The 144,179-nt window shown below is 40.2% G+C and overlaps 4 protein-coding genes and 1 long non-coding RNA gene across 16 annotated transcripts; 1 reads left to right on the plus strand and 4 right to left on the minus strand.

Moving 5' to 3' along the window:
- Positions 1-23,759: 23,759 nt before the first annotated feature.
- Positions 23,760-51,202, minus strand: ALG5 (ALG5 dolichyl-phosphate beta-glucosyltransferase). 3 transcript variants are annotated; one of them, XM_057399973.1, is made up of 10 exons: positions 51,020-51,202; positions 49,956-50,127; positions 48,666-48,712; positions 47,926-47,994; positions 43,071-43,163; positions 41,393-41,506; positions 40,043-40,102; positions 37,026-37,177; positions 26,236-26,321; positions 23,760-25,043 (listed from the first exon to the last, which is right to left on the minus strand). In XM_057399973.1, exons 1-10 carry the CDS (start codon positions 51,107-51,109, stop codon positions 24,931-24,933), a joined length of 996 nt encoding a protein of 331 aa, XP_057255956.1. In that variant the 5' UTR covers positions 51,110-51,202; the 3' UTR covers positions 23,760-24,930. The 3 variants fall into 3 exon arrangements, with proteins under 3 accessions (XP_057255956.1, XP_057255955.1, XP_057255957.1); XM_057399972.1 differs by having other exon boundaries at positions 50,978-51,202; XM_057399974.1 differs by lacking the exon at positions 40,043-40,102 and having other exon boundaries at positions 50,978-51,202.
- Positions 51,203-51,284: 82 nt separating this feature from the next.
- On the plus strand, positions 51,285-61,387 carry EXOSC8 (exosome component 8). Of its 2 annotated transcripts, none has more exons than XM_057399975.1 (11): positions 51,285-51,358; positions 52,853-52,889; positions 53,993-54,056; positions 55,131-55,204; positions 55,756-55,801; positions 56,693-56,798; positions 56,885-56,930; positions 57,169-57,265; positions 58,283-58,403; positions 60,652-60,758; positions 61,160-61,387. In XM_057399975.1, exons 1-11 carry the CDS (start codon positions 51,342-51,344, stop codon positions 61,273-61,275), a joined length of 831 nt encoding a protein of 276 aa, XP_057255958.1. In that variant the 5' UTR covers positions 51,285-51,341; the 3' UTR covers positions 61,276-61,387. The 2 variants fall into 2 exon arrangements, with proteins under 2 accessions (XP_057255958.1, XP_057255959.1); XM_057399976.1 differs by lacking the exon at positions 51,285-51,358 and adding an exon at positions 51,534-51,721.
- Positions 61,388-61,644: 257 nt separating this feature from the next.
- Positions 61,645-95,233, minus strand: SUPT20H (SPT20 homolog, SAGA complex component). Of its 9 annotated transcripts, none has more exons than XM_057399962.1 (24): positions 95,147-95,233; positions 93,519-93,615; positions 92,260-92,295; positions 91,102-91,160; positions 90,919-90,985; positions 86,102-86,231; positions 85,528-85,631; positions 84,888-85,004; positions 84,704-84,757; positions 83,751-83,890; positions 82,376-82,532; positions 82,241-82,297; positions 81,615-81,686; positions 80,542-80,699; positions 77,320-77,352; positions 75,271-75,388; positions 73,235-73,343; positions 72,864-73,022; positions 70,804-71,116; positions 69,592-69,746; positions 66,996-67,051; positions 63,284-63,389; positions 62,637-62,764; positions 61,645-61,840 (listed from the first exon to the last, which is right to left on the minus strand). In XM_057399962.1, the coding sequence occupies exons 2-24, from the start codon at positions 93,519-93,521 to the stop codon at positions 61,706-61,708; spliced, it is 2,466 nt and encodes an 821-aa protein (XP_057255945.1). In that variant the 5' UTR covers positions 93,522-93,615; positions 95,147-95,233; the 3' UTR covers positions 61,645-61,705. The 9 variants fall into 9 exon arrangements, 8 of the variants coding, with proteins under 8 accessions (XP_057255945.1, XP_057255952.1, XP_057255951.1 ...); XM_057399969.1 differs by lacking the exons at positions 62,637-62,764; positions 95,147-95,233 and adding exons at positions 65,525-65,641; positions 94,387-94,454 and having other exon boundaries at positions 86,102-86,228; XM_057399968.1 differs by lacking the exons at positions 62,637-62,764; positions 95,147-95,233 and adding an exon at positions 94,387-94,454 and having other exon boundaries at positions 70,804-70,873; positions 73,235-73,340; positions 86,102-86,228.
- Positions 95,234-101,563: 6,330 nt separating this feature from the next.
- On the minus strand, positions 101,564-104,032 carry LOC130594250 (SUN domain-containing protein 3-like). The gene is made up of 7 exons (XM_057400015.1): positions 104,028-104,032; positions 103,577-103,706; positions 103,267-103,351; positions 102,974-103,089; positions 102,702-102,869; positions 102,278-102,364; positions 101,564-101,737 (listed from the first exon to the last, which is right to left on the minus strand). Exons 1-7 carry the CDS (start codon positions 104,030-104,032, stop codon positions 101,612-101,614), a joined length of 717 nt encoding a protein of 238 aa, XP_057255998.1. The 3' UTR covers positions 101,564-101,611.
- A 454-nt stretch (positions 104,033-104,486) lies between these two features.
- LOC130594216 (uncharacterized) lies at positions 104,487-105,194 on the minus strand. The gene is made up of 3 exons (XR_008971020.1): positions 105,083-105,194; positions 104,617-104,687; positions 104,487-104,522 (listed from the first exon to the last, which is right to left on the minus strand). It is a non-coding gene; the product is annotated as an uncharacterized LOC130594216 (long non-coding RNA).
- Positions 105,195-144,179: the final 38,985 nt, after the last annotated feature.

The raw sequence follows: 144,179 nt of genomic DNA on the forward strand, positions 1-144,179 counted from the left end.
TTCCTGGTGATTTCGTGAGCTGGGCTCGTAGGATCTACATTTAGCTTTTAACTGCAATGAGAACAACAACAACAAAAACGATTCGTAAATAGGATTAGCGATACCTGCACAGGGTTTTTGAATATTGCTGTCAATTCATGGGACTGTCCAGAGAACAGCAAACTGCAGACATTGGTGAACAGATGTATTTCCTGCTTGAGATACTACCTATTAAACCCTCCTATTACCTATGAGGAACCATTTCTAGCTACATTGCATATTGTATTAGCTGTAATAAGGAGGGGATGAAAGAGAAACATCAGGGAAGTCAAGTGGCTTCAAGGACACTAGAAATGAAAGGCACTCATGAAACTGGGGCTGTAGGCAATGCTAGGAATAGGTACAGGCTGAGCCTGACCCTGGTTGCATTGAGGGGTTCCAGTGAAATTGCACTGAGCCTCTTAGGTCAATCAATAAATATGATTAAAGATACCATCCTGCTGACATTTTCACCAAAATTTTTTACATTGTAAAATATGACAGAAAAGCTAATATTGTTTGAGTGGACATCAAAAAGCTGCAATGGAATTACAGCTTCACAGCACAAATTTATTAAGGCATATGTGTGCGAGAGTTATGGTGGGAGATACAATATAGCACCCTGAATACCTCTGTTTCCCATTTTGCCCCCCAAAATCTTAAAATACTATAGCTTCCCTACTTCTACGTGAGACTATACTACAGGAGACTTCTTGTCAGATGAGCAGCAGAAGAGATGCTGCTATTTATAAATCACTGTAAACATTAATAAAATACCAATCACACATTCTAACTCGGCATGACTTGATATTTTATATACATAATTCTGATAATTTTTAATTTACACACTTATGACATCACACTGCAAATGCCATACCCAAGAGCTCTCATCCCCAGGTTCTGCTGGGTCTCACTGTGTCTTATCCAGATGTTGAAACCTCCAGTTTCTTATGGCTCTGCTCACAGTTGCTGCTGTCAGGAAAGACATGGCAGGACAAGGTGGATCTGTGCTCTTGCCTCTCTGGTGCACAGCCTGCTTGGTGTCCCCAGCCCATCTTCATTGTCAGGGTGAATTAAAATACCATTGCTGATACTGGAGTGATCCCAACTGGTGGGAGAGAGCTGGAGATCCACTGCCTAGACTTATCAATCAGTTCCTAAATCTTTACTTTGATAGTAGAGTCATATATATATATATGTATTTTTTTTTTTACTAGAGTTTGATACACTGCAGATTATAGAGCAGGGAACACTTTTTTTGCATACAGTTATATTTCAGATCACGTGGTTGAATATATGCTGGAGTTCCCTGTGTTCTGCTAAACCAAATTCATCTTCTCAGAAGCAGGGCTCATATATCCCACTTCTCCCTTACTTTCTCCACACACACTTTCAGACCCATCATTGACCCCAAATCCTCATCCTGGTGGCTTTCAAAGTCTGTGTCCTGGCTGTAAGGCTCCTCTAACCATCTCCTGCTGGCGTGACTCATCACCTGTCACTCCTCTGCATTGCCTGGGCTCTGCTAATTCCATTTCTCGTTTGCCATTAGTCCTCCCAAGTGCCTCATTTCCCATCCTGCCCCTTGTAAATGCAAACGCCCTCCCTTAGGCTTCATATGGTGTAACGTTCCTTCTCAAATCAGAGAACACAGATCAAGCTTCTTTATTCTTAAACCAAAAACTGATCTAAGAGTGTTCTCCTTTTTTCTAGTCTGCTTTTTATCTTTTTGTGCTGGATAGCTCTGTAAAGAAAATCATAGGTAAAAGGCTATGTAGAAAATAGTAAAGAGTGGATATAGCTGTCAAAGGAAAGGAAGGGTTCTAATTTTTATTAGCACTGAAACTGTGTAAACCACATTGAATAACGTGAATTTTCCACTTGAGGGAACTGCAAGTTCCTAAGGGCTGTAAATAATATCGACTGTGTGCACTGCTCCAGAGTTCTAGTGAAGTACAGGCACTGCCCACCACTGAACAAGAAAGCTGTTACAACAGCAGTGTCATATGCTGTGCAATGGTGATACCTCAGACAGCTCCAAGAGTGCAGGCGCAGGCACTAGAAAACTTCAAGCCACACACAGTCTCTTGGATTTGCTGTGTGAGTCACATTTTTGTCATGGGCTTTCTCTAGGCAAAGACACAGCAGGCACTTGCCTCTGGCAGCAAATTGTTTGGAATAGCAACATAGCTGTGGTTCTGCTGCCCACTTTGCCCATGACAGAGCCATGGAAATTGAGGGCTGTTCCTGTATCACAGAGTAGAGTCAGAAGTGCAGGGCAGCACTGCCCAGAAGAAGCTAACTGTTCAAGCAGCAGCAATCACCACCTCACTCCCTCTGCGGGTGCATGAGCAAGGAACCCAAGCCCTGCCAGGATACTTAGCTCCACACCTTTTGTTCCCCTTCCCAGAGTAGGACTGGGTCAACCCCAGCCCCTCATCATTGAGTTTGGTCAAGTTTGACATTGCTTGTGCTGTCTAGAAGCTTGGAGCTTGCTCAGCTTGCCCACCTTCTTACTCACAGGTAGTTTGGGTATCTCAGTATCCTAAGGTATGAAGAGTTTGGACACATCTTTATCAGGTTTAACAATGAACCCTTGAACCATCAGGGAGTCTTCTGTCACACATCTTTTGCAGCACATGCAGGATAAAACATTGGTTTCTTACAAACATGTTTCATTCTTCTCTGTTAATTGTCTGCATGTTTGTGAATTAAGATGCTAATTCTCAGAAGAAAAACAGGTGGAAAAAAGCAGCTGCAATGTTGTGCAACATGTTGGTGAATGCAGCAATGCAGAGACTGTGCTGGGCAGTTGGGCTCGCTGTTCGATCACATCAAAGGCATTAGAATTGCTCATCTCACTACCCTTTGCTTCAGACTTAAAAGTGCAGCTAGAAATTCAAAGAGGCAGAAGAAGGAGGTAGGCAGGCAGGTTTGGAGATGAATGCCTAAAGGGAGAGATGGAAAAAAGGGAATCAACACTAGAGTGGACATGTAACAAGGTACACCTGAGAAGACTGTACAGTAGTAGTTCAGAAATATTAAGAGACACAGAGGTGAACAGGCTGAGCGTCAATTCAGTCCCTTTTGGGTCAGATGATCAGAACTGAATTTTAGGGAACTAAAATTTATCATTTAGCTTCATGGCACTTTTCATCCAGAGTTGCAACAGTTGTCAAGAAGTGAATGAGCAGACTGTGATAAGGACAAATGAACTTAAAATACATTTGTGGAAACTTTCAATTGCCAACCAAAAAAAAAAAACCCCAGGAAAACATCTGAACTGTACAGGTTACTACAGTTTTTAGAACTGGAAAGGATAATGTTCTACCCAGCACCATAATTGAGCTAAAGATATTTGTTATTTTGTGTATGTAAGTACCTGCTGAAGCAGCTGCACAAGAATGAAGTCATATTGCTTGTGATTAAACATTCTGGGGGCAAATCTGCTCTGAGCTACAAGAACATAAATTTTAAATAATTCCAGTGAAATTTGTCAGCATCTTGTTATAGCAACACTCCCTTGGTTTTTTCTTTTTCTTTGGTCCACATACAAAGTCTTGACTTAATTCCACCAAAATTTTTAATGCATTGAGAACCACATACCTTTCTTGTTATTTGTGCTGAGTTTGTTCTCTGATGAAGACGAAGTAGAATCTGGGATGCTCAGAACAATATGGCTGTTGGAATGTCTTTTTATTCCAGGGGAGGTGAAATGACCCTCAACTAGAAGAGATTAGTCTGAAGTACAAGATCTTCTGGGTGACAGAGTATTCCTTCCTCCTCACAACTAAGAGACTGTGGGGGAAGAGGACAGAGACAATGGACTTCAGCACTTGTTCCTTTTGCATAACAGTGTGGATGACTTAGTAAACCTTAGAAGGTAAACTCTAGAATGATTCTAGTTTCAGATTTTTTTAGCTAGCACTGTCTGAAATGTGTAATAAATCACTTTCTTGCTGTTTGCTTGACCTGGCTGAAATATTTATGTGTCTCAGTCTCAGCTGGCATTGGTTCAAGAACCACTGTAATCCCTTGCCTTCACTTCACCTTCCGGACTTCACACCTAATATTGGGGTGACTCCAATGAACTGTCAACCATTTTATCTGAGTCCACTCTTTGTCTTAACCCAAACAGTTTTCTTGTTGAGGATTTGCTTAAATGGAAAGAAACAGTATGGAAAAAAAAACTTTGCAAAGATTCATAAACATTAAGAATGAACTATTGTCCTCTGATTTCACACATACCTAGAGGTCCCTGGATTACCCTGGACTTTGGCATCAAAGCCAATAACTGTGGTTGAACTAGAGCAAATCTTCTGGAAAAACAGATTCTGAAATCTTTCACGATGGAAAACCCATTACAAGCCTTGCTAAGTTGTTCTGAGGCTAGACTTATCCTTTCTGTAAATAAAAATGGCTTTTCCTCCTCTGAATTTGTCTAACTTCAGCTTCTATCAATTTGATCTTGTATCTTTACACGCAAGGCTAAAGCTCATTATTCCTTTACAGTCTGTACTTATGCTACCTTTTCCTCACTTGAGGAAAATGACCCTTAATTATCAGGTGATTAAATAATTATAAGTGTTGCTGGGGTCTCCTTTGAGCCCTTTCCAAATTAGCAACAACATTTTGATTTGTGGGCGTCAAGAATCCAGGGTTCTCTAGTTCTACCAGATACCAGGGGGCATACAGAGAGCTCAGTCGATTTTGTTGGACTTGTTTATTGTGTCTTTATTTCAACTTATAGACACCACATTAGCATTTTAATAATTTTGACTCTTGCTGAGATGATGCCCCAGATCTCTTTAGATTCCAGGTTAAACTCCCCATCTTCTTATACTTCAAACATTCTTTGCTCCTGCATGTCATGTCACTTTGAGAGTGAAGAAACATGCACTGTTTTCATGCACCAGGCTTACAAGAAAGTACTGGAACAACGTCTCTATGCATGGTGGGGAATTTCTCCCCCATGAAGAGCAGATTAGGCAAAAATCTGGCAGAACAGCTGATCATTCCTTGGTAATGGGGAGGATTGGAGTGACCTTGAAGGACCTCACCTGCCCTATTGACAATCTAACTGCATTCTCCCCTTGATTTTTTTCACTCTTCCCTTTTCAACAATGCCATAATCTATGTCTGGCAAAGTCCTCAGTAACAACTTCATAGTTCTGTGTCATTATTAAAACATAGTTAAATACTATAAGGTCAAGAAATTATCTCTTTGAGCTCCCATTAAAAGCCCATCAAGTTGATAAAATTTTTCCCATTTATGGTGACATTTTCAGACCTAGGAACTAATCAAGTTTTTAATCAATTTAGAATAATACAAATTCAATACAGCTTACATTAATTCCCTACTTAAAATGTTGAGTAGTGTGAAGCTGAATACCTCTGAAAAGTCTGTAATACCAAGATCATTTCCTTTATCAGCTAAACTTAATTTCAGTAGGTATTTTCATTGACCAGTCATACTTACATTGTTCTCCTTAATTCTGTAGCAACTATGACCTGTGTAAATTGTTCCACTGTTTTACGTGGAATTGATTTTCGCTCTGAAAGACCTCTGAGCACACCACCTACTCCTTATGTTGCTAAAAATGCTGGTATAATATTTGCTCTCTTCCACTTTAAATGTTCTTAGACTTCCAAAATCTGTTTTAGCAGTGTGCATCATAGGTCATATTTAAAATTCTTGAGAGCAAAGTGTCAGGACCTGATGATTTCAACGTGTCTTAGGATTTGCTTTTTAACGTCAATTTCAGTTATCATTAAAACAGAATATATCCTATAACCTTGCCCTGGAAGTAATATATCATTTAACTTTTTTTTTTCCCAGTACTTTTTGAAGTCTTTGCTTTATTACTCACTGTTCTATAATTTCCACCTAGTACTGGTACAAATAATTGTTTGAATTATTTTAATTACTGGGATACTTAACTCCTTTCTTACTATTATTTCTGCTAGCCATGGATTTCTCCTGCTTCTGTTTCCATTATTATTTTTTTTTCTAAAATATCTATTTCTTTTTTGTCTCCTGTGTTTTATAGAATATATTTGTATTCATAATCCTTCTGAGTCTGTTCTGTGTTAACCAGAATAGCCTCTGTTCTCAGATTGTGGTTATGAAAGCATGTCCTAGAATGTTTTAAGCAGTTCCTAATTATTATTCTCTTTTCTATTTATTTTATTTCTTTTCAGCTGATTTAACTTCTAACTGTTGTAGCTTTGTAAGACTGGATTGTTGGGATGTTGTTTTAAATTACCAAGAACACATATAGCTGTCTGAGCAATCTTCTGGTTACACATCACAAATGCAATCAAGTCATACCTGACACTTAGGCAATCTTGTTAATGTAGTGACAGCTTTCTCTACCAGTTAAGACTGAGTCTTGACTGTTTCTTTTATGTTTGATGCTGAATTTTTGGTGCTCAGGAAGCCATCCTTAGTGATCAGAACTTTTCACAAGAATTATTGACCCAACAGGATATCCTTCCTGATCCTTCCTGAAAGTACATGTAAAAGCCAGTCCACAGAGAGATATTTCTTTTGGCCGTACTATCACTGAAGAAGAGGTATGAAGAAAATCAACACGTTTTAGAAATATTAACAGTGGGGTCATCCTACAGTGCTAATTTCAGTTCTTGTGGGCTTTCTTCCATTTCAAGATCAGCTTAAGCATTTCCATCTACAGAAGTTTGGTGCAAAGTAGAAACAAAATGCTTTTGCCTTTTCAATGTTAAGGAATAGGCATACAGAAGCATTACATTAGTAATTCTCACCATGATTTATCTTCATAAACTAGCCATAGTACAGCAGTAATCCCTAAAAAGCCCTTGGATGTTGTGTTTATTTTGTAGGTATGCTTATTTCTATCCTCACACTTATGTGGTTTCTTCATTTTCTTGCTGTAGAAAGGGAAAATAATGGTCACAACAACCAGGAACAGGCAAGAACTTCTCCCTCCCCCCCTTCTTCATGGACTTGCAAGCTCAGTAAAAAGTGTCTCAAAACAGAGACTGTGAAGATGTGTTTCACCTTCTGAGAAAGCCCATCTCGGAATGTCATTTGAAACTCTCTTCACTAAATGGTGTCCCTGACCTTCCCTCTCCAGATGAAAACATGAAAGGTTGTTCACAATTAATGTTGATGGCAAACATCTCCTTAGTAATGTTTTATATTAAAACACTCCCATGGTTTAAACAAAGACGGTATATATACCTTCCAGGGATGTGATGTGTGGGGGGAAGACATCTTTATAAACTAGACTATTTAAAATTAAAAATACAATGAGAGGGGAAAAAGAATTCTTAGTGATATTTGACAGACAAGAACACTGTACTTATAAGCAAAGCTTATTTGTTCTGTATTGGCATTAAAGCAAGATGTGGTGATTAGAGGGGAAATGCCATTTGTATTAGAAATTCAATGTATTTTAAGTTAAACTTGATTTATATGAATCAGATCTCTCTGCATTTTCACTATCTGGCAGAAGTAAAAAGTACCTCATAAACTCATAGTTGCTTCAAGCAATGGGGTCAAGCAATGCCTCGTTTTACCGTGTGCTTGCTTTAAAACAAGTTGCGTACCAACTGAATATTTTGCCTAGGGGTTCCAAGAAGAAAATGGTTGCACTCCAACAGGGCCCTTGCTAATTAAGACATTAATAGCAGTTGTCTTCGAGATTACAAAGTTATTGCTACTCTATAGGACCAGTGGCAATGGTCTATTTTGAGGTCTGTGTGTTTCAAAGGGAGATGCATTTGGTAATTTATGCCCCCATTTAAGGTTGACTGCAGTCAAAGTTTACTCCATGAGAACTACCACCATTTTCAATAAGTTAGAGATCAAGCAGTTATTGAGTAAGGAATTGCAAGACTAAGCATGTGATAAACTCACTCCTCTGGGAATCACCTGGCACCAAATACCAGGCCTTACATTTAATCAAGTTATTGGAGAAGCTGAGTTACGTGAGAACCTGTTTTACTATCTGTTCAGTGACTATTTGTTAGACATCCAAAATGTACAAATCTTAAAGAATATTTTTAAATCTACAAATATTTTTTAAACCACTCAATGCCTAAGATTAAATACTTTGAGATAGCACTTTAGTCATACAACTACTAGTCTTACCAGTAAAAAGAAAAATAGGGAGAGAAGAATAAAGAATATGGAGAAATATAGATCAATATTTAAAGATGTGCCACTAAAATATACATCTAGGTATATCACTATAGGAACTTTGGAGAAAAAAGCATTTATTCGTTAAGTCATAAAGCAGCCACTTATTTTCTAGAACCTTACTACATTTGCATTACAGGGATGTACAGTGGTGCATATATTGTTGCCTTTTATTATGTCTTTTCATCTTTTTTCCACTTCCAGTCTATATTGCAGAAAAAATTTCTCATTCCTTCCACAGCAACATCTCCCTAACCATAAAATTGATCATTATTTTGTTGTTTTTTGGCTTCTGAAGTTTTACTTCACTCCATCGCAAGACTTAAAGGCACCATATTCTACAAACTAACACATTTAGGTTCAGTGAAACCCTACGTTACTGCACACTAATGTAATAATGAGAAATGTAATTAAAGTCACTACTATAATAACATCTTATCGGAATGCACAATGAAGATAAACTTGCTTATTCCAGAGACAGAGGGTTTATTGCATTGGAAGCAGTTTGTTCTGATGGATTCTTTGATCTACAACTGGTATCTTTGTTAACTGGAGGGGTGGGGAAGAGCTTGTTATATACTGCCACATTTTCCTTCAGCTGCCAAGGGAAGAATAATCAAAAATTAGGGGGGCTTCAGGATCAAAGAAATGGAAAAAGTTACACTGCCTAGTGATCAGGCTAAGGGAAAAACTTTTCACAAAGATATTCATTAGTAAATTTTTAGAAGGCATAGGTGCTGGATAAACACCCCATTTAGCTACAGTCTTCAGCAGAACAATTACTGTATGAAAAAAAATAAAAGACTCAAAAGAAAATTAAAACTAAGTTGGTGGCAGGTATGTAAACTGTGTATAGAAATACCAGAGCTATGCACAAGGTTTTCTTCATAAACGGCAAGAAATTACTCTGCATATTTTGTACACAAATGAGACTTAATGGCAACTGAAAACCTCAGAGACATTTCAGAAGTCAGTCCCTGGGAACCGGGTGAGATAGTTTCAGCATACTGGCCCTTGGCGCTGTGTATCTCAAAGTGGAACATTCAGCTAGCTCCAGTCTCTTCCAAAGGAGGCGCTAACAAGCATGGAGAAATAAAGAACAAAAGGAGTGATTACTTTTTTTTCTGCTTAAGGCTTGAGAAAGCTAGAGCACAGCATTAATTGTTTATTCCAAATACTTAAACACTCAGTGGATGGGTCCATGTCTGCAAAGTCCAAGTGGAAATGACTCAGCAGGCGAAAAAGAGCAGGCTGTCCTGTTGTAATTCACATAATTAAAATATTCTGCTTAAATGCATTACATCTCTTCCCACATATCAAAGGCATGTGTTTCCTCAAATTCTCCATTTACGTTTAGGGAAGCCAGAGGTCTTCAGCTCTGACGGGAGATAAAATATGATGTGGTCTGGACATCTCTGCCGTGGTGTGGATAACAAATCACAACACTGTAAAGTATCAGGTTGCAGGCACAGATATTTAACATATACTGCAGCAGTGCCATAACTAAGTTACCCTTTGCTGTAACATCCAAACTTCCCTGTTTGGATGTTAGCCTGTACTGACATGTGCCTGCATTAGGGCATCTATGTCCTTTAATGATCTAGACCACCAACAGCCCAGCTGCGTAGGAAGAAAAGGTTTCAAGTGTTAAGTACTCAGCACAGAAAATTGTCTTAGCTGGCAGATTTTAAAGGCTTCCTGGGGGTGAGTAGTTTTTGATTTACTTAGTTTTTGAAGGTTGTATGGGGAAGTTCTTGGAAATTGAGGGCTGTATAGAAGGGTAGCACTTCTGATGTGAATGGGACAAGGGCTTGCTGTGCCACTGTTGGTATTTGGGTGAGGCTACTCTCTTTTCCAGTGGGATTACATAAAACTGATGAAGACTTTCCTCACTAGCATGTGTGAGGTATGTGCTGTCTTACCTAATAGTCTCCAGGTGCTGGAGAATGCAGGTTGAGAGATTGTAGTTTTGGGATATAAGGATTCAGAGATCCCGATGTGGGAAGAGCAGTAGCTGTGGGTTTTGGTCCAGTAATAAGAGTGTTCGCATGACAACTAAGATATAGTAGAGTGGTGCAGCCTTGTGGGGCTTTGCTGGGAAGAGAGGTGGGTAGGGAAGATGAGTGGCTGTATAATCCCCTTCTGTAAAAGTTTTGATGGCAGTTATAGCAGTTCTTCCTGCCTGCCTTAACCCCTCAGTCAAAAGTTGTTGAGCATGAGTAGGTGCTTGGTGACAGCAGGGTGATTCTCACAGTGTAAAGTAGGTGGTTTGGTTCTTTGTAATGGCCAAGGCTGGGTCTTCCTAAAATGGGGTGAGGGCAGTGTGTGTGAGCTCTATAAAGATCTTCAGCTGATGAAAGCAGGGCTGCTATCAATAGTGACTGTCCCACCTTCCCTAGCTGTGCCTACTTGTCTGTTCCCTTGTACATGCATTTATAATTGGGTCTCCACATGTGGGGAGTTTGATGAATAAAAGGTCCAACTGAAAATGAAGCACGCTTCAAATGTGCTAGCATTCAGCTGGACAACATGCTGATGTAGGTGTGATTGTGTACTAGTGACATGAAGGAAAAGGATTACAGACAAGATCAAGACATACCTCACAGTGGTAGGGGAATCTTATGTAGGCTTAGTGAGGTGGCTCTCCCTCAACGGCATGAGGGCTCTGAATGCCTTGCCAAGGCAATTTCTAGTTTTGTTTTGATGTGCGTGTGGACAAAGCCATTTGGAGTCAGCTGCTAGAAAACACTTGATACATTTGAAATGTGTGCTTCAAAAGGCACTTGCCTCAAGGCTTCACAAGGGACTTGGACCTCTTTGTAGGAGACTGAACACCAGACCATCTTCTGAGAAAGGTAGGAATGATGGACAATGTTACCGCAGCAACATAACAGTTACAGCACAATGGAGCAGAGGGGTTCTGGGTCCTCCTTAGCTTAAAGGAATTTAATCTGTGGTACCTCCTTTCTGAAATAGCCAGTGAGCTATGGAAAGATCTAGCCTGAGGTCACCGAACTCTTGTTGAAATTGGGCTGCTGTTCAGCAAAGAGGGCAAGACTCTTGAGGACACAGTCGAAGTGGAGAGGTACACAGCCTCCTGTTTTATACAGGAATGTGTCTGAGAATGGGAAGTTTTGGTTCTTGTCCATGTGCTGGGTATTGCTTCACAACACTTGCCTGACAAGCCATTGAATAAAGTGCCTCCACAGCATTGGAAACAAGACTGAGGACTCATTTCCCAGGGGGATACTTAAACTTTTCATTGGAAAAGATTTAAACTTTTGAGTGGACATATTTTGTCAGCAATGATTTTATTACTCAGTGGCTATTAATCATGTGCATTACTGTGGCATTCATATTTCAAGTCATTAGCCTTTTATTTTCTGGCAAAAATGTAGTAGATCTGTAAGAGTGACTGTTCCCTACTGTTGAGAAAGCCATGGCATCATAAAACTTGAGAAGCCTTGCACCAATGTAATCAATCTACTAAATGACATCTGTATTTGAAATACTGTGTGCACATATAATGCCTCACAATAGAAAATGAGATACTGTTAGCACTACCATGTTGGGGCTCTGTTCTGGCATTTGGGGAGTTTCTTGTGTGAAACTTCTGTGCTGCAAACCTTTCTTCTACATGAAAGTCTGTTCCCTTTGACTTAGTGGTGCATATCAAAGACAAATGGTGCATTGCCACATAACATGTTGATGTTTGTATCTTAGCAAAATGAGAAATACACTTTTTTTTTAATTACATCATTTCTCAGATATGAAAGATAATGTTTGCCGCTGACTTTACATCCAGTGAATGTTTCCTATAAGGTTTTTTGCTGTGTTAAGCAAAGCTCTGGGAAACATGAGCCAATTTATTTTGAAGTTATTTAGTGTCTTACTGCCTAAAAAGGCAATGGCCATCTTAGGTACATTGCTCACTTTGATCTGTCCTCTTCTTTGGGAATGGAGAATTAATAAATACAGAACACAGTCCTATCTAAAAGGGCTATATGGGATTCAACTGTAAGCAAATAGAAATGCAGATTAAATTAGGGGCAAAATGTTGACAAGCCTCCAGCAGAAACATGGAAAGAATGAACCTTTTGCGGAGCTAGCTGGGAATGTGAATTTCCTAAGAAACTTTAGGGTCCTTGTAAATTATTATCTAAGCACAGCTGAGAATAGCAGTCTACATGCTTGCTGACTTTTCCTAATTCTTAACTATACTGAGTGCAGTATTGGCTTTATGAATGACCACTCTGCAAATGCTTTCCCCAAACATCTTGCTTGATGGAAAAACAAAAGCTCTAGCACATTGCTCAAACTAACTCATGCAGCTGTATTATGCATTAGATTTGCACTTAGTAGCAAAGATGATATTCTCCCTAAAGTAATCACTGTGCATAATAAAGCTTCCTTAAAGCAGGGAATGTAGTTGCTTGGTGTTCACTGCACACCTACAGATCTATATGCATAATGCTTACTTTAATAGAGGATATCTTAGGAGGGAAGGAGCTAAAACCCCAGGATGTTTAGCGCAGCTTGCAGGCAGGGTAATTGGAGTCCTTGGTAATCAACAAAATCACATCATATCCCCACTGTGAATGTTTGCTGTTTCACATCGAGGAGCTTCTATTCTAACATACTAAAATCTTTTGCCCTACTGTTGTAAAATTCAGTAGGGGTTTTTTGAGGGTAAATAAATTCTCATGCCCATCTTCCTGATTAGGACTAAACTGTATAATCTTGAGGAAATCAGAAGTGGCCATGGATAGAAAGAACGCTTTATTATTTTACAATGCAGAGAAATCAGTACATGTAAAATTAGATTCTCTTAAACATGCAGGTCTGTTCAAGCCACTCCTGGAATTCCTTTGTGAAGGGGGAGGTTCATGCAGCAAGATCAACCTTTCCTCACTACTACCTGCAGAACTTTCAGTATTGAAAGCAGAGCATCTATGGTTTCAGGGAATGGAGTGGGCCTTGCGCTGGATTTTCCTTCCTTTAGTATTCAGTGTAATATGCAACCACATTCTCTCTCCTTTGAATGAGGTGTAATTTATTTCTAGGGTACCTGAGCAGTGACCCTGTATTTGGGATTTAACCATAGAATCATAGAATAGTTAGGGCTGGAAAGGACCTTAAGATCATCTAGTTACAACCCCCCTGCCATGGGCAGGGACACCTCACACTAAACCATGTCACCCAAGACCTCGTCCAACCTGGCCTTGAACACTGCCAGGGATGGAGCATTCACAACTTCCCTGGGCAACCCATTCCAGTGCCTCACCACTCTAACAGGAAAGAATTTCCTCCTTATATCCAATCTAAACTTCTCCTGTTTAAGTTTTAACCTGTTACCCCTTGTCCTATCATTACAGTCCCTAACGAAGAGTTCCTCCCCAGCATCCCTATAGGCCCCCTTCAGATACTGGAAGGCTGCTATGAGGTCTCCACGCAGCCTTCTCTTCTCCAGGCTGAACAGCCCCGACTTCCTCAGCCTATCTTCATACGAGAGGTGCTCCAGTCCCCTGATCATCCTTGTGGCCCTTCTCTGGACTTGTTCCAACAGTTCCATGTCCTTTTTATGTTGAGGACACCAGAACTGCACACAATACTCCAGGTGAGGTCTCACAAGAGCAGAGTAGAGGGGCAGGATCACCTCCTTTGACCTGCTGGTCACGCTCCTTTTGATGCAGCCCAGGATATGGTTGGCTTTCTGGGCTGCAAGCTCACACTGCCTGCTCGTATTCTTTTTCTCATTGACCAACACCCCCAAGTCCTTCTCCACAGGGCTGCTCTGAATCTCTTCTCTGCCCAACCTGTAGCTGTGCCTGGGATTGCTCCGACCCAGGTGTAGGACCTTGCACTTGGCATGGTTAAACTTCATGAGGTTGGCATCAGCCCACCTCACAAGCGTGTCAAGGTCCCTCTGGATGGCATTCCTTCCCTCCAGGGTATCAACCAAACCACACAGCTTGGTGTCATCAGCAAACTTGCTGAGGGTGCACTCAATCCCGCTGTCCATGTCAGCGACGAGGATGTTGAAGAAGACCGGTCCCAACACTGATCCCTGAGGGACACCAGTCGTTACTGGTCTCCAGCTGGACATTGAGCCATTGACCACAACTCTTTGCATGCAGCCATCCAGCCAGTTCTTTATCCACTGAGTGGTCCATCCATCAAATTGATGTCTCTCAAATTGATGTCTCATCAAACTGATGTCTCTCTAATTTACAGACAAGGATGTCGTGTGGGACCATGATCATTTTCTATTGTCTGGAGAAGGCAACATCCAGGATAGGAAGTTAGCTCTTCCTTGGTTAGCTTAGGAAGCTCAGGAAGGCACTGGCAATTGTATGAAAGACAAACATCACACAAATAATAAGCTTTCTGGCTGTATTTATCAATTTTGGTAAACAATCCTTCCCAATAATTAATTAATTTGGTAAGTGAACCAAAAAAGTCCAGATTTTTTTGCCATGGGATCACTTGCATATAGCAGATACAAGTGTGGGTATAAGAATTTCAGAGGTATAATGGAAGCTGAGGCAATGCATGAAAACATGAATAGTGCACACAAAAGTTGCTTAAATCTGATATATTCTTGTGCAGTCAGCCATTCTTTTTTTTTCTAGCTTTCTAGCAAATACTGGCATAAAACTGCTTGCTGTCTCCTTTATGAGAATAATTGGTCCTTTTTGTAGTCCCATTGCAGTACTCCTGCAGAAAACCAGGTTTTTTTTTCTGTTCCTATTTTTATGAAGCATTTATTAAGTAAATAAATTGTCAAGATTAGTAAAATTAAACATAACATCAGAAAACATATTTGTGAGACCAGAATTTTATTGTTTGATTAAAACCCAGTAAAGGTTATTCTAACCTCATCTGTGCTTAAGTTCTCATTATCACAAAACTTTCTACCAGGCAGAACCTAGCCAGACTTTTTAAACTAGCAAAGGAAGGGCTGACACAGCTGATTACCATTTCCAAATCTTATGACTTGGCTCAAAGACTGGAAGATGGCCGTGGGTATGGTTTTGTTGGGTTTTTTTTGTTTTTGGCAATGAGATACAAAAGTTATCAGCACTTCTGTTGCTGAGACCTTAAATGGCATCAGACCTAGTCAGCCAAAAGGAGTTAGAAATTCCTTGTGGTTTTGACCTAGTTCCTAGTTTGACAGCAGATGATTGAGAGCATGCAGTGGGGTAGTTTATGACAGTCTGTGCAACTGAAGTTGTAATGTGGCTATAGGATGAAGCTTGTCCTTGACATAATTAGCTAAACCTTTCCCTACACTACAAAGATGGGAAGATAAAGATTTGTCCCATATGTGGAAGGCTGCTTTCCAGAGACCATGAAAGTGAGTTTGCCAAAACTGTTTGCAGAACTCAATGATTCTTCATCATCCTGTGGTTCAAACAGCTCTTCTGATCTCCAGTCCAAAAGCTGACACTCAGTATTTCCCTTTGTTTTGGAATGGACTCTTTATACAGCTTCAGAATAACCCCAGATGAAATATTAGAACATGGCAAAAAACAGATGGGAATTCCAGAGTCAGTGTCACCTCATACTTAAGGAATATAGTACAGAACATGCCAGTGACAAAGGCTTGGATTCAGTCTAGATACTGAAGTTCACTCTGCTAGAACAACAAATTGCTGAATGTTCAAAGAAGAAAAGAGATCTTGACAAGCAGAACAGTAAGACCCAGGGAAGGTAGAGCCTGGATCATGCAAAGGCATGGAGAAGGAGTTAAGGTCATGTACGTAAGAAGAATCACCTGTAGGTAAGCCATTTTGGGAAGACATTTGTCTGGTCTGCAGCTGTCCCTTGGATAGGAAGTGTACATGTAGAAAGAGACTGTGAGTATGTTATTTATATCATTTGCTGATTGCATGCTGCTAAGTGTGGTAGAGTAAATGTATACCAAGGATAACCACCATAGGCTGTGGAAGAGCTTATGATTGAATACTGCTCACTGATGGTAAACTGTCCTTGCAAAAGGTATGAGAATTAGGAGACTTAATGCAATACCTGGGAGCTGCAGGAAGTCCACAGAGGAGTACTCCCTGCTAGTGTGGCTGTCCTCAGGAGAAGCTGGAAGCATTTCCCTGGGCCTGGCAAACTGCTGCAGTCATGCTCACCTTGCTGCTTGCCAACACGCCCAGCTGACCCACACCCTGTGCTGCTGCAGTTGCCTGCTGCTCTTTGCCTCAAGCAAGTCAGATTACTGCTAGTAACTGCAGCCATGCATTTACAGTGCATGGAAGAGCTAATGCTGACATGGCTGCTGGTCTGAAATAGGCTGCACAGTTTAACTTCTTTCTTTTAAAATGGGTGTTTCTACATTTGTCAGGTATGGAGTGCTATTACCAGCGGACTCCACATACAGCAAGAGTTCATCTCCTTTTGCAAGAAAGGGGGATATTAATAACATTGCTTTAGCAAGAAAAAGATCTACCCTTTGCACTAATGTGCAGATATGAAGGCTGTGTGTGTAGCATAAGAATCTGGCAGATAACTTACAGACTGATTCAGTTTCCATGCAAAAGTTTACTGGTACTCGGAAGACTGCTCCCAGCAAGAGGGAATGGAAGAGTTTGATGTTTTGTTTTGGTTTTTTTTTTTCACCAGGGAAATATCTAATGATTCAGTTAGGGCAGTCGAACAGATCAATGAACAGTACAAAGAAAAATGGATTGAAAAATATCCAGGAAAATGGAGGCTAGTTAGCTCTTTCTTTTCTGATGGATCTATTAAATGAAATCATAACCTAGCACACCCCTCTCAGCTATGATCTCACAACTATTACTTAAGCTTGGTCCTATAAAAATACCCTCTCTTTTTCCAGTAAGAAACAAAAGTTTGTCTGTAGCTTCTCCCCTGAGCCTAGATGACCCCTTGGGCTAGTGTGCTCGAGACTCCTTTATGTGCTGTTAGCTAATGCAATAGGCATGACATAGTAGCATCCAATTCTTAACCTCTGAATCCCTATCCCAAAAAGGTAGATAAGTTATGGTTCCGCTGGCAGGGTGCAGCCTTCAGCAGTGCTGCAACACTACTTTAATTCATGTCCCTTGAGCTGTAACAGACATGCCACTGCATCCCTAAGAAACATGCACAGATCATAAATAAGGTTAGATGTTATTTTAAGTGATAAACACTGAGATACAGAAACTTCATTGCAGCCTTCTGTCTTTTCCTGTCTCTTCATTTAGACTATTTTTAGTTTGCAGTCAGCATTATGACTGTGAACTGAAGGAACATTTGGACAATAGGTACATAAATAATTATGGATAGGTCTCCAGAGACTTAAACATTAGCAGAGGGTTCAACTTACATAGAGGCTGGGACTATTCAATGGCTTGGAGATGTTGTTGTCCTTATACATGTTAATACAATTTTATTTCTCATGGTGAAAAGCTAACCTGGACTGCTCTGCATTGGTGGTAGTAGAAAGGTGTGCACTGAAGCTTTGTAAATTGATGTGTTGCTGAACACAACTCTGCAGAATGAACTGGAGCTGTCTTCTATGTTTGTCTGCTTATTCTTCACAGTAGTGATCTCTGAGTACTTTATATGGGTTAAACTTATTAAATCTGTGTGATTACTCATTTAAGAGTCACCCTGCTCGGTGTAATGCTGCAGTGTCACTGAAACCAGTTAAGAATACTAAATAAACTGCTAGAGCTGTGACAGAAAACACACTGTGCATCAGCTGGACGTGTCTGGGAGTTAAAAGAGACCATTTTTACTGTTTTTTCCAAGCCATATTTAAAACATGAGTTAAAAACATGGCTTGTAAGGATAAAAGCCAGATCAGGGGATTTTGCATTGCTATTGCTTTGGTTTGTGATAAAAAATGGTAACAGTGAAAAAACTTGTGTAAACTACTGAACCTTTTCCAGTAACTTTTTTTTTGGGTTTTGTTTTTGTTTTTTTTTTGCATGTGTTTTTCAAAGAAAATTCTTCGATATTGCGTATTTTATGGAAAAGTCTCGGATGAAGTGTTAGTAAAGTGGTGCAGAAAAGTAAGGGGTTTATGCAGAGATATAAAAATTTAGTTTTTAAAATTGAAATCTGTGCTTATGAAAACGCTAACTACACAGGCATTGAAGTTGGAAGGATGCTGCAGAATTACCATGTAGATTTTCTCTTATTTGTTTTTGATTTCCTTTTCAAAGTGTGTGATTACTTTGTTTTGATGTGCCTTTGGAGAGCTGGGTCATGCAGGACAGTGAGTCATCTAGAAGAGTTTCATCGCCATCCTGCAAATGCAAGGGTAGGAGGAAATAGTAAGGGCTAAGATTCCAGGGAAACACAGAGGAGACCTTTTGAATCTCTGCAAGACCGTAAGAGAAGAGTGAGGACAATTAGGCAGTGCACTGGTTTGCATAACAGGCTTTGTGATCAGGGAAGTTGTCTACATGTGCTAGAGGAACTTGGTTCTCTACAATCTCTGCAATTCAGCAGGACTGCATCAAATGTGAATTAATCAGTTTTTTTCCTAGTAGGAATGACTGCAAAATGTTCCACCCAAGCCTCCTATTCTGTGTTGTGGCACTCAGTAAAATCAACTGGGGGCTCTGGAGTACATGAAGAGTTGGAGCCATGACTTTATTGCTGGAGATCCATATTTAGAGGTCTTATTTTGAGAGGGCAACAAGCCCTCAGGTCTGAAAAAGGAGGAATTCAGATTCACATTTCTAACCTTAGAAAACTGTCCTAGCCTCCAGGTGACAAGTCATTCTTTAAGCTTGTGGTGAGTTCACAGCTGTCAAAAAGGGAGTTCTGCTGCTGGGGCACCCTGTGCCTGCTGGACTACTCAATGAGTCATTTTAAATCACTGAAATGGAAGAACACTCTCTCAGATGAAAAGAAAGGAAAAATCCCCAAACAAGTGGAAGATCACAGCCTGCCATTCTAGTGGGCTGAACTGGCTTGAGGGACTCCAAGTGGCCCCAGAAATGTGTAGAGGGAGCAGGAACACTCCTTTTCATGGCTTTGTGCAATTAAACCATGACAGCTGCTTCTGAAGTAGTACATAGGGGAATCTTCCACTGGTTCTGGGGTCACTGTGCAACAACTGAGATATGTTTGGCCTGAAGGAACACAGAGGAGAGTAGTGCTCTCAAGAAATCTATCACCCAATATCCTAATGTCGTGGTTTAAACCCAGTCAGGTAACTTGTTCACTCACTCCCAGTGAGTGGTGCCGAGCTGACAACAATCGAGGTCCATGTCCCCCCCCCCTTCCCCACCGGGGCTCTCCCCTTCCCCGCTCCCGGAGGAACAGGGAGGAGGATCGAAAGAGTGCAACTCCTACGGGTTGAGACAAGAACAGTCCAGCAACCAATGTACAACACAAATCACCACCGCTACTATCAACTACAACAATGATAAGGGAAAATAACAAGGGAAGAGAATACAATACCACCGGCCAAGAAACGAGTCCCACCCGGAAGCCCGTGTCCTTCCGGGTAACTCCCAGTTACCCCCCACCCCGGGCATGATGTGCTGTGGTATGGAATACCTCCCCGGCCAGCCTGGGTCAGGTGCCCCATCTCTGCTTCCTCCCAGCTTCCCCTCCTCCCTGGCAGAGCATGAGCCTCACAAAGTCCTTGGTCACGGTAAACATCACTTAGCAACAGCTGAAAACATCGGCTTCACCAACACTGTTCTCAGGCTGGAAGTCAAAACACAGCACTGCACCAGCTACCACAAAGGAAAAAACATGACTGCTACTGCTGAACCCAGGACACCTAAGTATAGTAAATATATAGTAGACAGCAAAGAGAAGGGCTGGAACCCAGGTCTTCCTCACCCTCAGGCAAGTGCCATGATAAATGAGGCGGAGTTATGTTTCTCTGTTTGGCTTTATGACAACAGCTTAAATGGAAAGCAATTAGAGAACAGCTCATCGGACATACAGGCTTGATCTCCCTCCAGTGTGGGAATCTACTCCTGGTTTCCATTACTTACATACAGAGCTGTATCAGTAGACTAGTGAGTAGGCTCCTGTGCTGCTAAGGGAAAGCTTAGACCTATTTTCTGAAAGGCTTCTACTCCTTCCTACCCTAAGAAAAATGTTCAGGCCTATGCAGGGAGCAGGGATCTCCCCTCATGCTGAGCAGGCTTATGTCAGGCAACTCTGCCTAAAGTCAGCAGCTTGGCCTGGGAAGTGCAGTATTTCATACAGATAAAAGGTGCCTTGTTCTGGATTCTGGCCTCCAATAACCTTAAATGTAGGCACCCAGGAACCTGATGCTTAACTTGTCATATCTTGGGTCTAGTCCAAACCCTCTGTCACAGGATGTGATCCTAATGGGAAAATCAAGATACATGACTCCAAACTACCCATTGTTTTAAATTGCTACACAGAAAAATACGGCAATAAATTAAATAAACTTGGAAATAAACTAAACTGAGCAAGTATCTACAGATTTATGGATTTAACAAGAAGAGCTAACCCTCTTAAGGTAAAAGCTTGGGGAAGACCAGGATGTGACTGACTTAGGATATATGATTCATACAAAGACAGGGCATCTCTGATCTCTGACAGCTGCAGATTTCTATTAGATGAGTCCTTAATTTTTAAAGGATCTCATTTATGGCAGTTCTAAATGAGTTACGTTTCCCATCACTCTGCCTCTGATATTTCTATGAGTCTTTTAGGTTAATGTAAAATGTTTTGGTGTCAGATACTGCTGCTTGTGTAATTAATACTGTAATTTGGGGTTTCTGCTATGGGGGCATCTCTTATTTAACCAATTCATAGCCATTGTGTAGCTGCTTTTCAAAATATCTGATTATCCTTCATATTTGCTTAATAGTTTACAGTTCATACTTGCCATTGTTCTTCCTTTTCTCTGCATTCAGTAAATATTTGGATTAAGCTAATGTTAACCTACATATTGGTATAGGGCTCAAGACAGAAGTGGACTTTAGACATCTGACCCAAACTTGAAGTTTACCAGTTCAAAATCTTCTCCCTGCTATGGCCTGGTCTGAAGACATGTAAAAGCTATGGACTTTAATCTTTTGAAGTTTCTCAGGTGTACTACATTTCATGAGGGACAAGGTCCTATGAACTTTAACTTTGACAGAGAAAAATCCACTTTTTACTAATTTTTTATTTGCTCCTTATTAAGATCCACCTTTGCTTCAAGAGTATCATGTTCACATGTACCTGCCCTACATACCTTTAGGGGAATGCTGATGATAACTGATTGTGAGCAAAAAGCTATTCGGAAAAATATCGTCAGAGAGGGTGATCAGGTATGGGAACAGGCTTTCCTGGGCAATGGTAGAATCACATCCCTTGAAGTGCTCAAAAAACACATAGATGAGGCCCTCAGTGACATAGTTTTGGTGTTCTTGGCAGTCCTGGGGTAGTGGTCAAACTTGATGATCTTAAAGGTCTTTTCCAACCTAGATGATTCTATGATTCATCCAATGTTTTTAGCTGTTGCTCAGTAATGTTTACTCTGACCAAGGATTTTCTGAGTCTCATGGTCTGCTGGGGAGGAGGGAAAGCTGGGAGGAAGCAGAGACAGAACACCTGACCCAAACTAGCCAAAGAGGTATTCCATACCACAGCACGTCCTGTCCAGTATATAAACGGGGGGCAGTTACCCGGAAGGGCTGGATCGCTGCTCAGGTCAGGCTGGGTATCGGTTCGTGGGTGGTTAGCGGTTGTGTTGGCTTCCCTTGTTATTTCCCTTATCATTATTATTACTGGTGGTAGCAGTAGTGGTTTGTGTTACACGGTTTTGTTGTTACTGGACTGTTCTTATCACAACCTGTGGGAGTTACATTCTTTCGATTCTCCTCCCCATCCCTACAGGAGCAGGAGAAAGAAGCAGGGGAGTGAGCAAATGTTTGAGTGGTTCCGAGTTACTGGCTGGGCTTAAACCATGACACCATTAGAGCATGTGCTTGATGTTGTATGATTTGAGCCTCTGAACCTTGTGTTTTCATGATCAGCAAATACTAGGAGTATGCTACGCAGAAGACTTCTGGTCACTATGCGAAGGCAAGAAGGCAAGAAGGCAAAGCCAACTATCCTTTCAGCTAAAATGCCTCCTTTGCTGCCTCTGCTTCAGAGCAAGCTTTAAGTAGTTAGTTCAAGAAGTGCAGGTAACTGTTAAAGACCTGAGATCATTCCATGCGAAGAAAAGCAGTTCTCAGAAAAGCAATCGATAATGTTTCAACCCCAGAACACACTATGGCAGACCTGGAACTCAAATTTTTTAAACTTTGATCTTCAGAAAGATTGGGATAGTGCCATATCTGCATCACTGAACTGCCAAATATCCCTTTGAAGTGATTCGCAGAAGGGCTTGGCAATTCTTTCACCACTTTAGATGTGGCCTTAAGCAATAAAGGAACTGAATCTGTACCTCTAATACCCTTTCTGAATGCGTTGACCATTTGGGCAAGAAGGAAAAGAACGATATGCCTGTCTAACTTTATCTGGTAATGGAGAATACACAGCCTCTCTTTAATTCTTTGTCTCATTTATACTCTATCCAAACTTTTATTTTCTAAACAGAAGGCCAATCTAGTTGCCTTTGCCGGACAACTCAATTGTTTCCTGAATCAGCCCCATGCACTGAAAATATGTCTTTTAAGAAATGTAATCCTTACACACAAAAGTATCTCCTCTCATAGCATGTAAACACAATGTGGGAATAAATCAGAAAGGCTACTTTTGTTTCCTATCTGGCTTTGTAATTCTGAAAAGTGACCTTTCATTGAAACTTTGTTTGTTTGTATCGCCTTCCACATCTTTGTGAAAGATTCCATTGCTCCTTCGTGCAGTTCAGAATTGGAGCCTGCAGATGTATTGCAAGTTTCAGTGACCAGGGCAGAAGAATAACTGATACTGGTAGCCAGCTGTTCTCTTTATGGACTGGCACAGAAAGAAGATGAGAGATTTGCCAAAGGATTTTGTAGAGGTAAAATAATGGCTGAGAAACTCTGAAAAAGGGGTCCAACATTCCAGCCCAGACTCTAAATGTTACTGTACCCTGAGTCCCAACTTGTTTTAGACAATTTCTGTCCTAAACCTGTTCTTGTGGATTACTTGGCTTAGTGAGGCCTTTCAGCTTCCCCTTCCCCTGGAAGCAACATTTCCTTTTTTCCACCCTTAACTGATCTGTCTGATTCCCCATTCCCTTGCTCCAGTCTTTGCTGAGTCCATTGCTGTTCCACACCCATTTCTCATGCAGTCTCAGTACTTCCCATTTTCCTTTTCACTCTCTGGCTTCCAATCTCTGCCCCAGATGAATTTCATTTTCTGTTTCTCCCCATTTCCCTCTATCCCAGTTTATTCCTTTTGTTTTTTTCATCCCTGTTCTGCTTGTACTGAATGAATGTGTCAGACTACACTTTGCCAGGTGTCCCACAAGCTGCCTATCCCTGCTCTCAAAATATTTTTGGGCAGGTCAGCAACTATCGCCAACAAATAGTTTAGATGTAGCAAGCCTGCTTTGAAAGGCAGCTGAGATGGGATGTGAACTAGGCAAGAGAATAAAGACTGCAATATCAAACTGGAGGTGCTTCTTGATAATTTATTCCAATACTTCAATGCGTAGAAAACTGAGGTAACCTTAACAGGAGCAAAACTCAATATTGCAGAAGGAATAAGAAAAATCACCAATGAAATCATATGTGAAAGTACAGCCATACGCCACTCGTTCTTTAAATCTGTACAGATTTGTATGTTTCCGAAAGACAGATTGGCTTAGATTGTTGGCAATCCACAACTGTTTTGAAAGCACTGTTGAACCCTGTCATACACTTGTTACGGAATGTAACAGGGTATGATATTATGAGGAAAGGCTCAAGACCCCTTCCTCCCTCTCTGATCTCATTTGAAGTGTGAGAATATCAGACTGGCACTGGTAATGCACAGGCCCCCAGTGTACATTGGGTCTCATTTTTTTATGTTCTGAATTATCTTTCCATACCCTTTGCACTACAGATTTGTAGATGCCAAGGACTCCCAGCCTTGAACATACCATATTACTTAGTACATATGAGCAAAACATATTTATAGAAGACAACATTTTAACATAAAAAGTACTTCCTCTTGGACCTTCCACAGTCTGGAGATGATCCACAGTTTGATTTCAGACAAACTATTTCAGCTTCAGACAAAAACATTTGGAATGTCAATAGACTACTGAAAGTTCTTAGAATAGCCTTATGAACATTACTGTCGTAACTCAGTAAAACCCATTAATGTTTCCCGTAACACTGAATCTAAACATGCATCAGTGTGAACCATGATTGATAATTCCAAGTTTCAATATGGCCCTATATTTCCAGCTACTCTAGAAACAAATGGTTGTGGTCATTCACAACACAATATTGCATCAGGTAGAACAGACTGCCTCCTTTCAATATATGTAAGGAAATTCCAAATGTATGATGAGACAAAAGAAGATATATTTATTTGAGTGAACTTATAAGACATGTTAAAGCTACTATTTAATATTATAAAATCCTGATTAGCAGATAAGAAAATATTTTTGGGAATGCTTTCTCTTTTCAAAACATGGTACAAATCTCCTGCTGACAACCTTATAAAACACATACGTGCTGCAAAAATGAAACATACAACAGGAGTAATGAAGAATTACCTCAGCTTTCATCACCACTTCACTTGATTGAAACTGTTCTCATGTTCCATTAAGTATAATAATATATTTGGAAAATGTAAATAACCTAATTACATTTTCTTGTTTCAAGCTGCCAGGCACCAGTCATATATCGCAGTCGTATAAAAAGGAGATCCCTGCCCATCTGCAGCCAGCTCCAAAAGGGAACTAACTTAGAACCTGTGATTAATGAAGAAGAAAATCAGAAGGACGTTGTTAGAAAAAATGAGCATTGGCAAGAGACACATTTAAGTAGTCATGAACCTCTGCATTCTCAGCACATTTGGCCCCACAACCTAGACTTTAACATTAATAAAAATTTCTATTGCAAAAGTTATTGCTTTGTACTAATTACATTATACCATAAATGGGAGATTCTAGTTTGCAAGCAGCACATTAATTCCGTGTATGTCACAAGATGCATAGTTTTCTCTATGACAAAGTTTTGTTCAAGTATATAGGAATGCGAACATCGATAATTAAGGATTTCTTAGCAACACTGGAGAAGAGGACCACCATCAGTAATATGAATGTGCCAGTCTTCAGGCAAGGTAAGGAACCCACACTATGAAACCAAGCCCTCCTCCATCTCTGCTAGTCTTCGTGTTAGGTGCAATATACATGTGAAACTGCATTGAAAGAAAGCATTTATTTTCTAGTAAAGTCAGCTGAGGATATTCTCTACTTGCACTCTCCATCACCACTGCAGTTCATTATACTTTCTGTTGTTCAGTGGTTGTGTTGAGAATATATTCAGATTCGAAAAAAAAAAAAAAAAGAAAAAAGAAAAAAAAGGCAAAAAATAAGGACTGCCTTTGATGGAAGGGAGGAAGTGAGAAGAAGCAAAGCAGTATCTCTTAAACTGGCTTTGCTTATGAAGAAATATGTACGGAAGTATACCTTCCAGTAACCTGGTAACAGAGACCTCCCTACAGGTCTGAAAGAACAACACATCTTCAGAAGAGGAGGCCTTAATAGGTGGGCTGAGGATTTTGGAAGGCAAGACATAGTGAAATGGAGTTGAATCACAGAACAGTGATGGTCAGACTTCCTGCACAGTGTTTTACAATTGCAGTGTTTTTCTTAACACATTATAGGAAGGGGGCACGCCAAAGTAGTGCTTTATACTATCAGTATAACTACCTACTTTTGTCTCCAGTGGGAGTGAAAAGTTTCTCTCTCTTTCTACCCCTTCAGCTACACTTCCTGTACTGTGTCACAGCAAAAGGCTGGCAAGGACATGAAATTCAAAATCTGTATGGAAAGGCAGCTGAGTGTTATCAGAACTGGGTAAAATATGGGAAGACCCTTGGATATTTTATTCTGGATTGACACATAAGGAATCTTACAAGAATATAAATAATTTCCCTACCTTCAATTTCAGTCCAGTTGACAGCAACTTCTGCTATAGGTATTCCCAAGCGCTGAGCTATATAAAGAAGTTCCACATCAAATGCCCTGAAGAACACAAAATAGCAAATACAGTCACACTTATTTCCAGAAGAAAGATGGTGGCACTGTTAATTAAATACCCAGCCTGATTTAAGGAGGTTGGTGTTCAGTTACGAAGCTGATACCAATGCTCTCCAGGTCTGATGCACATGAAAGGGAAATTAATTTCCCTGAGTGAATGGCTCAGAACATAGCCAGCATACAGACAACACCGTCTCCTTTTCCCAAAGGTATAGGTCATGCTGTGCTCAGACCACTGCTCACTTTTCATTCTGCCACAATCATGATTTAAACATTTCCAAAGACAAAACAGCCAAATGTGCTCTGTCAATCTACATCTCTAGTAGCTTCATCAAAGGGGACAACTACCTGCTGTGGTTTTACACTGATCTGATGGATTCTCCCTGTACTTTCTAAGTCAAGAATAAAGGCAGCAGCACAGATGTGAGAAATTATTTATGTTACTTTGCATAACAGAACATGAACAACAGTTGTTCTTCACCTGGTGACTACTTAATGTACAAGACAGAAACCCTCAAGACCTGCCTTGGCACAGTTGTTTGCAGGTTGTGCAGCAAAATGAATTGGGAAAATGGTCCTACTTTAAGTCAGCTGCCCCTCCCTGCCCAGTTTGTCTAAAATAACACTTTAATCCTCTCACTTCTCTGCACAGAGAATTGTCTGTATGGTTCATTCTTGCAACTGCACACTCAAGTGGGGTTTCTGGATCTGAGACACTGAGGCTTTTGATATTACAATCACAGAACAGTTTAGATTGGAAGTGACCTTAAAGATCACCCAGTTCCAACCCCCCTGAGACAGGCAGGGACACCTGCCACTAGACCAGGTTGCTCCAAGCCCTGTCCAACCTGGCCTTGAACACTGCCAGGGATGGAGCAGTCACAGCTTCTCTGGGCAACTTGTGCCAGTGCCTCATCACCCTCATAGTGAATTATTTCTTCCTAATAGCTAATCTAAATCTCCCCTTTTCCAGTTTAAAGCCATTCCCCCTCATCCTATCACTATCTCCTCTTATAAAAATTCCCTTCCAGATTTCCTGTAGGCTCCCTTTAGGTATTGATTGGAAGGCTGCTATAAGGTGTCCCCTCAGCCTCCTCTTCTCCAGGCTGAACAACCCCAAGTCTCTCAGCTTGTCTTCATAGGAGAGGTGCTCCAGCCCTCTGATCATCTCCGTGGCCTCCTCTGAACTTGCTCCAACAGGTCCATGGTCCTTCTTATATTGAGTGTTCCAGAGCTGAACACAGGTGGGGTCTCCCGAGAGCAGAGTAAAGGGGCAGGATCACTTCCCTTGACCCGCTGGTCATGCTCCTTTTGATGCAGCCCAGAAGACAGTTGGCTTTCTGGGCTGCAAGCACCCAATACTTGGTCATGTTGAATTTCTTGTCCACCAACACCCAAGTCCTTCTCCCCAGGGCTGCTCTTAATCACTTCTCTGCCCAGCCTGTATTTGCACAAGGGACTGCCCTGACCCAGGTGCAGGACCTTGCACTTGGCCTTGTTGAACTTCATGAGGTTTACCTCCCAGGTGTCTCCAGGTCCCTCTGGATAGCATCCTTTCCCTCAGCATGTCGACCACATCACACAGCTTGGTGTTGCTGGCAAACTTGCTGAGGGTGCACTCAATCCCGCTTTCCATGTCACCAGCAATGTTGAACAGGATTGGTCCCAACACCAACCCCTGAGGAACACCACTCTTCACTGATCTCCACTTGGACATTGAGCAATTGACAGCAACTCTTTGACTGTGACCATCCAGACAATTCTTTATCCGTTGAATAGTCTCTTCAGTTTAGAGAAAGGGTTGTTGAGTGGGACAGTGTCAAATGCTTTGCACAAGTCCAGGTAGCTGATGTCAGTCACTCTTTGCTTATACACCAGTGCTGTGACTCCATCTTAGAAGGCCAGCAAACTTGTCAGGCACAATTTGCTCTTAGTGAAGCCATGCTGGCTGTCACCAATCACCTCCTTAGTTTTGCATGTGCCTTAGAACTCAAATATGATGGAAAATGGTTTGGCAACTACATATGCCAGTTACTGCTGATGTATCTTGTCAAGTCCCACAGACTTGTGCACCTTCAGGCTCCTTAGATGTTCTCAAACCCAATCTTCTCTTACAGTGAGAAGCACTTCATTCTCCCAGTCCCTTCCTTTGCGATCTGTGACTCTACCAGTGTGGCTGGAGCCTTACCAAGACTGAGGTAAAAAAGTCACTCCTCCAGGCTATTCATCCTTGCTTCCTCTTCCTTTTTATGCTGGAGTTTGTCCAGGAGCTTCTTGTTCATCCATGCAGACCTCCCAGCTTATTTGCCTGGCTTCCCCTTTGTTGGGATGCATCACTCCTGAGCTTGGAGGAGGTGATCCTTGAATATTAACCATCTTTCTTGGGTCCCTCTTCCTTCTAGGGCTCTACCAAGCAGATCCCTGAAGAGGCCAAAGTCTGCTCTCCTGAAGTCCAGGGTAGTGAGCTTGCTGTGCACCTTCTGTGCTGCTCTAAGGATCTTGAACTCCATCATTTCATGGCCAGTGCAGCCAAGGCTGCCCTTGTGTCACTAGAAAAGTTACATTAGAAAAGTGTTTTGGCAACTACAGCTTGTAATGCCCATACAGAAATCAGCATACGAAACTACCAGTACCTAGTACTGACAAGGGTGAATGCAAACCACAATTATAAAGATTCTGGTGATTTGGGTTAAATTTCTTAAGATTTATTGATCCCTGAGTTTCTCCCCTACCTTCCCTTGTTGTCTTCAAATGCCAGTAGGGGTCTTCTTGTTCCTTAAATGACATCTAGTAACAGGAATTTAAGCGAAACAGCTCCACATCCTCTTCCCCAACCCCTTCCAATAAAAAGTTTTTTAAAAAATACTATTCTGTATTGGAAAAAGCTGTCAATGGCCATCCACATAAGATTATTCAGAGTTTTTTTTCCTAGGGAAGCAAACCTTGAAATTTAAGAAATTGGAAACATTTTAATGTAGCTGTTGGTAAGGTTTCCAGTTTGAAGTAAATGGAACAGATGTTCCAAACCAGCTTACACAGGTCTTGAAAATACAGCCACAAAGCAGTCAAGTACAGTTCAACACTAGTCCACATTTTCTCTCAATAATAAGTTTAGAATCTGCTTAAATTCTTATTGCAAAGTCCAAGGCAATTTTCTTTTAAAATCAATAATAATTAAAAAAAAATAATAATCTTTTGCCACTGGAGAAAGTGTATGCAATAAATAATAACATATTTGCTCATGCTTCAATGGCTGCTTGAATTGAAGTCATTGGTAATACCATTTAACTCTACACAAAGGGCAGAAAGGGACAAACAGGTGTTCAAGTGCAGGCAAAAAGACATACTTCAGCAGGTTGCTAGCCAAGTTCAGATGTTATTTCCCTCTACTTCTAGCCTCCTTTTAAGCAGTGCAGTGCATTTCTGCAAATAATTAATGAATGCAACAACAGAAGTCCACTCTGAAATATGCACTTAGGTATGACACATACATGTAGGTTCCCATTGAAGTACAGACTGCAGCATGCTGGCTTGCAAGTGAAATCATTACCAAACATGCATCAACCTGAACTCGCCCTGTGCATTTATGTCACAGGACAGCACTGACATACCTCAGTGTTCTTTCTGCAAAGACAGCAGAAACAGAGGTTTTCTACAGAGACTACAGTTGCTGTGGATAGAGAACCACTTTGTAAACCTCTTTTTGATTGGGACATAGGCGTTTCAATTGTCACAAAAAAGTTACAGGAAGAAATGTGTTGTTGGTGGTTTTTTTACCTCAGCGAACTGAATCTGCTCCAAGCAGCCTTGCCATTTCATGATTTTCTTTAAATGAGGGTTGAATACTGTTCTATTAATTATGCCATGGTCTCTTCTACTGAAGTTGTATTATTTATTTTTTTGCTGACATTTTACATTTGTAAGCCAAAACTCCCATGTATTCACCTCTGAATGTTTGAGTCTTGTGAATTAAGACTAGATCTAATTTTGTAATATTTTCTACTTAACTGACTAAAAATCTTAATTGTCTGATGAATTATACTGTACAAGCTGCTCTAAAAAATATTACTACAGAAAGTATTAGGCCAGTGAGCTAATAGCTATTTGCAACAATTCCAATGGACAACAAATTACTCGAATGTCAGCATATGCATCACAGCACAACAGCATTAAATAATCTGGTGAACTCCAGTGCTCAAAGTAAAAGATTAAAGACACAGGAATTAATCAGGTTGAACACTAATACTGTTACATGTGGTTGTCTTTTGTGTAACAATGAACATATCCTGAAATTAAAAAACCCCTACTCAAAACTGAATGGAGAATGGCTTCTGTAGTATACTGCTGGGACATCTTGCTGCTTCCCCTGTTTCCCACCACTTTTTACTACACCTCATACACATCCTAGGGTAGTTAATCAGGGAATATAGAGTGCAGTGTACTCAATACACTGATGGTATTACACCCATACTGCAGATCACCAGATCCAGCTGGTACAGAAGAACCGTACAGACATTTCTATAGCCAGGATTTAAGCGTGGGTATGTAATCTGGAGCCTACCCTAGAGGAGATCAAAGTAACACCAGTGGATGAGTTGGTGAGTGTAGTACGTGTGTTTTGACATGAAGCCATTTGTGGCTAGTTAACATGTGACAGAACTGCTCTCAGAAATAGCAGGGAATTATTCACATCACCTACTTCACCTGATCCTGCTGCTAAGAGAGAAAGTAGGTGCCTCTAAGGAGGGAGGAGACAGCTTAGGATACCCAAGTTTGGCTCCAGCCTAAATGAAGTTCAGGCTCTAATCTAAGTATCCAAAGTTAGACAGTCAAACACACATGGTGCGACAGCTTCCCCATCTTCTAATACTGGCTCCATTATATGTTAATTAACACAAACATGAAGTGTAAAATACAGAAAAACTTCTCCATCTGTTTGTGTATGTTCTGAGGAGTGCTTCTGGTTAACTTACAATTTAAGATGATGCTGGCTAAAATTCAGTTGAACACCAAATTGGCAGGTGTTTAATTTAATTTAAACCTTTTAAACCGAATATTAAAATGCTTCAACTTATAAAATATACAACCTGCAAATTTATTCTGTATTTTAAAATTACAGTAAAACTGTTGTGTTTTTTTTTTTTAAACACCAATTTTAAGTGTTTCAAATTTCAAAATCAGGCTTTCAGTTATACTGTTTTAACTGGAATAGAGAACTTTTCTGAACTCAAAATAAGTTGTTCCAGCAAATTCTCAATGGGAAGAGAAAACTTTCAATAGTCAAAGAGGTCCAACAATGAAATAGGATGTCAAGTGGGTTAGTCAAGTGCTGTAGCTGTACTGGGGCTTTTGAAAGTCCACGTATATCTGCCAGAAGCAGAAGTTTTTACAAGACAAAACAGACATAGTTATAACAGCAAAATATTCTTGTGTTGATTAGACTTCATAAACAATTCTACTTGCCATGCACAAACCCAGGAAAAACAATTAATTCCACTGCCTGTGTTAGTCTAAAATGCCAAAGAACTGGAAAAGAAATCCCTGTAGCAATTTTAATGCTTAATTTTCTGTAATTTTTATATAGACACTACATTTAGATATTAGCAACAAACATTATTTTTTTTATATTGAGCTTTTGAGTTTTAAATGTGAAACAGCATGGCTTGTTCAGTGCACAAGGCAATTTTTATAGTCAAAAGTAATAGCAACGATTTGATCTAATGAGTGATCTGCTGAGTTGCACAGTATCATTATAAATTGCCACTTCACAAAAGTACGTCAATCAAACCAGGACTAGAACTATGCTTTGAATCCGCCATCACCCTATCAATATCCCGGGTAGGAGAGTAAGTGCTGCTATGTCCAGCTCTCCTACGTAAGGAAGGACATTTTCTGGCTGAAAGAAAATTTATGATTTTTTTGTTTGTTTTGGCAGAAGAAATCAATGAAAAAAATTAGGACAGGAAAATTCTGCCAGTGAGAACATTTAATTCTCCACTTTTCTTCCTGTGCATTAAAATTTAACATAAACAGTTACATTTCTCAGGTACATAAACAGTTACATTTCTCCATATTCATGCACAGCCAGCTCTCCAAAGAACCGTTAAAAAGACTAATGCAGTCACAAAAAATCTAGTTTAGGATATAAGCATTACTTCTTTGTATCAAATACATAAGTAGCTTGCAGTATCTATTAATTTTCAAATGCTTTATAAACTTTATTAGATTAACAAAACATTACAGGAAATCCCTCTCTCTTTAAAAAGTGTGACATAACCCTGATCATCATAATGATGAAACAGTGGTTTTCTGCAGTGTTTCAGTTTGCTTTTAAGATTTCCTAAATATAAGAGGAGCCATCCAGTACCTAAAAGGTGTCTGCAAAAAATCTGGAGAGGGACTTTTTACAAGGCCACGTAGAGCTAGAACAAGGGAGAATGGCTTTAAACTGAAAAAGGGTAATTTAGATTAGCTATTAGGAAGAAATTTTTTACTGTGAGTGATGAGACACTGAGACTGCTCCTCAGACTTGCTCTTTGACTGAAGTATGTTATCAGCCTGCTTAGAGACATACAAATAAAAATATAATTTCTTGAATTTGTATTGATTTGCCTTTTGGAGCAGTAGCAGCAATATCCAGCACTTAAGGCAGTCTCCTATTGTCCAATGCTAGTTCAGCACTGGTGCTCTCCTGTATACCTAGGTATTCCTGGATTCCTTTATCCAAAGGGAAGAATTCTCTGGGCTACAGAAACAACAGGTGCTGCCTAAACAACTCAGAGACTGAGCTGCCTTTGATACAGAATTGCTTCAGTAGTTTTTTTTTTTCTAACTCAGTACCTCCAGGATTTACTGAATAGTTTATCCTTCTGACACAGCTGAGGTACCAGCAACGCAGCACATTTTTTCCTACATATTGCTTCGCTATGAGTTAAATTTACCCTGCTGAACTTCAGTCATTTACAGTGGATACACCTTTTGTACAAATTATCTACAGCACCTTTACAGCCAAGGGCAGGAAATGGGCATTTGTTGGCTGCAATTCATCTGGTGTATTTTAGAAGCCTGTATTAGGATGAAATTAATTGTACTCTAAAATTGTCCCTTCTATTGGTCTAAGACGGGAGATTAGATGACAAGTAGATGCTCTTCAGGTGTGATAAAGCAAATCCTGTCTATTGTGTATGCATATTCATATCCTAACTGAGCAGTAAGCTTAACAGTTCAGGGAAAGAATTATTAGGTAGCCAATTTTATAGTCATTTTATATCACATCATGCAAAAATATGTTACATATTAACTGGTTCAAATATTTATTATGTCCTCACATAAGAATTCACTTTCTACTGTAGCACCTCAAAAAATCTGAGTCTGACAGAACCTGAGCAGACAGGACAGACAAGGCTTCTGCAAAAACCAAATAGTGTTCATTCTCTTCAACAGCTCACCACGCATTCTGCTTCAGCTCCAGGGGAGCCCTCCACAGACTCAGTGACTAGGGTGATGGCTCTCAGATGGCTTTTATTCTATTAAATGCTGCTTGTTTGTTGAATATTCTCCGTCACTCTCCTTCAGCATTACTAGAATGTCTAAGCAGTGACCATACTGAACTGAACTCTTTCAATACCTAACAGAGCTGCACTTCACTAATGGGATTCTAAGATTCCGAAAGAATCAAGTAATTTCTTCAGATGTCAAACAGCCCTAATGCAGAGGCAGTAATAAACCCAGACTTCCGAGCATCCAGTCCAGTATCGATGGTGGTTCCTCTGCTGTTGGTCTCAGTATCAGTGAGTTGTACTGTGACCCATTAGGGAGTCCCCATTGCTCCAGGTTAGCAGAAATATAATACTGACTACTATTTCTTCCCCTTACATCTTCATGCTCATACAGAACCTCGACAGCACAATGCCTAACCAGTTTTTATTTTCGTTTTTACATGTTATGCAATTGTAAGATATCAGGGCCCACTTTTGCTTAAAATAAGAAGCTTTCAGTATTGGGCTGTTTCAGATTCTTACATTATTACATACACAGGAATCCAATGTATGGTTCTATGGGATGAATGTTTGATATCCCTTTGTAACTTCCAACTGCAGTTATCCCAACTGTGAGTCCAACACAGACATTTCAATCACTATTACCTTTTCCTTTGAAATACCCACTTTCCCCACACACTTTCACCTCCCCATCTCCCATTTTGTTTCCAGATCTTATAAATATTAACTGGAAAAGGAACAGTACTCTGTTTCGTGCACTGACACTTTGTTATCTTCCAGTTACACATGATAAATGGCTGGTTGTGAAGCTAACAAGTCACTTTGAATCCTTATTGTAGTTTTCTCTTTTAGCAGCGTCAATAATCGCAGTTTCTCTCCTCCATGGAGGTTTCAGTTTCCATGAAACTTGCCAAAGGTTTTGATCTCAAAATGTCTACTATTCCTTTGGATTTGGGTTAAATTAGCCAATAAGTATGAAAATGAAGGCAGGGAAGCACAGGGACTGTTGAAGGACAGATGAGGATAAAACCAGACAATATATTGCCCACTTTGGCAAAAAATGAAACCAACTTCAAACCAAACCAAACCAAACCAAACTACTGTTGTTTTAGGCAAATTTGTGACTTGGAAGTATCTGAAGAGCTATTCATTGGAAGCACTTGAGTTATTCTTCTTTTGACCAACAAAACATTCTTCATCACTAACCAGTGAATTTCAGATAAAAAAGAAAACACTCAGGGGGTTAGTTTATGGATTACAGTAAATAAAAGATCAAGAATAGAAGGCTCATTTTACAGCAGCACATATAAGAACAATGAATTAAGACACCAAGACATGCTCATAATGTTTCACACCTGCAATGTAATTACTATAAGCTAGCAATATCCTTTTTCGTTGGCTTTATTCCTGGATAATGGGGTACAGCACTATTATTTTTACTCTTTCATTCTTTTAGAGAATCCAAGTGACAGAGGAAAGCTTGTGAAGATTTTTTTAATAAAACCCCTGAATATTTTACATAATATGTCTGACAATTAAGTGCAATTATATTCAAAATCTTCAGTTTACAACAGAGGAAGATTGAAGGCTGCATTTTTACAGATTAAACTGATTACCCTCATTCATTTCTTTTAGTATTTCTTCTTGAAGCACTTAATTTATAAAGCCAAGTTAAACAGGACAATTTTGAGATGTGCAGTTCTGGGCCTCACATACATGTTTAACCACGTACTCAGAAACCCCCTGTATATGAATTTTACAGAATTTTACAGATCAAGTTTGGACAAATCATACATCTGGCTCAGCTATAGTTTCTTTTAGGGCAATAAGCAAACCACCCAGCAGGAAAGTGTTTTTCTAAAAGTTGACTGCTCACAGTTCCAGATTCAGTTCAACAGAAGTTCTACATTCAGCACCAGATTCATGTGTCCAAACACTACCTTTGCAGTCCCATTCTGAAGGAGCAATATAACTCAACTGTCACTGCCAAAGCTCAGCCTAAAACTGGATGTATCAGAATTGACTAGGACTATAGGATTACACACATTTTTGTATGAGAACTTTGTTCAGTCATTCTGCTCTCTGTCAGCAAACAGTACTCCATGAGAGGTTTTCTTGGATGAAGACAATAGTTTGAAAAGATTTAATTAAGCTTAATTAAGCCAGTCTTTCTATAAACAGTTGTGGTGTAGGAAATTTAATTATGGTATTTGTGTGGAAACAGCATTTCAGTCCCATAAAAGTAGTCACAACTGTATCACTCTCTAAAGGGAACTGTTCTATCTAAATTACAATGAAAGAGAGCTCTAAAGTAATTCAAAGACCATACATAATTTTCTACTGTCTTTTATTAATGAGCTCTATCAAGAATCTTCTCATGAAATATTCTAGTAATAAAAGCTGCAAAAGAGTAGACATTTCCTTTCACTTTGAGCCTTCAGTAATTAGAAACTTATCAGATATGGGTTTTAGGTACTTTGTTTTGGTTAAGCAGTACTGAATTGTAATGCATAAAACCAGGCTAATAAAGTTTTGAACTTTTCGTATCATAATAAAAGCTTCTCTCCATTTTTTACTCTGCTTGCATGGCTCACATCTGAAAAAGGAGAGAGGACTCTCAGAAAGAGAGTGGATTACAACATAATCAAAAAATTGCGTGATTGGAGTTTCTTTTAGCGTGATGAGAGAAGAGTTACACTGTTTTTAACCCCCTCTCCTAACCAATTATCAGTTGCTCTGATAAAGCAAAACCAAAATGCCCATTTAGTATTATGTAGCTCTTTCTATACCACATACCAAAGAAAAAAGAACTTGCAAGGAGTCAATTGTTGCCACCCAAAAGCACACCAATGTAGTCTTCTTTCAGCTTACACTGGATGCTATTTTAAAGTCAACTTAGTAAGCCCATCTGTTCCCTTTCTCCTTATCACAATAAGAAGAAAGAATAAAACTAAATACCCTACTGTTTCCTAAAGTGTCTCTTAATGACAAAACAGAATTCCTAGCAATTACCAGGATATTTTAACATAACAAGAAATCTAAATTGATGTGCAAGTACTATAACTGGTTAAACTGAGCAGCTAGGATTTATACATAGACATCACATGCTTCCTAGTAGCTTCAATACTAAAATTACTTTTTCAAATATATGGTAAATTAGGAAGAAACAACAGAAAAAGGAAGAATTTACCAGCGTTCTATATGAAGCGTTGAGAAAGTCCGTAAAGCAGCTTCTCTGGTCAGAAGTTTAAATCCACACTGCGTGTCCCTGATCTTTTTGACACAGAGAAACCATACAAGGAAGTGGAACCCATACATTAGAATAGTTCGAAAGTAAGAGCGCTGTGGACAAAAAGTGAGAAGTTAGACGGTTGCATTTAGGTGATGAGTGCGGTATTTGTGCAAGACTGGCTTACAGGACAATAACTCTGTTTTGTGATAGCTTTCAAAGTTTGTAAATGGTTTTTGTTTTGCACTGGAGTGAAACCAGAATTTTTCAATTGTTACAATGAAACAAAATTTCAGCTGAAAAGGAAAGACTTGATAGTCAAGTGCATGGTTAGTACTCTGACTTAGGATATGAAAAGTCCAAGTTCTTTTTTGTTGCTTTCCCTAATTCAGTGCAGCTTTCTGTTCTGGATAATGCCTTACCAAGTGGAGCAGGAACCTGCAGATGGATTTCAATTACTTAGTGGGGCAGGCATGGTATCTTCTGCATGATTCTCTGGGAATTGCCCCAGTGAGAGTGAAAGAGGTGGGGGAATGGCACGCTACATTCTCTACTCCACTGGACACTTCCAAGCTATTTTTCCTCCTCTGTCTAGTCCTTTTCCTAAAAATCGGTTGAACAGGTCCAACAAATTCAGAAGTTACCAGGACAAATGGACAATGGAGAACAAGCCAGCAGGACTGCACAAAGACTGCTACTCCTAAGAATATACACTAGAAAGGTTCCAGCTCCTACTTTGACACAAAAGTAATAATAAACTCAGGTTTCATAATACTAAAAAACCAGCAAATGGGACCATCTCTTCTTGTTTGCGACCCACTTCTTTTGTTCAAGACTGAATGATCTCCAGAGTTTGCACACATTGTGTAAAGGCACTTTAGGGAATGCAGTAAGAATGAACTTTTTTGTGCAGTATACAATGGCCCAAGTAAATAACAGGACTGAAGTAACAGCTGCTGTGCAAAACCGTTTATATTTCCAGCAATGTTACACAGTCACCTCTTCTGTTTTTTTGCTTTCACAAATATATTTTATATTCCTGGTATATGTTCTCCCAGTCTACTCTTCGGTTATACTTTTGTTTCTGACATAATAGTCATAACTTCTGCCTCTCAAAAGACATTCTAGCCCTAGGTTTATGATGGGTCTGGTGTGGATTCTTTGGCTCTTTTGATGAAGGTGAACCAGGTTGTGACCAAGAACACAAGGCTACCAGACCCAAAAGTGAAGCTCTAAGAGGTTGCATGACTGTCAGCCAGTTAAACTGCACTTACTCCACAAAGAAATGTTCCTGGATTATGTTTATCACTCCCATGACTTTATGCATATCATACTATGGGTTTGTTAAAGTACATTACCACCTCCAGAGGCAGAACACAATTCTTGATCTCAAGAATGAATTTAAGGTTTAAATTCTTATCTTAAAAAAATCCCATGCAGCTGCTTATCACAACTTCATTCTACTGTTTCAGATGCCACTAAGCCCAGACAGAAATCCCAACTTCTCAAAGATTGTTCTGCAAATTTTTTTATACCTACTACACTACACAACAGTCTCTTCTCAATGTAGTAAAGGCAGTGTTTCCTTTTCAGTTGAGGGACAGATGGCTGATGAAATGAAATGAGCTACAATTGGCGATTCCTTTATCAGAAAGTCAGAAATGTGGGAAGCAACAGGAAGCAAAGGATGGACACATCCTAAAATTTGTCTTTTGCATTAAAAGATAAAGTCCTGTTCCAATTCCTCTCCCTCATGTATCAAGACCTTTAAACATGAAAAGACACATAAATGCACTAAAGAAAGTTTACCTATATTCAGAACCTGACCACAAAATGAAGCATTTTTTCTGGGCTCAAATTCATCACATACATGATCATCCTGAGTAGCAATATTTCCAGGATACACTGCCTACACAGGTAACAAGTAACTGCAAATGGTATATTCTGTGCTATAAGCAGGCAAGTACCATGTCAAAGATTTACCCTAATTTCTAATAATGATGAAAGTTTTGGATTTTTTTTGTTTTGTTTGGACACTAACATACCCACAGCAGTGTTTACAAGAACTCTTTCCAGTGAACCACTCCAATATTACCTGATAAACCAGAAGAAAGAAATTAAAGGTCTACAAGGGGCTGAACATTACCAGTGTAACTTCTTTTGAACTTTTGGAACTATTTTAGTAGTTGTGCACCTATTTTAGAATAATTTCGAGTATTAAACATCAGTATAAACAAAGCATACTCTTGAGAACATTCAACATGATGAACACATCCAATGATGTTGAAAAAATGAGTCCAGCAATGCGTCAGCTGCAATACAAGTTCCATGCCTGTCCTTTGTCAACTACTGTCAGCCAAGACATCAGAAAACCAGATGCAAGATAAGACTGTGAGTCTATACACCACTGTTTATTCCACAAGAGTCACACAGAGAACAGTGCTGTCTGTATGTTCAAATTTCAAAAATTTTACTATCAGTAATATGGAAAAAATACAGCACTTGCCCATGAATTGAGAGACTCTTCAAACAGTTTGTTGCTAATTATCCCTTACTTATTTGAAACAGGTTTCAAGATCTGCAGGTCAAGCTCTTACACTGGAAGGGGATCAATAAAAATGAACTCATCAGTTGCATTCCACTCCAGCCCCAGTACTTGTTACCAGCTACCAATTCTGTTAGCAATTAGAAGCTCTGTTTGTAAGATGTTCTGAACTAGGAAAATTCAATCCATAAATTGAAGCACTAACCCAAAGCAGTTCAAAGTGCCTAGAAATCCAGGCACATATACAGGCATACACATCCTATGTATATGATGGAGCACATGCTACATGATGAAAAAACTTATGAAAAGCTTTTCCTATTTTTTAGCTTCCATGCTTTTACAAATATTGATTATTTAATAGTAAAATATGCAGGACAGCATCAAATAATGGAAGTATTTGAGTATTAGTACACAGCAGGAAACGGAAACAAACCTTTGCTACTGAGTCCTTCTCCAGGTGAGCTCTAGAACCACAGGAAATAGCCATTTCATTCTGCACACAAATACAAATTAAAGAGTTATTATTTAAACTAACATTTTCTGAATCAGTGGAATCTTGTGTTGAGAACTGTATAATAAAAAACTTCAAAGGAGTATACTTTTCTGCCTCCTGTAGCTGCACTTTTTCTACTGCTAGTTTCTGAGGCTAAAATCGGTCTTTTCTACAATTAAACAGATCATCTAAAATTTATTACATTTTGCATATGCTGGATAGAGATTGCTGCAATTTATTCAGGTCTGGTTTAGCTTACATTGTTCCTCTGAGGTATGCATACTGTGAATGTGTTAAAAAGCACAGATAAGCATTTAGCATTCCTAGGCACTTAGTGTTATAATATGCTTTCCCTAAATATTGCACTGTAGCATGGACAATAAACTACTTGGTGCACTGATATACCTTCACACACTAAAATGCCACGGTATCAGCCAAGAACACCATCTGAAATTAATCAAAAGATGTAATCATAATGAAAGGTTTAATATTATTCTCATGCTACTGCTTCTTACATGAAATGTCTTCAATCTGGTATACTTGAGAGTGCGGGACTGATGCCGCAGAAGCAGCGACTGCTGCTGCCGCTTTGGCAGCAGACAGCATCAGCCAAACACCGCCGCCCGGTGGCTGCCGCACTTCTGGTCCTGCACTCGCAGAGCACGCAGCATCCCTCGCAGTTCCTGCTGGAAGGGGGCACACTGCTTCCAGCACCTCGAGAAACTAGCTACAAGTACCTCACTCATCTGCATTTAAGCAGAAAATAAACCTCATCTCTTTCAAGTCAAGCACCCAAAGGAGAATGACGATGCAGGGAGGAGCTCTTGTTCTACAGGTTTTTGAATTTTGGTTTACAATAAAAGTTCTTCCAAATACCATCATTAAACTAACAACTCTGAGAACCTCTTAAAGCAGGGTGAAATTAAGATGCATCCTTAAAGGTATATAAGATGACATCAAATAAAAGGAAAACAGTTAAAAAAGGAAAAATTGATTTTTAACTGAATAGGCAACATATGGTATTTACACAGAGTAGAACAACTTCAAAGGAAGAATGGTCAATCGAACATTATGTACTGCATTGAAATAGGCACAGTGTATACAAAAGAGGTAAGAATTCTGTCAAAGCCACCTTCTGACAGCCTATTCTTGCAGCTTGGCTTACACCTTGGTTTCTAGACTTCCATCTATCTCTTCAACCAGATCTCAAAAAACTCAAGCTGAAGAGAATTAGAAAAATCAATCTGAACGCATGTGCATTAAAATGAAACCATGAGAATTTATACTCACAGGCCATGGCTGAAGATTTTTTAGACCTTCTTCTACTTTTTCAATATCTGCAAATTTTGTAGCTCCATCTGCATCAACCATAAGAATATTTTCCCCCCGAGAACTAAAGACACCCTGCAGTCAAAATAATCAATAAATATCAACACCTTTGAAATCAGTATTTATCTTAAGCTAGCTAAAAGACACTCCCAAAAACCTAATGAAGTAATTAGAACAGTGGTATCTCGAAAATTCGACACGTTAATATTGACAACAACTTAACAATTTATATTGTAGTAAGGACTGCACACTGAGTAGTCTGCCACAGCCACAGCCAATGCATGAACGAGAAAGGTTAACAATTCCTTCTTCAGAAAAGCTTTCAAACTAAAAGCTTTATAAATCAAAATCCCAAGAGATAACAAGTTGCTAGAGTCAGCTACACAGGGGAGCACAAAACAGCAGTGATAGGCAGCTGCCACTGCCTTTGATAGTGTTACTTTGTCATTTGGAAAGGAGGATGCAGTGATATTTTTTTCGTAACACTGTTTCAAGAGCATTCAAGAGATAATCTTAAATTAGTTGTGAGTAGTAAGTCTTAAGTCATAGAACCACTGCAAAGCATTTGTGATGCACAGGTCTCAGCTTGTTTTGCCATGTTATTGGTCAGACATCTTTGCCAATTTTTGAAGATGTCCAGACAGGAAAACAATCAGCAGTGGGTTTGACAAAAGTACTGCTGGAACCAAGCATGTGTGACTTTAGAAGAACCTGTCAAGGAAGCAGTAGTATATACATCCACCTCACACTTTGTAGTGCAAAAATCTATCACACAGAGAATCTTTCTCCTTCTCTTGGAATAACTGTAATTACATCCCTTACAAAAGCTCCATACATTCGAATTTAATGTTCTCTCCATTTGCTATAGTTACTTGTGTTTAATAAAAAAATAATTTAAATTGACTTATTAAAGACAGAGCTTAAAATATAGTCACTGATAACCCATAAATGACACAACAATTTTTCATAAAAATAAGATGTCATTCATCTTAGGAAAAAAATGTTCCTTCTAAATGTGTAACAGCTATTTTATTTTTAGAACATGATGATTTTATGATAAAATGTATGTGAAAATTAGTATGTGAAAACATAAATGGTACCGGTTTTACTATCAAATGCAGGTGATACCAGTGGGTTCCAGTGAACACAAACTTTGCTGCATGTGATTGTTTGTTTGTTAGCCATTTTTAAAACCAGAGGCATGATGTGGAAATCAATGTTTACAAATATAGCTGTATTTTTTCTACTAAAGCTTTACTTTAATATGTAAAAGGTTCCTTGTTTGGCTGGTCACTTTTTTTAAAGGCAAGCCTATTTCTAAGTGGAACTAGCAGGAGTGTAAAATTCAAATCTATCTTTTTTTTTTTATTTTTCTGCTTTTGAACTGTCATGCTAAAAAAAAAAAAAAAAAAAAATCCCTGTTATTGATCTTCCTGTCAAGAAACTACCTTTTCCAAGATCTAAAATGAGGTTATTTTAAAAAGAGCTTTTGCCTTCATTTATAGAACCCATACTCAGTTTTCTGATAATAACTTTGTTAATGCATGGAGTTCAAAACGTCTATCAGCACAGCTCTAGCTGCTGCATATTTGGGCACAGGTAGTTCAGACAACAAGAAGGAGATGAAAGCATCAATTACCATCCTAACTGCTCCTCCTTTCCCTCGATTTTTTACCAAAGTAAGCACTCGCACTTTGTCGCTTCCATATTTCTTGCAGTACTTCATTGCAACCTGACAAGACAAACAAAAACCAACATAAAACAAAAACAGAAATCAAGATAGAAGTTTACATTTGCTCACCCTTTTTAAAAAAAAAATATCACAGAGCTATAACCATTTCAGGCAAATACATTGCCAGTGTTTCATAGAATCATAGAATAGTTAGGGTTGGAAAGGACCTTAAGATCATCTAGTTCCAACCCCCCTGCCGTGGGCAGGGACACCTTACGCTAAATCATATCACCCAAGGCCTCGTCCAACCTGGTCTTTGCTGGAGTCTGTTTGGGAAAATAAAAATCAGTTCAGAGTCAATGCAAGAGGAGGGAAGAAAATAATCATGTTCAGTAAGAACAGGGTATCACCCCAAGTAATTCTAAACCCCATTCACCCAAGTCCAAAAACCTCAATACTAATATAGTTTATATCATACTATTACAGACCTTTTACGTCAACACCAAGTTAATAAAAGAAAAATAATTTTCTACCACTACCTGTTTTTCACTTGTCTTGCTGCTATTTGTGGTTTTAAACAAAAATTGAGTGACCTAAAATCCCATTCACACTGCAGGAATGCGTACATTTTGTTCCATGTTGTGGAGAAGACAAAGCATAAGTTTTCTTCTATTATTTTCTAAAGATTATCTCAAGCCCTTGTAAGTCCAGAAGCCTATGGCCATAGTGTTCTCAGTTAATTCAGAAAGAATGCAAAGCAGGCAAAAATAGATATATATAAGCAATCACTAGTGGACAAGCTTAAGGAAAGTAAAAGAGAAAGCAGCGTTCATTTCAGCAGCTAACTAAAACATCTTCTAAGCAGTAGCAAAAAAACCCCTCAAGTTGGCCAGCCTTTTTTTCCAGTGACGTACATCAAACTAACAGAAGAATGCAGAACTGTTTCAAAAACCCTACCAGTGACATAGAATCATAGAACCATAGAATAGTTAGGGTTGGAAAGGACCTTAAGATCATCTAGTTCCAACCCCCCTGCCATGGGCAGGGACACCTTATGCTAAATCGTATCACCCAAGGCCTTGTCCAACGTGGTCTTGAACACTGCCAGGGATGGAGCATTCACAACTTCCCTGGGCAACCCATTCCAGTGCCTCACCACTCTAACAGGAAAGAATTTCCTCCTTAAATCCAATCTAAACTTACCCTGTTTAAGTTTTAACCCGTTACCCCTTGTCCTATCACTACAGTCTCTAATGAAGAGTCCCTCTCCAGCATCCCTATAGGCCCCCTTCAGATACTGGAAGGCTTCTCGGAGGTCTCCACGCATCCTTCTCTTCTCCAGGCTGAACAGCCCCAACTTCCTCAGCCCGTCTTCATACGGGAGGTGCTCCAGTCCCCTGATCATCCTCGTGGCCCTCCTCTGGACTTGTTCCAACAGTTCCATGTCCTTTCCATGTTGAGGACACCAGAACTGCACACAATACTCTAGGTGAGGTCTCACAAGAGTAGAGTAGAGGGGCAGGATCACCTCCTTCGACCTGCTGGTCACGCTCCTTTTGATGCAGCCCAGGATATGGTTGGCTTTCTGGGCTGCAAGCTCACACTGCTGGCCCATGTTCATTTTCTCATTGACCAACACCCCCAAGTCCTTCTCCACAGGGCTGCTCTGAATCTCTTCTTTGCCCAACCTGTAGCTGTGCCTGGGATTGCTCCGACCCAGGTGTAGGACCTTGCCCTTGGCATGGTTAAACTTCATGAGGTTGGCATCAGCCCACCTCACAAGCGTGTCGAGGTCCCTCTGGATGGCATTCCTTCCCTCCAGGGTATCAACCAAACCACACAGCTTGGTGTCATCGGCAAACTTGCTGAGGGCACACTCAATCCCACTGTCCATGTCAGCAATGAAGATGTTGAACAAGACCGGTCCCAACACCGATCCCTGAAGGACACCACTCGTTACTGGTCTCCAGCTGGACACTGAGCCATTGACCACAACTCTTTGAGTGCAGCCATCCAGCCAGTTCTTTATCCACCGAGTGGTCCATCCATCAAATTGATGTCTCTCCAATTTAGAGACAAGGATGTCGTGTGGGACAGTGTCGAATGCTTTACAGAAGTCCAGGTAGATGACATCAACTGCTCTACCCCTGTCCATCAGTTCTGTAGCCCCATCATAGAAGGCCACCAAATTGGTCAGGCAGGATTTCCCCTTAGTGAAGCCATGCTGGCTGTCACCAAGCACCTTGTTGTTTTTCATGTGCCTTAGCATGCCTTCCAGGAGAATCTGCTCCAAGATTTTGCCAGGCACAGAGGTGAGACTGACTGGTCTGTAATTCCCCGGGTCATCCATTTTCCCCTTCTTGAAAATGGGGGTTATATTTCCCTTTTTCCAGTCATCGGGAACTCCACCTGACTGCCATGATTTCTCAAATATGATGGCCAGCGGCTTTGCAACTTCATTCGCCAGCTCCTTCAGGACCCGTGGATGGATCTCATCAGGACCCATGTACTTGTGCATGTTCAGATTTTTAAGATGGTCTCGAACCAGATCCTCTCCTACAGTGGGCCCAAGGTCTTCATTCTCACAGTCCCTGTATCTGCCTTCCAAGACTTGGGTGGTGTGGTCAGAGCTTTTGCCAGTGAAGACCGAGGCAAAGAAGTCATTCAGAACCTCAGCCTTCTCCAAATCCTGTGTAGCCAGTTCTCCTGAGAGCTTCCTGAGGGGGCCTACATTCTCCCTAGTCTTTTATTTGCTATGTACTTGTACAATCCCTTCCTGTTATCTTTAATACCTCTAGCTAACATTAATTCTAACTGGGCCTTAGCTTTCCTAACCTGGTCCCTAGCTTCCCGGAAAACATCCATGTACTCTTCCTATGCCACCTGTCCTTGCTTCCACTTATTATAAGCCTTTTTTTTCATTTGAATTTTCCTCAGCAGCTCCTTATCCATCCAAGGAGGTCTCCTGGCCCTCCTGCTGCACTTCCTTCTACTTGGGATGCAACACCCCTGAGCTTGTAGCAGGTGATCCTTGAATATCAACCAACAGCCTTGGGCCCCTCTGCCCTCTAGGGCTGTATCCCATGGAACCTTCCTAAGGTTCCTGAAGAGGTCAAAGTCTGCTCTTTTGAAGTCCAGGGCAGTGAGCTTGCTGCACGCTCTTCTCACTGTCCTGAGGATCTCAAATTCGACCATCTCCTGATCACTGCATCCAAGGCTGCCCTGGAGAGTCACATTTCCAACGAGCCCTTCCCTGTTGGTGAGCACGAGGTCAAGCATGACACCTCTCCTTGTCGGCTCCTCTTACTTGCAGAAGGAAGTTGTCTTCCACACAATCGAGAAACCTCCTGGATTGCTTGTGCCGGGCCGTACCGTCCTTCCAACAGATATCAGGGTGGTTGAAGTCACCCATGAGAACAAGGGCCTGTGAGTGCGAGGCTTTTCCTATCTGTCTATGGAGTGCTTCATCCACAGGCTCTCCTTGATCAGGTGGTGTGTAACAGATCCCCACAGTAATGTCTCCCATAGCTATATTCCCTTTAACCCTGACCTACAAACTCTCTGTTAACTGCTCACCTGTCCCCAGACAGAGTTCCATACTCTCCAGCCTATCCCTAACATAAAGGGCAACTCTGCCTCCCCGTCTGCCAGGCCTCTTTCCTAAAGAGCCTGTAACCTGCCATTCCGACACTCCAGTCACAGGAGCCATCCCACCATGTTTCTGTGATACCTATTATATCATACCCCTGTAGACGTGCACACATCTCTAATTCCTTGTGTTTGTTCCCCATGCTACAGGCGTTTGTATAGAGGCATCTGAGCCGAGCTCCAAATGAAGCCGGCTCATTGGCTGGAGTTGCTGGGATATCTCTACATTGCTCCGAGCATTTACTATAGGTTCTGGCAACTGACGGGTGTCTTGGGATGGAATGATGCCCCCCTCCCCCAACACATCTAGTTTAAAGCCTTCTTGACCAGTCTGGCAAGCCTCCTACCAAAACTGCTCTTTCCCTTCTTTATCAGGCCAGCTCCACCAGCCCCCACTAGACCTGGCCTACAAACTTGGGTCCTGTGTTCAAGACACCCAAACCCCTGACTATGACACCACCCTTCTAACCATTTATTAACCTGGCCAATCCTCCTAGCTTTTTTTAGGTCCTCCCCTGTATCCTGGAGAATTGATGGAAAGACTATCTGAGCTCCGGAGCCCCTAACCACCTCCCCCAGGGCTCTGTAGTCCTTCTTTATGTTCCCCAGGCTACTGCTATCTATACCCCTAGCACCCACATGTATCACCAGGAGTGGGTAATAGTCCGTGGGACTTACTAGAGCAGGCAGCCTCTCTGCCACATCCCTGATCCATGCCCCTGGTAGGCAAAACATGGGGATTTTTAAATGAACAATGCCACAAAGGGTATGGGAAAGAGCAACACAACGTTCCAGCTGCTCTATCACAGTACAGAATAGTGATTTAAAAAGGCTTTTTAGCTTCCTCAAGTTCACATTCACATCACTGTGCATGTTTAGAATATTTCATAAGAAATTCCGTGAAGTTAAGATAAGAATTTTTAGAATCTCAGCTGCAGGAAATAGCTGTCACAGATGCCAAATAAGAATAGTAGTATTTGTAAAATAATTCTATATGTATGCATGTGTGTATGTGACATCCACAATGCATACAAGACAATGACAAAGTATTCAGAAACATGAATTTTAATTAGTAACTACTACAAGTAATGAAATACAAATGCAAAACATTGCTATATTCCATAAATAGGTACAGAAATCCACACCTGATTGGTGAGACACTTCTTTTTCTTACCTTTGTAGTTTCATCTTTACTACCATCATCCACCACTATTACTTCATATGTGAATGAAGGATCTCGTTTCTTAAAAATAAAACCAGAAATAATGTATTTCATCCAATTCCTGAAGTAGGTAGTAGGTCTTTCAAACATCAGCATTCTTCTCTCCCTATCAGTTTTTAACTCATTCATGGTTGCCAACAGACACTAATGATTCTATAATGTAAATTTGTTAAGATGGCACAATTAAAGACTTTTGCCATATTTGATGCGTGATCCATTACATCAGATTTTCATAGTTTTCTTCAGCTATGACCTAGAACTAAAAAAATCAACTTAGTTTTAAAAGATGAAAGCTCATAACAGCAGCAATGTTAAGAAAACCCAGCCAAACAAAATCCTCAAACTTTCAGGATGGGCTTCTTACCTGAGAACAAATGCTTAAGAAACTTGTTGGAACAAACCAGTATTTAGTTTAGGAAGCTAATTGTATGGTTAAAACTTAATTTCTATCTTGGAGAGATATCATGAATACAAAGACTTTTCGTCATGTAGTAGTATATTAAATTTTTACTTAATTTAAAAACTTACCAGCATTCAATTTAAAAACAACTGATAAGAGTCAGAAACACTGCTTCTAAGCAGCTAAATAACACTGTTTTAATGTACACCAAAATAACAACGTGAATACATCACTGACATATTATACATGCCGCATATAAAAATAATAAACTTTGAATGCAAAATGAAAATACCTGTCTTTTTTCTAGATAATCCAAGGCTTCATCCATCATAAGAGGTACTAGAGAAAAGGTGGAGGAGGTAAGATTAGTAAATCATAACAGGCAAAGCACCAAAAGCACCTGCAAAAGCAAGCTGAAAATAACCACAGAACAAAGCTGAGCAAACGCCCTCTTGCATAAAACACTACCTTCAGTAAACAAGCTTAGCACCTGCAACTCTTAAGTCTCCTCCTTTCTGAATGCAAACACAACACTGAAGAGAATCACACATGTAAGACACGATAAAAAGATTTCTTCTGAAGAACAAACTTTACATTTTGAAATATGTAACTACACAATACTAAAGCAACAAAAATAATCATTGTCCATGACTAACCCTACGAATCAGCACTGACTTTATCTATTCAACCAACAAGAGAAATTCCTAACATTAGCCAATAACATGCTTTCTCTTACTAAGGCTGCTGACCCTGATGCTTCAGCCAACGAATAGCCACTACTTTTGCAGCTGATGCATTTGCAGTTCAGAAAGGCATTCAATCTTACACTTGCTGTTGCACTGCAGGTTCATTCCTGAGCACATTTCAGGTTATTATTCCATCACCAAAGAGAGGGACAACCAAATGAAAATCACATTAAGACCCTGCTTACTGAAAACAGGTGTACAAGAACCAGAACTGAGGAATGCATTAGACTTGAGAAAGGGCCAGGCCTACCTTGGGTCCAGAGAGACTTCATCAACATCTCTCTTCACGGGATCCCAAACAGCTCAGTATTTTCACCCACCAAGAAAAGGAATGACAACATCTGCTGCCACATAAACCCCATGTCAAGCTTTAAAGCTTGATTATTTCTATTGCATCTGAAAGCCTTTGCTTTTTAGTATCAGACGCTCACATATATGGCCAAGTCAGAGACCTGTGAGATCATCCTTTTTTTCCTGCTCGTCTGAGCTGCAGCTGTTGTGCACAGAATGGGAAGCTCTCAAACCAATTTTAAAGTCTTTTTCTATTTCTGGCCTTACAGCATTTACACAGGCAATGAGCAGCCATTCTGCTGGACTTCATTAGAATAAAGAGGCTCCTTATAAATGCCCCATGCTATTTTTAGCAGCAGAAATCAAGTTACACAGTGTCTTAATTTTGAGGTTCAATGTACTTAGACTGTTTTCTAGAAACTGTGTCCAAATCAGATACATAATCTGGCCTGCCAGAATCTACTGCTAACATAAACTGACCTCTGCACTATTAAAGCAACAACAGATAGATTTTCTTCTTTTTCATAAAGCAAGAAAAATCTTACACCGGTCTTCCTCATTGTACGAAGGCACAACAACAGAAAGCTCCCTGGTAGGGGGATCATGTATACTTGGCACAGATTCTTTCCTGCCTTCAGCATTTACGAAGAATTTCTCTTTTTCATGTCGGTGAAAGGTTGGCATTTTTCTGGCAGTTACATGAGCAATCATACAAATCTGTGATGCAAGACAAAAAGAAATGAGAAAAAATAATTGAGCATTCTACTAAAGGTTTATCTAACTGTTGAATGTGCTGCAAGGGGCAACCAACTATACTCCAGTAATGAGGTGGGTCAACAGTGCAGTCCTTCATCCACTGACCAAATCACACAGGACCAAAACCTTCTCAGGCCATTTGATGGCATCATTTCACCCACTCTGACAACTGCCAGCATCATTGGCTTGTTACTGTTTTTAACTGCAAAGCATGTAGATACTTCTCAAGGGGCGACCCAAGCCCTGCTGCCCCTTCCCTGAGTAATCTCTACCACACAACTGCCTCTGATCCTGAACAGAGCCACCAAAATCAATGGCACTACTCGGGACCAGCGCTTGCAAAACTGAGGCTCTGGTCAACTTTATGCATAGCTAAAATAAACCTGTAGAACTCGGTCTTTGGGAGTAGGAGTACTTGGAAACATCATATACACGGTACTGTTGGCAGGCAGTGTCAAACTTTTCCCACTCGTATTTCAGTCACTCGGAAGCACACAGGACTCCCAGCAAGTGGTCACTGTGTAAGTGCATTAAGGGGATATTTTACAAGGTGCGCTGTCAGAATGAAACGCTCCACTTTTAGCTCGTTTTCGAGGCGTTTCACACAACGCCTTGCGAAAACACTCTCCCCACAGAACACCACACACCAGCACAACCCCGCCAGCGGCTGCACAAACCGGGGTCTGCCGCCCAGCCCGGGCCAGCCCCGGGGGCTCCAGTTCGGCTGCAGGCCGCAGAGGCCCCCCGGCAGGCCCGGTGCTGGCAGCGCCCATACCCCGCACCGCTGCGGCGGCAGTGAGGCCCCACGTACCGCGCCCTCCCGGCACAGCGGTGACCGCGGCCCGGTTCTCACCAGCACCAGGAGAAAGGCAGCTAGGCCCGGCAGCGCCAGCGCCAGCACGGCTGCAGCTGCGGGCAGGGACGGGGGCAGCGGGAGCTCCATCGCCGCTGAGGAAAGCGGCGCCGAGCCGCAGGCACCACCCTACCGCACAGCGACAGCGACGCGGAAGCGAGCACAGAGCCGCTGCCGAGAGCGGCCACCCTGCCGGGGGCAGGCTCTGAAGTCGTCGGCGCCCCCTAGAGGCAGGAGCCGTCACCACCGCCGACGCGGAGCCGGGAAGGACTTCCGGTCGGTCACGAAGTGGCACCACCTCCGGGGCGGTAGCGGTGCAGTCATGGCGGAGGCTTTCAAGTAGGTGTGGGGCTCTTTCCCGAGGGTTGGGATAGCGTTATTTTGGTGACCGTCGGGGCCTTCACCCCTTTCCCGCCTCAGTCCAGCGCCTGCGCTGGAGGGGAGGGGGGTTCCGGCGTGTGTTCTCGCTTACCGTTCTCACTCCGATGCGGTTTCGCGCTGCTGTGGTGTCTCCATGGAAGCCGGCCACGGCCCGGAGTCGCAGGCGGCTGTCGGGGGCTCCCTTGGAGCTTCCCTCTGTGCGTCTGGCGCTTCATGGCCGTGCGCGGGGCACCTGGTTGTTGGCTGCACTTTGAGACGTCTCGTGCCGGGGCGATGTGGCCGGGCGAAGGCGTGTCTGGCGGGGAGCGGCGGGGAGTTGAGGTAGCTGGGGCCGGGGCCGGGCGAGCTGAAGAGGTAGCCGTAGATACAGGTTGAAACAGGAGCGTGTGTGCGTGTGTATCATTGAATCACAGACAGGTTTGGGTTGAAAAAGACCTTAAAGCTCATCCAGTTCCAAAGCCCTGCCACGGGCAGGAGCACCTTCCACTAGGCCCGGTTGCTCCAAGCCCTGTCCAGCCTGGCCTTGAACACTGCGAGGGATGGGGCAGCCACAGCTTCTCTGGGCAGCCAGTGTCCTTGCTGCTTTCAGATTTATGGCGTAAATGTGTTAACCAGGGTTTAGCAAGTGCTTTTATGTGAACTGGAAGAGATCAGGCCATGTGTTTGGGACAAAAACCACTAGTACAGGACATGTGGGAAACCTATAGGGGTTAATTCATAATTGCTATTATGAGTTATGATACTTCTATATGTTAGTTTACATTTGAAGAAATTGTTGGGGTTTTGGGTTGGTTTTTTTTCCTCTTAATTGCTTATTTTAACAAGGCGAGAAGGCTTTGTTGTAATACTGATAATACTTTTATGAGTTTGGGTTTTTTTTTTTTACTTTAATGTTTGCTGCTTAGAATACTAACATGTAAATGCTGTTAGTAGTATATAATTAATGGTAAGAATTAATTGTTTCTCAACGGCATGTACAAATATGAAGCATATTTCACATTCTAGATTTTCTTAGATTCTAAGAGAAAACGTAACATTTCAAGACTAAAACCATTTTGTAGATCAGAATGCAGTCCTTGAACTAATGGATATTTCAGTTGCTGTAATAAAACTACCCTTCCTGCATTTCTTCAAAAACATTCTACATCTTTATCTCAATAAACACTCCTTTTGAATTAAAAGTAATAGTCAAGATTACTGAGGTGAAAGCTAGGAGTTTTTTGTAAGGTATTTGTGCAGGCAGGTTCCTTATACAAACATCTTGGAAGTGAAAAAATCTTTTTCTTAGATCAGGTTAGAGTTTTCTCATCTGTCTGTAAACATATTGTTAAGCAGCTTTGTGAATTATCTTGATTTTCAAGTTATTTGTTGTTGTAGGTAGTGCTTGTGTATCTTTTTTGCTCTTGCCTACTTGGGAGCTTGCATGTGAACTTCTTGTTCTGTTTGTTTTAGAACAGTGGAACCATTGGAATATTACAGAAGATTTTTGGTGAGTAGAACACTATATGCATGTAGAAATTACTTGTAATCATTTTTTTTCTTGCTTGCTTCTGCTTTTCTGATTTGTCTGCATAGAAACTTAAAACTATAAGGGAAAGCCAGAAATCATACTGAGCAGGGAGAAAATGGTCCTAGTCTTCAGAATGTATTTTTCCTGCTATGTGTGGTGTTTTTGCAGCAGCAGGTTGTGTCTCTGTTCAACTTTATGAGTAAATGTTTCTATTGGCCTTGAAAGGAATGTGAGTTAAATTTGACCAAGATGGTGGTGCAGGTTTGCGTCTAGTACAAAATCATGTTAGACCAGGCTCTTATATGTTGTGACTAAAAATAAATAATAGAGACTGTTGCTGCTAACCATGCCCACCATAGCTGTGAAGGAAGCCCACTGACTTGTTATTTTAAGTTAGTCTGTCCATTACTAAGGTAATATAATCTACCTAGAAATGGGTCCAGTATTATAGCAGTCAGTTTTGGTTCTCATAATTGAACCAAAAGTATTTTCTTTCGAGAAGCTTGAAATTGTGATGAATAATAATTAATATCTAACATGATGGTGAATTGGTGCAATTTCTAACATAAGGTTCAGATATTGTACAGCTTCTGACTGACAGTATTTGAATGTTGTTTTTTTTTGGGGGGGTGTTTGGTTGGTTTTTAGTGTGGGTTTTTTTCTTTAGTTCACCCTAACAGTTTTAAGAGCTGCACTAGGTGTGGATGGGGGAAGGAATTGCCTACAGAATCTGAACAATGCAGATGGGCAGAAACCCTCATTTTAAGGTATCAGTGAGTATCAATTCTTGAGCGATATCCTGAATCTAGCCTGTAGAACTTACAACAATAGATTGATTGTCTCAAGGGTATTTGTTTTCTTAATAAATTAAAAAATAGCTTTTTTTGCAGGCTTATAGGCACAAACTGCATGTCAGTTGATGAAAATTGACTAGAATGTGATGGAGATCTCCCTAGGATCTTTGTAGCTGTGTGTATCTGCTAAAAAAGACAATACTATTTTATATTAACTCCTATAGAAAAAATATTGGTGTGTTATTAAATAAAATGTTTTTTAATTTGAACTTTGTATTTTTTGTTTAGAAAGAGAACTGTCGCCCTGATGGACGAGAGTTGGGTGAATTCCGGACAACCACTGTCAATATAGGCAAGTGCTTATTTGGAATAATAATAATGGAGGAGGTATTACTAATCTCAGATTATAGAAGTGAACTTTGTGACTTGCTGATGAGTTTTCGTGGTTCCTGCATTTTGGAACAAGAAAGAGGAAGAATATTTATTTATAGTTTCAACAAGCATTAAAGAGAATGCATGATAGAGTGATAGATTTTGGTGGTGTTATTCAGTCCTGCTTCTGGGCTGGTGTGCACAGCACATCTTTGGTGGTCATGGAAGCTTGTTTCTGAGATCAGCAGCATGTGATACAGGTGGTGAAGGCAATATCTAGGCACATACTGATCAGTGCAAAATGGATGCACTGGATAGCATGTAAAAGAAGCAGTGATTCTTGGCCTCTGCTTTTTTCTAAGCTTGATGAGCAGCTGTCTTAAGCAGAGCAGCTGTCTCAAGCAGAGGCAAGATACCTCTTATGCAGTAAGGTACAGGGCAGCAATTTACCTGCCATTCTTACACAAAGATAATGAAGGGACTGGAGCATCATTTCTCCTATGAAGAGAACCTGAGGGAGCTGGGACTGTTCAGCCTAGAAAAGAGAAGGCACAGAGGGATCTTATCCATGTGTATAAATACCTCAAGGGAGGGCATAAAGAAGACGGAGTCAGGCTCTATTCAGTGGTGTTCAGTGATGGGACATGAGGCAATGAGCACAAACTGAAACACAGGTTACCTGTGAATATGAGGAAATGCTTTTTCTGTAAGTGTGTCTGAGCACTGGCACAGGTTGTTGAGAGTTGTGGAGTCTCCATCCTTGGAGATATTCAAAAGCCATCTGGATACATTCCTGAGCAGCCAGCTCTAGGTGGCCCTGCTCGAGTAGAGCACTTGGACCAGCTGACCTCCAGTGACCCCTTCCAGCCTCAACCCTTCTGTGTGATTGACTGTTTAATATAGATTCTGCTCCCACCCTGGATTCATTGAGACTTTGCTTAGGCTGTGCTTAGTATAAAGTGATGGAAAGTAAACACTTTGTGAAGGTGGGTGTTTATTAAGGCCGTCTGAACTGGAAAATAGATTGTTATCTAAGAGCGCTTTCTTTCTTCAGGTTCAATTACAACTGCAGATGGTTCTGCCCTGGTGAAGTTTGGAAATACTACAGTGATTTGTGGAGTTAAAGCGGTTGGTTTTTGTTTTAATTTAGCTGTTAGCTGAACTTGTGCATTTATGTTTAGAACGAATCTCCTGTAGAGTTAAAATAATATACCAGTCAGACACCATTAGGGTCTTTCATCTGAGTTACTTTCAGACTTGGAGTTGTCTAATCCTACCTGTATAGTCTGAGAATGTGCTTTTTTGTTCCATATATTGTGTATGGGGAAAGACAAATACAAAAATTAAGTCTTTTTTATTTCTAGATAAAAGCTTTATAGTTAAGCAGTTACTGAATCTTGATCAATAAGTGCCAGTTAGTTGGCTGGATTATTAAATGTCTTGTAGCTTCAATTTTACTGCTGGACTGCCATGAACTGTGAGACAAATGATGACATATCACTGTATTGAGTTTTCCCATAGGAAAAATACAGACAGGGACTGATAAAAGTGGCTGTTGTAAAACTCATTGTATTGGTAACTGGCAAGAAAATGACCGTTTCTTTATAGAATAGCTGGAAAATCTTTTTGTACAAAATCCAGCTCTTAGGTTTTTATCGTTTGTTTGTTTGTTTCTCTAGGAACTTGCTACACCCACAGAAGATTCTGCTAATAAGGGATATATTGGTAAGTCTTTCAGGCCTCGTAAAAGAATGAATTTGGGTAAAATTGTGTTACTTAAAGTCAGTTTCCAGCTTGATATATAAGCAGTGGTCCTTCAGAAATGTCAGAATTCCCCCTGCTCTTCTTGTGGAATTTCCATCTACAGCTACCTTCTTACAGCTGATTCCAGGCCAGTCTGAAAACAGACCTGTGCCAGAAGGAAGTATGTATTCTAGAAGGGGGAAGGCAGTTCATCTATAAAAGATTGTGGCATGAAAGGTGACATAAACCCTCTTTATTTGTAGGAGAACTGTGAAAGTCCCAGGTGCACATCCTCGTGCCTGTTTGGAGTTTCTTTTGAAATGCAGTAATTACGTGGGAACTGAGAGCTTAGACAAATTCCCTTTTTATAAGGCATCTCTGAAGTATGTTGTTTTCAGTAAGCTTGATTCTGCTTAGGTGTTTTCATTTTTTTTTTTTTTCATAAATATTTATGCCTGGTTTTGCTTCAGGTCTAAAGCATCAGGTTTTAATGGTTGATGGAAAGCACATGGCATACCAGTAAAGTCAGGCAATAGTGTGAAAATGCCGTTTCTTGCTCAGTTTAAGAATGCTTAACACTCAAGGAAGCATTTGTGTGGGGTCATATTCGTAGCAGGATTGCAAACAGAAGATGGTAGGTAGGAGTATGTGCTTCTCTGTGGACTGTATGGTTTCTGAGTACAGAGTACTGCAAGTTCTTTAATACAAATTCATACCTAACTTTATTTTTGAGAGAAGTAGGAAGACTTGATTGAAAAATTGCCTTTAATTTGAAGACATAAAATGATATTAAGAGTGTGTATAGTCTTACTTGTTTTTGATATCCCACTGCCTGCTTTCTTTAGCTTATGACTAATGATTCTTGCTACTTAGTTCCAAATGTAGAACTGCCATCCCTCTGCTCACCGAGGTTTCGCTCTGGCCCACCTGGTGAAGAGGCTCAAGCAGCAAGCCAGTTCATTGCAGATGTGATTGAAAAGTAAGAACAATCTTAATGCGCTTAAAACATAAGAACTCAGCAAGACAGTTTTCTGTTTCCTCATTTACATTCTTTTTTTATTTCAGTTCACAGATAATAGAGAAAGAAGACCTATGTATTGCAAATGGCAAGGTAAGTTGTATCTCACAATGAAGAGAGATGTACTAAGAGGATCAGTGTTGAGATGTTACGGTATTTGGAGTTGCGGGTTGTTGCTGCTTTTTAGTTTTCATAGCTTGGCTTACACCTGAATTGTAAAAATTGTATGATGGAAATAAGTAGCTTTGATCATGTGGCCAGCATTTTCTCAGATTTTGTACCATTTGCTTAGCTGCTGTAACATCTCACATGTACAAACCTTTTTCAATAGCTTGTTTGGGTGCTATACTGTGATATTATATGTATGGACTATGATGGAAATCTTCTGGATGCCAGTGCCTTCGCTTTGTTAGCAGCATTAAAAAATGGTAAGTCTTCTCTAGAGAAAGAGACACACTCTAATTAGTGTTGCTTGGAGAAATGTTAGTTTTGAGTCATGGTGAATAGGTAGTGGAGTCACAGTTTCTTAAGACTGCTTGGTTCCTCTCATTTGAATGCCAAATTATTAAAACGCAACTCCCAGGTGGAAATGATGGTATGGATGCCATAGATGTGTAAGACCTGAGGAGTAAGAGCCATTTGTATGCTCTCTTGCTACTCTGCCTTGTGTTCTTCCATGTCAGAGAGCTGAATCTTTCAGCAGTGGCCATAAACAACTTTAATGTCTGGAACAGGTTCTTACCTCATTAATGTATTTTGTGTAGGCAGATGTTGTTGGGGGCTTTGCTTACACAAATTCTCTCTCAACAACAGAGTACTCCTAGCTTAATGTGATACAGTTTGAAAAAAAAAAATTCATGCATGCAATGTGTGGATTGATTGTTCACAGGTATGTGGCTTATAAATGCACATAGGAGGCAGAGCAGAGGGGAGCTTTCAGCTAGGCCTCCTTCTCCAGCTGTGAATTGCTTGCCTTTGAATTCTTAAAGCTGCTTTGCTCCTGATTTCCATCTCCTAAAACTGTATGGATCTCATTTTCAAAGCAGGACTTACCTGAAGATCAAATTCATTGATTCTACAGATACATGTAACTCAGGAGATGAAACTGTATTCCTCATGATGAGACTATAGTCCAGTAGACTTTCTTTTGGAAAAAAATACTTTTGGTTAAATATGTCTCTAAAGTAATGTAGTTTATGGCATTTTGGAAGCAAGTGATACTTCTGTGCAAGGAAGAATGTTACCTTGAGTATAAAAATTAAATAATTCCTTGGCTAGGTAATTGTAAGGTAAATACTTTCCTCATATTCAGTAATTTATTTTTTTTTTGTACAGAACACCAGTACTGTAGCCAGAACTCTTAGCAATTTTTAGTGGCTTAGAAGGACTTAAATATTTCAGTAGTCTTGGACAATGTTTAATATTATACCATTGTCATTTTTCAGTACAACTGCCATCAGTTACTATAAATGAAGAAACTGGTTTATCAGAAGTTAATTTTAAACAGAAGAATCCTTTGATGATCAGAAAGCATCCGGTTGCCACATCATTTGCTATATTTGATGAGTAAGTTCATAATCGTTTTGTACTTATGAACAACACTATGGAAAAGAAGTGAAAGACGGAGGATGCTATCGATGTTAATGCTCTTCTGCTAGTGAAGTGCATGCAGCCTTGGGCAGTGCTGTTTCACTTGATCTGAAATTCACAGCCTCTCTTGTTAACTGCCCTGTAGTTCAGTAATATGAACAATTATGCAGTATGACAAAACAAAGTCTGTCCAACTTCTTCCTTAACACAAAACTTGTTCCCAACCTAAAAGATACAGTTAAAAGTACAGGAATAAGTATGTTTTTGCAGTATCTGAGAAGAAGAACTAATGTTTTAGAAGCCTATATAAATAACTGATATACAAGATGGTAGTTTTTGAACAACATATATCAAGGACTTGGTTAACAGAGGAAGTAATAGTCTGGCAAGAACAACAGAGCCTTTGGATAGCTGAAAACATAATTACCCAACACTCTTAAGTCATTGTTCATGTAGATCAAGAATCTGATCATAAGACTTCAAAATAACCATATCCAATAACTTGACTCCTTACCTGAAATTGTTTACTGGCTCTTCATTAGTCCAGATGTGTTATGTATTGTTCTGCTGCCATTTACAAGACATGCAGGGATTTGTGGTGACATCCATTTGAAAAGTAAAAAATGACGAATGAGATGGTGCTCACTGTGCTATGAGTCTGATTGAAGATTTAGGTATGATTAGAGACTTTGGGGGCCTATAGCACGTTAATCTGTATATGCAGAAATGATTAATAGGCTCTTTCATTCATATGGGAGCAGGGAGCAGTGAACTCAAATGTTGACCAAGTGATTACCAAAATGAATCAAAGCAGAAAGTGATCAGTACTTTAGAGTGCTTCTGTTAATTGCTTTAATACCAGTTTTTGTGGGTCTGAAGTGTGATGTAAACTGGAAGTGAAAGTTTGGCTAGCACCACCGGCTGATCTTGTTGGCAGGGTATTATCTGCACACAAGTTACACACATACTTGCCAATAGAAAAAAAAAAATGTTGCCTTTGGAAGAAAGCTTTCAGTGGCTGATGGGCTTTGTCCCTTCACTGAAACCAGCTGTTGCATTAAACAACTTACCCAAGTCTCCCTTTAGCTCCTAAAGCTAAATATTGAGGGTGAGTGTGTTTATGTGTGCCTGTGGTTTGGGTGTTTTGGATTTCTTTTAAATTCTGTTTTATTAGTTTTTGTACATCTGTTGATGCGGCCTTCTACAGAATGTGTTTTACATAGTCTGGCTTCCAGAGACATTTTTCTTCTGCATAAAGCCCTCCTTGAATCAATGAAACTCCTGGGTTGCTGGACATGTGGCCATGGGTGAGGATTGCTGGTGCAGGGCACTGTGCAGCTGCAACACTGGCCCCTGCGCAGCAACTGGTAAACAGATAATGAGTCTGATGCTTCAAACTCTCCATGTGTGCCAGGTCCCTCTGCACATCATGCAAATAGCTGATGATGCACAGTGCATGTGGATAAAACCAATATAGCAATATGTATGAATAGGGCAGAGAAGGACTTAATGTTTTTCCTTACATCATTGCTATTAAATGGCAATGTGAAACTGTTAGTGATGCTTTAAATTTCAGCTTTGAGTTCAAGATTTTCTTGTGCAAAGTTGGCTTGTAGTTTAGATCCTCTTTCCCTCTCCCCCCATTGGTTTGCCCTATTTTAAACTCAAATGGTTCAAAATAACAATATTTAGTCTTTCTCAATGGTGTGCATCCTGTTATGTGTGACAGCTTATTTTGGCTGCCTTAAGGAACCCAGTAAAACCAGTTATGACTGTTCCTAGTCTTCTGTTAAAAGTTTTCTAACAAGAAACTGAGAACTATGGTGAATTTACCATTGGAAATTAATTTTGCCTTAAGGTCTGGTAGAGATAAACGCAGCCTACACCTAAACCCAACACCACTGTCTTTGATAACCACAAAATAAGTGACTGCAAGTGGCAGTTTAATGGCAGTTTCGTAAGATTGGGTGTCACAAATCTGTGAAACTTTGGCATAAAGCTGTACTTTCAGCAGCTGGTATTATAAGATACGTGCACATGAATATGTGGAATCTTCCACATCTTTTGTTTCTTTTTTTTTAATCAGTGCATTTTGGTAAGAAAACAGATAACCCTGAGCACTAAATCCACCTAATAGTATTTTGTAAAAGACTACAGTAAAAGTTAATGTTACGTGTATTTTGCGATAACACACTGACACATCCGCATGTCTTTTTTTCACAAGCACACTGCTCATTGTTGATCCAAATGCTGAAGAAGAAGACTTGGCAACTGGAACAGTGACTGTTGTGACTGATGAAGAAGACAGACTCTGTTCTGTCCACAAACCAGGTACTTCCAAGTTCATTACACAAGAGCCTGTGGAGACAATAACCTTTTCTTGACCTAGATGTTAGGTACCTGCTTTTTGTTGTAAAATGTGGGTGCTTCATGAGAACACTGTCAACTTGAGAACTTATTAAATGACTTACTCTTGAAATTGTTTTTCAAAAAGGTGGCATGCCTGAAGTTCAAGAAGTCACAGCCTGACATATGTACAGCACAGAGCAGATTTTGAGCATGCCTCCTGTTATACCTCTAGTTTGTTTCTGTTTTCTTTGCCGTGTGTTCCCCAGGTGGAAGTTGCTGGTCATGAGAATTACTGTATTACTTAATATGCTCATCTGGAAAATACATTTAGAGATACATAACTGACGTATTAGTAGAAAATACTTGTTTCCTTTAATTTTTAGGTGGAAGTCCTCTCACAGGAGCCAAGCTTCAGGACTGTATCAGCAGAGCAATTACAAGACAGAGAGAAGTAAAGAAGCTGATAGACAAAGTAATAAACAGTATTAAGCCGAAGTGAATAAAAGGAGAGATCTTTTTGAAAATGGATTTGTAAAAATTGTATTTGTTACAGTGTTCACAAACCTTTCATACTAAATAAACAAATACCAGTACTACATTTACAAAGTTCATTTTTTTCTAAAATGTTTTTCACCCTTATACTATATACAGTGCTGCTGAGTGGTAAAAAATACAACATTCTGTTAAAAAATTAAGTGACTTAAGGAAACCAGAGTAGCTGCTTTATAGGTGAAATCTCCAAGTTCCGGAGGGTTGGCTTCCAAAACCAGTTAATTTATTTCAGTGTTAACATCAAAGTTTGTTTTCCCACCAGTGTTACAAAACGGTGATTTGATTATAAGCTTTCTCCTTTATAAATCGGAAAAAAAGAAAAAACAATCCCCTCTGAAAGAGTTTTGTATGGGGCGGGGAGGGGGGGGGAGCAAGTCTCAGGACTGTGGAGGGGCTGATGTGCCTCTTTTCCTTTTACTTTTTGAGTGGCTGCCTGAATGCCGTTGCTGCTGCAGGTGAGCTGCTTGTGCTGCTGCTGCCATAGCCATTTGATGCTGCAAGAATCGCAACTGCTGCCATGAAGGAGAAGGGGGAGAAAAAGCTTGTTAGTGTTGACAATGCAGCTTTGTTTCACATCATGAGGAATGAGAGGAAGGGGTGTGGAATAAAAGAACAAAGGAGGAAGCACCAGGTTGACAAAGGGAATACACGGTGTGCTGGGGCAATAAGTACAGTCAAGCAGCACCAGTGGCACAGAAGCCTGCTGAGGGCATTTTTAACATTTCACATGTGTTCTTGGCAGCTTTGTTTCTTTGCCCTTTCTCTCCATCGCAGTTAACTGCAGTAACTCAGCAACTTCAATGAATGTTTGGGTTACATAGTATATTTTAATGTAATACCTTCTCAGGGTATGCACTGTACATATTTTCTACATGTATCACAAAGAGGAGGCTGTGTGCTAAAAAAAGTATTACTATCTTTTCATAAAGCAGCTGAACAACAGAGTGCTAAAGGAATGCTTGGCCAGAGTTGTCACTTCCATGTACTGACCACAGCAGTGCTAAGCTCAAAACTTATACTGACCAATATAAGCTCATTTAGGTGTGTGCCACAAGCACTCCTTGAATGTTAGCAAATCAGGAAGGTGGATGGCTTAAATGAATAAAAATAAATTCAGTGCTCCAAGCTGAGAACCAGATTTTAAATCTTCCATGATAGTTTGCAAAATTCATGGGTTTTTCATTTGCCAGACCATAAGGACATTAGTTTGAAAGTCAAAATTGGGTATTTTTTTTTTTGTTTGGAGCTGAGAATTGTATTTTTTAAATCTATTATTTTTTTTAAAACAGAGTGAAGTTGCTGGATTACTTGTATCTGTTGCTGCTGCTGCTGCAAGGCTTGTTGTTGTTGCTGTTGTAAGGCAGAAGAGAGCTGGAGTCTCTGCTGAGGAAGGCTTTGCCCAGGTCTGTTCACAGCAGAGCCAAGCTGAGACAACACTAAGAAAGGAGAAGGGGAGAGCAGGCAGGTCAAAGAGGGCAGGTTGAGTTTGGCAGGGTCAGGGAAGGAAGACAGGAATAGAGTGTAATAGAAAAGAGGGATCAAGAGGATTAGTTTCAGAGTTAAATTGGAAACAGTGCAGAATAACCATGATCTACACGCTCTGTTAGAGCATAATTAGATTATGAAGTGCTTGTGGAGACACAGAGGTTTCTCATATTGGATGTTAAGCACACAGTTAAAAGACATGTTCTTCAATGAAGTCTGGCATGGAAGTTCTCTGTATTTTCTTTTTGTATCAAGTGTGATGTTCATGTGATGTCAATTTCCTACACTTAACTGCAAAACAAAGCAGGAAAGTGCATGCTTTGAAGTACTTCTTGTATAATTCATGTGCTGACAATAAATAGAAAATTGTTCTAATGTAACGTAAGACTTCTTTAAGACCAAACTTCATCTCAGTGTGAATTTACTGACATACATACTTCACCGCACAAGGAGGCTCAGCAAGCGCATACCTGTGGCTTGAGGTTGCACAAAATTCCCTACTCCGGTCAGGTTTATTACAGCAGCTTGTTGGGCAGATAATGCCTGATCCTGAGTAGATGGACCTTGGTCAGAGCCCTAGCAAAAATGAAAAGCTTGATCCTTATTACCAAACTTTGGTAACAATGAATAAGTAAATAAACCAGTGTGAAGGCAAACTTCTGAAGTGCCACTTAAAACCATTTAATTCTACATATTCCAGTGTGTATAGATACAGGCTATGATGTAGTCACTACTAAAGTAAAACAGATGATGAATGCCCCAAACCAGCTCCATTTTGGCAGAAATGCTATAATGCCTGTCACCCAGCAGAAATCCCACGTAGTTGTAAACTTCCCTACAGCCAGCAGACTACAGTTCATGGTTGTAGTCTTATGACAATATCCTGTCCCACTCCCAACCCCAGTCTTCAGATGACACCTGAAACCATCCATGTGCAAAGGTCTTCATCAATCAAAATGTGCCAAGTCTGAAGCTTACATTCACATGTTCACATTGTGCCACACAGTCCTTGAATTCACAAATACAAATCCTGCTTTTAAAATTTTATTTTCAGAAGAGAATTGTTCTCACAGTAATCACTCAAATGGAATTAGTGAAATCTGACCTAGCATCTACTTAAGTCAAAAGGTACTGAATTATGACCTCTTCTATACTTAAATTGTGCACTGATTAGGAAGTGGGGAAATAAAGTATTACATATGCAAGTCAAGAAAGCTGCATGGTTTATCTGTCAGAAAATAAAATCTTGTGAGCTGGTGCATTTCCAGAGTTGCAATGGTTTTTCAGAATAACTATATGAAATAATGCCACTAAGACCTAATTAAATTTGATCAAAAGACTACACATTAAGAAGACATCATAATCTTGATGGAGATGACCAAGACTTAGAATGTCACAACCACCATTTGGAGAAAACTCCTAAACACGAGATGAAAACATATATATCCTGTGTGCAGCACAGAAAACTGCTAGTCTTTTGGGGCATAAGTTTTTTCGACAAAGCACTTTGACTACAGCACTATAAGCACACACGTATTTGTCCTTTGTGAAAGCTAAGGAATTGAATATTTGTATGAGCTCATTTTAGCTCATGACCCTAGTCCTAGTCTATAATGTGTGGTAAGAGAGAAGTTCCTTAGGGCAAGTCAGCCAACGCAGAGAGATAGTTCTTCTGGAGGAAACCATTCTGCCACATGAAGAACTAGGCTCACATCAGCTTTTTTTTAAATGCTCTTGAAAGTTGAATATCTCAAAAATAAAACCCAATAGTATGCACTTGCATTTCTTTTTAGAAGTTCATAATAGTAACTGACATTTGTATTCTGCGAACAAATCCCATTAAACTGTCCCACATTCCAGAATAAGGCCTGTGACACAGAAGACTATATGCCATACAAATATTATAAAGAGGTATCTCATTTATGACCAGTCTACAGCAGAATGAACATAATTATCATGATAAACAGAGTATCCAGTAGAGGCTATTTGGCAAACAGAAGTCTGGCAAACACATCTGGAAAGACAAAAGCTAAAGACCACAAAAGCAGAGCAGCTACTTCTCCCATACTGGTGCATTAGTGCTGGTAAAGGTTTTTAGGCACAGGTAGAACCAACCACTCAAAGTCTGTCATTTTGAGAACAGGCAGATCAGTCTCTTTCAGGACTTTAGACTTCTTCAGTGATTAAAGCCTTTAATGCTACTTAGAGGCAGCAGTAGCAAGTGTCCTAAGATGACAGCTTTAAAGCCAACTGGTACTTCCTCTGGTGCAAAGAAAACAATTGTGTTGAACTACAGCGGTGAGGATTGTACACCAACTCACAGCAGTGTCAGAATTTGTACTTCATAGTTATCCTGAATATGGTTTTAATGTGTTTATCTGATGTATCTCTACATCAGCTAGTTATAAACAGGACAACACCAAGCTGATTTTACACCTCTCATACAGTGAGCTGGCTCTCTTTATGCTAGTGCTTAGCCAATTGTTTCGTTACAGCTCTTTTATACAGGATATAAGTAACGGAGAATAACCCAGTTCAGCCACGGCAACAAAGCTGCTACAGTCTCTGCAGATTGAGAAAGGTTTGGAGGAAGACTTTCCTCCCCTCTGCTTCAGATCTACTGGGTAAAGGCTCATTTATTTGTGTAGATGTGGAGAATAGGAGAAACTGTTTGATCCACGCACCCCAGGCTGAGGGTTGTTAGCACACACCTGTTCTCCCTGTTGCTGAGGACTACAGGTTATAGGCTGCTGAGATTGCTGCTGTGGAGAAAACTGTGACAGTGGCTGCTGCTGGAGTGGGTTAAAAGTAAGTGAACCACCTGGAAGCTGTTGAGGATTAAAAACAAAAGGCATAATTCAATCAAACTGCTGAGTTTCTCGCTCTATGAGGATAAACATGATAATGATGTACTGCTTGGAGGTTTGGCTTTGGTTTTGTTTGTTGTTTCTAAGTTTGGGTTTGTTTTTTTTAATCCTTTGAAATAAATCAGTTTACAACTGCTGCTGTTTGTGAAAAAGACTTATGCTCAGAATACAAATTATAGCAAGGTATTTTCACAGGAAAATAGAGTTTTATTATTTACATTCTGAAAATGTAAAGATTAGGCTTCAAAAGCAAAGCACTGTATGTTGTTTTCCCTTTTGGAATATTCCACTGAATTTTAGTAGATGCTTCCAGTCAATGAACTACAAGGTCTAATGCAAAAAAAAACCACCCAACCAAACAATGCTTCAGTGAAACAGTCTTGATTCCCCAGCTTTTTGCACTGATTTCAGCCAAATTATTCTTGGCTCATATGAGTAGCTGAGGTAGCTTGAAAGGATGTACTTCAATGTGGAATCACACAAACAGAATACACACATTCAGTTTTACAGAAAAGCTCTACTCTGGCGTGACTGACTCCTGTGCCTGCCCTTTTCCATGTTTCTGGAGTGAGTACAGGAGTGGGAGGTGGAAGTATAGCTGATCTTTTACTGGTATTAATGTTTTAAAGCATGGTGCGACACTTGTGGAATGCTGAAACTGCATTTGCAGCTGACTTCAAGATCCAGGATCTCCACCTGGTTCTAGAAACACCCTGTTCTCCTTTTAAATGGAACTGTGACATAATAAGGAACTTCTGCTCATGTTTGTACTTGTATGGATGCTTAGTGGAAAGAAAACATTTACAGACCTTCTAAACTCCATATCTTACATGAATTCCTATTTCCATTACCAGAAGCTCTTTAAAGCTATTAATTACAGCACCTACCTGTGCATGCTGAGCTTAGCTTTTAGGCATTATATGTTTAACCTCTGATTCTACTGCAGTTTTGTACTTTAAAAATAATAATAATTTCAGTTTAAAGAATGATTTGCAATGAAAGTGTAGGTGAATCTTGAAAATGAAAGATTGTATTTTAGGATTAATCTCTTGAATTTAAATAACAGCATGTTTAGATTATTACTGAGAACCAGCTGCTTTGTTATGAGTTAGGAATATGATTTCCACTTAGTATGGAAGTAGCTTTCTTGCTTATTCTAAGCATTCTAAATAAGTATTAAAATTTGCAGTAAATGGTTTGTCCAATCAACTGGCTTCAAAAAGATGGGGGGGGGGGGGGGCAATGCAGTACTAAACATGTCTCTAAAGAAATATAGGAAATTATCATTATCATAGTGTCCAAGTATATCAATTACCTGTAGAAGATTTAAGGGCCGAAGATTTGATGCATTTTTCAAACCAAAGGGGCTGCCTGTTAAAGAAAACATCTTTTTATTAGTAGGAACTCTTCACTTAACTACATTTGTGTATTGCAGTTAATAGCCCTTTCCACTGGGATTATTTCTAAACACGTGGAAGTTGGAAAACTGGCTTACTGTATACTTAATACAATGCTGTATTTTCTGTAATGCTGATGAGTTCATAGTTATCCAGATTCAAATTTACAGACAGCTGACTAAACAGAAAGAAATGTGTATCACTACTAAACACTGTACCCTGTTAACATATAACCTGTTCATGCATTTACACAAAGGTGAATGTGAAGAATATTAGCAGTTATTCTTCAGTCATTCTTCTTCTGGCTTTAAAACATTTTACTGTTTGTACAGTAAATCCAGAAATGTCCAAGGGCTCAATGAAATAACAGGCTCTCAGTTTCCCAATCACTAACAGAAAACAGTCCTACTCAAAATCTTAGCAATTGCCCACCCGTCAAAGGGCTTCTGGCAAGACATATCTGACTTCCAGAGCTTTTGGCGTTATTCCACATGGGACTCTTAAAAGCTATGCTAAAGAAAGATGTATGTGTGGTAAGTGATGAGGTGGGTAGAGAACTGATACAAACTCTCCAGTAAAATAGTGTCTGTCAAACAGAACTCCCAAAAGGTCTTCCACAGACCTTGCTCAGTTCATTGCTTCCATCTGTTACGTGGGTGACAGCATAGCATATAAAAAACTGACATCAAACTGATAAAGTTTGATAGTGTTTGAAAGGACAGAATTAAAGGTGATCCTAGTGAATTAAAGAAAGGATCCAAAATTCAGTAACACTGAATAAAAAAAGACAAAGGAATGAATACAAAATTGTAACTAGCTTTGTGTATGTACAGCAAGAAAAGACATAAGAAGTTACAGTAAGTCACACACATATCCAAAACATATCACAAACTATAGAACACACAAAAGAATCTTTTCATACAGTTTACATTTATAAATAACTCACTGTCACAAGATGCTGTTGAGTCCAAAAAAAATAAATGGATTCAAAAACCGAACAGATAAATCCACAGACTAGAAGTTCAGCATGGGATAATTAAGCACAAAGATCCATGTCAATAGTCTTCAGCTGAGAATGTCTCAAAGCTGTGGATTTCCACAAAAGGAACAGGTTGCATACAAGGGATATTTCACTTCACACTTCTGCTTCGTCTTAAGCTCTCACCTAAGTATCCTATAATGGCAACTGTCAGAGACAGAATATAAACTGGATGGATTTCTGGCCTAAACCAGTAATGCCATTCTTATGTTAATGTAATGCTGTTGCAAAAAATATAGATAAAAAAATAGGCAGACCTCATCTGGGGAAATGTTAACAGGAATGTTGTGAAAGAGATGAGATGCATTTATTCTGCTGTGCTTCACAGTGGTAAATCAGCCAAGCTCAGGCTTGTGTCCAGTTTTGGTTATCACATTTTAAGAAGGATGTAAGCAAATTGGACAGTCTAGAAGAGAGTGACAGATTATGAAAGGTTTGAAAAATACGACCTAGCAGAAAGAGAAGACAAATGTGGGATATGACAGCACACTTGATACTTAGGAGGTAAAGAGAAAGGGTGAACAACTATTTTTAATGTCTGCAAGGAATACGAGGAAAAAAAAATAATTTAACTTGCTATTAAGGAGATGCACTGTAATTAGAATGAAACATTTTGTGTAGATGAACTACTCCAAACAGCCACCAAGGAAGATCAGAATCATCTTTAGTGAAGGCATTTTTAGTCAGTTTATACAAACATTGGTTCAGCGTGTTTTAGACAGACTGACCCTATTTCAGCATAAACAATGGATATCTTGAAGTCTCTTCTATCATACTGATTTCATAATCATACATTAGTTTTTGTTTGTTGTATGTTCAGAAAAGAATAAACTAAAATTTAAAATCCTGCTTTAATGAATATTAAGGCATAGAGATTTATATAGTCATATTTGAAGGCAGTAAGGAACTAATTAATTGTCCTACTAGAATCAGAACATGTTGGTCAGAGAAGTTGTGGATTCCCCATCTTAGGAAGTGTTCAAGACCAGGTTGGATGGGGCTTTGAACAATCTAGTCTAGTGGAAGGTGTGCCTGCCCATGGCAGGAGGATGGAAATGGGTAATCTTTAAGGTCCCTTCCAACCCAAACCATTCTATGATTCTATAATAATAAAGCTGTACCAAGGACAGAATAAAACACTTCACACATTTAAAAAGTGAGGCCTCTAAGTCATGCCGCTTTTTCTAGCGGTCATCATTATCAAAGTTGCATATGAATTTGGAATTTATCTCAAACTTCCTAGTGAGCATACCAAACAATCCAGGTTGAGAGTATGTTTCCCCACTCTAGCTCCTCAAAAATGAATCTAAAGCATAGCCTACACTTTGAATGCAAAAATACACACGTTGCTCCTGAGCTCCAGCCATCAAATACACAATCTAGCCACTCAGTGGCCACTTTTGTCCACTGTACTCACAATATGTTTTCACACTGTCCCTATCTGTAGGGTGGCTTACAAACTTACGCACACTAACCTGCTTGAGAGGCAGAATGCATTGCAGCAGGCAAGGCATTTGGTACCAGACCTCCTGATGGTAAAATGCCACTCAGATTTATACCTGCAGGGGCTATGGCACCAGTGTTGCACCCCAACATAGGGTTTGAACCACTCATCAGTGTCTGCGCTCCACTGTAGAAGAGGAAAGACAATGCATGAAACCCAAGTGGTACAAGTAAATCTGAGTAACTAAAGTTTTGCCCTGTCTCATGACAAATTATTTAACTGTTTGCTGTAAATGGGATTATGAATAAGGCATCAAGGCAGCTTAAAAAAATCATTATGCTTAGGGCATAACCAATACATAAACCCATATTCTCAGAATATACACTTTTTCCCCCTTTGGTATGATGTACAAAAATAAAACACACGTGGTTCTTCTAGAAATACTGAAATATTGTCAGTCTTCAAAGTAGCTGAACTATCATAAGACAAAGTTAAGGAACAAGTTTATGTTTTCTTTTTGAATTAAAAAAAACCTCTAATTAATCAACAGTGATCAACTGCTGAACACTTTGGATGAGTAACTCAAGTGTCCGACACTTGCACTGAAGAACACCATGTGTCTTATACTGGCCATCTTCTATTGATCACAGAATTTTATTTAGTCTAAAGAGCAGTTCACATTATAACACACAATGTATTTCTGACAGCAGCAGTTACTGTTTTTTTCTTTTTTTAAACCACAAAATGAGTTTTAAGGATCAAAGAATGTTTAACCTCAATGTTTGATCAAATTCTTAGAAACCAGATTTGTTGTTTTTTACCTTTCATTCATAGGCACTTTAGTACCAAATCTCTTTCCATTTTTAGTTTAGAGTTGTCTACCTATGATACTTCATCTCCTCTTGGATTAATAAAAAAGTTTTAAAATTCATGAGAAAAAAAACCTCAGAAAGTACTCAAACTGAGGTTAAGTTTTACAAAATCAAACTACAGACATACAAAAAGCTGAAAACAATACAAAGTCTTTCTTAATATATTCTTATAATAGGTGCCTTATATTTAAGAAGTACAAACAGTTTCTCACGGCTTTTGACTTCATAATTACAAAGTGAACAATCTTTTTGGATTGCAGATTCTGAAAAATATCTATCCCACTGGATGCTGGACAGTCTTGTACCACTTCCACCCCCCCCACCCCAACAACCAACCTTCCCAGGGCAAATTAAAAACCATCAGAACTTACCACACAGAGCCCACTACATTGATGAAGTTAAGTCCTGCAGGGTTTGCCATGACCTGGGTGGATGTTGTTCCTGTAGTAACGGATGTTACCATGGTGGAAAGAGGAATGGTCATTACAGGCAGTGCCTGGCTCAGAGACATCTGCTGCTGAGCAAACGGGGTTAACAAAGTGGGCTGAGGGGTGAAGCCTGAATCTTGGGGAGTAGGGGTAGCAGAAGGGGTAATAGGAGTTGTGCTCTGAGCATCAGGAGGGTGTGGGGTCGATGAAGGGGTGTTGGTTGGAGTAGGAGTAGATGGTTTAGGAGTTCCAGACCCTGCTCATTGAGAAAAATAAAAAATGCTAGTTTGTTATAAAAGGCCAGCCTTTCTGTATAATAAGGTTAATGGAATGTTATTTAGCACTGACAATTTGTTCCATTTTTTTAGACTGCAAGTGTTAATTTCTACATGACACGAGTGTTGCAGCAGGCACTCATTGTTAAGGATGCGGTATAATCACACAGAAAACCCACTCTCCATGCTTAATTCCTCAAGCCATACACCACTTTGTATCCTCAATTAAGGCCTCTCATATTTTATCACACATTAAGTCCTAACTCCATTCAGAAATACTTAAATTAAAACAGTTTCTTAGTGACCATTTTAACGTAATTAATGGTTTTGTCCTAAAATGTTAAACATATAGCCTATATGCACTGCCTGCACAATAGCATTGTGTTAAAAACAAATCATGGAAAACAACGGATTCAACAAAGAACATGTACTACTGCAAATAATCATGGGGTTGAGCTAAGTTTCATGAGACAGTTAAACTTCCATTTGCCAAATTTTGACCAAATAAAAATATTTTTTAAAAATATTTAAGAACCAGAGGATAATACTGCATCTTTAAAAGTTAATGCGTAATTCCTTCTGCTTAAATGTAGACTGTATAGCTATACTCATTGTGGATGCAGTAAGCACAGTCTATCAATAGAAAAACAAAAAACCCCAAAAGCTTGAGGTGTTCTGGTTTGGTTTTTTTTTTCCTGGGCTTTATTTAGCTTTCACATCCCGCAGCAAGAAAGGAAATAAATGTGAATGGTGTGACCAGAGCCTTAAAGTAACAACTGTGTGCAGCAGATTTACACAATTCGTAACACTAACATAAAAACAGAGTCAGTATGTTAAAAGAAAACTTTTGTAAGTTTTCTTTTTTTCTCTGTGCAAAACAAGAAGGCAGAAAAATTACACCTTTTGAGCTATGCAGATTTTAAATTATTTAATGCAAAAAGTGTATTATAATACTGTGCAGAATACTGGAATTTACAGTATACAATTATTCATAAAAACCTGAAAAAATGCAGCTATGATTTCTCATTGTACAAGTCTGTTCTTGAAATGTCTCAAGACACATACATATTTTAAAAGGTATTTATGATCTATAGCTATGATTGCAATGATCCTGTCAGTGTTAATAATAATATTTAAACTAGGATGTCACTTATTGGAATTTACATTTTAACACCTGAGAATACGGTGCTATCAGCAGCAGCATCACCACCACACTTGCAATCAGCAATGATTTGTAAAACAGTGCAGGAGTGTTTTTAAAAAATCATCTTATTGTTTATTGTATCACCACCTTGGGACTGATCAGATTATATACATACATAGAGATACAACTGCACCAGCTCCTATAACATTTAAAAATGCTTAAATTATGTAAAGGCAAACTGACCTAACATATTGTTTTCACACTGGAGGAAAAAAAGCTACACTTTGGAATTTTATCACATCATCTACCAGCCTTTCATAAATGAGGAGATCACACTAATTGCATAAAATGTATTAAAACGTATACACAGAGGGTGCATACATATATACAGAAAAAACGAACACAGTTACAATAAACATAAAATACATACAGTGAACAAGAGACCTGCCTAAGCCTGCACAACTTATACAATTTAGGGTACACTGTACACTTAAGTATCATCATTCCACAGGTTAAGTAGTTTATCTCAGGAAGCATTTATGCAAAAGCCTAAGATTTAATGGAGAATTTAGGTCGTGACTCACTTTGTGAAGAGCTTGCAGGTGACATGGCAGCTGGAGAGAGCATGTTAACTTGATTAAGATCCATAGATTGTTTCCGAGAAAGACCAGGAGGCTTAGAAGGAGGAGGAGGAGTTGGGGATTTTAGATGGCCACTTGACTGTTGTGGACTAAAAATATTACCTGAAAAAGCATAATTAAAATACATTATTGTTCTGTTAGTAGATGTTAATTTGAGGATACAATTTTGTGAACAATATAATAAAAAAAAAAAAATATGCTTTTTTCACAGATAAGATACTGATTTTAATTAAATCATTACTAAAGGGATATGATGTCATTTTACAACAGGCAGAACACATAAAAAGGAGATGCCCAAGTCAATAAGTAATTACCTGAGGAGCTACTTCCTGAGCTTGAAGGTAATTTGATGGGAGGAGGTCGGTGTTTTACACCTTTCCCCAATACTGAAGACTGAACAGAGCCTGATATACTCTCTGGCTGCTAGGAGGAAAGAGAAATTAACACTACCACAGCAATAATGTGAACTTCCACATATTTGACAGAAAAGACAATTCAATTAATTTGTATTAGACTTCTCAACCATGACAAAATTACCTTCAAACCTTTCAGATTTTTACTTACGTATTTTAGAAACTTAACCTATGACACACTCTCTTCAGATATAACGCTTACCATAAAGAAGCAGCTTGATAATGCAGGTAAAATTTAAATCAAGCAAAAAAAAAAAAAAAAAATTAAGGAGTTTCTCTTGTTTCTGCAATTTTGAAATCCTTCCTAGTAATTTTCACAAACACACACTGACAGATGCACTGTAAGTAAAAGGACGATTTGGTTTTACTTGAAAAATTACATAATTTCATTTATTCACCATCTCTCTACATCTGCCATTTACAACCAAGATGTATTTAGAGAACAGGATCAGATTTCCTGATTTAAAGAGTACATTTAAGTACATTCAGGAAAATTCTGAATGCATGGAAGTCAATACACATTTTTCCATTGACTTCTACGGGATCAGAACCTCACTAACATTTTTCAGAGGAAAGGTGCTCCCTTTTTGTTTGTTCTTATGACCTACTTATCAGATTGTTTGAACATAAATAACTTCAGCTAATCAAATCTGTACTTCTGTGGCACTCACAACAGACCCCAAATCCATCATTTCAATAAGATGACACCATCAAAACAGTGTTTTGATGAACTGACTCAACAGTGAAACACATTTACAGTTAGTCTACATATATATTTACCTATAAAGCAGGCATCCTGTAAACAAAAGTAAAACTGCTGAAACTAGAAAATTAGTCTGTCAGTATAGTGAATGGAATATTTCAATGCTGAAGCCTAAATTAGATGTGCATAAGGTAACAAATCAGAGCATTCAGCTCTGTGCAGAACCCTTTTGGAGAGCTTAGCTTCTGCTGATTCTCAGGGATGAAAGACACTCCCTCTGTATGTTTCTAATTGCTTGCCTATTAAAAAAAAAAAAAAAAGGAAAATTCTGGGGACAAGTTTTCTACTATTATATCCCACTTTCTTTATTCTGAAAATAAAGACTAATGTCCCATTCAAAAGGGGACTAGATCATTAAATACTTAGTAACCTAAGTAACTCTGGTCTAGCTTTTGGTGAGGGCGTGAACAGCCAGACAGATGACTTCTAGAAGTACCCTTCCACCCCAAGTTACTTCTATGGTTTTAATACATACACACAGATACATATATATACAAATGCACATGCACTTGTCTGTAGGTGTATACACACATGCAGAAACACTCACATTTTTTCTGCAACTGCTGGTCTTTGCATGCTGCTCTTCTGGCTGACATCAAGGACTACCTCTTTCAGATCAATGTTGTTGCAGTTTAAAAGCAGTTATTTAGGGGAAAAATATAGCAAAGGAAATAGCCCAACAGATACAAAATTCCTTTACTAGTTGGACCCCTAAATACAGGTCACTGCTAGAGCACTGAATCCGACCAACAAAGCCAGGAGCAGCAAGTGAAACAGAAGGCAGTGCCAACAGGCATGACAATCCAGGAATGCAGGAATTCCTACTGGATGTGTGCATATAAGCATATGTTCTTTAAAGTTTTTGGAGTTGGGATTTTTGGTGAGTATTTCAGGAAAGTTTTTGTCCCCAAAGAGAAAGTAATTTTAATAATTTCTAAATGTAAAAGAAGTTCAGCTACTCCATCTGGTTCTATGCTTACTGACCTGTGAAAGATTCATATAAACCATGGGAAAATGCAAAACCTTGGATCTACCTATACCATACACTGGGGGGTGGGGAGGGAAATGGCTGAAAGGCACATTTGAACAATGAAAAGAATGTGCTTTCCTCTAACTTTTTCAATATACTCACACTCAATAATTATGAAAGAATTGTATGGCTTGATAAACTCACTTCCATTTCCTTCCCTGGAGAAAGATGACTAAGATTGACTGATCCACCCGAATTATGAAACATTTTCACAGGACATTTAGCTTCATTTTGTACTAATTCCTGATACTGGTTCACCACTCTGAAACAAACAGTAAGAACAAAGAGATTCGCAACTTTGAACTTCAAAGTAGATACATATATGTAAAAATGTAATTGTGTATGTTACCCAGTCATATGTTACAAATTTTACACATAAGTGTACATATAGAGAGATGCACATATATAAAATCTATCTATCTATCTTTCTACTTTATGTTCCTGTGCACTTCTCTTAGATTTATTCTGTTTCAAGTTTTCTTTCAATTATTGTCTCTTCCTGACATATATTTGTAGGAATATGTAAAACAGAACAGTTCCCAAAAGCAACTGCAGTTCTTTGGGATGTCAGTCAATAGGGATCCCATTCCCTTTACAAGGGTTGAGTATCTTTTATAAAGCTGTGTCCTCTCCGCTTAATGCTCCCTGTGGAACAGTCAACCCTCCTTTAACTTGAGGCCTATGTCAGGTGAGGACTCTGAAAGCAAGGGATAAATTGAGAGGTCCACATTGAATGTACATCCAAGAACCAGTTATCTCGGCAGAAGTGATCACTCTTCTTTGAGCACCAGGGCAGCCAGGTCTTATTCTATGAGACTAATAAGCATAAATACCATCAGGCAAACAAGTTTAAAATACTGTTCTTCCAAATCAAATACTACCTCTCTACTAATCTGAAAGAACCAAGCTGAGGGAATACTGTTTCACAAACATGAGCAGAATACACAAAACGACCTTAAGTACTTGAAAGATCAAGCTGAAGACCTGTCGTCTCTTATGCTCTGGCAGATTGAACCTCAGTGACAAATTGCAAGAATGTTCCATTAGCTTATACCTAAATGCTATGAACTACACTTTATTTTGGTATAGCACTGATTCAAGTACCTGCCATGTGACTAATGCAGGCATAAGCAAGGGCCCGAGACATACAGCAGAGGAAAGGCTGCAGTGTACATTTTTCAGCAATTTGATTTTAGACTGCCTTAACGTGGTGTCAGAGTAATAAAGCACCATGTGCTCAAAAAGGTGGTCCTGCCTCCTTCCTCCTCTACTGTTTCTTCTTGTCCTAGTCCCTGAAACTCAACTGTTTATCCTGACAGAAGGATCTGTGCAATCCAGTAACAAACATGATTAGGAGATAAATCCCAGTTAAAACTAAACTGTTGTATTATTGTTTTAGTTTTCAGCCAATCAATCCCCCAGTTCAGCTTGCAGCACAAACAGCAAAAGTCTTTATTAGCACAAAGGAGGAAGGAGAAAATATAAGCAAAGAGTTTCTTTATCAAAACTATCTATTAAAATGAACATTATTATTGATTTTTGACCAAATCAAGGACTCCCTGCCAGGCACATAAATGGGGGGGTGGAACAGAGATTGCCTTTTCAAGGTTCTGTGCTCATATGCACAAATGCAGGTGTGTCTATGTGATGCATGAATATCCAAGGAACTACTTACTTTGCCGCTTGTTACCTGGCAGTTGCTACTCCTAATCATTCTACAACTAATATACACTGGAAAACTGTTTTGTTACTTGCTTATCTAAGAAAGATGAATCACGGCATGCACAACACACAAAAATAAGTTGTATACATCTTAAGTCTTAGATTACACTTAAAAGTTCAAATTAACCACTTCAACGAATGCTAATTTACCATACAAAATGTCAAGATGAAACTGCTCTCAGAATTTTATTATTACCTGTGTAATCAGGAATAATTGTGCAAATTGCTAACAACATGCTTGAAATTTAGGTATAAGCTGTATTCACGTATTTGCTTTTTCTGGTTTTCCTTGCTTGCTAAATACAGAAACTGCACACTATATTCTACTTATGATGATTAATTCCTCTTATTTCCTTCATCTGCTCTGCATCTGTTTCCATAACCATAACATTAGGAGTCATAACGGCTAGTAAGAACAAAATCAATTATTTGGCATCAAGCCATACGGTTATACATACTATATTGACTAACCTTTCAGCATCAGTCTTGGAACCAATAAGGAACCTGAAACGTAAAATATAAAATACATTTTCAGTCACGAATTGGATTAAAAGAATAAGTTTTTATAACCACAAAACTTCAAACAAATGTCAGGGCTGCTCTTCTTTCAGATCTGCTGAAAATAGGAGATACTGTACCCATTTAATGGGCTGGGTTATTATTTAGTACTTGAATTACAAAAGCGGCTTCACAGTTACATATACAGCATACACACAGAGTCTCCTCTAAGAGCAAATTATTTACAAAAGGTAGAAAATGGAAGTTTTGCATTTTATACTTAAAAAAAAGGAAGTAACTGCTAGGCAACTGCTACTGTAAAAAGTAAAAGGGAAAAGTTATGTATAAATAAACATACCAACATGTTAGACTTGAAACATAAACTTAAGTCTCCTGCATGTCAAAAACAGCCCGACTTCTAACATTCTAACAAACATTTCATTTCCATTGCTTGACTTCACTTAATCCAAGTTTGATTCCTCATGATTTTCCAGAACTCCTAAATAAGCTTTTCCCTTTTGTATAACACTTACGGCTTGCAAACTTACTACTTTAGTGATTTTTTTTTTTTTTTCTAAACACAGACCTTCTATCTCAAAAAAAGAAAAAAAATCACTTTATTTTATAGAACAACAAAATCATATTCTGAACCTTTCACTTTACATGACACAGTTCGCTACTGAAGAAATACCCAAATTTTAATGAACTTCAACTGGCAATCACAGAATTGTTAGGGTTAGAAGGAACCTCTGGAGATCACCTAGTCCAAACACCAAACATCTTAAAAAGAAAGAGCAGTGATTTCCTAAAAAACCTGAAGCATTTAACACCTACCGATCCTTTTAATTCCCAACCTTGTTGCACAATTATAAGCTAGCACTACTGTTCTAGGAATATCAATACTAAGTATGTGTGCTGGTTTTGGCTGGGAGAAAATTTTCTCCACACTAGCTGGTACAGGGTAAGGTTCCCAATTTGTGCAGAAAAGCGCTGCTAATTCAAGGATATTTTAGTTACTGCTGAGCAGGGCTTACACAGAGTCAAGGCCTTTTCTGCACCTCACCCCACCAGTGAGTAGCTCAGGGGTACACATGAAGCTGGGATGGGACACAGCCAGGACAGCTGACCCCAGCTGACAAAAGGGATATTGCATACTATATGGCATCATTCTCAGAATATAAAGCTGGGGAAAGAAAGAAGTGGGGGGCCTTCGGAGTTACAGCATTTTGTTTTCCCAAGTAACTGTTATGCATGATGGAGCCCATCTTTCCTCTAGATACCCAATGTCCTGGTTTCAGCTGGGGTAGAGTTAATTTTCTTTCTAGTAGCTGGCACAGTGCCATGTTTTGGTTTCAGTCTGGGAACAATGCTGATAACCCACCGATGTTTTAGTTGTTACTAAGTAGCGCTTACTCTGATTAAGGACATTTCAGTCTCTCATACTCTAAAAGTGAGGAGGAGAACAAGAAGCCGGGAGGAAGCAGAGACAGGATATCTGGCCCAAACTAGCCAGAGATGTTCCACATCACAGCAGGTCCTGCCCAGTATATAAACTGGGGGGAGTCACCCAGAAGGAACTAACTGCTGCTCGGGTCAGACTAGGTATGAGTCGGCACCTGGTGAGCAGTTTTATTGTGCATCACTGCTGTTTGGTATAGCATTTTTTGTTTTCTCTCTCACTCTTTTCATTATTTCCCCTTTTATTATTAGCCTTATTATTATAATTTATTTTAATTATTAAACTGTTCTTATCTCAACCTACAGGTTTTACGTTCCCCCCAGTTCTCCTCCCCACCTCACTGAGGATGGGGAGTGAACGTGTGGCTGCATGGCTCTTAGGTGCCAGCTGGGGCTAAACCACCACAGCCAAACAGCTGTCTGCAGGTAGGAAGTTGTGAAAACATTCCTTGCTTTGCTTGTGTATGCAGCTTTTGCTTTACCTATTAAACTGCCTATCTCAAACCATGGGTTTTCTCACTTTTACCTTTCCAATTCTCTCCCTCCTGCCGGGGGGGGGTGTTGCGAGGCCGGGGAGACAGATGATGGTGGAGTGAGCAAGCAGCTGTGTGGTGCTTAGTTGCCAGCTGGGCTTAAACCACAGGAATATAGAAACAAATAGTAAATAGCTCAGTCTGGGGATAAAACATCCTGAGTATTAAGAAGATTTTAAGATTTTAATAAATAAGATAGGAGAAGAGAAGGCTCAGGGGATACATTATAGCAGCCTTCCAGTACCTAAAAAGGGCCTACAATAAAGCTGGAGAGGGACTTTTTACAAGAGCCTGGAGTGACAGGAGAAGGGGGAATGGCTTTAAACTGAAGGTGGTAGATTTAGATTAGACATTAGGAAGAAGTTCTTTCCTCTGAGGGTGGTGAGGCACAGGTTGCCTGCAGAAGCTATGGCTGCCCTATCCAATGCGGTGTTCAAGGCCAGCTTGGACGGGGCTTTGAGCACCCTGGTCTAGTGGAAGGTGTCCCTGGCCCATGGCAGAGCGGTTGGAACTAGATAAGCTTTAAGAACCATTCTATGATTGTGAAAATCAAACCAACTTTTATTAACTAAAAAGTGCTCAGGCTTACTGATCTTTGTCTTATTGAAATTAATAGGGCCTATTCTGCTGCAGATTCCTCCATACAAAGAATCTGGTACACACAACAAAAAGAGCTAAGAAGAGAGAATTTTTGTACAACCACAGGCAACAATAGCAGACTCAAAAAAATTCAAAATGATGAAGCTTATTAGGAGCTCATGTTTTCCTTCATCCTTTATTTAGCCTAAATTTCTCTGCATAAGGGTAAACATAATACAATCAAGTCTTACGTTTTCACAGCATCAGGCTAATTTTGACAACAATCAAATTTATGAGTAAAAGAGTGCTAACAACATCTCACAGTGTCTCCACAATTTGAGTTGGTTTTTTGTTGATGATGTTGTTTTTTTTTATTTGGTTTTGTTTTTTATAATGTATTATTAATGTAAAAACTTGCAGATTTAACATGAAAGTACATTTAAGACATGACGGTTGCTTGAATATAGTTTTTGTTTTGTTTTGGTTCTGTTCATTAGCTGAATTTTTCAAACAAAACTCTTCGATTTCTATCTCTGGAGTACTTTTGTGACTGCAAATAAGAAAAAATGTTTGTCTTCCTTCATCTACCAGATCACAGCACAGTTTAAAAGAACATGTAACTTACTGTGACGGAGTTGATAGGTTGTCATTTTCCTCATCACCTTTGAGTGTCTGAATTTTACCGTAGTACAAAGGATTGCCAAGAGACTGAAAAATGGTCAGTTTTGTTTTTTGAAGCTGATTACCAACTTCACATTCAAACACATAATCATCTTTTATTTCCTAAAAAGACAGAATAATCAGGTAAGTCTTATGCAAGTAATAACAGAAAAAGACTGTAAAATATGCTAGTTCTATACAATACAGTAAGAAGCATTCTATAGGAAAGTAAGACTTTGTAAGAAAGAGTGCATTATACAAAATATAAGTGGTTTCAGAAAAAATCTGAAGGGATGAGAAGAGTTTAACTTCTCTTACAAATACCAAACTATTGCAAAAACAAGGCAGACTGAGTAAACATATACGGAAGCAGTTTTATATAAATTACGACGATGCAAAAAAATTTTCCAAGTAAAATGCTGAATATTAAGGTCTATGGGAACATACTACTTTTTGCCAATATTAATCTACAAAGGCATCATGATATTAATAAAGATAGTATCTTGCCTCTGAAATTGCAAAGAATTAATTAATTTATGACTAACTATATTAAATGACTACTTCTTACCAAATCACATATTTTATGCCAAAAAATCTTTAAGGTTCAACTTAAATATTGCAGAAAGTTTTTTAAGAGGTATTTAACATTACTTAATCTTTACAAATGTAACATTTTGATTTTAACTGAAGCTCTTTTCCATCAGTCTTTGAGTATCTGAGTAATTTTTGGATCAGAGTTCTGTTTTCTGTAAATTATTATGCTTTCTTTACCATGCAGCAACAGCACATGTTATCTGAAAGATTAAAGTTGCTTTTCCTTGTATTTCTGGAAAACCTGAGGAAGTTAAAAGACCAATCACATGCATATTGCGCTGTACGAAGTTACAAGTAGCTGTAATAATCTTTCTATGTCTATATAACTCACGGATGATTGAATTGGGGGAGGGAAGATTATTTCCTCATTACACTGATTTTGCTGAAATAGGAGGCATTTTAACTACAGACAGAGAAATTTGGCCAAGGGCCTGAACTACTCACATGTGCTGGCCAGACAGTTGGTTGTGAGTCATCAGGCTTGATAGACTTTTCCACTTTGGCATACTTCTCCACCTTAAAGAAAATTAAGATACCAGAAAAGAAAGAATAGTTTTATTGGGCCAGAGTCAAACTAGCACAGCTTTTTAACAGTGGTTGATGTAATATTCTTAAAAAGCGAGTGCAAGAAACAGGCTATGAGAGCGTGATACTTTGTACAGCATCCCCTCTTTGTGTTGTGCATTCAGAAAAAAGCAAACTGGGGAACCTTCAGGACTTTACATTTATCTTGTAACACCACATTTGCTATGTTAAACTTAATGAAAGTGTGAAACTTGGCTTAAGACTACAGATTTAAATCACTGCCTGCAATGTGTAACGGTATATTTGTTTTGCATGGTTTGTTCACACTGTTTATCCCATCCAAACTATCACATTACAATTGCAATGTATTCCAATGTGGTTTAGCTTGTGTTTAGACCTCACAGTACAGAAAAATAATTTAAAATCTTAAAGTCACTCCTATTTTTTAAAAGTCCTTATTTGACATTGGATACTCTTTAGTCACTTCTTCACATACTACAATGTTCAATACAATTGCTATGAATAATGGTAACAACTGGACTTACATCCACTTCAGAAGGCGCAGTCAAGTAACAAGGGTTCTGCTTCCACATATCTACGCACTGGAAGATGAAAAAGCAGTATTAAGTGTTTTAAATAAATAGCTAGAAGTACTCCCACCAATGTCTCAGAACACTAACATTTCCAGCTTTAGAAATTTTGAGGTCATACTGCTGGGCTCCTTTCCTCTCCTTTCTCTTCTGCAAGTAGTCAAGTAGCCGGAGCTGAGGTGGAGTTGAATAGTGAGCTACTTCCTGCTGTCTGTTCAGAGATGACCTTGAGTACCTCTTGAAGCACCTATGGTAAAATGACAGATAAGCTTGCAAAACCATCAAAATTAAATTCCCCACAGCCTATGTACAAACAAAAATATACAGGGAAATGGTACTTACACTGTTTGAAATATTAATTTAAAAATGTTATTCTGGATTACACTGTATGACTCAAACTCTTGATTTTAAATTTTTTAAGAACACTAGCATACTGTTCATGTGTTTGAGCACTAAGAATAATGTTATTTTTTAATGCACAATTGAAGTACACTGTCAAAATGAGTAACTCACTGAAGCTGTCAAGCTTAAAATATTTGCATATTTTCACAGGTTGCTACTTATATATAACTGTAAGGTTATAAACACAGCAACTGCCCTCCATTCTTTGTCTCATGCCAAACCCACTGGTACATTAATGCTGTTCTGGACATTCATTTAACACCTTTGGCTGTTACTCTAGTGGAATGTTTGTTGATCATCAAGCTCTAATTTTAAAGACAGCTCGATCAATGTAATTATTTAACTTCTTTAGGCATTACCATTGATTGCATGTTAATACAGCAATTCAATGCAACTCTAGTTTTAAGTATTTCAGTAATTCTGACAGACTATTTTAATTCTAGAGACTGAAAGCAACTCTTGGTAGAACAAATGTGAACCATTTCAAGCTTTTGTGGAAAAAAGTGACCTACCATGCACAAATGTGAAAATATTTCAGTGTTTTAGATACAGGAAATTCCACATTACATTTAATTTTCCAAGATTCTCATATGCCTACGCTTCTGTTTAGCCTGAATGTCAAGCATAAAAATAATTCCCCTGATTACCTCCTTTAGGGTTAAACCTGCACATAGCTTTTAACAAATCAGAGACTTATATACAACATATTCATTTATATATTTTAGGTTACTGAGCTGCCATCTGACTCAGTTTACATCTGATTTACGTAAAAAGGACAAAATCAAAACTGCAATATAAGGTATTATGTTATCAAAATTATATACACATTCTTTTGATATACAAAAATAAGCATATTACGCCATCTACTACTAACTGAAACAGTACAATGCAGAGCACTTAAAAATAAGACATAATTTCTTGACTGTTCCTCATATTCCTAATATTTAAGTAGATATTGCACACGAGCAGCAAACTTTTCACATAAAGCATTACTTCTATTTTTCTTTGAAAGACTCAGTAAAATTGCAAAGAAAGTCTCAACATGCTTTGCACTGAAAGCTACCGTTTCATGGGGCGAGTATTCATCTTCTGCTTGTTGTACAGGAGTCTGTTTGTAGTACAGGTCACCGCTATTGAAGGATCAAGACACAAAGGCTCTGCCGTAGCCAAAATAAGCTGGCTTTCAAGTAGGAGTTTGTCCTCCTGTAATATATATAGCTATTAATAAATGTAAAAAATATGAAGACTTTTACACTAATTAAGATGATATCTACCTATGTGCACATAATTTTAGAGGTAAGTTAGAAAAATGATGGGTTGATAGTCAACTAAAGAAAATAAACAGTCAACAGTTAAGAATCACTAACCATTATTAGGAGTTACAGAAATTTGGGTGAGGTTTCCAATAGGAAAATAAATGATTTTCAAAAGTAGGGGGCATGCTCTGTTTGTTTGTTTTAAACACAGCACTAGTGGCAATGAAATCCATTATCTGTCAGTGATTTATATTGATGGACTGACAATCAGTCATAAAGAGGATCTACCTGGGACTTTAGATTACAATTTGAAATAGAATTGAGCATGGTTGTGGCTCTGAAATACAAATGAGCACATTGAGTACACCATGCTATCCAGCATTTAACTAACTAGAACTGTACAACTGTAGTTAGAATTCTCTTTATTGTAACAGTATCAATAGTAAAATGCTACAGGAGCAACTGTGTCATTAGACTCTAACTGCTCTTCTGGGGCTGATTGCTGAAGATGACTTAAGTAAGGCAAACTTGTTAAAGTAACCAATAATTTTTGGTAATGCAGAATGACAGTAAGCTCCAATTCTACAGAACTTTCAGCAAATCCTTTTGTTTTCTATGGCATCTTCTGGGAAGATGCTACTAGCAAGTTAATTTGGCATGTCTCTGGAACATGTACCATGCACCATTATGCACATCACTGACAGTCTGAATTAGTTAAAAAAAATATATATAACCAGTTTTGCAATAACTGCTAACCCACCTGTGTCCATTTGTGGTTGTCACTTGTTATAGAATGCACATCACAAATTAAAGTCTGAGGAAGAAGACATAATGGTAATTAGCTTTCAACTAAATAATAAATTTCCTAACATATGTTCAATAGCAGTTCATACCCAGTCTAGGAACTACTGTAACACTGAGGAATGACATAAAACGCTTGTTACCTGCATTGTAGGACGCAAAAGAATGTGCTTGCTTTGGTATGTTGGAGATTTCATGTTACCAGACTGCCTATAGTCACGTATTTCTGCTATGACACATCCACAGTGAAAAATATTAACCTAGTTGAAACAAAAAAAAACAACTTGTAAACAAAAATATTTATCAATCTGCCTCAGCCCCTGCCTCCAAAAAAAGAAGTCTGATTGTATCATATAAAGTTCAGTAATACTATGAATAAAACTAATGACTAATCTTGTCAGACCAGTGGTCTTTACATACCTCGACATACCCAAAATACAAACTTCAAATGTAGTTTTTTCATACACAAGCGATGTAGTTTTAAGAAATCCCTATGCCAAAAATATCATAATGACAAAGAACAAAAGACGTTTTGCTAGAGCATAGAGTTGAAGTTGCTTGGCAGCCCTAACCAAAGCAATCTCTCTTATATCCCTTCCCCCCCAGTATCTTTTTTTTTGCTATATATATCAATAAAATATTTGTTTGTGCATTAAATATTACAGTTCCAAATGCACAACTGTTTTACGTCTGGTTGGAATCACATATGTGAAGCATTAAAAAAAAAAAAAAGGAAGAAAAAATCAAAAATAAATTTTGTTTTTGAAAGCAAAACTTTCAAACCTGAGATTTTTCTAAAAGATCAACCAAAATAGGTGGTAGCTCCTCTGCATCCAAATATTCAAGCAGCTCTCCTTCCTCATAAGGCAGCCGGATGGTCTCAGAATCTGAATTGAAACAAAACACACTGCTTTTCTTTTGCCTTTCAAGTTCAGACATCAACAATGTGAAATATAAAACAAGTCTGCCACAGGAAAAAGCAGGGCCAGTGGAAGCCTACTGAAACAGGCAATTTTTTTGCAGAGTATTAATTTTTACATCTATTTCTGGAATAAACAATTTGACAGAAGGAACATGAAGTAAGAGTAGCTTGGATAAGCAACTCAGGACGCTAAGAGGAAATAAGAGAATGGAAGGCTACCAAAATGACCCGTATGTACTGATTTATGTTGTACCATCAGAGGCTGTTTCTGGGCACCTCACAGCTTTATGTAAATTTTTAGTTCAACTACTGCTATTTTTTGGTTGTTTTGGGGATTACACTACATGTAAAACAGTTACATGTAAGCAATAACACATTCTAAGTATTCATAGAGCATACTGAGTATTTTTAAAAACTGAACAGCAAAAATATTACCTGAACCATTTTTTCCCCTGAGCATAAGTGAATAACCCTCATTTCCCGGATAGAGGTTCACTACCAGGCATGACAACGTCTCCTGCATAACCAGCTTCTCAAGTAAATTCACATTTCGCCTCAGCTTCTGCTTTAGAAGTAAACATTGCTCATGAACGTAATACTATCAAGTAATCAGTAGAAATAAAAACAATTGCTAGAATATGAGTACTATTTAGATTAATGAAGTATATATCTAAACAATCCCAGTTAAATGTAATTGGACTGTATTCAGCAGAGTATATACATTGTGTATTATTATACATACTTATACACACTTTTTTTAAAAACCTATTCATTTAAATTACCCTCCTTGAATTATAAGTCCAGAGACATAGTTAACAAAAGTAACCCTATGTTACAATGTTGTCAATCTACAGTGCACTATCATTTCTATGAGCATCATTTGTACATTTACACATTGTTTTACAATAGCAACAAAATATTTAGTACTTTCAAATACTCCTAACAGGAGGAGATATTTCTTTCTAGCATTAAAATATTGCACTACAGCATTTGGAAGCTTTCTTAATTGATTTGCCTTGTCTGTATTCACTGAAATCTGACCCAGCAGCTGCAGACTATCTCTTTATTTAACTGTACGAACCATCTTTTCCAGGTAAACAGAGATTTTTCCTAATTAATTATTATGTTTTAAAGACCCCATATACATCCTACTAATTTAAACATTTATAATTTAAACCAATGAATTCTAAACCTCAGAGTTTTACACTTTCTGGTTGGAAGCTAGATTTCATAGCTAAATACAAGGTCTGAGTGAAGCCATTCACTGCAAGTTAACCCTAGTGTGCTACTAAGGCTGACCAACTACTCACTTCACATACACTCAACCAAGTAGAACTGGGCTGTTTCTTTTTGATCAGATTTATCTTTCCAGGGATACCGATAGCATGGAGAATCATTACTTATAAGGGAACAAACTAAGAAAAACATACTGAAAGCAAAACCCCCAATCCCACAGCAATATAATCCAACACACCATTTTAACAGATATGCAGAGGAAAAGAAGGAAGAAAATCTTTTCCATCTCCTGCTATGCAGTTTTAGAACCACTGCTGCAAGTTAACTCTTCCCCATACACCATAAATGGTGGTGACTACATCTTACTGGCTTTTACAGTTTAGAAGTGATGGACACTAACACAAAGAAAAGGATGAAGTAGCAGTTTTAGAACCACTGCCGCAAGTTAACTCTTCCCCATACACCATAAATGGTGGTGACTACATCTTAGGGGTTTTACAGTTTAGAAGTGATGGACACTAACACAAAGAAAAGGACGAAGTAGCACATAAATCCTGGAGAACTAATGGGGAAAGAACTGGAGGAGGAGGAGTGATGGGGGAAAACACATCATGGCAACAACCAAGACTGCTCAGGAAAGCAAATTCTTCATCTAGGACTCTGCAGATGCAGTCTGTTATGCAAAACCTTCTTCAGTTAAAATTCCTATTAACCACCCCCCAATCTACCCCAAACCAGGAGATTGCACATGCCCTGCTTCAATTTTCAGACACATCGCTGAGTAGGTGATGTAACTATTGGGCTTTTACTGAGACACAGTATGAAGCAGCCTGAGGTACAGTAAAAGCCATCTGAGAACAAAGGCAATAGAATCATAGAATCATAGAATAGTTAGGGTTGGAAAGGACCTTAAGATCATCTAGTTCCAACCCCCCTGCCATGGGCAGGGACACCTCACACTAAACCATGTCACCCAAGACCTTGTCCAACCTGGCCTTGAACACTGCCAGGGATGGAGCATTCACAACCTCCCTGGGCAACCTATTCCAGTGCCTCACCACCCTCACAGGAAAGAATTTCCTTCTTATATCCAACCTAAACTTCCCCTGTTTAAGTTTTAACCCGTTACCCCTTGTCCTATCACTACAGTCTCTAATGAAGAGTCCCTCTCCAGCATCCCTATAGGCCCCCTTCAGATACTGGAAGGCTGCTGTGAGGTCTCCACTCAGCCTTCTCTTCTTCAGGCTGAACAGCTCCAACTTCCTCAGCCTGTCTTCATACAGGAGGTGCTCCAGTCCCCTGATCATCCTCGTGGCCCTCCTCTGGACTTGTTCCAACAGTTCCATGTCCTTTTTATGTTGAGGACACCAGAACTGCACACAATACTCCAGGCGAGGTCTCACAAGAGTAGAGTAGAGGGGCAGGATCACCTCCTTTGACCTGCTGGTTACGCTCCTTTTGATGCAGCCCAGGATACGGTTGGCTTTCTGAGCTGCAAGCGCACACTGCCAGCTCATGTTCATTTTCTCATCGACCAGCACCCCCAAGTCCTTCTCCGCAGGGCTGCTCTGCATCTCTTCTCTGCCCAACCTGTAGCTGTGCCTGGGATTGCTCCAACCCAGGTGTAGGACCTTGCACTTGGCATGGTTAAACCTCATGAGGTTGGCATCAGCCCACCTCACAAGCATGTCAAGCTCCCTCTGGATGGCATCCTTTTCTCTTAATAATTTAGATATTGTCATCTTTTCATGATGAAAAGTTTTCGCATTTTTCCCCAATGTTGGACAGATTAATACTTTCACATTTAGTTATGCAATAGCATTAGGAAGAAAAGAATACAAGAATTCTGGAAGAGTTGATTTAAAAAAGGATCATCAGGTTACACAGGAGAAGAACAAACTAATTATTTACAGTAAAGTTGGACTTAAAAATAAAAAAGGCAATCTATCTGTTACTCCTCCATCTTTGGCTATGAGAAAAATGCTAATTTTACCTACTCCTTCAAGGGTACACTGCTGTTAAAATTATGATTCTATCATGACTGCTTTTGTTGCCCCGCAGTGTAGCATCTTCAATTGATTTTCTCACTTTATGACTGAAGAGTTGGTCAAAACCCTTTAAATAAACAGATCACCATCATAAAAAATAATAATAAAAAAAAATCTCTTGCAGCTATTTACTGTATCTATCTGTTTACTAATCTAAAACAGTACCCTGAGCTCTTCCCTTGACTTTGGGCACTTTTCATTAACCCCAGCACCATTTTATGCATAGAAGAGGCACCTTGGAAGGTACGATTTTGTCACAACTTCAACAGAACTATTTGAAAATTAAATTAATGAACAATGCAAAACATTGTAAGAACAAAGCACTGTTCTTTCAGGAAGCAGAAAAAGCAAAGCAGAGTTTTGCATATATTGACTGAAAAATAAAACCCAACTCGAAGCATAATTTTTCATTACAAAATAGAAGGAACAACCTGAAGCCTAAAGATGTTTGTGACCTAGCCAGACCAAAATTGGGCCCTGAGAGAGGACTGAAACTCATAACTAATTATACTACGCTATTGGTTGCCATGCCAATAGAGGCTAGTATTAATGCAGCTCAAAGACAGGGGCCATGAAAAGTCTCTGTAGCGGAGGCAAGAAAACTTTTCAGTTTCGTAAGTAACACCTAAGGTAAGTTTTTGCGGATCAAGCTTTGGGAATACTGTGATCTGAACAAAGTCAATTTGTTTTGCTTTAAAGTGCATTCTTACAGTCAATTGTTTCCTCACCTTACACATGCAAATTTGCTACATTTTCTTCAAGAACAGAAAGGTGCGTGCAATATAATGCTTTATACAATATCCCAAATACATCCAACTCTGCATATCATTCATCACCATTATAGATTAATCAAGGACAAAAAGAAACACTACCAAAACTAACAAGAAAGCCCCCAGTGTTATCTGGCTCAGCTACCTGTGTACCTCATCTGCTACTTTGCTGTAAAAATGCCTCATTTTTGCGCAAGTCCGACATGGAACTCAGCACTCTGAAACTTTCATGACTCAGATGTTTTTCAACTCAGTATGTATTTCAACTGAGAACAGGTGACTGAGCAGTGATTTTTTTTTTTTTTTGGTAGCTGAGCTCTTCATTTACCTTCCTGACATATATACTTCCAGCCCAAAGACCAACTATATTTCTACATTCATGTTTAACACTGCTTCCAAAATCACTGGTTTGATTTTTATGTCTTTCAGCTTTTAGGTACAGGAATGCTGCACACTAGAGTCCAAATGAAACAAATTACTCTAGATAATCAGCCCCCCTCTTGTAGTGTGCATGTGCACAAACAGAAGAGATGCTTGGGAAGTAATGAAGCTGGGCAGACTGGACTAATAGACGATGAATAATTGATTAGTACTTTGTGAGTTACTGTGGAAAATCTGATTTTCCCTATGAACACCAAGAATAGTCATGTTAAGCAATTGATTCTGAAACACTGATACTGACAACACCACACAAGGCATTGACTCTGGCCCTGAACTTGACCGCAACTGACTTTAGTGACACAGGATTAAACCAGAACAAACAGGTCACTCAAGCCAGTGCACGACTTACTATTCATTTTATATCACCCATTTTGGATTGGATCTCCCTCCATTCTAGACCATTCTCTTGAAATTCTCTCTTTTCATATAGAGACAAGCATTTCAAGAGCACAATTTCTACAATCCTCTGCCAGCATTCACCTTTATTAACTTTAAAAGCAGATTTAGGGTTACCAGGTAGTCATCGGGCCATCCACCATCTTGCTTTCATTTAAAACTTAACAAAGATGATATTAAATTACACAGCTTAGTCCACAAAAGTCCTAATAGTTGTTTCTCTTGTAGTCTTAGCTTTAGGTAACTACTACAGTAACCAGAGTTTATTCTTTCTTTAACAAAGGAATTAAGGGAAATAAAGTATTTTCTAAACCTGTCTGTTTAGACAGCAATAAAAAGCTGCTTAGCAATTTCCACTTACCTTTATCTCAGGCTCTTTTTCACATTCTTCTATATATAAATCATAGAGCTTTTGAAATACAGATTTTCTGAAATAAGAGAACAGTTAATAAATAAATTCTGAAATAAAAAATAACCTTAAAATGTAACCAAAATTAAGCCAAAGAAATGCTATTTAAAATCTAAATAGTCAAACTCTTCCTACCTTCCACTAGATAAATATTTTCTTTTGGGAGGTCTCTGACGGGCACTTTCAATGATATACTAGAACAAAAAATAAAAAAAAACAAACCACATATTATAAAGAAATTATTAGTAGGTACGATGCAAATTTAGATCAGATAGAATTCTATGTATACAGAAGGTAATTACCTGATATGGTACACAACTGTTTCAAATGCGTACTAAACATGATCTGATGTATGTTATAGTCATCAAAAAGGACACAGCTCAGTTTAGGTGTGAAACACAACAGTTCATGGCTACAGTATAAGTTGCACAAAAAGTCTTCATTCTACATTCATGGTTTGTAATTACAGTAGTAAACAACACCACCATAGTTAACGTGGTAACATACTGAAGTTAACACGCTAAGATACAATCAAATTTATGCATACTAGCTCAACAACAGTTCCAGATCAAGTACTCCTCAATAAAACCAATTTTAAGAAGTTTAATTTTCCCCTTCTCTCTTGCATTTATGCTAGTTTTCTCTATAGAGTCACGTATTATAAATACAACCCATCTACATTAAATATTCAAATTAAAAAAAGATAGCTATCCTACATTAAACATAGATTACGCTCTAACAAAGTTTTTCCAAATCTCTATTGTTTGTCTGAAATATTCTGACTAACAGCATAGTTCAGAATTTTGGTGAAGAGAGGTTCTCCCACAGAAACATGTATTTCACACAACAGGATTCAAGATAAACATTATATCAGATGTCAGCATGAAAGAACACAAATGTGAAGGCACTTGCCTCTTTATTCTAAATATGCTACACTTAAAAACAGAAACAGGATTTTGCTATATGTTTCTGCCAGCTGTCTCTGTACAGCTCTTCATATTTCACAGACCACAGATATGCTTGCATAAAAGGATAAAACTGAAGTCCTGCACAGCCTATCATCATTGTACCAGACAATGCTCTCTGTACAAGAGGTAAGAAACAAATACGTGAGACAGCAATTTCAGTGAGAATTTTGCAAAACCAGTGTTATATGTATTGATGATTATTTATACACAATATATTTACTTAACATTCTCCTCCACTTCTTTTCTGAATATAAAAATGCAATAGTTATTTTTAACTGTGAGACTAATATATTATGTGCAAATAAATAACTGAGCTATTCCTTACCTCTGCACGATCCAATGCCAGTTCTAAAGCTTGTTGCTGCAATAATTACAAAGGGTTTTCTTAGAAATCGTATTAACTGTTTGAACATCCTTATACATAAAAAACAGCACAAAACCTCTATTACTACTGATATGGATTTATAGTTAAGAAGATGGGATCAATCATTCTTTGCCATATACTAAACTTAGCAGCTGAAACCTCATGTAACTGCATCAACAGTAATTAATCCCACTACCAAGTGCCTACATTTGCAGGCTTTTGGCTAAATTATGAAGTCTTAGAAGAATGAAAGGGCTTGATTAAACTCCAGGTAAGTCAAGAGAAGCAATGCATTCACTTCAGTGGCAGGTGGATAAAGTCCTTAAGAATGTATTTGTGACAAGCACTAATAATAGTAAAAAACCCTGTTACTGAAAAAAAACTTACACATTAAACCCCACAGCCAGAACCTTTTAAATAAGCTACACTACTAAAAGAAAACAGAGAAGTGTTTTGGAAAATCCTCCACTCTTCAGTAAAGCTTAGAAACATTTCTAATAGGTACTTCTTCCACACACACATATATATGTATCTATATATATATATACAGATATATTTGTGTTTCCTCAGTTTAACCCACCCCTATCAGTTGTGCATGAAAGCAGATACCTTTATTGAACCTCAAGGAACAGAAGGCATTTGAGCCATCTCTAATACATGGCAGTAGCAGTTACTTCATACATTAGAACAGAATTCAGGGGAGGAAAAATACTACAGTAACAACAAAGAAACACATAGCAAATAAACTCAGGCCTTCTACCATTCCCCTGTAGTGCCTCCAACACAAAATTTCTTACCTATTCTTAAAAAAAAAAATAAAATTAATAATTAAAGCACTTAACAACATGCTATTGCTCATTAGAACCTTCCACTACAGAACATTTAAACGTCGAAGTGTCTTGGTGTATATATAGAAATGTCACTCATGCTTTCTATACGTCTAGTTGATTTCAGACATTCAATTCACTCAATGCTTGACATTAGGTGAATATGTATGGTAATATTATAACCCATGAATAGAATAATTTCTATGGGGAGGTAGGATTTATACATACCCAACTGTTTAACATCAGTCCTAACTGAAAGTATACCACTAACTCAGAAGTGACAAGCAAAACTTTTTGTTTTTTAGAAAATGCTGAACATTTACAGCTTTCTCCTCATCAGCCAGACAGCTAGCAGACTAGATCTGAAAATACATTTTCTGAATCACAACTTACCATTGTAGCTGAAGCCAGGTGATCAAATGGCAAAAACGTACTTAAGAAGTTTGGTACAGCAGGCAAAGAATCATATCTTATGGTCACACTTGGGGTACTGAAAAAAAAGGTAAAAATCAAGGAGATAATCACTAAGAAACTAAATAAGCATTGTATTTAAATACAACATTTGCAGTGGTTAATTGTACTTAAATCACACATGCATAGTATCCTTTCCTCCAAAAGGAGAAATAAAGAAGGTCCATTCAGTGCAGAGGCTCTTATCCTAATGACTGCTACTACCTTGTATCATCATTTTACATTAGTTACATTAAACAGTAAGTATGTAACTGAAATTATACAGCCAAATACTTTTCTCTTTTGCAGCAGTCGACATACACACCTCAAATATCACAGCCACAGATGCATACAATGATAGAACATTTAACAACCAGCAGCCACAATATTTAGCATGCTCTATTAGGTTTCTTACTTTGCTTGTATAGAGGTATTAATTCCATAGACACCACCACCTCCACTAGCAGTGCCTTCTAGCACTATTTTGAGATGTTAGTTTCATACTAACTCACAGTAGGCTGTCAATTATGAGCTGAATAAAATTTCCACAGCACTAGCACCTTCTTTAGACGTTCTTGCCCTCAGATACTATGTCCCTATGCCATTTCATTTTTAAGTTCAGTTAGACAGTTGTCTGATGAAAAAATAGCTCAAAGCCCAGCTTTTAAATCCCGTTCTTCACATCATTCCCAATCAAGAAATGTAAAAAGTCAAGGCAATCTTACTTTCACACTTGAACATTTCACTGCCCCACTATACTTGGAATTGTTCACTCAAGAAATCCCACTATGCATAATTTTAGTAGAAATACTTCTGTTGCAGCCACATTCCACATTAGCCTTGATTTTGGCAAATGCCTTTCTAGAATTTAGATGACATATGTCTGCAACCTGATACATCCCCGAACCTCACTCAGGTGTTTCAGCGTGGAACAAATTTGAACAGGTTGGGGAAAGAAAAAAAAAAAAATGGAAAGGAAAAAACCACCATAGGGAGTAATTCAGAACTCCCCACACCCCACAAGGCTCAAACCTGCTGGCTCCTAGCAGACAGCGAGGTGGCGGGGGAAAGGAGCCTGCACACAATGGCCCGGGGGGCGTCCATGCCCGCCATCCTCCAGGCCAGCTGCTTCTCGAGCCGCCTCTCCGATCCCCACATGGCCCAGGCTGAAGCCAAGTCTTGAGAGCGGGAGCCCGAGCGTCCCTAGCACGGCTGCAGGCGAGGCGGAGATGCAGGTGCATGGGTGAGGGGCGGGCAGCCCAATCTGCTCAGGATCTGCGGTGGCCGCCCCGCCGAGCACCGCCAGGCCGACAGCCAGGCCAACCTCACCTCCGCTGCCTCTACTAGGCTGAGGGCCGTCGGACGGAGCCACGGACAACAGCCGTCAGACGGGAAGGGCCGGCCCGCGTCAAGTCACAGGGCCGCACTGCAATTGGGCCGAAGAGCACAGGCCGAGCCCGCAGCTCTCGCGGCTGGCCCTGCCCTGCCCGGCCCAACCCAGCCCACCAAGGCGCAGACAGCCACCGCCACCCGGCCGCCCCTCCCCGACCCGTGATACCCAGCGCCGTTACCTGCCGGTCTCCCACGGAGCCCTGTGTCCCGCACAACAACCCCCACCACCCGCTCATCCGCCCCACCGCGGCGCCCCAAGCCGCACCCGCCCCGCCGCTTCCGAGTCGCTCCCGGAAGAGGCGGGAACAGCCGTCATGGTGGCGGGGTGGTGTAGGTTGAGAGCGTGAAGGGACTCACGGAGTCGCTGCTGAGATGGGTTTTGGGGAGGCTAGCTGGCTCCTGGGGCAGCCGTTAGGTGCTGAGGAGGGTCGCGGGATACCCGGGGACCCTCGGAGGTTCTCTGTACGTACAGTAAAAATCTCTGATGGATCAAGCTGGACACCTAATTTCAGCATGCGAAAAGTTGTTTCAGTGGTTTGTTAGGAGCCCGAGTTCATCCTGAGTGCCACAGATGAACAGGGCCCCACCTTGGTCTAGGAGCAGGTACCAGTTCTTCCTGGATGCATCCATGCACCTGATACATGCATGGTACTGCAATTCTGCAACTGGTGTGCTTTATGCCATCTGCTGTGATTAATTATGAAAGTTAATCAGAACATAATTGTCATTATGAAAGCCATTTTTGGTTAATTTTTTTTTCTGTGAACTGAAGAACACTAGGAATATGAAAGTGCTAAATTGTTAGCTAGCCTGTGTTTTAAAAGGATGTTTGGTTGTTTTTTTTTTTTTAATTCTGCTTAACTTTCCTTATTTTAATATGATTAGTCACAGTTGAACATGGCAAAAGACAGGCATAAATTAAGTTTAATTTCAGAGCAGTGTTGTGGAGCACTGGCTCACCACCAGAATGGAAATCTTCAGAGAGTTCCTGTGTTTCTGAACTCTGTTACATTGACTTGTGTCATGGTTTAAGTCCAGCCCGTAACTCAGAGCCACAAAGCTGGTTGCTCACTACTTCCCTTCCCCCCCTTTCTGGCCTCCTACACTGCGGTACATATGGGAGGAATTCATCTAGGTCAAAGTTGGTTTTGGGCTTTCTATAGGATTGCATAATTTCTAAGTAATTCTTCACTTCCCGGAATCACAATGAGTCCCTTCTGGTGCTGATAGTGTTGCCTTTGCAACAGAGAGCATCTCTATGAAGGAGTTGGGCTATCCTCAGGGGTACCCCAAACAATGTAGAACACAGCTCAGAATGACCACAAATTTCTCTGTTTTCTAGCACTTACAAATGGTATGTCTTTGCCCTCCCATCATCCAGGAGCAACACAGGTCTTTGTTTTTTAATTCCCAAAAACCAGGCTGGGACCTGACAGATGTTCATCAGTTCTCTGTTTTTCTCCTTTGGAAGGTGATTATATATGGTATGAAGACCTGAGCAGACAATGGGAAAACGTACGATCACCACTTGCCTCGGCTGCAAGTCCCTTGGATGCCTCTGTTAATGATGGATGCCTAGATGCCAGGAACTCTGCTGCTCATCCTAAGTCCAGTGTTTGTCTTGCTCATCCAAGGGCTTCCTGTGATGTCTTCCTTGGTAGTCAGGGCAGAGAGCAATTCACAGCAATGAGGCTCAGTAAACACCCATATCATGGAAAAAAAATGAGAGACTTTTTGTTGGAAATTTTTCATGAATTATTTTTGTTTAGGAAAACATGATATCATTCTGATGGTAAGAAAACAAACTGCCAGGCCAGCTTTCTGTTACTCCTAAAATATCACCTCCTATTTTTCATAGAAAAGAAGAAAGTAGAGAGAGAAAATAGCCAAGACCAAACCCTATGTCTGCTTCTTACCTTTTGCTTTTTCTGCCCTTTGGCGAGTGGTTGAAAAAAAAAAAAAAGAGGGTGTGCAACAGAGCATGCTTTCTCCTTGAGGCATAAAAAATAAGAAATTGAAAAAGGAGATTTTTTTTTTCTTTTCTGATTTAAGATTACTTTTTTTAAAAAAAAATTCTGTTAAAGCAACCCCGTTTTTCAGTGAAGACATTCAAATCAGTCTGGCTCACCACATTTCATGGCTCAGCCTTCTCAGACCACAAATTCCACATGTCATAACAAATGTCAAAAATACAGCAGAACGTAATAAATTATATATGCACAGACACAAGGGCAGTCAGTCATATATACACACACATTCATGTGTATATATAATCATTTGTGTATGTATGAATATATGTGTATAAATATATCTCTGCATGTGCATGTATATGTGTTTGTGTGAAGATGTAACACGGATGTGTCAATGCTTTCAAGCCAAGGAGCTCCCTGAGAGGTTCTGCTTCAGGAGTGTCTCCTTTGTCTATTGAGAAGATCCCTTTCCATGCAGTGTTTACCTGTGGTAACCCCTGTTTTTACTGTCTCTGTCAGATGCTTTTGCCAGAAAAAAATCTACCCAGCAGCACTTTGAGATTTGGCACATTTGTTATTTGTGCAAGGAAAGCTGGGAAGCTTTGCCTGCGTCACAAGAGAGTGGCAATACAGCCTGGAAAATCACGCTTGGGGTGTAATACAAAAACTCAGTCCTTAGAAGAGACCCTTTCAGGCAAGAGTAGGAACACTTTACACCTGCCAGTACATTTCATCAGGCCTTGTGGTGACCATTCGAAGGAGGGATGGTGGCTAAGAAGCAAAGTCCTCACCATGAGCAATGCCTCAAAAGTTGGAATAGTGTGTTGTGCAACTTTGCACAGCAGTCAGGCAGAGACACTAAAGCGGAACTGCTCATTTAGTGGGAAAATAAATCTGAGTTGAATTGTCCAGATTTATGTTTTGGCTGTGTTAGCAGAGCTAACCAACGCCCATACAAAACCTCTTGAAAAAAAGATCTTCAGGTCTTGCATGCGGGGTGGTCCCTCACGCTGCTGCCAGTACCAGTTCAGCAGTGGTTCAGTGGGTCAGTTGCTGAGGTGAGTAGCTCGAGAGAGGACGCCTTCCACACCGGAGCGGGCCGAAGCTCAGCGCCCAGGAGCCTCAACTCAGAGCAGCGAGAGCCCCCCAGGGAGCCTCAAGTCCTCGACAGGACCTGCCCGGGAGCCGGCAGCTCAGCTGACGAGAGCGAGCAGGGACTCGCAGGGGGCGGAGCCAGGAGGATTGGCACCAGCCCTGACCGGTTAAAACCTGCCCCAGGGAGCGCGAGCGACCAGGAGGGCGGGCAAACAGGGCGGGTCAGCGCAGTTTGCGCGGGCGGGCGGGCGGCGTGGTGAGCGCTCGCCTTGTGACCAGGGCCCGGCCCGGGAGCTCTGCTCTGGCTGCCCCGGCGGTGGCCGGCGTAGGCACCCAGACAGAACCGATGAGAGGGGAGGCTGCAGTGCAGAGCTTGGAGTGCAGAGAGTGCCTGCACGGGTCTGGTGAGGGGAGGGTGCACAATGGGCAGGGCTGCGCTCCGTGCTCCCTGGTGGAGGCCCTCGGCAGCAGGGGCTGAGCTGCGGGGTGCTATTAATAGGCTGCAAGATGTCAGGGAAGCTGAGAGGAAGCAGGAATGCTTGCTCCTGGCCCAAACTGTGCAGAGGCCTCAAGTGTCCACGGTAGCTCCGTGGCGGAAAAAAGGAGGCCACTAACCCAGGAATCTGGGAAATAGTAACAACAACAAAAAAAACCCACCCAAAGAACAACAACAACAAAAAAAAACGAAACAACAAAAAAAGGAGGAAGAGGGCAATTAAAAGTAAGGGGCTTCCTCCTAAATCTGTTGTCCTCACCCAGAACCGCTTTGCTGTCCTGCTGGGGGCTGATGAGAAAACGCACTCGAACCAGACAGCTGATGCCCTGGTAAAGAAGATCTCTACTGGTGTTGCCAGGGAGAGGCGTCAGGTCATAGTAGTAGGGGACTCTGAAAGGGAAAGAAGCACTAGTCTGTCAGCCTGACCCAGTCTCAAGGGAGGTGTGTTGTGTCCCAGGGACACAGATCAGGGATGCTGCAGAGAGGCTGCCTGCTCTAGTAAGTCCCACTGACTGTTACCCACTTCTAGTGATACATGTGAGTGCTAAGGATATAGATAGCAGTAGCCTGGAGGACATAAGAGATTCTGTGGAGAAGGACTTGGGGCTCGATGAGAAGCTCAACATGACTCAGTAGTGTGCACTTGCAGCCCAGAAAGCCAAATGTATCCTGGGCTGCATCAAAAGGAGTGTGACCAGCAGGTCCAGGGAGGTGATCCTGCCCCTCTACCCTGCTCTCATGAGACCTCACCTGGAGTATTGTGTGCAGTTCTGGTGTCCTCAACATAAAAAGGACATGGAACTGTTGGAACAAGTTCAGAGGAGGGCCACAAGGATGATCAGGGGACTGGAGCACCTCCCATATTAAGAAAGGCTGAGAAAGTTGGGGCTGGAGAAGAGAAGGCTGCGTGGAGACCTGAGCAGCTTTCCAGTATCTGAAGGGGACCTATAGGGATGCTGGGGAGGGACTCTTCATAAGGGACTGTAGTGACAGGAGAAGGGGTAATGCGTTTAAACTTAAACAGGGGAAGTTCAGGTTCGATATAAGGCAGAAGTTCTTACTGAAACATGAGATTCTTATGCATGCTCCTCATATTCAGTTTTCCTCTTCGACAGGCTTCTGTCTTTGAGAAGCCAGATAGAGTCTTGGATATCTCCTACTCACAAAGAATTTATCGAGGAACCTTGCTCTGTGTACAGTTCTTGTTACAGCACCCTGTTGTTGCTGACACCAGGCTGCAGCAAAGGTGTGAAACTATTTACCATTTATTAAGAGATCCCAGCAGAAATTATTTTCCTGTTTGCATACAATGTGTGTCTTGCCCTCTGACTTTCCTATTGCATCAGAGCTGTCAGTGAAATGTGGAGCAAACTATGTGTTATAAGGTTCATGGTCCAGCCACATCACGAATGACATTCCCACACAGACTCATGCCCTTCAGAATGCAAAACTGACAATAGCAATCTGTTTTAAATCTGTAAAAATACAAGTATTAGAGGCCTTATAAGAAATCTTTAAAAACTTAATTTTCAGCACACAAGCAATGCTTCCTGCCTGACCTCAAAGCAATATAAATGGAGCAGGGAGTTGCTCAGAGGTTATTCAGCAAAGGAATATTTACAAGATTTCTCTCTACTTAGCCTAAGCTACTCAGTAGCCCTTTTGATTGAGTATGGGACAGAGTTGTAGTGTTAAGTTAATTAAAAGCACCACCCATTCCAGCCGGCTTTACAGATTTGGCACATCCAGCATCCGTGGTAAAATGTGTGAATCCCAAGTGTGACGCAGCACATACGTCAAACCCCAAACGGGTCCTCAGTGCGGAGGTCTGTAAGTATTTTTGTGGGTTTTGTGAGACTCTACAACCTGATTATTCCGATATAAAACCTAAATTAAATGCTCTACGAGCCAGTAGTATTAATAAAGTACCTTCAGATCAAGTGAAAACTCTCCCTATTGACCTAGCAAGATGACTATGCCATGTATGATTGTGGATAAGCATTGCCTCTTTGCCAGTACCTGACTCTGTACTCCGGGGTTTTGATTTATTAAGAGCAGGGGATGAAAAGTACTCTCGTAGGGTTTGTACATTACCTTCCTGGACTGGATCTCTGGGTGCTAGTGAAGCATAGCTGGGAAACTGCATGTCCTTGCAAGAAACCCCCCAAGGCACAGGGCTGTCACTGGTGTCTGCATGTGCTGGTGTTTCAGCAGATGCAACTACTCTGTGAAATGTGGGATACAGACAAAAGCCAGAGTAGACACCACCTTCCCAAAATAAGTCAGAAAGGTAGATATAGTGCAAAAGCTAGTGAGATGCCTTCTAGGGGCAACTGGGAGTCATAGGAGACCCACTGCTGATTTGCCAGCAGAGCTGGACAGGATATTTTGTCAGGATATTCTTTGGAAAGGAGGGAGGGAAAGGCTGCCTTCGCCGGCGGCCGCTGGGAAGAGCCCTGCCCTTACTGCAAGGCAGGAGGCAGAGCCCAGAGAACAGGGAGCTGGGTGTATGGCCAGAGGGTGTCCTCAGTCCCTTCAAGCTGCTGGCCTCTCTGCTCAGCCATGCACTGCACGTAGGTGTGACCTGCCTGAAGAAGGGCTCCCCTGTTCATCACCTTGCCGAGCCAGCAGGAGGCCAACCAGTGCAGCATCTCTGAGGGAAGCCCCCCTCCTGCACGAAGCAGCTCCAGGGAAGATGGGGCACCTGTGAGCCAGGATGTCCCGAGGCCCTTTGTGCACTGCTCGGGAAAGGAGGGCAGGCAAGCCTTGCAGACAAGCCTGCTTCACTCCTCCTCAGTGCCAGCGGGAGAGCTTTCCCGGGGCTGTGATTCTGCTCTCCCAGTGACCCTGCGCTGCAGAAGCTGGAGCTGGACCACTGGGGCTTCTCCTTCAAGCCCCATTCCCCTGTCCCGTCCTTTGCAGCCCAGACCATGAGTGTCTTTTTCCTAAGGGAGAAAGTTCCCTTCCCCACTAGTGGTGCAAGCTATGGAACCATCGTTGGAAGAATGTTTGCAAGGAACATACTCAAGTCCAACTGCACACATCCTTGTTTTATTATTTTTCCTAAAGTATCTCTAGGGCCTTCAGGTGGTGGTGTGGCTCGCCATCGTCCCATGAACCTGTACTCGGTACACACACGTGTACTCTGGATTTCCCCAGTTGCTCTGCACCTGGAATTTGATGTAACGAAAGGTCCCGGGAAGCTCCTTCTGTAAAAAAATGAGGGGATCCATCATTACACAGGTGGCCAGAGCCACAGCACATCACTGGGGCTGCTGACGAAAGGAGGAAGCAAGGGCAACCCACATGTCCCCTTGCAAGGGCCATGGAGGAGCCCTCTGTGCTTGGAAAGCAAAGGCCCTGGAGCCTTGCTGAGCAGAGCATCGGGAACCGGAGGAGCACTGCTGACTGGGCAGCCGTGGGATGTGAGGAGGGTCCCACTGAATGTAAGATGTCTGCCGTCCTCACTCCCACCATCTGTCCTAGTGGGACTGTTTCCCTTCCCGGTCCCCTTCCCACTGCTGCTTTCTCTGTGCTGCCTGAAGAAAAAGGAAAGCCCTTAAGGTGGGACAGCTGCCTCTGGCAGCATAGCAAAGCCCCATTTGGTCTCCTCTTGCCATCCTCCCCACAGGAGCGAGGAGCATGGGAGAGCAGGGGCTGGCTGGGATGATACTCTGCACTGTTTCCTCCAGGGACTTGCAGACAACCCTGCCTTCTTCCCAGGCATTCTGCCACAGCTTTTGCAGTACCTGCACATGGAACGTCTGAGCGATCCCCTTGTGCACGTCGTAGGTAAATGTTCCCAAGAGAGTTTCTGCCGTTGCCTCATCCACTCCCTTGAAGACAAGAGACAAAAGAGACAAAGGGAGTGGGTCAGGCTCCAGCAGGGCACCAGGAAAAGGGCATGGTGAGGCTGAACCCAGGAACCCTTCCCCACCTCCCTGGGCTCTAGCAGGAGTCTAGCACAGCTTAGGGTGATTGTGGGTCAGGGTGCTTTGAGCACATGCTCCAGGATCTTTGGGCATGAAGCAGAGAAGACGCTCCCAGAGGCACAGAACCCCCACATACCCATAGGGGATGGGGTGCTGAGAGGAGGTGCCACAAGAAGCACATCTCAGGTATGTCTTTTCTCTTGGGCCAGCCCCCCCTGAGAAGCACAAGGCAAAGACTTACAAAGACAGTAAACTCTCTGGGGGCGCTGCTGACTTCCCCAGAGGGAGACACTGCCTCGGAGATGTGCCAGACGGTGAAAGCTGTTGGCCAGATGTGCACAGGCAGCCGGATGACCACATGGCCCTGAGATCCGTGGAAAGGCCAGCAGTTGCCAGGGGTAACACTGGGCTGAAACCAGAAAGCCATGACCATCAGCAGTAAATGCTGTGCACTTGGTCTGCCAACCTGAAAGCAAAGAGCTGAACCACAGGTCAGGCCTTCCCTTGTCATACCTGCAAGATTGTCACTGGAGGGTTTGCAAATAAGAAGGTGAATAGAGAAAGCAGCCAGGTCATCATGCCTTCCCCACCGTAACTCTTGGATGTCCTCTCCTCATCGATGCTGGCACCTGACATGAAGGTGGACAGAAGTTGACTAAGACAGCCCAGAGATTAGGAGGAGCAGCAGTGCATTACCATGTATTTCTCAGGCTTGAAAGCAGAGCTTAGCAGAGCCCGGGGCAGTGCCAGAGCCCGGGGCAGTGCCATACATAGAAGGATGGCAGGGATACTTTCTGTCTACATACCTACGGCTTCCAGAGCCCAGTCAGGCATCAGGACATAGTTCTCAAGCACCTTCTTAATTGCCACCTCTGTCAACTGCAGAATTTCCTGGGGAAAAAGTGGGAACGGCAAGATGGCAGTGAACACAAAGGCACATGGGGCAGTTCTGCATGAACACCGAGTCCTGGCACAGAGCCGAGGAGCATCTCTGTGTCGGACAACCCTAGGCAAGAGCTGTCGAAAAAAGTGATGACTTTGAGAGTGCCGAGAGGAAGCAACAGGAGGGTGCCCAGAAAGGCAGCGAGGTCTGTGATCCAGCCCCAGCAGATTTACCTCTATTTGCTCCTCTTGGACAGCATGGTCTTTGAGGACCTCTCTCACAATCTTCAATACTCTTCCCCTAGCAGCATACACCTGAGGCACCTTCTGCTTGAAGTCCTGATTCACCTGGGCCTGTGAATTGCTGGAAGCAAAGGAAAAGCAGGTCTTGACCAGCAGCTGCCAGCCCCTGTGGGCAGGCTCCAAACTCCATGCAGAGAAGAGTCCCATGGGCTTGGGTCACCCCACATCCCCCAGCCCCATTCCTTCCTCCGGCTTACAGATGGCTCCCTTCCACCACCCATAGGGAAGATCAAGATCCGATCCCCGGACACAGGGCAAGGGCAGGCAGCACGAGGCCGTCTGAGACAGCTCCACAGGGTGTGCCCCTCAGGAAGAAAGCACTCTTACCCCAGTAGTTCCTGCTCAGCTCCGTGAGGCCTGGACGTCTGCAAAATTAACATACCGCATAAGCGTGAGGATCACTGCCAGGGCTTCCCAAAGGAGACTACCCTAGGTAGAGCTGGAAGAACATCCTGCTGCTTTGAGTCACTGGAGAAACCCTGACCCAAAGGTTGGGCTCCCTAACCAGCCACGTTCAGCAGAGAAGCTTTTGGGTCTCCATCTGAACCCCACAGCCCTCCAAGAGGTATGCAAGCAGCAAAGGCACCTTCTGGCACAGTGCTCCCCTCTTCAGCCTGCCACCCTGTGGAGGTCACTGAGGAGGAGCCCCACTCTGAACCCCATCAAGCCACTGAGGAGACTGGAGGATGAGCACAGGTGCCTCCCCCCAACACCGCCCCAGTGGTGATGGGTATTTCTGGCCAGGCGCCCCATGTTCTCAGGGAAGGCAGGAGGGCAGAGCCATGGCCTTTGCAGATGCTGACTTCCCCACAGCAAGAGGCGCTTACCCACAGCACATCCTTGAGCCACATCGTCGCACCGCACCAGTAGCCAAGAGCTGTGAGTCACATTGTCAAGAGATGATTATTTTCTTCAGGAGCTGGTCCCTCTTCCCAGGACTGAGGGAACCATTTTTGGTCAGGGATACTCACTGAACAGGATGGGAAGCAGCAGGAAAAGGAGCCTCAGGCCCCCTCTGTCCTTCTGGCAGGTGTTAAGTTGTCTAAAAGAGAGGGAGCGCTGTTGTTGCCCAAGCCCAGGGTTGGAACACCTATTTGCCAGGGATCCATTTAGGAGCTCGCTGGGCTACCACATTCCATGTGTGCCCAGCACAGCTGCAAGCCTGAGGGCCCAAGACCTGCAGGTCGTTGAGGAGGTCTGGGACACAAAGACCTCTGGGCCTGACACAGGGACAACAGCCTGGCCCTGCTTGGCTCTCCCCAGAGAAGGGTCAGGGCTGTGTCCCCGGAATGGGGTTGCTGTGCTGCAGGGCAGCGGGGCAGACAGACCCCATGCTCTGGGGCTGCTGCTGCTGCTGCCGGGAAGCCAGGCAGCACACAAGGCTTGTGGCACGATCCCTCCCTGCTCTCTGGGCCCCCTTGCTCCCAGCTGCCCAACCTGGCTGGCATCTCTGCAGACTGAGCACACTGTCCGGGCACAGGGAAAAGCCCTCTCTCCTCACGAGATCCCAGCACCTCTTCGCTATGCGTTGCTAGCTGCTGAAAGCGCTGCTTCGCACTGTTCCCACTGCCGCGTGGGGCGCTTTTCTAAGGGGCAGCTTTATGATCTCACAAGAGAGAACTGCTGGTGCCCATGGCAACCTCAGGGGCACTGCCCTGGACGCCTGGGAGGAACACACCCTGGGGGCAATTGGGAGTAACTGGGAACCCTGAGGGTAAGACAGAACCCTGCTGGGGCTATCTTGGAACCCCTTAGGGCAACCCAGAACAATTCTGGGAACCACTGGGAACCCTCAAAGGCAACCGAGAACCCTTCTGGGGCAACCGAGGGCTTTTCAGAAATGGGAGTAACTGAGAACCCCAAAAGGCTACCAAAACCCCTTCTGGGAGTAACTGGGAACCCCTGAGCACAAAAAGAACTCTGCTGGGGGTTACTGGGAACCTCAAGTGCAACCCCATGCCCATCAGGGGAACAGGCAGTAACTGAGAACCCCTCAAGAACCTGTAGTAATCCCTGGAGTACTACAGTAATTGGGGTAACTGGGATGTCCGAAAGGCAACTGAGAACCCTTCTAGGGGTAACTGGGAGTAACTGGGAACTCCCATTCTCAGGAGAGCCTGGTCTGGCACAGTCCATGAACTACATCAAGGAGAGCCCTTCTCAGCTGCTTCATGAGGGCATTATCGCTGTAGAGACCCTCATGGAATCTCTGTTTATCTGTGTTTCCATGGGAGGGTCACTTTGCATGTCAGATGAGGATATTCTTTTTAACTCCTGAAGCCATGAACTCCTGTTTTCCTTGCCCACACACCTGCCTCAGTCCGGAGTCTGGATAAGCCTGCTTTGCTGCCTGACTTTTTCCAGTGTGTTTGCACCTGTCTTACACAGGAGGTGTTTATCTTGCATAGGAGGGCATACTGGTGACTGTAGTATCCGCCTGGCAGCAGGAACTCCTTTCCAGTAGCTGAAACAACTCACTGGGAAGGAAAATGCCATAGCTGTACACCAGACTTGCCAGGAGCTCTTTCACTAGTGACTTCTGCATGGTCAAACTGAAGACCAAGGGACCCTGCTTTGTACCTGAGGCTGAAAGCACATATACACATCACTTTGAGCAGCTGCTAAGCCAGACCAAGTTCTTTCCTAGCCACACAATAAATATGTATTTTTAGCAGCAACAAAAATAGATTTCAACAAATGTCCTTTAAAAACAGATAGCATTTCACATCCCTCTTTGATATTTAACAGGGATAAAAACTACTGGGCTCGCACTCCTGTTAGCGTGGGGACCCTAAATGTTGTGACCACACCTGTTGATGAAGGGTTGCATAACAGTATAAAGAAAATAAATGTCATGCAGAAATATCAATAACCGAAGGAGCCTTTCTTTTTTTTTGGCACAGGAACATTCAGAACCATAATAGTGCTGCAAATGAGGCTGTGCATTCTAGGTATACATTCATCCCCCCCCTCCCCCTTTCCTTTGAGCCATCAGAGGCCAGACACATTCTCCTTCCGATCATGCTGCAAAGCCCATCTCCCCTTTTGCTGGGTGCTAAGGGAGGATCAAGGTGTAAAGGCTGCTGTGTGGGAGACCGGGACCCTTGATGTGTTGTTATCTGCAGGACTTGTGTTAGCCAGAGATGACAGAGTGTGGGAAGCAGGTCTGCTGTCACAGCCCTGCGCTGAAAACCAGCTACTGCTGAACCCAGGACAACCTGAGATAGTCAGGCAATGTTTTTCTGCCCAGCAACATGATAGAACTAGATGTCCCAGAATCACAGATGGTTTTGCATATTCTCTGAACATCCTGCTTCTTTATGTCCTCTTTCTCCCCTCGTCAGAAACAATATGCATTCCTTATTGTATGCAGATGGAATAAATGAGAACACATGGCCAAATTTAACAGAGTGATAAAGAGTATTGTGATTACTGTGTTTTGAACACTTGCCATTGTCTAGTATGGTCATTCTACCTTCTGCTTCACTTGGCATATATTAGTTGTAAGCATTTTACTGAAAATCAGTCTTTCACTGCAGATAGTTTGTCATTGGAGCTAACTAGCTAAAAATCACATCTATGACAATAATACGTCTAAGATCATTAAAGCTAGAGTTACAAAGCATCTGCATAAATAAAATATATTTCTTTCTTCATAATTCTATTAAAAATATGCATCAAGAAACACTTGGGAGATTCTGTCCATCTTCTTACCCTCCTGGAAAGATTGTAAGATTTGTGATGATGGTTTTGGGATAGAAAAGATTGGTGATGGAGATACAAATGCAATACATTTCTGGCTTTTGCTATGCTTGCTCAGAAAGGAGGCTTTACATTCAAGGTTTTTTCTGAGTTCAGTGATTAACTTTGGAGCAGCAGACATGCTTTCCTTGTCATATAACCATTTATAATGTTAGGTGAACATCCTTGCCAACCTCTTCCATTCTGAGGAATCCTGAACATCAGGCTGAGATAATTTGAAATATGAACTCCTATACAGTCTTGAATAACCACAGTGGGTTTCATGGTAAAGCCTGCCATCTCCAATTACTCATACTTTGGGAAATCATAGACTTTCCTAAAGCAAGTCATATTTTCTTGATTTCAGTTAGCTTAATCCATTTGGTTTTGTATTCTCCCAGTGCTCTCTACAATCCATGTGGAAAAGTGTGAAGATTTTGAACCCAGGTGTTCCAGCTAAGCTGGAGGTACAGGATTGATCTGGGAATCTGGTGACTTTTCCAGTGAAAAAAACTGAAAATCAGAACTCATGGGTGGTATTCCATCTATACTGTGAGAAGAAAAAAAAAAAAAAAAAAAGGGAAAACCAAAGGGGAAAGGAGGGGAGCTCGAGCAGCTCCTGTGTTTGAGCACGGGATGAGTGCTGGGACAGGCAAACAAGTGGGAACAGACATGTTGATAGACAGAACTGAGGGGTTGTTGAATGTTTTGAAACTGGTGGAGGAGGAATGTCGGGCAAAGGTGGGGGAAGTGGGTTTTTCTCCTATGGGACCGGATCGGTGTGTGTGTGCTGTGGAGAGTTTTTGCCCTGGGGGAAGAATGCCATGGAGTGACTCCGGTGGCTGAATTGAAACTAGACTGACAAAGGACCTGGGGAATCTGCCCTAGTAGATCCACTGATTAAATTAAAACTAGAGACCAGAGGAAATAAAGTGGAATTTTAGTGGATACAGGAGCAACTTATTCGGCGTTAATTCAGAGGGAAAAGAATTTGTTACAGATGTGGGAGCTACTGGGCACCAAGGAAAAGAGAAAAAAAAAAAAAAACAAAACCAAAACAAAAAAAAAAGGCAAAAAGAGGCACAAATTGGAAAAAAGCAACATTTAAAGAAGGCAAAATGGAATTAAAGAGTTAAAAATCAATTAATTGCAGTTTTGAGTTTATCTTTAATTCTACAGAAAAAGCAAACAGGAGGACCTCCCTGAAACAGAAGAAATCCTTAATCCAGGTATACCTGGGAATATGGACATCTGAAGTTCCAGGTAAAGCAAAAAATGCTTTGCCTGTTAAAGTAGAAATAAAAAGGGGGCCTGCCCAATTAGAATAAAACAATAGCCCCTAAAATTGCAGGAAAGGGAATTAAAAAAATCATGAATGTGAATTGGAATATAATACTCCTATCTTGCCAGTAAAGAAAAGTTGCAGATTGGTTCAAGATCTTGGAAATCAACAAATTTGTAGAGGATATTCAGTAATAGCTAATCCGTATTGACTAAATTGAATCAGAAATGGTTTGCCGTCTTGGATTTAAAGGACTCTTTCTTTTGCTTACCATTGGCCAGAGAAATGGGAACATCCTGACACAGTAAGGAAAACCCAATTAACGTGGAACTAGCATCATGAAACCACCCACTCAGACAGGGACTCTGTTATAATATGTGGATGACCTATTGCCACAGAAACAAAGGAAAAATGTGTCCAGTGAATGGTGGAATTATTGAATTTTCTGGGACTGAATGGTTATTGGGTAACCAGACAAAAGGCCCAACTAATCCAAACCTGAGTTTCCTACCTAGGATGACAGAGAAAACTTGGAACTGCTAGAAAAGAAGCCATTTGTCAAAATCCATGACTGACAACCATCAAGGAGCTCCAGACGATCCTGGGAATGACTGGATGATGCAGACTTTCGATGGATGATTATGGTGTTCTGGTAAGACCCCTATATGAACCGTTAAACGAAACCCCTCTCTCTTTGGAATGGACTGATTCAGCAGAGGAGGGCTTTAGAAATTTAAAAGCAGAGCTAATGAGAGCTGCAGCTCTGACTTCTGGATGTGACTAAACCCTTTTGGCTATATTCCTATGAAGAACAGGGAATAGCTTTGGTGGTCCTTACTCAGAAACTAGGACCCTGTAAGAGAACAGGGGTGTATTTTTCAAAACAACTGAATGAAGTGAGCAAAGGATGGCCCGGATGCCTAAGAGCTGTGGCAGCAGTTATCATGAATGTTGAAGAGGCCCGCTTCTAAATGTGCATTTGGTGTGGTCCATGCACATGGTGCCATCTGGAAAGAACGAGGACCTTTGAACACACAAGAGAAACAGAATAAACATGCTACGACTACTGAGAGCTGTTCAGCTACCTGAGGAAGTAGCTATTATGTGTTGTCAAGGATATCAACAAGATGAAATTTGGCTGATTTTAACAATCTAAACTCATTCCCTTAATCCCTGACGGCAAACTAACAATTGAGAAATCTAAACCTAGAAAATCAAAGGAGGATAGAAAATTTATTGAAGATCTCAGAGGAGGAGAGGAAAACAAAGAAGATTGGGTTCAGATACCTGATGGGTGAATTATAATCCCCTATAACCAACTCTGGATGCTAGTTCAGGAGGAACATAATAAAACTCATTGAGATAGCAAGTCTTTATATATATGAACAAATTGAAGGAGGGAATCTATATATCATAGTTCAATTAGACAATTTTTTTTTTTTTTACCAACATTTGTTGGTGTTAACAAATACTTTTTTTAGGGTGGCCAGAAGCGTTCCCTTGTAGGTTTTGGAGTACCAGAGGCTATCCTATGTAAAAAAAATTATGTGGAAGACCATATCAATCCCAGTTTAAAGGAGAAAGTCTTCTGGAAGTGGGAGAAGTTTATCTCCTAAAATTTCTGGTCAATCTGAGAATTCATGGGTGTCAATACGATGTTGTAATTGTAATCAACATATATAGTTAAGTAGAATAGTTAAAATGGAGTGATTATTGATATTAATCCTCTATACCTGTACCATGATCCAAGCCATAGAAAAAGAAACTTCAATACTGGGTTCAGATACGAATGTCTGGCTCACATGGGCAAACAAGACTGGGTTTACTGATTTTTGTCTGACCTTGGCATAGGTGGGAAATCCCTTTCAAACGTGCCTAATTAGTATACCATACTTGAACCCCTTTGATTTTTGGGGATGGGTTAGGAATGACTCGAGTCTAAATCCTAGCACAGTGATCAAAATGGTCCAGAGAGCTCATGGAACCGACTGGACAGTTGCATCAGCGCAAATGGGTGTAATAATAAGAAACTTAAATTATGCAAGAACTCCAACTCTTGGTATCTGACAAGACTAATCAGAGCTGTATAACTTTTAATACATGGCCAAGCAAAGTCCCTGAGACCAAGGTAACTAGTGGGAAGACATGGTATCATAATATAACCGCTTACTGCTCAGGATCATCTCCAATGTTACAATACAATGATAAAATACCTAAAGCTCTACCTGAGCTGAAAGTTGATTTATCATTGCAAATTATTTACGATTTCTATCAGAAAAATGTAATAGTTGAAGCTACTCAGTTCCAGCCATGTGAGTTACTTTGGATTTTCTCTTCTGATGACAGTTGCAGTAAGGCTACCTAAATATGAACTACCTTGTCTGCACTAAAGGACATTATGATGCTGTAGGAGGATGAACAGGGCATTCACACCACAGGTGGTGTGGATTCACACCTGGAGACAACCTCTATTACACAAACAATTCCAACTTCTTCAAAATCTCCATCTTGCTCTACCCTGCACTTATTTATACCTCAAACACTTTATTTCCCAGCCCTTCATAACAGATTGTCTCACTCCTACCAGCATCTTACAGACACGGGGGAGCAGGATGGGCAACCTGGTCCAGAATGTTTAATTACCATCCATTCTTCACTGCTTTGGTCATGCTTGAACTTGACAGCTCCTACTGGCCACAGCACAAACTGGTCAACAGGACATGAGTTGGGTAAAGACTTGCTAGGATTTCTGTACACAGAAATGTGGAAATTGGAGACTGAATTTAGGAGCTAGCATTCTCCTTGGGATAGCAAATAAAGCAAAGAAAAAGTTACAGCAGGCCGCTAGTACATCTGAAATGTCATGGGCCACAGAGAGTAAGCCAGAGGCTGAGGTTATTGTGAGTGATTTTTGGGTGCAGTTTTTTCTGTTTTCTTAAGAAAGGGAGGGAGAAGGAAGTGGGAAATGGGGAGATGGACAATGGTCAGAGTGGGTTAGCTCCCTGATGATCTAAAGGCAGGCAGGCAGGGTTAGCTAAGGCCAGAGGAGGGTGTGCAGTCTGCATTATACTTTATGAATAAAGGCCACTCTGGCTCTTTTTCCTGTCCTGTGCTTACATAGAAACTGTTATGAGAATGCCAAAGCATGCTTTTAATAATTAATCTTGTTGCACAATTCTGGTCAATCCATTGCTTGATTTTTGAATTGGAATAGCTGTTATTCTCTATCCAAAAGTCAGGGGGCCTCTGGTTGGAGGAGTTTGGCACTGAGAGCACTTCAAGGAGAACTCAGGTCAATATAGGTACAGCTGAAAAATTAAGTATGTCTATGATGCCAAGCTTATGTAATGGACTGCAGTATTCTAGCATATAAAGGGAGGATTACCTTTATACCATCTCTTACATTTTAAGTATCTCAGGGAGAAGATTGGTCCAATACCAGTTGGTACCACATGACAGATTATAGTGGTCAACTTGGCTTTGCTAAACAGTAAGGTTGCAAAGGCAAACCATACTGGAACAATGAAATGGGGCCCTCTAATTAGTGCAGTGATGTCTGAATGCACGAATCTCAGCATAACAGAATTTAGGTCAGGCTCAGGAATCCCTAGGATTTTTTGTCAAATTATTTTTCATTTGGCAAAAATCATATGTACTTCTATTATGAACAAAGTTAATGTGGATATTGAGTTAATTAATCTAAAATAATGATTGATAGAAAAAAGGATATTTTCTTCTCCTTCAAAGATTAAGAAAAAACAACCATTTTTTACTAACCTGTTTCTGTAATAAATAAGCAATGTACCATTTCCACAAAATTAATTTTTGGATGAGCTGCTTGGGCTGAATTTTCCAGACTTCATAAAAAACAGATTCGTTGGTCTTCACTTGCAGTTCCCAGAGTCTGGAAAACATATCTGCATATTTGCATGTTGAACATATGCAGATGATGTGAAAATATGGGACATTTGTGACTATTGAAGAGGTATCTTTGTTTCATTTTTTAACTATTTTTTATTGGAGAAATGATGCCTGGTTATCTTCTGTCTGTCTAGTTTGGTCTGTTTCCCTTTTGCTTATTCATGGTAAATCAAAACAACGTTGTTTACACTAATGTAGGTACCTAATGTAACAAAGAGAATCAACTGTGTGAGTGCTTTCATTAGCACTTCTTAGCTGGACACTCTAGGATGTATAGGGAGGAGCACAGCAGAGTAACTATAGCTATGCTGTTAAGACCTTCCATGCATCATTTACCCTGTGTCAGGGATTTGAAAGACACAGACCTCATTCCCATCACTTTGTGTCTTTCTTTGGCCTTCTGGATGAAGACAGATAAATTTCATGTTGTGTCTTGCATATTTTCTGCAGTCTTCACATTGAAGTCTCCCATATTTCACTGGAAAATCATTGCAGCAATCTTTTCAGAGCTCTGGATTTGATTTTCACTGTGGGACAAAAATAACAGGAAACCTAAGATCCTTAATCTTTGAAATCTGGAGTGTATCATGGAAGTGTTAAGTTTTCACTAAATGTATTAATGGTTTGTAAGTCTTTGCAGCAATCAGGTATTCTTAGATTACAAAAAAATTCCAGTGTACTTCTCCCTAACCTGACTTACTTGTTTTTCTGGATCTAATGACGGATACCTCTTGGGCAACAGTTAAATTAACCCCCCCCCCAAAGAAAAAAAAAAAGAGAAGTCAACCGAACTATGCAAATGGCTGAGACTAATAATGAGGTTTACTTTATAAAGAACTCCCAACGGGAATGAGCATTCATCTGCTGAGTGTCATAAACACCTCATCCATCAGATGTTGGTGTAAGGCAAACACAGCACTGCTGTTGGCCTGTAGCTAATTTTCATTTGTTTAATAAAACAGCTGGTCCTTGCCTGATTGTGTGACTTTCCTGGAACTTCTACATTTTCCAGCTTTAAAGGAAATTATTTTTGAAAGCAAATTATTGTGTTATCCTGCCTGCATGACTATTTCAGTCAACCCACTAGAGGTCAGGGCTGTACTGCTAAGGTTAAAATCAGCTAGTAAGAAATCCCTTAACCTGTTGCCAGAAGTGAAAATTTTGTCAGAGGCTTTTAAATTTTAGAAATTTACAAGATGTATTTTTTACTGCTGAAGTAGACCTATTGGTAGATCCATGGTTATTGTAAAGTCATATAGCTTGAGTTAGCAATGACAAAAAAAAATAACATATATTTTTAAATCCATATATCCCTAGATTTCTATTTAATTGTTGAAGCTTTATTTCTAGTTTTGTGATTGCATTTTATACACTGTTTATTTAAATGTCTAAAGAAGATCAGAGACAGGTGTAAAGGACATTTCTTAGTTCTGTAGGACGAAGGTTAATTCCAGTCATGTAACTTTCTCAGCTACATTTTGAAGGAATGGGTTAACACAGTTTGTAATCTGCATGATGGGCAAGGTCTTTGACATAAGATTTCATAGCTTGACACCCAGTCCATGGACTTTTACCTGCTGTTTACAAGGTCGATCTTCTTGTTATGAATGAATAAAACACAGCACATGATCATTCCTTTGTTAACATTATTTTATTCTGTTCTTTAATAGTGTCCTTTTTGTAAAATGCATACATGCAAGAGCAAGAGGGAGCCAGGATGCTTGTGGCAAACCTATACAAGCTGTTAATTAGTGTCCGCACCATTGTATATCAAAGTGAAGGGAAGGCAGACAGGGGATCTTGGTATTGTTTCTGGTGTAAGAAAGGAGACATGCTTATTCTTGCCCTGTTCACTATAAGCCTGAGATAAGCAGCTCCTCCTTGTGACAAGGAAAGCCAAACATATAAGAAACTGGTATTTATCCTGAAGCTAATAGTGACACTCATTCCTTTGCCATGGTTTGCTATGAGATCAGCGTCTAAAATGTCTAAAACATCTCTCTCAAGTGACAAAACTTCAGACACACAGGTTTCATTTGTCAGATTGATGTCTGTGTTATGGATGTGTGTCTGCAAGTAGGGGTGAGTGATGGCAGCACCAGCTCCTTGCTGTGCATGTAGCATCACAGGAGGAATGCATGCCTTCTTTTGGAGTAGGGACACTCTATGTTATGTGTGCTGGGGGTGCCACAGGGAAGGGCTGATGGTACAGAGTGGCTGCTCTAGAGAGCCATGCAGTGGGATCATGCTCCTGGCTTTTGTAGGCCACGGAGTGGGATTGTGCTCCTGGCTTTGCTGCTGTTCTACCTGCCCAGTGGCCATTTTGACCAACTTTGTTGACCAGTTGACATATCCCAGATCAGGGTGACATCTGACGTATGGGGCTCTGGAGCAGTGAAGCTGCAAAACACAAACTGAAGAGACCATAGCAGAGCCAGGAGATTGAGCATTAAATTGAGTTTGAGAGCTTTGAGAGGTCTGCTAGTATTTGGTTTTAACATTTTTTGAGGATGAAATCTCCCTCCATCCTTAAGTTTTTTGAAAAAGCCAATAAATTAAAATTTCACATATGTGGTTGTGTATCCGGAATTATTTCCATGATTTTTGGATTAATCTTTTAGGAATCTTACCCCTACAGAACTTGATTAAATTCAAATGGAAGTTATTGTTGTGTTTCCAAGCAGCTCTGATGATACCAGTATTTGCAAGAGGATGCTATGTGATGTGTTTGCACATTTGTCAATACTCTCTAGTAAAGGAAATCCTTTAGATTATGTGCTGGAATTTGTCAGCCTTCCATTTTCCACTTGTCTTGGTGGACTAAGGTTGGGAAAAACAATGTGGACTCACATATATTCTTCACAATACTGTAAGAGGTGCAGAATAAACTTATCTCTGTCAGGATGAAGGGTGATATATATTTTGACAAGAAAAGGTAAAGACCCTTTTCTGTAATGTGTTTGTGAGGAACACTGTAAAATGAATTTCTCATAGCTTGTATTCTACAATATTAAATGTATAGTTTGACCTGCTGTATGTGGAGCTTTTCACGAAGAAGGAAAAGCTGCATGATACAGTCTTGTCTCTAGAAGACAGTCTGCCATTCCAATAGACAGATCAAATAAATCAGTATTGATTTGTAAGAGACACACTGACCAGTTGATTATTTGCTATCATAGTCCTTATTCAACTTTTGCTATAGCACATTGGCAATCCCAGACCATTTCTTAGATATAAGGAAGAAGTTCTTTACTGTGAGGGTGCTGAGGCATTGGAACAGGTTGCCCTGTGGAGAGAGTGTTCTCACAGGAGAATGGATAATTGGTACATAAACTCTGAATAATCCTGAAAGATACAGCAAGGCTGTGAGAGGCCCAAGGAAGCTTAAGCAAGCAAGATAAGAAGAAGCTGGAATTCACTGAGGTAATGAGAACTGTGGACTGTTGGCAAGCTTTCGAGGTCAAGTTCTCACACCAATTATGTGCTAGTTGCAAAGGGTCTTCAAGTCATGTATCCAATCATAATATGCCAAATCACTGTAAGTGGATGTAAGAAATAGTATTTAAGGGGTTAAGGCTTTGTAATAAACGGCTTTTGTCTGATCATAGTGATCTCTGACTGAGTCCATATATTTTCTGCGGCAAATGGCGCCCGAACAGGGACCACCCATAATTTTCTATTTGAAACTGAAGGAATTAAAGAGCATGGCACCGAAGAAAGTGGAAAACGTGGAGCCGCAGGGATGTCGGCTGGGTTCGATCTGGCAGGACCAGGATTGGGAGGTGGTCGCCTCGGAACAGAGCCTAGTGAGCCCGGAAGACACTGTGCAGTGCAAATAAGGTAACAGCCGACGGGGTCTGGAAGACGGTTAGGATGGGAAAAAAAAAAATGGTTATCCTTAAGCTCTTCCAGCATATCCTCTCAGTGAGAGGGATAGAATATGACGATAATCTGTTAAAAAGATTGTTGCTCTGGAGTAAAGAAAAAGAGCTGATCAAGGGGGTTAATGAAGCTTTTGATCTCGGGACTTGGAAAAAAATTGGGGCATGCCTGTGGGATCAAGTTACTTGTGGGTTTAAAGAGGCGAAGTCTCTTGCTGCCCCCTGGTTACTACTAAAAGGGACTCTAGCCGCAATGAAGGCTGAGAAACAGGCGGCAAAATCCGTTTTTACAGCTCTCTCTGACTCACCTTCACAACAGCAGGGCTCAGCACCTACATTAGATTCAGCACCCGGTGCTACAGCCATGGTAGTGTTGTCTGCTTCAGGCATAAAACATTCTGGCCAAAAACTGGTGTGCAGTGCAGTACAGTACAGTACGAAAGTTTGAGGACCCTGCGCCTTTCCCCTATCCTGGCGGTAGCTCCAGCTGATACTCGGGAGTCAGTAGCGGCTACTGAGCAACCGAAACAAACTGATGTTAACCCTTTTCGTGCTGCTACTGCCCCTGAACTTAGTCCCCAAGAATTTTTGCCAGGGTGGGAGTCTCCTGAGGAGGAGAGTGTGATTCCTTCACAGCTCCTACATTTTAAAAGTGGGTTTGAGGAGCTTGCTGCAAGGGCTGCAGATGAGAATTTAGAGTGTAATCCTCATCACCCTTTGCATGGTGTTTCATCTGAAATGTTATTGGGAAAGGGACAATTTCACCCTGATGGAGTACAAGCTTGTATGAAAATTGAAGTTTTACAGCAAGCACAGCAATTGGCTTTAGCTGCTCTGAAAGCTGTGCCGGAAGCGGGAAAACCTAATCCTTCATATACATCAGTAAAACAGGGACCTACTGAGCCATATATGCTATTTATTGACAGATTGACAGAGGCTATCGAAAAGAATATTGATCTGGCATCTAATGCTAAAGAATCCATGCTTATGTCTCTGGCTATGGAAAACGCTAACCCAGCTTGTAAGTGTATTTTGCAGGTTTTGCCAAAATCTGCTGGTCTTCAAGAAATGATGGATGCATGTTCTAAAGTGAGCACAGCAGAGGAAAAGGCTGGCTACATGGCTACTGCCTTCGCCGCTGCTGTTAAACCCCTTCTACAACAAGGTCAGGGTGATCGTGAGGGTACTAAAGGACAAGCTATTATTGAATGAGCACATCAAACTTTGAAACAACTGTTGGAAAAACAAAAAACGGAGGAAGAAGGACGTACACCGGTAGCAAGGGTACAGAAAGCTGTATATGTTATGAATTTTGTGCAATTGACAGGAGACTTTAATGACTCCCCTGCTATAATACATGGTCAGGCATTAGGTTCAGGTTATATGACTAAAACTCCGGGTATTCTGGTCCAGTATAAGGAATTGGAAACCGGCATTTGGAAAGGTCCTGCAGAAGTAAAACTAACTGGTTGAGGTTATATGTGTATAACTACAGATTCTGGTCTGCAGTGGGTGCCGGCTCGATGGGTGAAACCCTGGAAAGAGTCAGCACCACCCCAGGACAACCCCCTTGTCAGTGATTGAATTAATTGAAATTTCAGCTCAGGACTTCCGTTTTATGGATGTTTTCAGTCCTTCTTAAAGTGAAGGGAGCAATCTTTTTTACGTTAAAGTAAAAAAAAAAAAACAAAACAAACAAACAAAAAAACAAAACAACAAAAAAACCCCTCCACCATCCACCACCCCCCACCCATGCCCCCCAAACCTACAGCGAGACAAACACAGGATACAGGCGTATTGTGTGCGTTTTCGGTGGTGGGAAGGTCTTTTGTATGTTCTTATCAGGGGTATTGAGCATACTGTGACTCATTTAATACAGTCTCTCTGTGATACTCATGAACTAGAAGTTGGTAAAAATAAGTATGTCCAGGTTTCTATCAACCTTTGGAGACCTTTGCAGATATTGCTGGCCACTTCTTCCAGCACAGGCTGGCCGCCTGTGTCGGAATGAGTGTGCATTTTGGTCAGTATAAAAGCCCAAGCCTCTTATGCTGTGGGGGAGGCAGAGCCTCTGCAGCGATGCCCGCTAACGTTGAGCCTGCCACCTCGCACTGCAATGATGCTTCTCGGAGCTGTTTCTCTGTTAGTCTCCACAGGGTCCTTGTGCCACGTTCTGTACGTGGGACTGTGTAGTGGGAATAATAATTGTCTTTTTGTGTTTCAAATATTGTACTTGTGTGGAGTGTGCTTGTGGGATCCCACACGTGTTTGTGTGTGTTGAGGGCAATCGATGTTTTGTGTACTGTTGGGTTCATGTAAAAGTTTAACGGGTAGCTGTTTAACATTTCGGGCATGAAAGAGTTAATGTAAAAGTGCGGCTGCCGGCAGACATTTATAGTTGCTGCTGAAGCAGGCAGGCGGCTGTAGCTGCTGCCGTGCAGGCTGGCTTTTACAGGGGTAAAAAAAAGAAAAAAGGGGGGGGGGGGGGGAAACAGCAATGATGCTGCACATATGCAGTTTAACCTGTCTACTTCTCAAGAACTGATAACCTGGACTGCCTGCAAAGTTTGTCAAGCCTTGCCATGAGCTGGACAGACGAATGGATAAACCTGATGCCTCAGCTACAGGAGCTGACCGTGATTACCCCAAGCAGAATGAGATAGGGGAAGAGAAAGAACAAATAACTGCAAAACATCACTTGGGGGCAGATGAAAAGTAACATCCTGAATATGTGTGCTTGTAAAGTAGCTATTATTAGAGGTTGTGATTTTGTGTATAAAACCACCTGTATTTACTAACTAGTTGCTAATAAGAAACTACACCTTGTATAGATTTGTCACTTGTAAAAGAGATGTTAGAGTATGGAAATTTGCAGTAGCTGCTAGAAAATGCTAAGGCAAAAGCTAGAAAAATTTTAATACAATGGTAGTGTTATAAAGCAGGTGATGGAACAAATTAAGAGGGGGGGAGAATTCCACTGGTAAGAAATTTCTTTAGCTAGTCCCCATCTTCAACATGCTGCTGCACCCTGTAATAGTTACTCTGCTAATGTAAATTTGTGTGTGCCTTGCTGTAGTAGCGACTTGTTACTGGATGAAGCAGGTGAAACTCTGCATTGACAACAAGGTGCAAGGACTGAGGCTAACAAAAGGCCTGCTACCACAATCAAGGGCAAGACTGGGTTGGCCTCTGTTTGCCACCAAGAAGAACCTTTAGCTCCACTGTTGGCTGCAACCCAGCAGGCGTGGAGCGGTGGGGACACATGCCATGCCAGACCTTGATGTGAAGGATGGCCTCCCCTGTTGTCAGAGAGCCATACAGCAGAAAAAAGGGGCAAGCCCAGCAGCCTGTAGTTGGCATATGTTGGAGATATGATCTAGGCCAAATCCCCTGCTCAAGTAGAGTCATCCAAAATATATATAAAACAAAAAGGGGGAGATGTGGAGACAGTGTTTTCACAGGAGAATGGATAATTGGTACATAAACTCTGAATAATCCTGAAAGATACAGCAAGGCTGTGAGAGGCCCAAGGAAGCTTAAGCAAGCAAGAAGAAGCTGGAATTCACTGAGTTAATGAGAACTGTGGACTGTTGGCAAGCTTTCTAGGTCAAGTTCTCACACCTGTGCTTAACCAATTATATGCTAGTTGCAAAGGGTCTTCAAGACATGTATCCAATCATAATATGCCAAATCACTGTAAGTGGATGTAAGAAATAGTATTTAAGGGGTTAAGGCTTTGTAATAAACGGCTTTTTGTCTGATCATATTGATCTCTGACTGAGTCCATATATTTTCTGCAGCATTGCCTGAAGAAGTGGTAAATGCTCCATCCCTGGCAGTGTTTAGGGCCAGGTTGGATGGAGTCTTGGGTGATATGGTCTAGTATGAGACATCCCTGCCCATGGCGGGGGGGGTGGAACTAGATGATCATAAGGTCCTTTCCAACCCTGTTTTATGATTCCATGACTCTTTTGTTTTTTTGCCAGGTCTGAAACCTCAATTGCTATAAACATTTTAACTCTCACCTTTTAATTTTCCCATGATATTGTCTTTCAGGACACTCAATTTAAGAAGACAGTTGGAGCATCTTCGTCCTTCTACTTACTCCGAAATGCAAAAATGAATATCAAGCATTGCTGCTACATAGTAGTCATGTGTTGATGATGTAGCTGATAGCCTGAACAACTTAATACATCTTGGAATTGGGGATATTGCCCTTTAACTCACTTTGGAAATATTCCTAAGGGTGAAGATGAAAGGATATTGGTTAAACCTTTGAATTACTCATGGCATTGCTGCTGCAGAGCTATGGGCTTCTGTGTGAAGGTATGGTTGTCACTAGCATTAAGGGTATTAGGCTGGATGTGAATGGGCCCTTGGGGTTCCACCTGAGAGCAGTTTTCCTACAAACATGTAGGAGCTGCATGTTGGAAGCTTTCTGAAACTAATTTGGTTACCCAGTAGAGGTAGGGTAGTGAGGCTCTAAAGAGGGAAGGATGACAATCTTTTTGTCCTTTGGGATTGGCTGATGGATTGTGGTGGTCTGAGGCTGGATATCAGTCCTTTCTGTCAAAATACAGAGATTAGATCTGTATTTTATCAGTCCTTTCGCTCAAAATACAGAGATTAGAGCTATATTTTATCATCCCTTTCTCTGGAGTTTTTACTCACTTTCTTTCTTGTTCTTTTATCCATGAAAAATGGCTCAATTAGAATGAAGCTATCAAAATAGCTCCAACTCTTTGCAGCTCTTCCCTCACACTGTCTTATTCTACAAATCACTTTTCTGAACATCCTAGAGCTGGGGAGGAGTAGGAGGCAGATTTCTTACTTAGGCAAGCAGGAACGGTCTTTAATCACCCAAGCAAGGAGTGGACTTAAATGGCCATCAGCCACATCTTTGCTAATCACACTAACCATTGTGCAACCACTAATGCTGGAAAGAGGGACCCTTCGTTCTCCTTTAAGTAGAGATTTATCCACTGTTTATGCTCTGAACACACCTCATGAATTGAGCTCTTGAGGTTAAGGTCCTGGGACTGGAGGAACACCTGGTTTGGTTTATGCATGAAAGAGGTGCTGAGCTTCTCAGAGCTGTCAGGAGTACATTTCTTCTAAGAATTTCCAAGTACAGCATAGTAGTGAACAGGTGAACCTGGTATCAGAAACCAGCTGCACAGTTTCTGTCTCTCCAGATTGAACAGATACCAAATAGTGATCTTGCTGGTCTACACTTTCAATTAAGACACCTAAATTAGCAGTTGGGACTCATCTACAGTGAGACTCAGGTGCTTAAGAGAGATCTAGATTAAGTTATTTATTACTAATTTTAGCTATAGTAAAACTAATAACTGATCAATGAAATAGCTGAAAGCAAGGCCCTTCATTTGCTTCTCAATCCCAGAAAGAATGTCATTATGTTATACTTGTTTTTGTGCTCCTCAGAATTTTAAAATTTTCACTATCTCTCTGTTTTAAAATGCTATTCAGTAAACATAATATTTTTATGAAGAAGTTGTTCTGAAAAGAAGTCAGATTAAATATTGCTAAACTGACACTGCATGGAAAAATTCACCCGGTGAGAAGGCCAAGTATCCTTATGGTGTAACTTTGTCTGATATATCAGGTCATAATTTTGTTTGAAGGTATATGTTTCTTTCCAGCTATTAGCAGCCACTTTTCTTCAGCTTTATGAGCCTCATGTGTGTCTGTTAAGAAGGTCATTGACTCAAAGCCATTTTCTTTTTGTTGTTTTCCAGATAGAACATAGTCATTACATCTTCTTTTTTGTGTAGAGAATCCAGAAAGTTTTCCTGTGGGAATTTGCTTCTTTTTCATTTTGGCTTTTTATTTTTTTCCTTTCATGTTATTATTATTATTAGTGTACAATATGCTGTAAATGACAAATCTAAAACTTTGAACTGATACTGAAATCAAGAGTATTTGGCCCTTTCTTATGTAAACAAAGCCAATTTGGTCCATAATGGTAATGAAAAGTTGTTTTGTAGTTCCTGTTTATGTGTTAAAATAAATGTCTTATCAATACTAACACCTACTTCTCCTGATTCTAAGGACTTTTTCCTATGGAGTTCCATTTCATTTTCTGGGAAGAGTGTGCAGCCAGGTAGGCTAACTGAAGAGACTGGCTAGCCCAAGGCCTGTGGCCTTAGAGACAGCATATTGCATCTTTCAGTAACCTAGGTCCCTCTACAGTATGAGGACTCTTTTGTTTTGTCTTTGTTCTGTTTTGCTAGAAATGTTAATTGCTCTGCCCAGAACAAACTGCTGTCAGGGAATAGCATGCTTTTTGACTTTGCAGATCATACATATTTGTATACTCTCTGTTTGATGGTGCTTTTAATTATTGCCTAAGCTCTTCATATGTCAAGGGCTATTTTTTGGTGCTTCTGGTCTTTTGTATTATTAGTATCACATTTGGTATGGGAAACAGGAAGTGTATCATGGCATCTGGTGAGTGTAAGTGCAAGGAATGGACATTTCTTGGTTACAACTTGTTCTACAGGTGTGGAAAAGTGGACTTGATACCTGAGGACATCCCATCTGTTCCTGTATTTCTGTACATCTGTAATCTCTGTTGAGCACTAGACAGGGCATGCGATTTATATTTTAAATTCTCATACATATTTGCATATATCATTCAGGTATTTTTATCTTCAAGAGCCCAAGATTGGAAATTTGTCCAGGCTATAGACAGCTAAGGTTCTGTGTTGCAGTTGACATTTCCACATTCATGCGAGGTACTTTAGATGCTGATACAGTGAAGAGAGAGATCAGTAGAGGGAACAGGGTGGGATTTGGTTGCCTGAAATCAGCCGAACGGTTTTAGAAGACTGTTCAGCTGATCACCTGTTAGGTGTCTCTTTTCAATAAACTGGATCATTCTGTAAACTCAATTGATTATGTAGGCTGGAGGAAGATTTTGTTTACTAAGCATTTGAGTTTAATGTCCTTTTTGGTGGTAGGGGTATATTCCTGGACTTCAGCTATAGTTCCATGTTTTTCCTGTAAGTCTACTGAATGCCACCCTAGATCTGGTAAGGAAACACCAAATGTCATCTTCAAAATCTGGAAATAATTTCAGCCTTTGTTCTTTGTTGTCCCACTAATCATCTCCCTGTTAATCTACCTATCATTTTTGTGTCATGCCCGAAGTGTTGGACACTGGTCCTGCTTGTGCATTTTAAATTTTATGTCATGTAAATAATCCTATTTTAAGTTCCACAATACTAAGACAGTTAAACATACTGATGAAGTTTTTAATTAGAACTCCAGCATTATTCTGCTGTAGATGGCAACTATCCAGTTCTGCAGATGCTATGAAGAGGCTTAATTACAAAACCTCACCCTTCTCCTCAGCAAAGAATATTCTGAATTGCTAGACAAAAAATCAGATTTTGAAGTTGGTCCAGGTGTAAGCTGGAGAAGTCTCTGGCATTGCTTTTTACTATTTCTGTCTGAAACTAATGCCTTCTAAAATAACAACTTTTATATCATTTCAGACAGCTACCTATTTCAAATGCAGCAGTTACTACATAATATATGAAAAAAAATTATACAACATTTCATGACAACAAATAAGTGAGAATGCATTACATAGAATAAATAGAAATGCCTCAATTTAAGTTTATCCAGACATTAGGTTTGCCTTCCTGGACTTCAAGGCTTACAAAGTATAGCCAGATTGTATGGGTCCTTTATAAAGAAGAAATACCTTTAACTTCAGGTTTTATTTTAACATTTTGATGAAGATTTAATTCAGTACTGATTGACCCATGTCATACAACACTCAAATGAAGTCTCAGTGCTATATCACTCACAGTCCAAGGTGTTATCGAAAGACTCCTACAGGGCTAATGGAAAAGTCATTTTCTGGTGGCCAGTAAATGGTCAAGGGGCTGCCCAGTCTGAGAACTTATGGTTACATTTGTAGAAATTCTAAGGACTCACGGCTGGATGGAAGTCAATGGGAGATGTCCTTTGAAGCATCATGGATGGTCAATACACTCAGGAGACAGATACAATTTCATCTACTATAAATAACCATGAAAAAAATATCCACAAACATACACTTCTGTCTTCGGAGCAGTGTGAAATAGGCTACGATGAATAATGCATGAAAGCGAAGACAGAGTAAACAGCACATTAAACAAGTGGTCATTAGCACATTGATGGTCTCTCTGTGGGGTGAAGTACAAAGGATTTGATAGAAAATGAACGGCTACATGATCTGGTAATCAGAAATCCTGTTGTAGCAGAGGTCACTTTCACTGTGGGTTTTATCTCAAACTGTTGCTCCTGCCGCAAGGCAGTTCTGGCTGTTAATGCTCTCCAGATGTCAGCAACGTGGCATCACATGGGCACCAGGTTTCTCTAATTCACTTTTTTGGGGATGTTTTTCCACAGAAGTTTTTTGAAAATTGTTACTTATTGTTTTGTTTGGTGAATATTACTTCTTTTATTCTCAGATTTCTTTACACTTGAGTAATTTGGGACTCTATTAATTTTATTAGTATTAGTAAGGAAAAATTGCCCATGTGACTACAAGTAAAAGTTGTTTAGCTAACATTAATACATCTTTCCATTTCTGGGGTTCCTTAAGCTAATTTTTCCTTCTGCCCCTTTTGATTACTGTCAAATGTTGTCCACCAGGTCCTGACATAATTAGTCCTGTCTGACAAAGGCGTTGCACAGAGAGGAGCTTTTTCTATTTAAGTATTCTATTTTTACAGCTGAGTGGTACTGAAATACAAAGTAATGGAAGTATGATTACTGCAACTGATTGATGACACATAAAATACATAATTAAATTGAATTGACTGGTAAGCCTTGCCTCTTAATTTTGTTGCTTCAGAGTTGTTCTAATTATCCAAAGAAAAATGAGTTGAAAATGTACCCAGTAAGAAATAAATGATTCATATTTCTAGTTGTTATTTTATGAAAAAAACCACAAGCAAACATCTTTCCAGTGAGTTCCACTTTAAGAAAAGGGTAACCTCTGTAAATGGAGAAAGTTAGCTAAGCACTTCAATGGAAAGCTCAGAATTGCATGAAAGAATGGGATACGTCTTAGTAAAAAACAGATTATGTTGTTCCCTCATTATATGTCTGTTTTGCTGCTGATACATTTCCCTTCCACCCCCCCCCAAAAAAAAAACCAAACCCAACCAAGCACAGTACAAATAACATGTGGCTTGCATAGCAGATATAGTAGATATGCTTTGGACAGATAAATGATAAAACCACATAGCTTGGAATATAGTCTAGTTAGGGTTTCCAACTGGAATTATCTTACAAACCCAGCAAGAGGTGAACTAGATTTTTCAGAGTTCTTTTTTCACCACTACTTTTTCCTTTGTTCTTTTTTTTTTTTGTTTAGAGTGAAACAGAATAACATTTAAGATTTGTGCTCCCCCCCCCCCCCCCAATCTTCTGTAAGTTTCAGAACCTCTTTGTTGGAAAAATGATAAAATGACAAAAAAGAAAAGGGAGAAAAAGAAAATATGTTCATATGCAGGGAGAAACTTACGAACTTTATTAACTTATTTGTATTCAGTAGAAGAAAGAGGAAAAGGCATTTCCAGTCATTCATTTTCATGCTTTCTGAATACTTTTTGGTAGAGAGGTTGAGTAAAAGAATGACTTTGCACAGCTTCTCATCATAAAAAAAAGGACAAAAATGGGCATTTCTGATTAAAATGGATGAGAGATGGTCTGCATAATGTTAGAAATGGTGTTCTGGATACAAACTCTGGCTCAATATGTCCCTGGACTGATTACTTTGGAGAATGATGAAAATATTATTAAAAGCAGATCCCTCTATGCTCACATTTTCCTGCTATTTTAAATCAGGTGCTGGCCACTGCTGGAATCAAATGAATCTGGTTTTGTATCTGGAAGGGCAGTTCTTAACATTCTCAGGTTCCCATATTCTTCTCGCTTTTAGAGTATTTTACATGTTAACACCTGCTTTAGCTAACATTACACTTTTCTTTTCAAATCCATGCAGATTGCCTCATAAATAAACATTGCTCTTAATTTTAGATTTCCAGTTTGAGAGTAGGATGTTTCAGAGCCCATCATTTGACATATCTCTCCCAGAGAGACATGTAGCAGTCAATACTGTCAATAAACTCTCTGTGTCTCTAACTGACGTTCATCTGTCTTACATGTGTCAACTGAGCCACTGTAAGGCTTTACCACTAACTTTTCATATTTTAGTATTTTCATGTTTGAGTAGGAAATTATTTTGGCTGCAGGCCATACTTTTCTAAATGTTGTTATATATGTGAAAGCTTGATGTGAAAAACTGAGAAAAGCAGCCATGGGATGATCACAGAAAGTCTTTTTTTGAATGAAACAAACCATTCATTTAAAAGTGGAGGTAAAACTGAACTACTCTTATTGCCATTGACAAGGCACATGGTATAGCAGCTGGAAACAAGCGACCAGGGAAGCCAACCTGCAGGTTATCTTTTGGATAGAGGAGATTCCCACAGTCACCACACCATTTTATAAGGAACAAATTGAGCTGTTAGCTCTGTACTTATAACTCCAACTCCTGTATCTCCAAGATCACCTGCAACAAATCTGCCAACTGAAAACGTGGACAACGAGCTAGGTGTTGTTGAGATGTAGAACTTTATATGGATGGTGTTCTGATGTTTCCATCTGTCTGTTGTTTTCTTTAGGAACTGAGGCACACAGAAAATGGATGAACCTGTGTCAGTTAAGCAAGGCACATATATTTGAATGTTACTATCATTTTTTATTCTTTGGCGTCTCAGAGACTCTCTGATCAGCCTTAGATTCTTGTGTGAAGAGAAGAGCAAGCACTGAGCCTCCTGGGCCTGCCTGTGGAAACTGGTTGGTTGGTGCTTCTGCTTAGTATGCATTTCTGGGGCTGAGAGGTTTTAGAGGAGAAATCTGATAGCACCTATAGGGCTGATATGCATGTCAGTGGAGTTAACATTTTCTGAACATTATTACCATGGATTGCTCAACAGTGTTGTGTATAGGTTACACTACAATATAGTAAAAAAATAGCCTCAAAGAAGAAAGCTCTCTTCTCAGCTTAGTAAACTTTGTTTCTTCTTTTCTTTCAGTCCTTATATAAAGTAATTTGGTATTTGTATTTATAAATGTTTAAAGGAAAACCCTTAAGAGACAGACCTGCTCACCTTTAATATAAGCAGCGAGATAATTTGCTTTTTGATCTGTCTTGATATATAATTATGGAAAGATGTTCCCACACTAGGCTGCTATTCTCTTAGAAGGAATGTTGAAGCCATGGCCAGCCATTATTCCTATCTCAGATGTCAGTATCAGGATGGCATCACCCTCTGGAGATTCCTGTCTTTCCCTAATGACTGTCAAGGGATCCTTGCTGTTCAGTTCCGATCTGTGAATTTTGAGTAGCTGAAAGGCAATGAGATAGAGCAGATAGATCATGCCATAGAAGTATCTATTTTTTAACCATAATGTTTCTATACAGATGTCTGAAGTTAGGTGATATGGATCCCATGTCAAGCCTCTGTTTCTGATGGTCATATTTATTGCAAGATCCACATTCAATAAGGAACACTAGAGTAGACTGGAGACACCAAAGTCCATAGTGGCATACATATGTGGTTGTGAACATGGCCAAATAGTGTAATGATTCAGTGATTTCAGTATTCAAAAAGGTATTGCACAGCTTCTGCAGTTTTCTTCACTTACGTGAATCCAGATATTTATATTTCTGACAGGTAAGTGTTAATATTTCTGGTAGGATTTTAAACTCACTTTTTGCCTAATCTTTGAACAGGACTTTGGAGAGAAAGTTTTAGAAATCTGGTGATGCTTATTTTCCTGTGTCCTCTGCATTAGATGGACTGTGCGTGTATAGCAGATTTGCATATGTGCAGCTGGCACTTCTCTAGGATTTCTGGGCATAAAACTGCTCAGGGAAGTAGGATGGCAGGGTATTGCTGCATAGCCCTGAAAACAAAGAGTAAGAAGTAGCTGGAATATTCAGTCTGTTTCTCCTCTGAGTCATAGTCCCAGAGGTTCCAACATTAGCAATATTACTTTAATCCAGTCTGAGGAACTATGCAGCTGTTTCTCATGGCTAATTCCTAGTAATTCTTTTATACTATTGGATTTTTTTTTTTGTGCTATGGTGATTCAGTTATGGAAGAAGCTTAGCAATATTCATTGGCACCCTCATCTCTTTTTCTGTGTTTACTAGAATGAAGTCACTGACGTATGGGAACATTTATGTGATTGTGTCACACAAGCCAGACTGCTGTCCAGTAAGTTAAATATGCAAATCTTTAACACAAATGTAATTGTAAATGGTGGGGCAATTAGATTAATGAACAAATGAAAAATTACCATATTAAAAATGACTGGAATCTGATTTTATTCCTTCTGGGAGAGTTATTGTGAATCACATTATTATCACAAAGACAGCATGTTTCCGTTTGAGTATAATTCCTGATAATTGGCACATTCTTTGTTATTATCATGCCATGCATGAATGTATTTTTCTGTGCTTAAGTGGAACTTCTAGGCAAGTCTTTCTGAAGACTCTTCATTCATATTCACTTTTATTTGGATATAGCACTAGGTAGATCTCAGTAACAGGAGTTTTGATTCATACTCGCAGTAAATTTAAAATACCACCAATTGACCTAAAGGTGTCTGATCAAAGTAACAAAAATAAAATCTTAGCTTCCTTTGTGCATGTATCTTCATCACTGAGAACTGTCTGCAGATAGACTAGGATTGATTTTGAACCACTGAAAATTGTAGGGCTTTGCCACTGGCTAGGGCACAGCTGAGTTGATCAGATTTGATATGAAATGCATTTATTACAGCAGAAGAGATTCATTTCTGTCTATCAGACTGCCTAGTCTGAGCTGTTTTTTTAAAACTCCTGTACAGCCAGTGGTGAGAAGCATACTGAGGTTATGGTCAGAGGCCATCTTCAAGATAGAATGTCTCTAGGCTGCTGCTAAAGGAGGTGTCCCCTCGTGCTCCATTCATGCCATTGCTCCTTCTGTACCTTTTTAGCTGCTGCTTGGAATGAGCAGGGTCAGGGTCCAGCATACTGCCTGTCTCCATGGAGGGATGCAGCAGCATGGAGGATGTGGAAACATCCCTGTTGGTGGCAATTCAGGTTCCTACTGCATAAAAACAGTTAAACAGTGTGTGGAATGAACTACTGCCTGTAGCAGGTGCCCAGACAACTGATTTACTTGGTTACCAAGGGAAACAGTTAAATAAGATGAATCTTTGTCTTAGTGCACTAAAGACTTACAATTTTAAAAAATGTAAGTTTTTAAGTATCTACATTACAGGTGTGTGATATTGTGGTGTGATATCTCTTCTACATTTCATTCTTTAGCATTATTTTATAAAATATGAAATAAGATGAAATAAGTTACAGATGAGCATGCATTGGTAAACATTGATATAACTGCTTATTTTCAGGGAAGTACAGAATGGTTACGGTTGGAAGGGACCTCTGGAGGTCTACTGGTCCAACCTCCCTTCTCAAGCAATTGGCAATGATTTATACAGGATTGGCTTAGAGTGATTTATACAGAGCTGAAATAGTGTGTTCAGAAACCAAAAATACGAAGGAATAAGGAAGACTGTCCCATTGAGTCACGAAGTTCAGATTGGACTCCTTTGCTTTCTAAAATTCCTCTTGGAGAGGAGACTAGGTGCATATTGATCCAGACTTATTCTCAGACCTGGTCAATGGTTTATGTCTAAAGGATTACAAATGTAATTTAGCAGCAGTTTGTATTGTTAAAATGAATCACAACACTTGATACTAATACACATGCACTTACAATTAAGTACGTAAACTAACACAACACACTAAGAGGTACATGGATATCTAGATGAATATACATATATACACATATGCATGTTGAAAATTTCCCCCAGATGCTGTGAAAAGTAATATTATAGAATCATAGAATAGTTTGGGCTGGGAAGGACCTTAAGATCATCTAGTTCCAACCCCCTGCCATGGGCAGGGACACCTCACACTAAACCATACTACCCAAGGCTTTGTCCATCCTGGCCTTGAGCACCACCAGGGATGGAGCATTCACAACTTCCCTGGGCAACCCATTCCAGTGCCTCACCACCCTAACAGTAAAGAACTTCTTCCTTATATCCAATCTAAGGTTTGGATAAATATTGCTAATAATATACTCATGACAGCTTTCCCAGTGCTCCTCAATGGACACAGGGTTGTTACTGAGCAACAGTAATGGCCCAGGCAGGTGATCTCCCTATTTCATAAATTTTGAGAGTTTATGGATTCTGAGAGGTGTCCACAATTTATAGGGTTGTAAGATGATTTGCTTTACTCAGTGTAAATTTTCATCCTGATATCATATCTTTGTTGGGGAATGATTTACCATCTCAGAGGAGCTCCTGATGTGACAAGGGAGGATCCAGGCCTGTTATTTGTGTGGTCTTTGTTTGGTGATTAGAGTTAATGGTCAGGGGTGTCCATCCATCCAACTCCTTGCATTTATGCAAAGGCTAACAGGAATTATTGGGAAAGCAGGTGGGTCCAGTAGAGAGGGGGAGGGATGCACTGCCACAGCCTTCTCTTCTCTAGCCTGAACAGTACCAGCTCTCTCAGCCTCTCTTCATAAGAGAGATGATGCTCCACTCCCTTCATCTTTGTAGCCCACAGTAATATTCCTTTCTGAGACACAGGGCCTTCTTTACCCTATCAGGTTTTCTCCTACTACTCATGCTTGCTTTGTGTTTTTGTTTGTTTGGTGGGGTTTTGGGTTTCTTTTTTTTTACCCTTTGGAATAGTTTTCTGAGGAAAAGGCAATGTAAGAGTGAGCTGAAGAGTGTAGTTTTAGTATTTTTTTGTTTCACACTGGTAGGTAGGTTGGCCCCACACAACTGTTTGCTCACTTCTTCCCAGTATGATCAATTGATTTATGAGTACACCATATGCTCTATCGGGATTATCTGCTACAAATCTGAGATGTCACTCTAAAAATCTAGGTTCAAAATATTGTATCTAGCCATTGTGAGTTTACAGGAAAACCATATTCGCTCCCGTTGCTCGTCAGTTTGTTAGTCTATTCTGCTTTGAGCCCAAATTCATGAGGAAAGAAGGTAAGATGGTTAATTAGGTTGTCTTCTTTCACCTTCTCTCTGGTGAGTACAGCTGAATTTGCTATTTATCAACTAGTGAAGTGGAAAATTGGCATGATTCAAAGTGTCACTAGTTTTAGTCTGCCTTACATACCACGGTCTTTACTGGAGCAGTTCAGAGCGTGATTTGTAAGTGGTTTAGCACATTTGTTTTCCCTGTGTTGGAGGCAAGGTGGACTTCTGGGGTGAAAGCATGAATAAACCTATTTTGTGATGTCTCCATTCAGGAATAAGATAATTTTAATCCTAATTTAGCGCTTCAGAGCAGGGCTTTTGACTCAGAGCATGTTAATGTGTCATCTACCATGACAGGCCCTTCATGTTTCTTGTGACTTCCAGTCACTATGATAAAACAAATCATATCAAGCTAGTGAACATCTGTATGTGATTATGAAAAGGCATTTGTAACTACCTAGAGATGTTGTGGGTGGGGCTCTGAGCAACCTGGTGTAGTGGAAGGTGTCCCTGCCCATGGCAGGGCAGTTGGAAATTGATTTTCAAGGTCCCTTACAACCCAAACCATTCTGTGATTCTATGAACTGAGTCGTTGGTAAAAGGTTTCATTAGCCTATTTTCAGAACAGCAGAAGTGCAGCGTTTGGGAGTGTCCCTGCTCTGTGAAGCTGACTTACACGTGAGAACTTCCACTGTCAAAATTTGATCTGGGTTTATGCCCTAATGATGGGGTGTCTTCCAAGTGCGCAGCTTCTGGTTGTGTACAGAATGGAATGATGTGGCTTTGGATATGGTGCATTGTAGACAATGTCACCCTGTTTTGGTCATCCTCAGAACACCCAATGGAAAGTGCTGACCCACTTCTGTGGGAATAGTGGCATTAAAGAGACTACATATATGTGTATTGTGCAGTGGGAGCTATATATCAGGTATAGGAATCAATATGAACAGGAGCTTTAATTTATGTACTTCCATTTCCAGTTTGCTTTCATCATGTGAGCAAACTCTGCATATATGCTGTGATCTGCTTTTTCTGACAGTCTACCAGTATATGCTTCTGTTTGAAAGATTTATGTTTATTCTCTCAACAGAGAAGAAAATATTAGTTTAATATAAATTTAAGGGACATTTGCAGCAAATACTTGTTCTGAAATTCTGACTAATTCCAAGTTAAGTAATTTGTAACTAAGAAATGGTTGTGGCTCATAGATACAATATTTTGATTTTACTATGACAGAGAAGTGTGAAGCATGCTACAAAATATTTATGAGTGAGGAATAGTGTTGTTTGATAACTTCCTAGACCTTTCCAAATAAATGTGAGTCATCCTTATTAGGTGTGTTCTTACATGTTTTATTTTGCATTCTATGACCTTGAAAATAATCCCAACAATATGTCTGCATTCTTAAAATATTCATGTGCTTAGGTAAACTGTACGGGGTGGTGGTGGAAAGGAACATAATCAGGCTCCATCATTTCAATTGTTCTCTATAACAGCTAAAAAACTTTGCTTACTTGTGGTGGTGATACATCAGTCTGACTGCATGACTAATTCAGGCAACAGAGAAGAGGGTGAGGTGGGGAAGGAAGGTGGGAGTGAACTATTTACAAGTGAATTGGTCATTGTTAGATGTCAGAATAAATCCAGATTCCAGTTTTTATGAGCTGAAAACCACATTTTCCACTAAAACATGAAGCTCTGACTAAGAAGTTTGATTCCTAATTGCCTGTCTCCTTTGGTATTACGTAAACTACCCTGGGGCCTAGCCAGACAATAGCAGTGCATCCAAAAGAAGTTAACCTTTGCTAAGGTCATCTGGACTGCCACTTTGCTGAAGACATTTAAAACACCGTTAAGACTGTCTACTATAAAGCCTTAGAAAATATACAGAGAGAACCTGTAATAGTAAAATTTTATATTCTTCACTTAAAACAGAACTTTGATTTTTTACTAGCTCATTTAAGTATGTTTTAAAAATTTTACTGTGTAAGTGAAATAAGGGGAAACACAACATGTTTGGGTGCTGAAATTTTAGTAAGCCTTTAAATGAGGAGCTTTACTGCAGCTTCCTTGAAAATGAAGACATATATGTAAGTTGCTGTGTATAGGTTTAAGATCTTGAGGTCTAGAAAGTCAGAAGCAGAAACTTTGACGTCCTGTCCCACACTTCAGGCATAGACATCCATATGAACAGGAGATTTAATTTAGGTGCTTCCTTTTCCAGTTTGCTTTCATCATGTAAGCAAAGTCTGCATATATGCTGTGATCTGCTTTTCTGACAGTCTACCAATATGTGCTTATGTTTGAAGGATTTATGTTTATTCTGTCAACGAGAATTCTATTTTTATATAAATCTAAAGGATATTTACTGCAAGTAATTTTTCTCTTCCATCCCTGCTATATTCTGTGTATTTATATGTAGAATCATAGACTCATAGAATAGTTCAGTTTGGAAAGGATCTTAAGATCATCTAGTTCCAACCCCCCTGCCATGGGCAGGGACACCTCACACTAAACCATGTTACCCAAGGGTCTGTCCAACCTGGCCTTGAACACTACCAGGGATGGAGCATTCACAACCTCCCTGGGGAACCCATTCCAGTGCCTCACCTCCTGGATATAAGGAGGAAGTAAAGAACTTCCTCCTTATATCCAATCTAAACTTCTCCTGTTTAAGTTTTAACCCGTTACCCCTTGTTCTATCACTACAGTCCCTAATGAAGAGTCCCTCCCCATCATCCCTATAGGCCCCCTTTGGATATTGGAAGGCTGCTCTGAGGTCTCCATGCAGCCTTCTCTTCTCCAGGCTGAACAGCCCCAACTTTCTCAGCCTGTCTTCATACAGGAGGGGCTCCAGTCCCCTGATCATCCTCGTGGCCCTTCTCTGGACTTGTTCCAACAGTTCCATGTCTTTTTTTATGCTGAGAACACCAGAACTGCACACAATACTCCAGGTGAGGTCTCACAAGAGCAGAGTAGAGGGGCAGGATCACCTCCTTTGACCTGCTGGTCACGCTTCTTTTGATGCAGCCCAGGATACGGTTGGCTTTCTGGGCTGCGAGAACACACTGAAGCCGGCTCATGTTCATTTTCTCATTGACCAACACCCCCAAGTCCTTCTCCACAGGGCTGCTCTCAATCTCTTCTCTGCCCAACCTGTTGCTGTGCCTGGGATTGCTCTGACCCAGGTGTAGGACCTTGCACTTGGCATGGTTGAAAGTTTTAGGTTTACAAAACTTTTAACAAAAAGCTTTTTGCAAAGCTTTTCCTTTTTAGAAAGGATCTACTTCCCTATTTATTTATTTTTTGCACAGCCGTATACATCATGTGTGTTCGTGTGATGGAAAGAGACTGTACTCCCATATCACTGTGACAGTTACTTCCAGCTCAGCATACTTGATCTCTCTCTCATTTACACATAAAATTCCTTCTGGGTAATTTTTCATAGTTTATCTCTTCTGCACAAGGGGAAGTTAAAATACATAAATTCTGTAAATGGCCAGTTTTCCAACAGAAAATCTCCAACCCCAAATTTAGGCAAGGTTCTTGTGATTTCAGATAGCCAGGAGATGTACATTCTTCACTAAGTCTAACCTGAAAAGTATAATGTGTAGTTTATTAAATTATACACGGTTCAGAATTGAAGCAAGAATTCATGAAGAAAGTTCTCAGTTTCCACAAGCATAAATAATTCCTAAAGGGAAAAGCAGGGTAAAAATTAGGCAAGCAATAAAAGTAAAATAAAAATGCTAAAGATATTTGCAAACCTGATGTCTATCTACAGTTATTGGCTTAGAATGATAGTGAGTGGTGCCAGGAACAAACATAAAACAAGTTCACTGCTGGCATATGAATCTTTAAAGGCCATGTGTTAAGTTAATATGTGCTGCTGATAACTTATCACATTTTCTGTCTAGACATCCAAGCTAATGTGAATGGGAATATTTATTGTGATTTTTCCCTCTGTTTTTCCCCCACAACAATGCTCTTTTTCTGCTTCTGTGCTGCTAAGAATAGTAGTGGAAACTTGCTGTCAAAAAAGACAGACACAAGCACCCCCCTTTACCTTTTCATGATGTACTGTGGAGTAGGGAGCTTTGGGCAATGAGATGATATATTTCAGTTTGAAACTAGTTCTTTCTTCCTTGCTTAGAATATGTAATAAACTGTATATATTTAGATTTTATTCTCGAGGGGCTTAGAATATTTAATCTTGTTTTGCATCTGTTGTAGTCCACCTGGGTTACAGATGGGTTACCAGAAAAGAAAGACAATTGTGTCATACACTGGGTTTTTTTATACTATTGTGAAACTATTAATGTAGAAAAGATTCCATATCAGGAGGAAGGGTCTTGAATTCATGATGATTTAGCTACTTCAGCAAAAGGTTTTCCTTTAACTTTGTATAAAAACTTCTCCAAAAGCTCTTCTATCATCAAGGCTTCCCTGCTGAAAGACGAAAATGTGGCAAGACTGGGAATTGTCTAAAAAAACACTATGGAAACCTATCTTAGTTATATAAGTTCTAGGAATCTGACAACCCTTATTAACACTCTCTGATGTTTCAGTAGATTATAGAGTGGCTGGCTAAATGCCAGTTACATGCCCATGTAACATTTGTTTATATTTTACCCCATCACCAATTTGGCTCATGGAATTGTTTAATTTTTTTTTTTTTTGTCATTAAAACTAGGATAAATTATCCTAACAATGAGCAGTGGACAGATATCCATGCTAATCTGTTAGGTCTCTTATAAGCTTTCAACAGTATTGACAATGAGGCATCTTGCCCAAAAGGTAGTGTACTAAAATAATTCCTTGAAGTATGCATTGTCTGAGTAGTGAAAGAGGCCTGTACTTCAACATTTGATCTTGTACTTGTTGTCTTATCTTTTATCTTCCAACATTTTCAGGCCTGCCAGGGAGCAGTGGTTGCAGGACTGCTCTGCAAGTGAACGTAAGCCCCGAGTGAAGGGCAAAGACCTTCAGGGAAGAGCCCTGTCCCATGGTACCCAAACAAAAGGATCAGGACAAGTCTGAGAGTAACCATGGCCCTAATTGCTAGACAGGGTTGTGGTGATGGACTTGGTCTGAAGCCAAGATGGAAAGGCTATGCTCATTAAGTAGGTGAGGCTACAAGGCACGCAGGCTAACACAGGCATCCCTATAATGTGGCTCAGAGAAGGACTGTGAACTGGGACTGAGGCCAAAATCAGCTCTTGAGCCGGGGAGAGGACCTCAGTGAGGCTTGTCCTGGCTCTTACACAGCTTTTTCCTATCAATCAGCTGCACCCATGAGACCAGGGGTGGTCTAGAGCACCCACAACCAAAGCTGGAGGAGGGAAGAGGCTGCATAATCTGTTGGCGCCCTCTACAGGTTGAAGCTTAGGAAGAACAAGTCAGGTGTGTAATGGGAGGCCAAGACCACTGAAAGAATGACTGTAACTGTTTTTATGTGTCTGAAGATAGTATAACCTCAGTTGTAGTTTAGAAACCTGAGTCTGTAGTTTAGAAATACCCATGTTGTCTTCTGTCATGTTAAGGTAGGTCATGCTATTAACTATAAGAGGTAAAAGTACAGAGAAGAATGAAGATGAAAGATATGAAATTGCATGTATGCAAAGGTAGAACACTAGAACTCTTGATGTTGAAAAAGATATCACTAGGGGAATTTAATTGCAATCAATAGACTGATTGTTAAAGAAAAGGTGAATAAATAATTATTATTGATGACTTGTCACAAGTAATTTAATTAATGAGATTCATGTGGTGGTTTTTTGTTTTTTTTTTTTCTTCTACAGAAAAAGTTGCTGATAACTGAAGAGAAGATAAACAGAAATAAGTACTTTTACATAATGAAAAGCTAAATCATGAAAGTTTTGTGGCAGAAGAAGCCTAAGTCAGAAGTAGTCAAAAATAGTTCATCTACTTTGTGGAGGATAAATTCACAGATGACTCCACAATCTAAATGTGACTTTTGGTTCAGGGACACCCTAAAAAGTTGACTGTCAGCAGCTGGAAAGATGTGCTGGGGAAGAAAACTCTCTGTATCAGACATACTTGTTGCATAGTGTGAGTATGTTAAAGTATTTGAATGTTAAGGTAGTTAATCGTGACTTCATAATATTTTGTATTCACTACAGTAATATATCTTAGCTGGACAGGAGTCTTTTAGCTCTTAGGATGCTTGAAATAATGCAGTTTGCTACCACACGTCTTCTCAGTTATACAGGTGCCAACATCAAACTTGTCCTTTAGACAAACGCTGGCTTCCTAGTGCTTCTCATCAGTTTCAAGAGCTCATCAAAATACTCAATGGTTCAGTTCAGGGATATCTAAAAGCTTTCCTAAATCTTGAAGCTGATGATTTTCTTCCCTGCACGATGCAATACTCATGAAGTTTTCTTGGCAGTCTGAAAATTTGGAGAGAAGTCACTGGGAAACTAAGGATCATCAAAATCTCAGCCTTTTTTTTTTTTTTTTCTTTCAAAATGCCTTTTTCTAAGATAAATACATGTGACTGTGTACTTTAAAGAAAAACCTAGCACAATGTGAAAATAAATAACCCCCTCAGAAAACTCAAACATCAAACCAAACAAAGCCTGAATTGCAACAGGACAAAGTTGTCCTGTTTCTGGCTCTTTACTCTTTTCTGCTCCTGGAGAAGTGATGAGGAAAATATGCAACAGTGTCTTACACTCCCCTTTCTATCCAAATAAAGTAGCTCAGATTGTACTGTAATAATCACATAGGAGAATAAATATAAAACAGGACAGATGTCACAGTTTATGCCAAAACAAGTCATTACACCATGTTCAATCAGTGAAATAGAATGATAGATTTTTTTTCTTCTTCCTTCCCTTTTAAGCAAGAATAAGCATACAGATTTGGAAGTCCAGTGTAGACCCAAAATGCAAATGCAGGAGTTCTTTATGCCATTTAGCTTTTATTTATGGTAATTCATGAGCTGTCATTTACATTCTTACAATGTTATTCATGACTGTATGTGTGAAGATTTTGTATTACAAAATAAATACAAAACTTGTTTTACTCTTCCAATGCTGTTTGTAGAAAGAATGGTCTTATTATTATCAGGCCAGATAGTGGTGTAAAATGACTTGACATAATGTCAAATGACTTGGCTCTGAGGACATAAGTGTTTACTCCAATGCTGAAAAATGAAAAGAAAAGCATCAGTCTGCATCATATCAGTTTCCTCTGAGGATACATTTTCTTTAGATTTGACTCCTAGCGCTAAATGCCTGTTGGCTCTTGGTGGGAGAATTGGAGCCTGCAGAAGCTCATGAACTACACTCAAAATTAAGTTCCTTCTACCCTCATGATTTCTAGCAATGCTACATGAACCTGAATTAATGCAGCCTGGCTACCAGCTGCACAGTTGATTGCATTTGTGACAGGAAAAGAACACTTAAATACATTATGAAGTCAATGTGCTTGGCGCAAGAAGCATGAACCATATGATGCTATTTTACAATAGCTTTCACAGAAGACAGTCACACAGCTGGAGCTCATTTAGCACCTTATCTCCTAGTGCCATGTGGATAGTTTGCAACTGAAAGAGTTTATGCTGGAACACTGTGGCAGTATCTCTGTACCTTCTCTTCTTCATTGCCATCTCTCAAATTAAGTTCTGTGATCCTTAGAGTGACTTTTACCACATATATGCCTATGATGGAAATCTTACCTCAAAACAGTGAACCCAACTGTAAATTCATTAAAAGTGCTGGGAATAGATGTGAGTCTTCCACAGTTGTAAGATGTCTTCTGTCCCCATTTGAACTTTCTTCAGCTCTCATGCTGCTGTGTTGGCAACTCACAGACGGCTGTGTGCCACCATAGTGTCTCTCCCACTCCTCCTACACTAGAAAGAAGGAATAGATCTATGGAGTAGAAGGAAAATACTTGTCTCTAGCTCAACCTATGCTTATAGTCGTAATGTTAGACTCAAGTTGGGGAAGCAAATAGGAACTTAATTTCTACATGTGGCCTGATGTGGGGATGTGAGATGTGCGCATTTATATCGCATCTCTTCACAGCTGCATGTGACTAATAAAATAAAGTGGATGATTTGGGGCTCCAAATGCTTTAGTTATTAATCTGCTGAGGCTGGTGGGTCAATTTTGAATTGGGTATAATACCAAGCATTCTTGCCATGAGATATTTTTACTTGGTTTTAACCTGTGCTTTGTATTGATGTTTAGATTGCATTCCATTGATAGTGTTTACTCCTTAGCTTTAATTTTCTCATATTTAAGCAGTTAGTAAAAATTTCAAGGTTGCATGTCAATAAAATGTAATTTTGAAACATTGGTTTTACCTGGAGAATTCTGCCATTTACTTCTCTGTATATATTTCAGATAAAAACATACCTAATAGAAATTGTCATTAATAAGATAAAGAAAACAGTATATATTTTATGGTTTTGAGCGCTCCTGTTTTATGTTGAAAAAAGCTGAGACAGAGTTAATTAAATTAAACAGCAAACTTGTCTAAATATCTGCAGTGTAACCTCAGGTTGGGATTCAAGTAATTTCAAATTATGGTTAAAATGTATATATATTTTTCTAATGCATTACATACTCCCAAGGAATAAATGATCAACAGCAAGAACTGAAATGAAGCCCTCATGCTCTGGAAGTATGAAAGAAGAAGAGCGGATGCCTGGCTTGGGCAGGAGAAGCCTGATGTTAAATGTCTGTAATCTCACTGAACGCTTTGTGCCAGACCCTGCCATGCACCGATTAGTAACATTTGGTTGATCATATCTAGTGCAGGTAATTGACATGTAGTACGTTTTTGATCTCTTTATTTCACTGGAGTAACAGAAAGTGCTTGGGGTTGATTTGTGAGTTTAACCCTATTCATGTCCTATTATAAGACTGTCTTGTTGCAGAATTTCAATTTTACTCATTATAGATGCAGTGCTGACCACACAGCAACCTGACATGGCTGGCACAGAACACCTCTCATGAGTGACCTGCAATCCTGAAGTCCAGGGCAGTCTTGTGAAAAGTGAGTGTTTGAACCTTTTCTGATTGAAGCATTGTACATGTTGCTCTGCAGAAGGTGGAAGATGTGGTCACCGAGTCCTTAGTCCTTATGGTGAAAAGTAAGTAGGCTGGATCCAAAATGGATCTAGGTACCAGGAACTTGGAAGCAGGATCCTGGTCCAGAGGTCTTCAGGAGCTGTCGCTTCTCTCCCCTGATATTCCAGCATAACTGGGTGGTCTGACTCTTTTCCCAGAGAAGACCACTGAACCTCAGGTGAGCTGAATGTGTAAGACAGGCAGCTAAGGTGTGCATTCTGAATTACACCCAAGATTAACAGAAGCCTTTAAAGAAAACTCATTTCAAAAAGTTGTCTTTAATGGGGTTCATGCAGGCCAGAATTAATAGATTTATGTGATTTTTCACAGTTTCACCTGGACTGAGAAACTCCTCCTATTTCAGCTGCAGTTACCTCCTGGACCTTGCAGTGCCACACTGAACATATTTTACAGCCAGGTACCCAGTGCAGAGATTTAAACTAATTATAGGCTAATCTATCTTTCTTTTATCTGTTTTCTTTTTTTGTTATTAGGTTATCATTTTGCAGAAGCTGTGCACTAAGGTTTTGTCAGGCTTCAGACTGAGACTTTTACCTTGAGCTTTAAGTATCTAAACACAGCATTGGTAATTGTGTTCGGTCCTGGCAGCCCATGCAGATGTGGTTGCAGTCATGAAATTTAGCCTATGGTCTGGGTCCAAAAACCCTGTGCTACACAACTTTAGGCAAGGAGTAAAGCAAAGGACCCCCTTTGGGGTAGGGAGAGACAGTAGCACTTTCTTACTTCACAGAAGTGCTCTGAGGATGAAGAGGCACACATCTCTGTCAGCAGGGCTGTGAGCATCACTCTTGACACTCAGGAGGGCTGAGGTGGAGGAGGGATGGTGAATGTATAACCTCATATCCACAGAGAGATCAACTGCAGCCGTGAGGAATTAACCCTGTGGTGTGCAGACTTCAAAACCAGATTTTTCCCTCTCACATTATTCAAAATGCAGTTAATTTAAGTAAATTCATATTTTCTACACAGCTAATATTTCTAATTTCACCAGTTGCTTCTTGTAAAGTTTTAGGCCAGAGGCAGCTTTTCAAGACTACTTGTAGTAGAGTAAATATAATAAACTGTTTTCTTTGTTAACTTGTAACAATTATGAACTTTTTATTTTTTTTTTACCATCCTAAATGCTATAATAGTAATAACTGTCAGTTTCTGCTCTTAATTATTATACTCTGAAATTGATGGTGTGTGAAAAACAATCTAACAAACCCAGCCCAAACACCAAAGTGTTTTACTCAGCATCCTATCCATTTGTTTGCTAAGACTGAGTGTGTTTCTCTCCCTTTACTGCATTCTTTTGCAACAGACAAGGCAGCACAAGGTGGTGCTAAATAGCACACCATTAATCTTCTTGTATACGGCCCTGAAGGGAGCTGTTGGAAAGGCAGTTAAGATTTCTTTTTTTAGCTGCCCATTAAAATATAATTTTTATTCATTAATTTAATTATTTCTCTCTGTCATGACTGGGAGAGTTTCCCCAGTAGAGCCTGTCCACTGTGTCTGTCAAAGAAGTTTCCTCTAAGAAGTATGGATTAATACAATAACTTAATGTCAGGCTTTCCTTACAGAAAGGTATAGTCATTATCTACTTATTTGTAAATGGATGGTAGTATTTTTCACCTCTATTCCACAGCTCCTTAGGGTGTGTTAATTGGTTCTGAGAAGATCTGTGGGCTTAGATTACAGGCTTCTGTGGTTCGTTTGGACAAATAACTAAGGAGAGGTTGGAAATGCAAAATGGGTGAAGACTAACTAGACGGTGGGACTTGCGTGCCTGACCAGGCAGCTCCAGGGGCAGCGGGTGCCTCTTCACCCAAGAGCTGCTCTGTTCTTTGTGCTGCTGCTCTGCCTGGAGTGGAGAAAGATATAGAGTTTGATAAGCTGCTGGCATCTTTGCTTCACCTGCCAGCAAAAGTGTTAACTGGTTATTTCACTTTTTTGCCATCAAATCGCCTCCCCTGTGAAAATGCTCCTGAGATGCAAACTGGAGGGAATGCACATCTTAAATATTTATTTATTTAATTTTTTGGGGTAAGCAAAATTGATGTTACAAAAACCCTCCACAAAACAGTCAATCAGCTGGAATCAACCAGCCCAAGTACTGTACTTTCTGACTCTGCGTCTTTAGAGGAATCTCACCCCACAGATAATTAGCAGCACTTTGGCATTGTATCTGCACCTCAGAGACTGGTTTTGGCATTCTGCACTTTAAAAGCATGTTTTATGGATAGAAAAGGTCTCTAGGAAAACCTGGAGCATTATTTCCTTTTGCAAAGCAATGGAGGGTTGAAATGGGTCCTATTCCTTTCCCGTCATGTAAATCTCAGCCTCAGAAAGAGCTTCCTAGGGAACCTACGGGGGCAATTATTATTCTACACAGACAGCTGAGCTATCTCTTTACTTTTGCTATGTGCATGATTTGATGGGCCCTTCTGCTTATCACAGTACTGATACATATCACCCAGTTAAATGTGGTGTGAAAACTTGTCTTTTGAGGACTGATTTGAGATGTCTGATTGTGTATTGCATGTCACATTGACTTGGCATTAGGGTAAGAGTGGACATGAGGAAGCATTCTTTACCAAGAGGGTGGTCAAACACTGCAACATGCTTCTTGGAGAGGTTGTTGATAGACCAAGCCTGTCAGTGTTGAAGAGGTATTTGGGTAATGCCCTTAATAATATGCTTTTCTTCAGTCCTGAAGTGGTCATGCAGTTGGACAAGATGATCATTGTAGGTCCCTTCTAACTGAAATATTCCATTCCATTTCATATAATGAATAGCCAGCTTTCTATCATAAATCATTTTGACAGGAGTTGAACTAATGAGTGTCAGCAGATTGGCTCTATTCTCTTTTATATAGACATATACTAGTTAATGTATATATTAATATGCTATTATTGCCAGAATTGCAGGGTTTGACATACAAGCTGGGTATCTCTGTAAACTAATTTTCCATCAGTGACACCAGATCTCTGAATTGTAACTGTAATTGTAGTAACCCATTTTCAGTTGAAAGCAAAGTGCAAATCAAAACTTGCTCTTTCTGCACTTCATTGGCACTCAATTTCACTAAGAAACATCTATCTGACTAAGAGCTGGTGCTTTATCTATTGACTCTTTACTAGGCTTACTGATGCTGCTGTTGTATGTAAAGATGCTAATTCACATTTTGGAAATAACTATTCATAGACATTTTCATCAGGAGATGGATCTGGACAACTCGTCAGAATCTGAAACATCCAAATTTATGGTGAAGTTCTTACTTTAGGTGATTGTAATATGAACTATTGGAACAAAATTTGGCAGGCATCAAGAGATTATACATATTTATATAGTGGAAACATTGAATTGGCTTTGGATAAGTACCTGGACTGCAGAATATGGTTCAACATCTGTCTGTCTGGAGTGAACAAGACATTCCT

The sequence above is a fragment of the Pezoporus wallicus genome, unplaced genomic scaffold (assembly GCF_028554395.1).
Source record: "Pezoporus wallicus isolate ANWC-B61680 ecotype Strahan unplaced genomic scaffold, APGP_CSIRO_Pwel_v1 scaffold_7383, whole genome shotgun sequence".
NCBI lineage: Eukaryota > Metazoa > Chordata > Aves > Psittaciformes > Psittacidae > Pezoporus > Pezoporus wallicus.

Bases quoted from the DNA above. Each gene is read 5' to 3' on its own strand.
- ALG5 (XM_057399972.1), bottom strand. From the start codon at position 51,109: ATGGAGCTCCCGCTGCCCCCGTCCCTGCCCGCAGCTGCAGCCGTGCTG. The intron at 47,995-48,665 runs GTATTTTCATTT...TTTATTTTTAAG, and splicing joins ATTATCTAGAAAAAAGACAG to AAACGAGATCCTTCATTCAC. The intron at 26,322-37,025 runs GTAAATTCTTCC...TGTGTTCTTCAG, and splicing joins ACGCTTCATATAGAACGCTG to GGCATTTGATGTGGAACTTC.
- EXOSC8 (XM_057399976.1), top strand. From the start codon at position 51,534: ATGGAAGCCGGCCACGGCCCGGAGTCGCAGGCGGCTGTCGGGGGCTCC. The intron at 51,722-52,852 runs GTAGCTGGGGCC...TGTTTGTTTTAG, and splicing joins GGGAGCGGCGGGGAGTTGAG to AACAGTGGAACCATTGGAAT. The intron at 58,404-60,651 runs GTAAGTTCATAA...TTTTTTCACAAG, and splicing joins TCATTTGCTATATTTGATGA to CACACTGCTCATTGTTGATC.
- SUPT20H (XM_057399969.1), bottom strand. The intron at 85,632-86,101 runs GTAATATTTTTG...GTTTCAATTCAG, and splicing joins CAGGGGAAAAAATGGTTCAG to ATTCTGAGACCATCCGGCTG. The intron at 71,117-72,863 runs GTGAGTCACGAC...CTCAATGAGCAG, and splicing joins ACCTGCAAGCTCTTCACAAA to GGTCTGGAACTCCTAAACCA.
- LOC130594250 (XM_057400015.1), bottom strand. The intron at 103,352-103,576 runs GTAAATCTGCTG...CTTTTTCCCCAG, and splicing joins TCCAAGAGGAGCAAATAGAG to GAAATTCTGCAGTTGACAGA. The intron at 102,870-102,973 runs GTATGACAAGGG...TTCTGGTTTCAG, and splicing joins CTCCAGTGACAATCTTGCAG to CCCAGTGTTACCCCTGGCAA.